We start from the raw sequence: 144,179 nt of genomic DNA, 5'->3' as shown, positions 1-144,179 counted from the left end.
GAAAAACATTCAATTCAATTCAATTTTATTTATATAGCGCTTTTCACAATTGGTGATTGTTTCAAAGCAGCTTTACATTAATAGAAGTAGTGGAAAGCACTGAAAATCGACAGATAGCACAACATAATACATGATAGCACAAGCAGCTAAATTTGCTGCGGCTATGAATCAACATTATAAGCGTGCGTATTAATATTATAACGTAAAGAAGAGGGTGCTAAGTTAAGCCCAAGAAGGCTGCCTCCCCGGGTTGAAAAACCCCCTACGAGAAAAAAACCCCAGACTTTTTAGCCAGGGAAAGGCAAGGCAAGGCAAGGCAAGTTTATTTGTATAGCACATTTCATACACAAAGGTCATTCAAAGTGCTTTACATAGAAATGCGAAAACAAAAATCAAAGATACATGAATTTAAAATATCAATTAAAAGAAAATAAATGTGATTTTAATAAAAACTGTTTAAATGTGTGAAAAAGAATAAAACAGGAATAAAAGTATAAAACAATTAAAAATATGAATAAAAACAAGAGAAATAGAAAATAATTAAAATAGTGCAAATATAATATAGTGCAATCAGTTCGGACGCAGCATAGTGCTCATTCAGTAAATGCATAGCTAAACAGATGTGTTTTGAGTCTGGATTTGAATGTGGCTACTGTTGGAGCACATCTGATCTCTTCTGGAAGCTGGTTCCAGCTGCGACTGGCATAATAGCTAAAAGCTGACTCTCCTTGCTTTGAGTAAACCCTTGGTATTTCTAGCTGATGTGATCCTAATGATCTGAGTGATCTGATAGGTTTGTATTCAATGAGCATATCAGCAATGTATTTAGGTCCTAGTCCACTGAGTGATTTATATACCATTAATAATACTTTAAAATCAATCCTAAATGCAACTGGTAGCCAGTGTAGAGACCTGAGGACTGGTGTGATATGTTCATATTTTCTGGTTCTGCTCAGAATCCTGGCAGCAGCGTTCTGAATGAGCTGGAGCTGTCTGATGGTCTTTTTGGGAAGGCCAGTGAAGAGGCCATTACAATAATCCACCCTGCTGGTGATGAAAGCATGCACAAGTTTCTCTAAGTCTTGTCTGGAAACAAAGCATCTAATTCTTGCGATATTTTTGAGATGATAATATGCTGATTTAGTTATTGCTTTGACATGACTACTGAAACTAAGGTCAGACTCCAGAATCACACCAAGATTCCTGACGTGATTTTTAGTTGTTTGACCCCTAGCGTCAAGGTATGCATTCACCTTGAGAACTTCATCTTTGTTTCCAAACGCAATGACTTCAGTTTTCTCTTTGTTTAACTGAAGAAAGTTTTGGCACATCCAACTGTTAACGTCCTCAAGGCATTTGCACAGGGAGTCACTGGGGCTGTAGTCATTAGGGGATAGAGCTAAGTAGATCTGGGTGTCGTCTGCATAACTGTGATAGGCAATTTTGTTCTCTCTCATTATTTGGCTTAGTGGGAGCATATACAGGTTGAACAGGAGTGGCGCAAGAATTGAGCCTTGCGGGACTCCGCATGTCATGGATGTCCACTCAGATTTATGGCCACCTATACTTACATAATAACCTCTCCCTTCTAAGTATGACTTGAACCATTTCAGGACCACCCCAGAAAGTCCGACCCAGTTTTCCAGCCTGTCAAGAAGTATGTTGTGATCGACAGTGTCAAAAGCAGCACTGAGGTCGAGTAGCACCAGCACTGATAGTTTGCCTGTGTCTGTATTGAGGCGAATATCATTTATTATCTTTATGAGCGCTGTCTCTGTACTGTGGTGTGGTCTGAAACCAGATTGAAAAATGTCAAAGTAACCATTACAAATTAAGAATTTGTTCAGCTGATTGAAAACAACTTTTTCAATGATCTTGCCTATGAAAGGAAGATTTGAGATTGGTCTGTAGTTGCTCAATACAGTGTTATCTAGGTTGCTCTTTTTCAGGAGGGGCTTAACAACTGCAGTTTTAAGGGACTTTGGAAAAGTGCCAGAGTTAAGTGATGAATTTACCACTTTTAGGAGATCTGCTTCTAAACAGTTAAAGACACTTTTGAAAAAAGATGTTGGGAGTGTGTCAAGGGCGCAGGTTGATGTTTTAAGATGCTGTACTATTTCTTCCAAAATGTTACCATCAACTGCTTCGAAATCAGACATTGTAACTACTTTCTGATGTTGTGGTCTGATTTGTCTGACCTCGGCGCAGCTCAAGGATGTGCTGGAAGTAAAAAAAGTCCTAGGAGGGAAAAACCTTTGGGAGATATATATATATATACATTGAAATGGATAAGGAGATTAAACGGAGATTAAGCGGAGATTAAGCAGAGATTAAGCGGAGATTAAGCGGAGATTAAGAGGGTTCTGCCGTTGGTCAGGCATCAGCTGGGCATCACGTTGAAGGTCAGCCAGTAGATCAGAGGTGTGCCGACTTTAATATTTACCGGAACTGGGTCTGTTTGTCTCATTGTCCTCAGGGTCGAGGATGAGACATGAAGAAAAAAACAAAATCCAATTAGCGTAGGGGCCACTCATATGTATACACATGTACACATACATGTATATATACACACACACACACACACACACACACACACACACACACACACACACACATATATATATAGGTATTGAAGATACAACGTCACCCCCTGTGACAGACTCTACATAGTTTGGTTTAGGGAGAAGGCGGAAAAACGAGATCGACGCACTGACACCCTTAGAAGGACTAAAGTCTCGCCCCCGACCAGTGGGCTTAACGCCACAAATCTATACTACTCTACCCACCTCTGATGAGGAGCACATGATGCGCTGCTCTGTCATGCAGGTGAATAATCTCAGCTTCAGTACACAGCTTTCAATACACGAGTAATGCTCCCGGCTTTGACTTTGTTTGCACCTGAACTTGTAACGCATGTAGCCTGGACTTCTCCTTGCACTAGGGAGGTTAAAATGCACGCTGGGTTTAAAATCAATGAGAGAGTTCCGTTCCCTGCCATGAAGTAATTTTCAGAATGCCAAGGCATCAGTGATGCGCAATGAAGTTTAAGAGGTTTGCAGATGAAAGTGTTGCCATCTGCTTTAAGCTGGTCGGTCTGGTGGCTTGTATTGAAAAATATTAAATAAGAGGAAATAAATTGTCACATTCCCGGTACTATCGTGTCTGCAATCCAGAGATGGGGACTTGAGTTTGACACTCTGACTCGAGTGCGACTTAAGTCGCACACACACTGACTTCAGACTCGAAGTCTGTTTATTTTTAGTAAAGGTATGATGAGCTCTCTCCTTTATCTATAACCTGCCCACAACGTAACACGTGACGTATCTGCTCCGCGCACGGGGCCACACATTAGCGAACATACATTCCGACTGCACCGGCCGCTGCTGTGCCATTGATCGGAAGCTTTGGGTAGTACTGTGACGGACCCGCGGTTCGGCTCACATGCGATTCGCGGATTAATATGCAATTTAAATAGGGTAAGTTTATCATTAACGTGTTTCTAAGGCTTGCAAATGTTTAAATGGTGTAAGGGTGGATTCACTACAGTGGTTCAGTCTGTAGGAACACCGAAATGACTGAGAAATGTTAACAGCAAGATATTATAAAACTGTATATTTCTGGTCAATTATCACCCTTCTGCAACCTATACCAACGATGGAAATAAGTGCAGTTATATTAGCAAAATATGTGGGAGAGCATTGCTAGAATATAAATATATTGAATTGCAATATGTAGCGTTTAAGTATTAACACAATCAAAACTAAACAACAGATTTGTAAATGAAAAGGTTTTATAACAGCACTGACTTAAAGTTACAATTGAAATAGTTACACTATAAATGCATTAAAATGTTACTTAATACAAACAATTAACTGTTTCCAATGTATGTGAGATATTACCTGCTAAGATAGAGAACAGAGAAAGAAAGAAAGTTTAGAAGGAAGAGAATCACCATTAAGAACTGGAATCTTGGCCTGATGGCCTAAACCCAAGAACTCAGGTAAAGAAGAAAAGCAGAGGGCAGAAAGCAAATGGCAAATGCCAAAAGGCAAAAGCCCAGAGCTCATGAAAACCAAGACCTTTATTCTTTATCCATTGACCATGTAACTAAACCTAACATGATACAAACTGACCAATAAGAAGACCACACCTTTAACTTCACTGTATTGAACAAACAGCTGTAACAATAGTCTTTGTAAGCACAGGAATGCAGATGGTACAATATGGAAATGGGGGTTGTGACAAATTGTGACGAAGTAATAAATTCCTATATTTTTAATCCTACAATGGTTAAACAATTTAACCACAAAAAGGCGCTAAAGTGAGCAGATTTCTGTACGCACATGCGGTTAAATGTGTCCGGTCCAGCTCCAGTCAGGTCCAGAGTCGCGCTACTTTGTGTCATACTGTAGTCCATTAACATACATTCGCTGAATAGAGAAATGAAAAACAACGTTTGTATTCGAAGTGACTGTTTATGCTGCATCTTCTTCCTGAAGCATTGTTTGTATTCCCTCCGCCTGTGTGAGCACGCGTTTAAGTGCCCTCAGTAGTGCATATACGGAGAGAATTGTTTTAAAAAGTAAGCCAACATAAAATCTTTTTGTTCTTGACAGGGCACATATACACAAAATGATCTCACAGTATTCTTTGTCTAATAAAAACATTTGTTTATGTCTTAAGAAACCAGTCAGAAACCAGTCTGGGTTTATTTGTTCTTAAAGAGACAGTAACCTCAATTAACCTACTTAAGTCTGTGTCATCAATGTTAATCAAACAACCCAAGACAAATAGAAAATCACTTCTATTGCCCTAAAAATAATAATAATAATATTTAATTTGTACAATAAAGACAGTCTTATTATTTATTTAATTCGATTTCTGTCCTTAAGGCTAATTTTAGACCTTACTTAATGTGCAACTTTGTTCGTTTTTATATATGTTTGTAATTTCTTTATTTGTTTTTAGAATTTTATTTGTTACAACGAGACTTGACTTGGACTCTAGCCCAGAGACTTGAGACTTGACTTGGACTCGAGCTCAGAGACTTGTGAGCATCTCTGTGGCAATATGATTGAGGCTGCGATATTATGATCTCTCTGGATAATCTCGCCCAACACTAGCTTAGAAAAATCATTTTAATGATGTGTAACATACCTAACACTAAATTAAAATCACGGTGAATTTGACAGAATTCTTATGAAATGCATTAAATTGATTTAAACTGTGTAAGTGACAGCGTTTCGAACAGTCGTCGGATGAAACAGTGATAATTGTACATTTAAACAACATAACCAGACAAACACTCGCGATTTGAGTGTTACAACTGCTTGCTTCATTCCTCTGCCAATACATGCCAATGTACGGCCTATCGTCAGTGTTGAGCAGCCTGCATAGTATCATTAACAATGCCATTAACAACTTAAAATAAGACATCCCCATATCTTTTGGTCAAAGACTGCAATAACTGACAAATACAATAGGTAACATATTTAATATAGTCTCTTAAATTGGTCGGAACAGGTAGGCACCTATATCAGGAAGGTTGTATAGATTAGACATATTCAGGAAAATTGTTATAGAAAAACAGTGACCTTACCCTTGGTTCAGGGCCGTGCACAGGGGGGTGGCCCGGTGGCTAGAGCAACTGCCCTTCAGCCCTAATCGGCTGAGGTGCCCCTCTCGCCAACCCCAGTCAAAGTGTTCTGTTACCGCTCGTCTAAAGATTCACTGTTTCTGGTAATCCACTTCGTGATTTCCCGCCCGCTCCGCAGCATCTCTCACATTCTGTGTCCACTCTTTGAAGGGCGAAGACGACAGTTTGTTGTATAAACAGGTAGATTCATTACATTACCTCAGTTGTTGAGCTGCTCAATAAGTAATTTGGTAGTTTGAAGCCGAGAGAGTTCGTGTTCTATATTTATTTTTGCTTGCTTGTGTTCTCGTGATCACTACTTAATTTTCTCGTTATCTCGAGAAAACAGCAGCTTGTTTTCTCGTGATCTCGACATAACAAAGTTGTATTCTTGTGATGTGATTAAAGCTTACGTGTACTCAATAGAACATCATTTTTAGACAGCAAAAGCAAATTTAGCAAATTAGCATGGATGAACAAATGAGATTTTACTTCGATCAGGGATTCGCTCAAGATGAAACTGATTTGCCAATAATTGACCATTTGATAGCGGTGAATTTAGGGACCTTCTTAAAAGTAACTCCATATACGTTTCTACTTTAAACAGCATTAAAATGGAATTACTTAAAAGTCAACAAACAGTCACAAAACCAAATGTAAAGTGTTCGTGGTTGTCAACTATAATGCACACTTTTTTAGATGTTTTATATTTATTCAAATAAACTGTTAAATACTATTGAAGATAGAAACATGTACAGTGCACTTAAGAGATGGTCCTTAAATTCACGAACATCAAACTTTATTTATTTATTAAGTCTATCGACAATTAGCTACGCGTGGTAACGGCGAAGACTTATGCATCAGCAGTCCACTTCAAAATAAATGAAATATTATGGACAGGAAATTACATTATGGCATTTGGATTATTATGTCTGGATAGCGAGAAAACAACTTTTGTTATCTCGAGATCATGAGAAAACAAGCAGCAAAAATAAAAATATGGATGACCCTCTCGGCTTTCCTGTTTTTGTATTTCTGTGGATGATTTGCTCTCGGTCTTCTTAAAGTGCTAACAAATAGCAAAAATTTTTAGAATTACAGTGATTGTCTAATGAGTAATGTACCCGATGAGATCTAATATAAATAACACCAAATTTGCTGTTGTTGGCACACTTTGTCGACAAAAAATAAAAAACAATGTTTTTTTTTTAAAAAAAAGTCGGAGTTGGAAGGGAGGCTGCAAAAGCTGTTCAAAATTGCAAACATGGATTCAAAGCTTCAGCATGTAAATCATATAGAATATTAAGCAGTTTTGCCACACTCTAAATCTTGTTATAAAGTCTATTTTCCATTATAATCACTTATATTATTTGATACTAATCTATAACACATCATATTGTTAAAACCATATAAATTGTGCCCCCCGTGCCCCCTTTTTGGTTTGGGCCACTGCCCCTCAAAATGTCTGTGCACGGCCCTGCCTTGGTTCTTAGGCAGACACAGAATAGGAAAAAATGAAACCATTTTGTCGTTCACAGCATGACTTTTCCGTTTGTTTACAACAAACACGCACAGATAAGTAGACCGTTGCTTTCTGGGGCCCGTTTTAATAAGGAGGTTCAACCAACTCTGAGTTAAAACTTAAACTCTGAGTTGATTTACTCTGAGATAGGAAACTCTGAGTTTTCGGTTTCAGAACAGCTGATCTGAGTTAGTTCAATCGATTCTGAGTAGGTTAACTCTGAGTTAAGCGCGTGCACAGCCACAATGAAAAGCATCAATGGAGCTCAGATATTATGATTTACCATGGCAACAGCACCTGACAAAGAGGTCTAAATCCTTTTTACTACTAAAACTGAAAATGTTACTGCAAGTGTACAGAAATTACCAGCATATATTTTAAAGAAAAGAGTTGTTGTTGGAAATTGCTACTCTAGTAAATGTGTACATTTATTTTTTCATCACGGTTGAAATATCGGAAATAAATAAACCGAGGACTGTATGTTATCATATTCATTTTTTATGCATGCAATCCTATGGACAAAAAGATGACAGCAGCTCAGCTAAAAATGAAATTAGACATAATACTTGGGCATAAAAGGCTATGAACTTTACAAATGTTTGCCATGATTTAAACAGAAAAACGACAAACTCAAGTCACCGCAAGTATGTCTGCTCAAACCACTGTGCACAACACAACCCACTAGACCACCAATAATGATGAGTGGATACATAAGAAATGTAAAGGCAACTGTTCAGCTGTAAGAGCTGATATAAGTCATATAAGGATATTTATATGTAAAATGACTGCAAAAAATAATAATTCCGCTCACATAAATGCAAGTGGATATGACAAAAATCACTCGGGGTCTTAAAATCCTCTCGCGACATAAATGTAACTTTCTACAAATGAATGCAACATCATCATCTACAGGATCCTCTATAAAAGTACCTGACATAGTCACTTAGACGGTCTATGCACCTAATTATATCATATTAGCTTTACAAGTCAAATTTTTAGTTGAAAGTTTAGTGTAATATATAAAACATATAAAGTAAATGGTTTGCACTGGCAATTTAATTATAACTTAAAGACAGCTAAAAAAAAAATATTTTACAGTGTATGTAATAAAAATGTACGCATTGAATGAATGACAAAAATGACGCTAACGCGGACTGGGCGATCATGCGCGTTGGGTGCGCTAGACCCCATTTCGCGTGGAGGTGTGCACAGCATTTTTTGTTACTGTGCGCGCGGCTCCGCAACCGAAAATGACCGAACTCGAGGCGATTCTGTCCGAGCAGGCAAGCCTGTGACATATCTCTTTGATCAATCCAAGCAAAACAATGTATATATTTATGTGACACTCTGGCAGTAAAGTATGAAAACTTTGCAGTTTAAAACACAAATTATTTTACATGATTCAGAATGTTTGGCTTATATTTGTATTGAATGAACCAATGGACGAGGAATAAAATACAAACCTTAAGATGTCTGTACTAGAGGTCTACACATAAGACCTGAGACCCAGAATTTTGCACTGACTTCTCTAATTTTTAATAATAACATTATAAGTTGACCGTCTTGCTGTTATATCTAAAGTTCTCGCACAGACTCTGCTCAAAGAGCACAGAGATGATAGCAAAGAAGTAAAGCTAACGTCAGCAGCCATTACACTGCACGAGCAATTGTTATTATAATCCAAATGGGCAAACAGTATAAACAACAAATGAAAAACTGCGTTATTAATCACCATGACTGTAAAGTGGACTTTCAAAGCTGGAATAAGCATTAAGCATTTCAATCGTCAAGAGAGGAATAAAATGAACGGAACTTTCTTGGCAAGGAGGATTGTGCATCATAGTCAGGTACAAGGATACGAGGGAGAATGCTAACTTCTATGGGTAGGACAAAAAGTTTAATTTTCGCTATTTGTTAATTGACTTATTATTATCATTTAGCTAAAGAATATTTGCCGGTCGGGTCTGTGTCTTCCCAGACGGGTTCGGGTCCAGCTTTTAAATAATAGACGGGTCCGCGTTGGTTCCGGGTCCAGCTTTTAAATAATAGACGGGTCCACGTCAGTTCCGGGTCCAGCTTTTAAATGATAGACGGGTCCGCATCGGTTCCGGGTCCAGCTTTTAAATAATAGACAGGTCCGGGTCGGTTCCGGGTCCAGCTTTAAAACTTGTTGTGCTTTATTTAAAGAGTATTTAATAGGTACTTTTTAAAAGTATACTTTTAGTGTATGCACAAAATGTACTTAAACACAACTAAAATTTGCGCTGCAATGTCTTAATTGCTCATAGCCAATTATTCTATTTTTAATATTTAATATTTTTAATAGTAAATGGTAAAAACAATTATTGCTTTTATTGTTTTATTGTGTGCTTCTTTTACTGTAAAGCACTTTGGTAGGACACTGGCTAGTGGCTATTTTAAATTTGCTATATAAATAAAGCTGACATTGACATATGGGCTCGGTATGAAAACAAGGTAGTTAACTATATCTGTATATGCAACTGAAGAAAGAATCGCCGGGTCGTCATGGATCCAAGAAGTGGGAGCTAACTCGTAAGGATCTGCACCGCCTATAAATTGTAATTTCTAGAAATATCGTGCCTTTTCTTTTGGTCCAAGTCCTTCCCTATATGCCTTTGCATCTTAGACGCGTTTTCTGTTGTTTAGACATGTTTACATTCACTTAAAGTATCCAAAGCGCACATTACTCCACTGTACTCCGTTCAGTTCTTTACACCGAGTGCCTCCACAATGGCCGCGCATCCGGGTTACCGCCCAGAACGTGACATCGGTGAAAACCCTCTGTAAACGCCTTGTCTGTTTTTGAGACGCGCGCGCAATCCGCGGAGGCTTCCGTTGCGGACCAAAGCACGACTATAAACAAAGCTTACATGCGTGAACGCTGTGCTGTTGAGACACGATCGACTTTAAGGAGGAATAACGCCGTTTTTTTTATTCAATATCTTTGCTTCACGAAGCCCTCGCATAGCCAACTACACAGGCTTTATAGCCAACTGTGGTGCGTCTTGTGTTTAGATGCGAAGACAGATATACTTTAGTTAGGGAGATATAACCCTTCGGTGTTTACCATGAAACTGTTTACCCGTAACTGCAAACTTTGCTGGAGCGAAGCTCCTCAGGCAATCAATATGATCAGTGACACCTGTTGCGTGCTGAGTTGCTATGGTCAATTACAGTTTACGTTTAACAGGACTGCATTGATTGTATTTTAATCTGTTCATTGAAATGAAACGGCCTCATTCCTTGCATTTTTGTGCCAAGTTTGCGAGCTTCCCTAAATAAGGGACTGAGAGTTGCCTTGGAAGGAGCTGGTCAAACAACACGCCTACCGTAAACTTGTTTTGCAGTTTATGGTGAGAACAAGTAGCAAATGAGAACGAGCAGCATATGGTGGATGGAAAGAAACTGGGAAATGGTTAAATGGCCACGAAAACATCGCGGCCAGAGTAAACACACAGAATTCACAAATAAGCAGAGGAAGGCTGAGTGGTTTGACATCCGATTCTGCGTGGTACCCACGAGTAACAATCGCTTTTAACACGTTTGGTTTGCACTAAACATCAAGCAAGTGAACATCAGCGTCAGCATCTGCACGTTCAAAAGAGATTGAGAAGGGAACTTATATACCCCAAGAGTCAAGTGATGATTGGCTAGATCAAAATGTAATGAATGCGTGGCATTTAGTCTTCCTAGTAGAACTTATGCTATCGCCAATATGATTGGTTCAGTAACTTAAGTTTGAAATTCATTTTAAATTAAACTATTATTGAATCATCCCCCGTCCCGAATTTCAGCCAATCTCATCTGGTCACCCTATGACACACACAATAATGTTTTTATAGATTGAGTGAAATTGATCCTTAAACACTGTAACATCTTTAAATGTAAGATCAGAGTTATGTTATCTCCAGCTGATATTCCTCCTGTAATAGAGGAAGATTTTAACATCAAATACCTGATGAGAATTACAAGTGTGAGTCATGAACTCAATACAGATTTATGAAGAAATGTTCATGTGGTTTAGGACATCTAACACTAATAGTCAGCTGTGTGATGGATTTATTTGACATTTAAACACACAGTGTCTCAATTACTGAGGGATTGAAAGAGGAACATTACATGAAGAGATGGAGGTTAGAGATTTGTGGACAAACTTTGTAGTTTTGCATAATTTACAAAAAGTCTCTGTTCTCTACAGGTTGTGTGGTTGTGATATCACAGATTAAGGTTGTGTTCCTCTGACTTCAGCTCTGAGATCAAACCCATCACACCTGAGAGAACTGGATCTGTCTGGTAATAAACTCACAGATTCAGGATTGAAGCTGATCTCTGATCTAAGAGATGATCCACATTATAAACTACAGACAGTATGGTGAGTAGAGCTCATTTAAATAAATGTTTAAAGTAAACTCATGCAGTGTAATTTAAATCCTAGAATCTTTATTTCATGTTTTAAGCATTATTTATCAAATCATCAGAATACAGACAGAAATAACAACACAAACACAATATATACACAACAGATAAACACAAAGTACAGATGATAAATGATACAGATGAAGATTAGAAAAAAGAAGAGAAAGTCAACTCTTAAAATCTGATGGACACTTCACACAACTCTCTGTCGAGCTTTGACATTGATGCTGTTTCTCTTTATTTACACGACTGTCAACCTCCAGGACTTTTAAAATAAAGCATCACCTTCATTTTCTTACTGTTTGTGTGAACTCATAAAACTGTCAGTGTGTCATTATATTATACTACATACATATCAATACATTCATCTCTTACATTGACATCAAATATTCAGAGGAAATAGATGAAATGTGTTTTTGTATTGTTGTAGCTCATGTGTATGTGATAAACAGATTGTTGACATGTTTATTATGTTGAAGATTTCATTTCTATCACTGACTGACAGCACTAATAGTTTGTTTTTCTATCTCTTCATCTGACACTGATGATGATCTCATATCTGATTGTCTTTCTCTTTTTTTCAGGACTTTAGGACAGAGACTGAAAAGACATAAAGATGTCTGATCTTTATTATTATCTGATGGTGAATAAGAAGACACAATAGTGACATCACTTCCTCTTAACCGTATGAGTTGATTATTCAGTACAGGATCTGATCTGTGACTTTATCTAAATCTGACTTTGAAGTGTTGGAGGTAAATCTTCATCCTAACTCAGCTTCTGTCTACACATTTCCTATAAGAGCGATTTATCAGTCAGTGTAAGAGGAGCAAGAAATCTCATAGGATTATAAACTGAAGTAAATACTGACAAGATTCCTCTTCTTCTACACTGTTGGGGTTTTTAACTTCATCTTAAACTGAAATGTGTTCAGCACAACATTGAAGACTCGCAGCTCATTTATCTCTAAATCCAAATATTGGACGTCTTTGCTTTTGTGTTCATCAGGATCTGACTGCAGGACTTTTTGAGGATTATCTTATCAATTACAAAAAAGTTGAGACACTGAATGAAATGTAAATAAAATCACAATGCAATCGTTTTTAAATCTTATAAACACAGAAAACAAATCAAATGTTTAATCTGAGAAACTTTATATGAATAAAATAAGTCAATTTAAATTTGATGTCATGAAGACATGTGAATAAAGTTGGGACAGGGTTGTCTTTACCTCTGTGTAGCGTCTCCTCTTCTTTGAACAACAGTCTGTATACATCTGGGAACTGAGGAGAGCCGTTGATGAACTTTTAGGAGAGGAATGTTGTTCCGTTCATGTCTGATACTGGATTCTAGCTGTTTAAGAGCGCTGAGTTTTCTTTTTTGTATTTTTCACTTCAAATGTTTGTCAGATGGTTTTCAGACCAGAGGCCTCATTTATCAAGCGTGCGTACGCACAGAAGTGTGCGTACAGTGTGCGTAGGAATAGTTTTACGCAAAGTGTGGAATTTATTAAATTGCACTTATACGTAGAAATGTGTGTAAATATACACACACCTCGGAGTATGTGTACGCAGAGCATCTAGTGGTAGAAAAGCGATACTACACAGGACCGCCCATCCCCAGCGTTAAAAGAACACTTTAGCCGTTTCTCAAAACCAAGTACGCCGAACTCGGACTTGTGTCCTTCGTAGTTCGAACTTGCAAGTTCAGACTCGGAAGAACGAACACCTGACGCGAAATTCATTCTGGGACACTTCGCTGTCATAAGTCCACACAAGTCTCCTCTGATGCATCCTCGATAAAATGGGCGGATCAAGAACACATCTGGGGATTTTATGTGAACTTGGGCTTGATGCGAACTTTGAATTGGAACAGTACTTGGGCCGCGACTGATGACGTTTCACAAGTCCACAAGAACACAAGTACAGACAAGAACGCATATTGAGAAATGGCTTTTGTCTATTTATTATCCACTGCTGGGGGCTGGAGGCGCTGCTCTTGTAGCGACCGGTAGCACTGTGCCTCGTGTGTTTGTTGTGTGAAAATCTTTGTTTCTTTTATGTCCTTTTTTGCCCGGAGCATTGCTTTTCTTTTAACTATTAGTTAGTATTCACTAGACGGAATGGATTGGTTTTGGGTGTTGACGTTCTGGACATTTTTCTGGTTTGTTTGGAGTGTTCAGGAATTCCCACGCTATCCAACGCTACAATATAGCCGGGAATTGTTGCTCCAATTGCGTGGAAATTATCCAAGGACTGTGGCGAACTCGGACTTGTCCGGATACACAAGGTACGAAAATTTGGATTTTAATACAAAGGCGAGGAAGAGGGGGAAGCGCGGTGGAATTCGACTGAAGTTAAAAAAGTTGGGGTTCAAGCGTATCCCATTGCCAAGTATAATTCTCGCGAATGTGCAGTCCTTACGAAGGAAAATAAATGAGCTGCAAGCAAATGTGCGCTGTTTACAGGAGTACAGAGACGTTTGTTTAATTGCACTGACGGAGACCTGGTTAAACGAGAAGGATTGTGATACCGAACTGTTTCTGGACGGGTTTGGTACACCTCTACGGCTGGACCGTGACCTGTCAATCACAGGAAAGTCTCAAGGTGGAGGTATCTGTTTGTACGTAAACAACCGTTGGGCAAAAACAGTGATTGTGCGTGAGGAAGTGTGCACCGCTGATATAGAACTACTGACTGTGTCTATTAGGCCTTTTTATTTGCCAAGAAAATTTAAGCAACTTTTTATTTCATTGGTATATATTCACCCGAAGTCTGATGTTCAGAAGGCAACGGACATCATTAGTCAGGTAGTACATCGGTATCAGTTGCATTCCCCAGATGCTCCTCATCTTATTATGGGTGATTTTAACAAATGTTCTCTGGAAGGCGTTTTAAATTTTCAGCAATATATTGATTGTCCTACACGCCATTAAAAAATACTGGATCTATGTTATGGTTCAATACCAGATGCATATAGATCCTTTTCAAGACCCCCAATTGGGTGCACAGATCACAATGCAGTCCTTCTGCAACCATGTTATAAACCAGTGTTGCAGAGAGTTACACCTGTTACCAGGTCATTTCAAAGATGGACTGATGATAACATCTTACAATTACAAGACTGCTTTGATTGCACTGAATGGGACATTTTTAAAAATTCTTGTGTAGATAACGATGAGTTAGCTGATGTTGTGAGTTCATACATTCACTTTTGTGAAGAGTCTGTGATACCTAGGAAAAATGTAAAAATGTATTCAAATAATAAGCCATGGGTGACAAAATCATTGAAACATGTTTTAAATAAGAAGAAACAGGTTTTTTATCAAGGTACAGATTTGGAAAAGTGTCAGATTAACAAGGAAGTTAAAAGGGAAATTAGGAGGGCAAAAAGGAAATATAAGGCATCAGTGGAGAAGTTTATTAAGGGTAATATTCAGTCAGCATGGAGAGGAATAAAGACAATGGCTGGCACAAGTAACAAGGAACCAGTTGGTATTACTCGAATTGAATCTTTGACAGAAAATGGAGGGATAGCAAATGAATTTAATGATTTTTTTAGGCGATTTGATACAAATGATTTTAGTGAAACATGTAAGGACTTTTATTCTAGTTTGAAAACAGAGGAATGTTTGCAGATTGATAAGGCCTCTGTTAATAGAGTTTTGCAAACCACCCCACAAAATAAAAGCCCGGGGCCTGATAAAGTGAGTGGGAGAGTTCTGAGGAGTTGTGCGTATCAGTTATGTGATATTAGTCATTTTATTTTTCAGGCCTCATTGAAATTACAGAAAGTACCCTCAGTTTGGAAAAATCCACTATTGTACCCATTCCTAAAATGACAAATCCCAAACAAATGAACGACTTCAGACCAATTTCTTTAACATCACTACTAATGAAGTGTTTTGAGAGAATTATCAAAACTTGGATTGTAGAGTATACAAATCAGCTGATTGATCCGTTACAATTTGCTTATAGGAGAAATAGAAGCGTGGAGGATGCCACTCTGACACTTTTAAATCTTATATATAAACATGTGGATACCGGCAAGAGACATGCTCGTTTATTATTTGTAGATTTCTCATCAGCGTTCAACACTATTCAACCAATTCTTTTAGCTGAACGTTTGCTGTCTGAATTCGATGTTCCTAAGTGTTTGGTGGCTTGGATTTTAGATTTTCTGACCAGAAGACCTCAAATAGTACGGGTAAATGGAGAACACTCCCAGGAACTTTATTCTTCAGTGGGCTGCCCTCAAGGCTGTATTCTTTCACCCTTGTTATTTATTTTATATACCGATAGGTGTAGAAGTCAATTTTTAGACAGACATATTATCAAATATGCTGACGATACAGTGGTGCTAAGTCTGCTAGAACAGGGTGACACAGAGCATGGGCACATTTTGAACTATTTCTTGGAATGGTTTGAGAGTTCAAAATTACAAATTAATGTATCCAAAACTAAAGATATTATGATAGATTTTAATAATTCAGTTGAAAATCCATCTAAAATAGTGGTCGCGGGTAAAGAGGTGGAGAAGGTTAGTTCATACACTCTAAAAATGGTTGGGTTAAAAACAACCCAATTGGCAACCCAGCGCTGGGTAAATATTGGACAGAACACATGCTGGGTTAAAGTAACCCAACACGTTGGGTAACACATTTTAACCCAGCAGGTTGGGTTGTTGAGAAAACCCAACATGTAGTCATTTTAACCATTTATGGGATTAATATTCTGGGTTTTGGGTTATTCTTGCTGGGTTATTTTTATCATGTGCTTTATTGTAAATCAAGACCATTGTTAACAGCAAATAAATGTTTATTTGATTGCAAAATAACTACAAACTCTTACATTTTTACAGTTGTAAGTTGCAAAATCATTTAAAGGACTGCTTACTGACCCAAGTATAAATATATTTATAAAATATCATAAATTATGCACATTGAAGTAACAATGTAACAGGTTGAATCAATTCGTTTGAATTTAAGACAGAATTTGTAATTTTACAGTATATATATATGAAATACTGAAATGTACATAAACAAAACTACAGCAGTGTAAAAAAGAAACAATGTAATTGTTAAATTAAAAGTAAAATCATGCCTTTAAACCAGAGACTGTAAAAAATATGCAAGTAGTGTCTGTGACTTCACCCATTGGTTTGTGAAGAGCATTTTTGAAGCTTAAAGTAGGCGGTGCGTGCCGTCGCCATCTTGGCCGAATTGCAGTTTAAGTCACTTCCGTATTCAGAGAGACTGATTGAGAAAAAAGATTAAGAGGTCTGCTGCATGTTTCCCATGGCCAGGACGAAAGGAAAGGGTTTCGAGGATTCTGTCCAGAGAAGAAATTCCACCACATTTGTTGCAATCTACAAAAGAGGAAAAAACTTTTAGTGGTCTGAACTGAATGATCAGATTGAAGTATTCAGAAAACCATGTGGGCCAAGTGAATTATATATTTTATAAAAATTATAAGGGTTTCATTTGCATCCCTGGCCGCATTACCACCACGTGTGAGATTTTTTTTCCAAAAATGCAATAGCCTGTTTACAGTTTGCATAAGACTTTGGTGTTACACTCCTTTAACTATTTTGCCAACAACAAAGGCTGCAAACCACACAGACTGACAAATATGATGATCTGATATGACTATAAAGAATAAAGTACTGCAGAACTAAAATTTAGCAGATAATTAAGACATTCTAAATATATTTTAAATAGGAATTATTAAATGTTATACTTACTGGCTGAAGTTGTTTGAAGGTCTTGCTAGCCTCATCAATGGATGGACGTTAAAACTCTGCACACTCTAAAAAAAAAGAATTGGAAAACAACATCACATCTGATCTCTGCTAAAAACATAACATCTCTGATACAGTATCAGCCACAGATCAGAGGGTTGGTCAATATAAATTTGAAATCACAGGAGACAACCCAAAAATATTATGAAATGAATATAAAATAGTAACTAAATACGACTCAATAACACATCTAAATTCATATAACGGTACACATATACATGTTTGTTAACAGATAGTCACTTCCACGCAGCCTCCGTCTTGGTGACAAATACGTTTATGTTTTCAAGTTCATATTCAAACACTTAAATTATTGTTTCATTTTAAAAGAGAGGAACAAGCATACATATAAGACACCAGTTCTTGGAAACGCTGTTTCGTTTTAATTTATCGACGCGTTACCTGCCGTACCGACTGTGAAGTGAATGTGCTTCTTGTCTTTGCCTCAGTGACAGCGTAGACGACGGCTCCGTGATCCTCCGCCGCGGCGCCGCCGGTAAAGTTAACATGTGCTTCTGCTCGCGCCTCGCCCTTTGCGGTCTGTCTTTACATATCGAATGACAAGAAAGCAATTCGTTTGTCGCTAAATTTAATTTAACAGCGTCGCTATCGCTTGTTAAGCTGGGAAAGGGAAAACTATGCGCGTGTGTGACACAAAAAGCCGAAGTGGGTTGCGGAGGTCCACTCTGTACCGGTTTTGACTCGCTTTGTTAAAGGCTTACAGAAATTGTCATGAGTTAACGTAATCAACCGTGTGAGGGGGATTTTGTAACATCGGTTTTATTAATTTTATTAATATGCCATATCGAACATCTTAGAACGATTATTCAAATCAATTTGTGTAAATGGCGATCTGAGGTAACAGTCGTCATTCCTCTAAATTACACCCGTCGTCTTAGTCAGTATAAATTAACACGTTGCTGTCTCGCAAAATGTTATAATCTTGTTTATATTCATGAAATGTTCACAAAAGCATATAAACTTACCTTGAAACAACTGCTTCAGTGACTCTGTCCTTTCACGACGACCATTGCTGAGCACATTCAAACATCAAGGGCGCGAAGCACGTGAGCCTCTTCAAACAACCCAACATAATAACCCAGCAGTTTTAACCCAACACCTAGAAAACTGAAACTACCCAAAAAGTGTTTAAAATGTAAAAAAATAACCCAGCAAAACAACCCAACAGACTCAACCCAGCATTTTGGGTTAAAAAATAACCCAGCCATTTTTAGAGTGTACAAGTATTTGGGTACAGTAATTGATGATAAGCTTAGTTGGGTGGAAAATACAAATCTCGTTGTATCAAAAGCACAAAAACGGCTATATTTATTGAGGAAGCTTAAGTCCTTTGATGTGGATAAATCTATATTGACTTTGTTTTATAGATCTTTTATTGAAACGGTTTTAACTTTTGGTATGATTTGTTGGTTTTATGGATTCAATTTTGAAAGTAGATCCAAGCTGCAGAGCATTGTAAATCTACCCACACAGCAGGAGACTCCTATGCGGATCCGCGTTCAAGTCGCCAAATTTTGGTGTAGTGTATCTGCCGCCATCTTTATAATGAAAATTAATCTTTGGCAATTTACTCATTGTTTGACTCGGTTCAGACTCACGGTCACACTGCAAGATGCCATGTGACCTAATCAGTGACTAAATGAATGCAGGTGTCAGTCAGTGACTAAATGAATGCAGGTGTCAGTCAAAGCGACTGTGTGGTTGGTAAGACAATCTTCTCGTCTGTTATTTTGAGCGGCTGTTAACAGGGTGATTTAACCAGAGGTGTGTAACGAATTCCATTTACAGATTTGGGTAACTAGTACTTTTAAAGTGATTTTTAAGGATACATTTACTCAAGTACATTTCTAGTGAAAAAACTGTACTTTTACTTCATTCTGTGGTGTTATTATGATAAGCATACTTGACTTTGGATGCTACATACCATATCTGTCTGTTTGATTACAGGTGCTGTGTTCAACCTGGCAACAGATCGTGCAACGAGGAGACGTGTAATGGGAGAAATGATTAAATAATAAAAAAACATTTTTGTTGAACAACTTGTCTTTCTCCAGTTATTCATTGTCAGATGTTATAGCTGTGCATAGTGCAGCATTTCATTGAAGTTGTAGCCTAATAGATCAAGTATTTTATGTTTGCATTGACCTGGGCCTATAAAGCACTAAATTAGGTTTTGACCACAAAAATAATATTTTTAAACAAAAACAGAATATGCTATAACTGTCCATAAATGTAAATGGCAATTTTATATTTCCATTGAGTAGTAATTACTTTTGTACATTAAATTGATATATTTTAGTGAAACTTTTCTGTTAGGCCTATTTACAATATTGTTAGGTTAAAAATACAAGACAATGCAGATTTAAGGTTCTATATTGCTGCAGTGGCCAGGCCTAGTGATAGTTTTGGTTTTATCCTTTAGTTTAGTTTATCCTATTTTATCCTACAGTAAGAAGGGATTTTGAATTTGAAAGTGAGATAAACGGGTCCAAAACGGACCCGGTCCTGATAGCAATAAGCTCCGGAGCGGATTCGTAACGGAACCGCTCCGGAGTCAGTAGCTCCGGTCTGCATTCGTTGCGGATCCGTCCCGGAGCTTACTTCAGACTTTTAATGAGTCAGTTGCGGGTCCGCGGCGGATATATGAATGAATTTGCGCCACGGATGCGGAGCGTATGCAGCCCGAGGCCACGGCGGGTCCGCGATCCGCCTTCATTGCGGATCCGTCACTGCGCGCAAGTGGACGCCGACACGGGTCCGTTTCGCGGGTCCGTTCCGGAAGCCGCGATACCTCCGCGACTGATCCGCCACGGAGTCCTTTTGCTGTGTGGGGCAGATATCTGGTAGACAGAAGTTTATTGCAGATGATTTTATGTGATAAATGACCGTCTTGTAGCCAAGCTTGACAGAAGAAGTGAATCATACAAAGAGATAACTAACTTTTCCACTTTCCTGAATAATATTCATACTCTCTGATCAATAACTTCGTTCTTCTTGTGTTAAATTACAACAGACGTACAATACAGACTTACAAGATTTTGATGATGAGTTTGTACATTTTAAAACATTTTGCAAAACATTTTGCAGTTTCAGCCAGGGAATTGCTGCAAGGAATAAGGGCAAGGGACCTTCAAAATTTTTTCCTAAATGTGGACATAGCCTTGAGAATATATCTCACCTTACCAGTCACGAATGCGTCAGGAGAGCGCTTCTAAAAATTATCTTTCATTAAATCTTGATTGCGGTCAACAATGGCACAAGAAAGACTAAGCAATCTAACACGGATGTCCCTGGAATGCGACATTGTTAGAACCATGGATTTTAATGATATCAGTAAGGATTTCTGCTCTGCTAAAGCTAGAAAAAAGACTATTTAACAAAAGAAGATATTTTATATAGTGTTAGTAACCAGACACTTTACAGTAGTCATTGACTTAATATATATTTTTCCTACTATGGATGTCAATGGGTGCCGTCAACTGTCTGGTTACTAACACTATATAAAATATCTTCTTTTGTGTTCAGCAGAAGAAATAAATTGTTTGCGTTTAAACAACATGAGGGTGATGTTATTGAACTATCCCTTAAAATTATTTATGGTTAAGCACTTATTGAGAAAGTATGATGAAGTATGAGTATTTTTTTTTTTTTTGCTGATTTTGGCAACCTTTATGTTTTTGAGTTCATATCTGGAGTAAATGCACTACATAGGGTACAAATGTTTTATCAATAAAAGTTTCCCAAAATGAACAAAGAAATTATGTGGAGTAATTTATATCATGATGTTCCATCAAAATCTGTGCAGTAGAGGGTTACTGTGTTAAATAGCCTGGACTATTTAGTGTGCAAAAATAACAATAATAAATAATGATAAAAAAACATTAATTAAATACATTGATTAATAACAATAAAACATTTGTATTGCGGTAGAAGACTGGCATGGCAATCAGATGCAAGGGGGCCCTTGGTGTTGCTATATCCCCAGGGCCCAAAGTCCTCTTAATCCGGGCCTTCTGTCCACACCAACACCCATAAAACCAGTCAGACTCGGCCCACCAGGTGATCCTTCTGCTGTGAGAACACGCTAGGAATGGACATTACAGGGTACAGTATATAACAACCAGATTTTCCCCACAGCATTGTCTCTTCACTAGCCTGTGACCCATTGACAGTCTGTATGCCGATGTGGAGAAACCATGGAAAATGGACATCCTCCCATATGAGAGTGAGAAAGTGCTAACAAGGTCACAACAAGACCAGGAGTCCATACAGCTGCTTCAAGACAGATTGGAAAGAAAACCTGATCAAGCAGCATACCAGAGATAGTTCATGGTTAAGTTAGTCGGAACTTAACCATGAACAGGTGAAACAGTCCAAGGAAACTTGGTACATACCACACCATATGGTAGAGTATAATGGAAAGAATAGGGTTGTATTCAACTGCTCATTCACATACAAATGCAAAAACTTTAAAGAGTTCTTGCAACTGGTCCAACAATCAGTCCTTCTCTCCTAGGAGTTCTACTGCATTTCAGAGAACATTACATTGCAGTTAGCAGCAACATTTGTGGTATATTCCATCAGGTACGCCTTCTGCCTTAAGACAAGCTGCTGCTCCGATTCCTATGGAGAGATTTACAGAAAGATAAGCCACCAGAGGTAGAGTTCTCAACGGGCCTGAAAATTACAACCCTAACCGACCCGACCCGTGGCTTTTAAAGCCCGGACCCGATGTAACCCGACACATCAACATGAATTATCTGACCGAACCCGGCCCGCCGGCTTTTTTTTCTTCTCGTACACGTATTATCATGACCAGGAGATGGGAATTTAAATCAACCTTTAATATTCTGGCCTTTTAACAATAAAAACAACTATAACAAACTTTAGATATATAAACATTTTCCAGGCCTCTGATTTTCCCACTCCTGTAGTAGCGACGGTGAATTCACCTGCGGCAAGTTTACTTTTCACCAACTCCGTCTTCTTCTCCAGTCTAAAGGCGTGCACATAGCGGAGTGTGGTCTGCCCCCGCCCCCTTTCTATGATGCACGTTGAACGCAGCAGCCAGACTTTCTTTACGTTGAACAGCACAATGATTAATAAAAAAAAATTCACTGAGCGGAAAAGATTAAGCCCGAGGTCTGACCCGAGTCATTTGCGTCTACTTCCATCTTCAGGTCTCCAGAGGAACAGTGGAGCTATGACTGGGCTCACAACCCATCCTTCTCTTCCTCTATCGCCAGCACGTGTGTTGAGTGGCTTGGGACCCTCACAATGGGGTCTCACCTGTTCAGCCACCCATCTGCAGAGTCAGGTGAGTGTTACAGTTCAAAACACTTCTGTCGGTGTGGCCAAAGCGTACACACCGGCGATCACCTCCGTACCTGGGGGCTTGGCAACAGCTTCCCAGCCCATCGCGTTGGCTCTTTCGCACGTTCCGTCCCGGCTATGCGATTCAGTTCTTCCGGCAACCCCCCAAATTCTCTGGTGCTCATTTCACTGCGGTGAGAGCTGCCGATGCACATGTACTACGTGCGGCGATTGCTGTCCTACTGGCGAAGGACGTGATCGAGCCGGTCCCTCCAGCCGAGATGAGGTCTGGGTTTCACAGCCCTTACTTCATAATACCCCAAAAAAGAGGCAGGTTGCGACCGATCCTGGACCTGCGTTTGCTGAATCGAGCTCCATACAAGATGCTGTTCTAAATGCTGTCACCCAATAGCATATTTCCACGCATTCGTCCACATGACTGGTTTGCAGCCATCGCCCTGAAGGATGCATACTTTCATGTCTCAATTCTCCACCAACACAGGCCGTTTCTCTGCTTTGCGTTCGAGGGGTGGGAATATCAGTACAAAGTCTTACCATTTGGGCTATCTCTCTCTCCCCGTCTCTTCACGAAGATAGCAGAGGGGGCTTTAAAACCCCTGAGGGAGAGGGGTGTGCATACTGGCGTATCTCGACAATTGGCTCATAATAGCTTGGTTTTAATGGTCAGCTTGGTCTCACTGGTCAATAACATGGTCCCACTGAAACAATTTCAGAGGCTTCTGGGCCATATGGCTGCAGTAGAGGCCTTGACACCGCTTGGGCTGCTCCTTATGAGACAGTTTCATCGTTGGCTTTGCAACCGAGTCCAGAGGAGAGTGTGGCACAGCGGGTTGCACCGGGAAACTATTACACCAGCATGCCATCTAACCTTCGCTCAATGGTCAGACCGATCGTTTCTCCGGGCTGGTGTGCCTCTTGAGACGTATGCACAGATGTCTCCACCAAAGGTTGGGGAGCCATGTACGACGGGCTTGTGGCTTTGGGGGTCTGGACAACACCCCAGCTGCACTGGCACATAAATTGCCTAGAACTGTGGGCTGTGTATCTTGCTCTCGTCCGTTTCATAAACAAGCTTTGAGGCAAAGATGTATTAGTTCGCACTGACAACACTGTGGCTGTTGCGTATATCCATCGCCAAGGCAGTTTGCGCTCTCGTCACCTGTCGCATCTCACCCGTCATCTACTCATATGGAGTCAAAAGAATCTGAGGTCCCTTCATGTTATTCACATCCTGGGGTCACTCAATACAGCGGCAGATGCGCTCTCATGAACAGCGCGCCCTGGCGAGTGATGACTCCACCCCCAGTCGGTTAAGCTGATTTGGAAACGGCAGAGCGGAGATAGATCTATTTGCTTCTGATTTGGAATCGGCAGAGCACAGATAGATCTGTTTGCTTCTCCAGAGACAACCCATTGTCACCTGTTTTATTCATTAAAAACCTGATAACCTGCGCGAGGGCGTGGATGTACTGAAGAGCTATTTATTTACATAATTTAAATTACTGTTAGTTTAAATGTACTTACATTAAACAACTATACATCATTAAAAAGTGTTTTGATTTAAGATTTAGTTTTTGACCTTTATTTTAATCTGAGAATCCTAGTAACAGTAATTTCTTCATTTTTGTCAGGCGTTATGAAAATGAAAAACGGTACATACCTTTAATTTGAAATATAACCCTCAGCCGCACTCATTGATAAAAATACTCCTCCGTGATCGTCATGAAAGCACTCGATAAAACAACATCTATCGGGGCTTTTAATTCAAAGTATGCATATTTGGAGAAATATTACTTCAATTTTATATGTTTACTTCAAATTTCTGCAGTGGGGGTAATATTTCACCCATTTTTATTATAAACATGGCGATATGAGCAAGCCGGAGTCTGCAGTCATTCACACTCAGTTTGTTTCATTCATACGTGAAGCCGGAGGGCGTTAAAGTCTGAAAGTGTCATATGAAACTTTCTGAGAAAGAATAAGACGTCAGAGCTCAGCAGCAGCTGTCAGTCAGACAGACGTGAACTTGAACAGTGACCTGCAACGAGCGATCGCTGTTTTTATAATAACATGCAAATAAAGATGTTTTGATGTTTTAAAACCATGGAGACAATAAACACGATTAAGATTATATATGGTTTGTCTGTATTTTTAACACTATGTCTGTTATTTTCATAACAGTACTGTATATTATAATGCTATGCTAATCGAGCAAAGCTAACAGCATAAATAACATAAAATTGTTTATTTTCGGTCTTATTCTATGATCCAAAGCCACATCAGATCACACATGATTGTTTAAGCACTCGACTTTTGATGTTATAATGCAGGGCCGTGCACAGACATTTTGAGGGGCAGTGGCCCAAACCAAAAAGGGGGCACGGGGGGCACAATTTATATGGTTTTAACAATATGATGTGTTATAGATTAGTATCAAATAATATAAGTGATTATAATGGAAAATAGACTTTATAACAAGATTTAGAGTGTGGCAAAACTGCTTAATATTCTATATGATTTACATGCTGAAGCTTTGAATCCATGTTTGCAATTTTGAACAGCTTTTGCAGCCTCCCTTCCAACTCCGACTTTTTTTTAAAAAAAAAACATTGTTTTTTATTTTTTGTCGACAAAGTGTGCCAACAACAGCAAATTTGGTGTTATTTATATTAGATCTCATCGGGTACATTACTCATTAGACAATCACTGTAATTCTAAAAATTTTTGCTATTTGTTAGCACTTTAAGAAGACCGAGAGCAAATCATCCACAGAAATACAAAAACAGGAAAGCCGAGAGGGTCATCCATATTTTTATTTTTGCTGCTTGTTTTCTCATGATCTCGAGATAACAAAAGTTGTTTTCTCGCTATCCAGACATAATAATCCAAATGCCATAATGTAATTTCCTGTCCATAATATTTCATTTATTTTGAAGTGGACTGCTGATGCATAAGTCTTAGCCGTTACCACGCGTAGCTAATTGTCGATAGACTTAATAAATAAATAAAGTTTGATGTTCGTGAATTTAAGGACCATCTCTTAAGTGCACTGTACATGTTTCTATCTTCAATAGTATTTAACAGTTTATTTGAATAAATATAAAACATCTAAAAAAGTGTGCATTATAGTTGACAACCACGAACACTTTACATTTGGTTTTGTGACTGTTTGTTGACTTTTAAGTAATTCCATTTTAATGCTGTTTAAAGTAGAAACGTATATGGAGTTACTTTAAAGAAGGTCCCTAAATTCACCGCTATCAAATGGTCAATTATTGGCAAATCAGTTTCATCTTGAGCGAATCCCTGATCGAAGTAAAATCTCATTTGTTCATCCATGCTAATTTGCTAAATTTGCTTTTGCTGTCTAAAAATGATGTTCTATTGAGTACACGTAAGCTTTAATCACATCACAAGAATACAACTTTGTTATGTCGAGATCACGAGAAAACAAGCTGCTGTTTTCTCGAGATAACGAGAAAATTAAGTAGTGATCACGAGAACACAAGCAAGCAAAAATAAATATAGAACACGAACTCTCTCGGCTTCAAACTACCAAATTACTTATTGAGCAGCTCAACAACTGAGGTAATGTAATGAATCTACCTGTTTATACAACAAACTGTCGTCTTCGCCCTTCAAAGAGTGGACACAGAATGTGAGAGATGCTGCGGAGCGGGCGGGAAATCACGAAGTGGATTACCAGAAACAGTGAATCTTTAGACGAGCGGTAACAGAACACTTTGACTGGGGTTGGCGAGAGGGGCACCTCAGCCGATTAGGGCTGAAGGGCAGTTGCTCTAGCCACCGGGCCACCCCCCTGTGCACGGCCCTGTTATAATGTGAGTTTTATTATAAATGCTTTTATTTGTAGTGTTTTGATGGTATGCTAAGCTAACGTACTAGCTTTTCTGTAAACATCTGCTGTCTGGAGATATGAGATATGTGTTTCTAGGAATAATTTTGACTGGTAAAGCTTCTTTAAGGTAAGTTTCTTTTTGTAAGAAAGGACTTTAATAAAAAGAAAGTGAATTTAGACAAAAGGAGGAAATAAAACACTAAATAGAAATTATGAGCAATTATTAATAATAATAATAAAATAAACATTTAGACAGCCATATCCCGGATTAAAAGTTGTTAATGACTCATCCGGATGCTTATTTAATGAGTCTGTTTAAAACACGGAGCAATAGGACAATAAACTGAAAGGATGTTGTGAGATATAAATAAACAAACATTAGCTTAGCATTTTTGCTGTTTTCTCTAAATAAATTTACATGACATGGGTCTAAAAAACATTTCATAAAATACAGAGTTTTAGAGGTATCATCTTCAGATTTAAAACAGAACATGGTCAGACCTGTGGCTTTAACTGCAGAGCATTTCTAGATTGCTCCAAGGCCAATTTCATTTAGATTTTCATAACAATATTTCATACATGTTTGGTGGAGTTTATAAAAAAGTATAATTTAAGCTCTCTATAACAACTTTTTTCATTATGACAGTAACTAATGTTCACCTCTTAATAAACTTCCAAGTGTCTGCTTTCAAAGGAGACCAAACTTATGCTTTTATTGCAAAGACTTCATAAACTGTATCTATTTTTGTTTGGCTATGACAGTTTTTGTGGGGGGGTTCGGAAAATGGAATGAGGGCTAACAGGTTTTAACCAAGGGAAGAATGATGTGGATGTACTGGCACACAGCTAGCCACGGGGTCTGCGCAAATATGCATTTCCCCAGTGAGCCATCTTGCACAGACATTGTGCAAAGTCAGAGAAGACAAAGAGAGCATTTTATTGGTTGCGCCTTACTGGACCACCAGAAATTGGTTCCCATAACTCACACTTCTCACTCTGACAGATTCCCCTTAGGAAGGACCTTCTTTCTCAAGGAGGGGGCATTTATGGCACGCAAAGGTTTTAAGTGATTTACAGTATGCCTAGTTCAGGAACTTGTAGTGACTGGCCTTCTGCAGTAAGCCCTGCATGCCAATTTCATTGGTGTTTTACTAGTTTCTCGAAGTAGATTGGTCCCACAAAGCGCGTTCCCAATTCACCTGTCACAACGTGACGTCTCCGTTCCCTTCTTCAGGGAACAAGGGTTACATGCATAACCAAGACGTTTTGTTTGCTGTTTGACTTTTAAAAAACTTGATTATTTTATAGTCAGCTTCCCACGCAATGCTATCAGGCACATGCATTTAACTCTTTCACCGAATTTCGGCGAAATGTCAGCAGCGATCAAGTTTGATCTGTCCTGAAATGACATTGATACACAGAACATAGCTAAGTTTAGTTTTACAATGCATTACAAAATACCTCCGTCATGTGCTGCACTGTCTTTGCATGACCGTTTCACAAAGCAGGAAACAAAGGACGTGATTGTAGCTGACTGACTTTAAGTGACATTGGCTGAAAGCAGCTGAGTTTGAATGTTGTTCATCATTTAGGCTAGGCTTCTTCGACTTCATGCAGTGTCCTAAGAACTGACAGCCGGATGACATTAAAGTAGCACGAGAGCGATTCAAGTAATTATAAAGAGGAGTCTGCTTATCAATTGCTCTCGCGTTACTTTGATGTCATCAGCATGCGGTTCTTGCGGTGCCACATTAAGTCAAACTCACCTTCTAATTTTTGTGTATTGCTGTCAGATTTGAATGGTGGACTAGCACACAAAGATTTATTATTGGTTATGGAGGCCCTGCCTTCAAGCCTGAGGCCCTAGGCATTTGCCTACTCTGACTAAAGGTAGCGCCGGCCCTGGGTTTAGGACATTTAAAACTAATAGTCCTGTGTGATGTATTTATTTGACATTTAAACACACAGTATCTAAGTTACTGTGGGATTGAAAGAGGGACATTACACGAAGAGATGGAGGTTATAGATTTGTGGACAAACTTACTTTTGCATAAGTTTGTAGTTTTGCATAATTTACATAAAGTCTCTGTTCTCTACAGGTTGGAGCGGTGTAATATCACAGATGAAGGTTGTGTTGCTCTGACTTCAGCTCTGAGATCAAACCCATCACACCTGAGAGATCTGGATCTGTATGGGAATAAACTCACAGATTCAAGAGTAAAGCTGATCTCTGATCTAAAAGATGATCCACATTATAAACTAGAGACAGCACGGTGAGTACAGCTCATTTAAATAAATGTTTAAAGTAAACTCATGCAGTGTAATTTAAATCCTAGAATATAAATATTAGAAATAAATGTAAATTGATCTGCTGCTGTTATAGGCTGTGTATCATTTAAGCCCAACAAACAGAAAATATGAAGTGTACATGAACAACACTTGATGCTTTGTCAGATCAACACAATAAGAATTCAATCCAATGTCTGAGTCTGTTTACTAACTGTGATGTTGAGTTTGTTCACTCCAGGATTTAATACTGTAATCTTACTCTTCTTACACATTATATATGATGTTTGTTAATGGGGTTTGTTTGATAGGCCGACACCTCTATAGTTATGCAAACTTGACTAGATGTTCATCTTAAACGCTTTTTATAACAACTTGGTTTCTATTTCATGTTTTAAGCATTATTTATCAAATCATCAGAATACAGACAGAAATAACAACACAAACACAATATATACACGACAGATAAACGCAAAGTACAGATGATAAATGATACAGATGAAGATTAGAAAAAAGAAGAGAAAGTCAACTCTTAAAATCTAATGGACACTTCACACAACTCTCTGTCGAGCTTTGACATTGATGCTGTTTCTCTTTATTTACACGACTGTCAACCTCCAAGACTTTTAAAATAAAGCATCACCTTCATTTTCTTACTGTTTGTGTGTGAACTCATAAAACTGTCAGTGTGTCATTATATTATACTACATACATATCAATACATTCATCTCTTACATTGACATCAAATATTCAGAGGAAATAGATGAAATGTGTTTTTGTATTGTTGTAGCTCATGTGTATGTGATTTCAAGAGATTGTTGACATGTTTATTATGTTGAAGATTTCACTGACTGACAGCACTAATAGTTTGTTTTTCTATCTTTTGATCTGTCACTGATGATAATCTGATATCTGATTGTCTTTATCTTTATTTTTATTTAGGACTTTTACACAGAGACTGTAAGGATGTAAAGATGTCTGTCTGATCTTCAGTATTATCTGATGGTGAATAAGAAGACACAATCGTGACATCACAGACACAAAATCAACACAGACTGAAAACACAACAACACCTCACACTGATAACACTGTTTTGAAACTATTTTAAATCCTATGATGGGATTATTAAAATATGTTTTTGGGTTCTGTGTTTATTGTTTGCTGATAAAACATTTGTAAGTTGCTTTGAATTATTTCACTGCTGAGTGAAATAAATGTAAATATAAATTATAATCTTGCTGAACAGTAAAACTACTTTTACAAAAGTCAATTATTTCTCTCAGTAACTAAGACACATTTGTTAATATAAAAAAAAAACTAATTTCTAACATTTTGTTGTAATATTTATTTTCACTTGAATTTACATTAATCACTTCATATTTATTTTATCATTACAACTATGATTATTTTGTTTAACTTTTTGTACACGTAACTAATAATAAGTGTCATGTCTGTGTCTCTGTATCTTTACTGAACAACAAGAAACTCCCAAATGTTACAACAACAGCAGGCAGAAAACAATAAAATATTTACATCCTTCCTTTAGTTTTTAAATAGCATCTCAATATATTGCATCATAATCTGTATCTGTAAACACTGTGAATTTCTGAACATTTGAAAATAAATAATTTTCCTTTCCTTGTATCAGGAGAAGCAAATGAAAGATTATTTAATATTTGGTTAAGTAACATCATCCTTCAGATCCTGAGGTCTAACACTTATCTGATCTGGGCTGCGTTCCCCGAAACCTTCTTAGCTCTACGTCGTTCTTAAGTTGTACCTTAAGCTGTACCTTATCGTTAATACGTGTTTCCCGAAACGTTCTTAGTTACGTATCCCTTCTGTAAGTCATTCCTTCGGAAGGTTGGTCTGGAGGACTCTTAGCTATACCTTATCCCACTTGACTCCGCTAGGGGCCATGACTGTGATAAAAGCTTGTGTAGATTGCAGTCTATATAACTAAATATCTGTAAAAAAAAGTTGAAGTACACTCCGTGTTAAATTAGGCATTTTTTTATTTAAAGAATGAAACATAATTATTACACTGATGGTTGTTAGATTAATATTTTTTTCGAAAGGAACATCAGCTTCGAACTATTATTACAGGCTTAAGAAACTATAAAAAAAAAGAGTTTGGGTGGAGGAGTTATAGGTGGCAGCTAGCTATACAGCGAATCTCACTATTTCTTTTGTGCATTTCAAACCCGTTAAGTCTTTAGTTTACCGGCTATTTTAGCTGCAATAAATCAAATCAAGTAAAATCGCATGCCAAGGGAGCACATTCATCACAAAATCATAATTGTTGATTTTCCTAAATATTATTATTGATGTTAAGTCGACTTTGCATCGAAGTTTTTTAATGTTTTCTAACTTTGAGGCAGCTGCATGCCATATTCTTTATAAACACTCAAAAGAAAATGCTCCACTTGATTATTGCTTGTATAAGGTCAACAAATTTTCCACATTAAAACTAATCAAAGCTAAAATCTAAAACAATCATAATATATATTTATATATCATATAATATATATTTTTATGTTATATTTAAGATAACCAGACAGGCGCGGCTCCAGAAATGCGTCCATTAAGTGTTATCCGCATTGTAAATGCTTGCGCATACGGTGTCCAAGCACATACACACGTGAACTAATGAACAACACTTAATTTTTATATATTTTAAGTGTAATGACAAGCCAGGTGACTTGCACGCCTCACCTTATTCCCCTGTGCAACGCATTTATTGGTAACCCCTAATATAAATTATCCTTTAAAGTAAAGGAATAATGGATGCATTAGAGCAGTTTATGCATGATACTTTTGGACATGAAGTTGCGAGTTTTGCATGGATTTGATATAAAATAAAATATTCAAGGTTTATATTTAGTTGTTTGCAATTTGAAATATTTTTACCAGATATTCCCAATAAATGTAACTTGAACTATTTCTGAAATGTTTATTTAATAAATAACACCGCTCTCTCATAACGCAGCGAAGTACCTATTACATAAAGTGAACAATTGATTGTCGAGCAATCGATATCAACCTATTCAGCACCATCGCCATGGACAGCACCTGGTAACGTCGTACGTAAGAAAGTATACCTTAAGAAACCCTCTAAGGTACAGTTCGGGAAACACGCCTAGAAAAGGTAAACCTGTAGTTAAGGTTTAACTTAAGAGTCTTCGTAGCGTGCTAAGAGAGAACGTTATCGGGAAACGCAGCCCTGCTCTGATAATGAAAGTAGGTTTTGTGTCACTGTTTGACTGAGCGCAGCGCTTCATTGATCTTCTGCTCTTAGTGATCTGTCTGGCGTCCTGTTCTTGTTGATCAGTGTGTCTGTTTCACAATAAACTCCTGCATTGTCAGTTCATTCTGCATTGAGTAATAGTGACCGATCTCACTTTGTACATTTCCTTCTGTTATGATCTTTATCCGTGTCTGAAGTTCACATTTTAAGTCTTTGTTTAATGCAAATTTGCCACTTGGTTTCTTTACTTCCACTAAACTATTTATCCAGTCTGTGCTTTTTTCCACAGGTGTTATTATTACTTATAATTGAAGGTTGTTCAGCTCCTCTTTTAGCAGCATCATCTCTCTGTTTGGTCAGTTTTATTGTCTCCACCCACTGGTCGATCTCTATCCTGTATCGACCTGTAGACATCCATCATCTGTAAACACATCTGTGTATTCACTTGTTATTTACTGTAATGTCCACTGACTCTGTATTTTCTTGCTGTCGATCTTCATCATGTCTTTGTCCACCAGCAGGATATTTTCTGACTGCACTCTTATCAGTTTCATGGCCTGTATGTAATGACCCGTAAGGAGTGGAAACAACTGCAGGGGAATAATTCAACAATGTTTATTAAATATAAACAGAGAGAGAGTATTGAGAGTCAATGCGGAAGTAACACAGTCCGATGTTGTTGTTGCTGGCAATGGTAGCGAAGACTACGGTGGAAGTTGGTGTAGAGAGTATTGAGTGCGACGTTGGTGGAGTGGTGAGCAGTGGTGAAATCCAGGCTGAACACGGGAACATCCACACGAAGACGACGACAATACACATCCAACTGAAACAGTAATCCAATCAACACGAGACAACTAAACAACACGGGTCCGAACACAATGTAAGAATCTGGCAGGGAACAGAAAGTCATGTGAGTATTTATGGAGGAGATGTAATGATGAACAGCTGGAGCGAGACAATCAACACACAGGTGAACTGAATCGCTCTAATGAGCACCTGGCAGCGGTGAGTAAACAAACAATCACACACACACACATGACACGGAGGAAACAGTGGATTTCCTACCGTGACACTGTACTCCTTTGCTTTATGTAACGCTGGAGCTGAATGTGCATCCACAAGCATAAACTCCAGCCTGTACAGTTTCTTGTTACGTGGAGGATTTCTCAGTTTTATCTACACTTTCCTATTGGTTTTAGTTTACTTTTGTTGTACATGACGAGTACCTGGTCTGGATTTATTAGGTTTATGGAAATTATGTTACACGATGCCCCAACAATCTAGCTGGAGTTTGACCAGGTTATCCTTAATCAGTATGACAGCAAACAACTGACTTTACTGACCATGAGATACTTTGTTTACAGTCTCTGTTGTTGTGTTTAAATCTCCTCATACAGTTCACTCTCTGTCTCTGTTCTTCACAGCTTTTACATTACTTACACAATGCAGTGAGATGATTATCTTTCATATATTTTCTATACTTTTTCCTGAAAGCTGGACATTTTCGTTAATCTCTTTCCACAAATTTCCAGGTGTTTTCCGTTTTCCTGTCATCATCTCTTGCTTTATTTCTTATTAGGGCTGCTTTAAAGCATGAACTTCCTCAACTGATCTTCCCTCGATTGTTTTGTTATTTTCTCTTTGTAAATCTGGACCAGTGTTGGGAACGTTACTTTAAAAAATGAGTTATAGTTACTAATTACTTCTCACAAATAGTAACTGAGTTAGTAACTGCGTTACATTATTATAAAAGTAATTAATTACCAGCAAAAGTAATTACTGCATTACTTAAAAATTCTAATATTTCAAATAACTTGAATGCCCCTTACAAAATTAAATATGTTAAATGACTAAAATGGATACTAAAGAGAAATCACTAATTTTTGGCAGCATGTGACGATTTGAGATGCTTTATTAGATCAGAATTACTTGCCACAGACGTGGAGAGACTTTTTCTTCCTGGGCATAAGTTGGACATTACACAAACATTCTTGCCTTTCACCTCAACAATGGAAAAGTAGTGCTTTATACTTTGTGTTTGCGATCTCTACCTTTGAGCTTGTTGTACTTGCCATCACCCGGTCGCCGGTGTTTTCGGAGTGATTGATGCGCGATGAGCGGGCTGCATGTCAGTGCTTTGAGATGGGGCACAGTCAGCAGCACGCATCGCTGCTCGTTGAGAAGAGAAAATGACGTGTATTTTCATGTCAGTCTACAAACGTCTCCAACCACGCCAGAAAAGATAGCAAGATTTGTCCTATAAAGTCGCCAAAGTGATAGAAAGTTGCTAAATCTAGCGACAAAGTGACCAAGTTGCTCAGACTTTTTTACACTGCTCGCTCGCTCAGACTCGTCTCGGACTGTGTGAGTGGGCGTGCCTGTTTGTGAACTCTGCCTCTGGTTGGCTAACAATGGAAACTAAGCCAATCACCATCAGTTTTTATGTCAGTAACGATAACGGCGTTATAACGGGGGAAACAGTAATTTATTTGATAACTCGTTACTGAAAAAAATAACGCAGTTACTAACGCCAATTACTTATAACGCCGTTATTCCCATCACTGATCTGGACACATTTCTGTCGTGTTAAATAATCTTCTCTTAATAACCGATCTCTTAAACATGGGCCGTTTGTGCACACTATTCTGTCCTGAATGAACAACAAAATTACCTGCAAGCATTTTCAGTTCAGTGACATATTTCTCAATTCCTTCATCTGACCTTGATTCGTCCAAAGAAATGATTTCTCTCCAGAGTTTCATTTAGGAATGCAGTTCTGATCAAAAGTCTCAATTAATGTCTTTACTGTTCTGTCCTCCGCTGCTGATCCTAATAAAGTTTCACATAAATCTCCAGCAGGTAGAAAAGTTTCACCTTTGTGTTCACAGACGTCTCTGTCAATGTCAGATCAAGATACAGCTGAAGTTCCTCTTTCCGGACTTTATGTCTTTGTTAGGTTGTTTGAATCCAGCATCAATGTCAGCGGTGGTTTTAGTCCGAGTGTGTTGTACATTTTCTTGTATGAGGTTCGTGTTGGCTCAACAGGCTCACGTCTTTTCTGGCTCTTTATCTTTCTGTGGCAAACTCCACAAATGCACTGAAAACAAAACTTGTTTATCAGCCCCAAAGATTTCCTTGTTTCACTCTTGATCTCTCTCTAAAGTGAAGAAATAAATCAGATGAGTGTCATGTCTGTGTCTCTGAAACTTTACTGAACAACAAGCAATGTTTCTTTCTTTGAATGTAATACTCTGAAGAAGATATCAGACATCATCATGATTTAAATCATCTGATAGCACCAGCATAACCTTTCTTTAGGACATCAGAAAGAAAACTTGTGTATTACATGAAACCTTTCATTTCTTCTTCAAATCATTATACGTCTTACAACATTTGTAGTGAAACTGCTCCTGTAAGTGTCTTATAGTTTAAATTGCACCTTCTTGTTTAACTTCATGCATCTGAATTCAGGATCAGATGCCATTTTTTGCTCTTCATTCAGTAAAATTCAGAATATCTGAGAATTTGCCTTTGTGTTTTTTCAGTTTGATGATCTTACATGAGCTTTCTCTTCAATGTACTCTCAGCTTTAAAGGTTTCTTCATCAGCACAGTTCTTATATTTCTTGACATGTTAAGTTCTTGCATATGAGACATTTCATCAATAATATTACAGCATGAAGACAAAAACAATAAATCTGCATGTAAACCTTGTGTATCCTCAGTCTTTATCAAGTGTCATCCTAAAGCTTTCTCCATATGCAGAGGTCCTCATTAAACTGTTTCTTCAGAAGACATTTGACTCATGAATATCTTACTTCTGGAGCTCAATGCTGACGACTCTCAATCAATTCTCTAGGTTGTCATGCAGTCTGCTTTATTTGTCAATAGCAGGGTTATTATAGTTTTCAAAAAATATTAGTTTTTATTTTTATTTAGTTTTTTAATGTGTTATTTTATTTCAGTTTAGTTTTAGTTCTTTTAATAGTTTTGATTTCGTTTCTATTTTTCAAAAATCATTACTTTTAGTTTTTATTAAGTTTTGGTATAGTTTTAGTCTTTAGCATAATATCATGGTTGTGTACATACACCTTGCCAAATCTAGTAATGTTGAAAATAAGATAATAAGATTTTTTTAAATAAGTTTTTTTTATTTAGTCCTGTCAATCAAAGGGCAGGACAAATACCACAACAACCAACACTCTAAATTCTGTTAGGTTATTTAAGCTGGGTATATATAATATACATATATAAATATACATGTTTGGTTATAAATAATCATATGCTGGGTTGTTGTTAACCCAAACATGAGTTAAAACAACCCAACATTGCATTGAAACAACCCATTATATGTTTATTTATAACCTAACGTGTGTTTGTCCAATATTTTCCAGCATTGGGTTAAAAATATAACCCAGATTATTTAGATTGAATCAGCACATCTTACTTGTACAAACTTTTGTCTGTGCACAAAAACTGAAAATCAATGCAAAGTTTAATGTTCTGTCTATGAGTGTCAATTTCTGTACCAGAAGAAATTGTTGTACTAAAAATTATTTGTTGACTTAATATTAATATATAATATTATTTGTTGATTATCCGCAAAAGCATATCAAATTTCAGATAAGTTCAGCGGACATTCTTTATCATAGCAACCAAAAAGTGTCAGCTAACACTGCCAAGCAAGCGGTCGCCGTCAGCGTTTTCAGCCATGTTTAACATTTAAATGCTTCCGTGTACAGTACATTGATATAATTAAACCTTCTTTAGTTATTGTAATGGTTTGCCAGCAGAAGACAGGTTGTCTTAATAAACTAGCCGTCATACACATTACGTGACGCTGCTGTGCAGGTCAGGAGTTCTAGACATTCGTCTGCCACCTACCCAGCCAACATTGCAAGGTGGGGCCCATGTGGGCCCTATGGGTTTGTCCATGAGTTCCACTATGGCCCCACGTGGGTTGCCCACATGAATTTGATATAGAAACTGAGTGGGGCTTATGTGGGGCCCAGCTGGGCAACACACATGGGGCCCATGTGGGCCCTATATGGGCCCCATATGGGCTTCCAATGTGGGCTGTACATGGGTTTGTCCTTGGGTTCCACTGTGGCCCCACCTGGGTTGCCCACATGAATATGATATAGAAACTGAGTGGGGCCTATGTGGGGCCCACGTGGGCAACACACATAGGGCCCATATTGCACCCACGTAATGAAGCCCACGTTACATATCAGGGCCCAGAATGGATTTTTAATGGGTACTGGACTGGTCCCTTATTGTGAAATAATTATACTTTTAATGCTTAATTGTAATTTACTTAAATAATATATTTGTTTTAAATTGAAAACCGATAAAGGCAAATCATTTCAGTTCGGTAAATATCAGATTTCAGCATAAATATTCAACAGTTAATTTATCTGTAACATCACAAAACATGAAGGAGGTGCAATATGAAAAATCAAATTAAAAAACTGTAAAGGTTCAATATATCAAAATACTTTATTGTCAATTTATAACAATCCAATGCTAAAATAATCATAAACATTTCAAAACTGCTAAGGCAGGTAATGACTAACAATTTAACATAACACTTAAAATAAGCATTGAAAGAAGTCAAACTCTTAAAATACTTCGAACTCAAAAACAACAATATTGCTCACTCTTCTGGAGATGGTCTTCTGATCATCAATTAATCTTTGCTCAAACGTTTTATGAAGAACTTCCAAAGCATCCACAGCCAAACTCATTAAATGTCCTTGCACGTTTGCTTTGATTCATCCCTGTGCAGTCCGTAAAAACACAACTCAGGATAAATTACAAGTGTAACAGTTGTGAGAGACTCCTGCTGCTCTGATAGAAATCGTATCCTTGCGCCTGAGCGGAAATTCTTGTAGTTTAAATGTTTATCATCTTTGTAGTTGTAATTTTAAAAGTCTGCCTATTTTAGCAAAGATTATTTAAAATATGATATTATATTATGTGATAAAAATCACAATTAAAAACATTTGAAGCAGGACTACTTTGTCAAGCGTAATGTGTCGTTGCAGTGAGCAGATCGTAATGAGGTGTCCTTATATGAAACACCTGACTCCACTAATCAGACTCCTTTCAGAATATTTGAAACATTTCTTTAATTAACACACTTATCAAACTGATGAACTTTCTGACATCTCTTATTTTCACTCATGCTCAGCTGTGCAAATTAAAATTAACAATTGGCAGCTAAACATTACAAATATCACAAATAAATGTTAACAATAATGCATTTTTATTTAAAATTTTTATACTGATCATATCCTATCTGTGATATTATTTGCTCTTTGTATAAAATTGACTATAAACCAAAAGTAATAATTTTAAGAGTTTAAATGTATATAAAATGTATTTTAAGCATAAAATGTTTTGCCCACATAGGTGCCATGAGGGCCCCACATTAATATCCCACATGGGCAAACCTATATGGGGCCCACATAGGGAAACCCACATGGGACCCACATAGTCAACCCACATGGGACCCATATATGTTGCCCATGTTAAGCCCATGGCCACATGAAACCCATGTTGCCCATATGGGACCCATGTGGGGCCCACATATCAATGTTAATTAAATGTAAAAAATAATGCATTTTTATTTAAAATGTTTTATACTGATCAAATCATATCTGTTATATTATTTGCTATTTGTTTAAAAGTGACAATCAACCAAAAGTTATTATTTTAAGATTGTAAATGTATAAAGATATATTTCAAGCATAAAAATGTTTTGCCCACATAGGTGCCATGAGGGCCCCACATTATTATCCCACATGGGCAAACCTATATGGGGCCCACATAGTCAACCCACATGGGACCCATATATATTGCCCATGTTAAGCCCATGGCCACATGAAACCCATGTTGCCCATATGGGACCCATGTGGGACCCACATATCAATGTTAATTAAATGTAAAAAATAATGCATTTTTATTTAAAATGTTTTATAGTGATCAAATCATATCTGTTATATTATTTGCTATTTGTTTAAAAGTGACAATCAACCAAAAGTTATTATTATAACCTCTTCAAACCTAGGACCCTGTCCCGGGTCCAAAATTTCTCATTTTGACTTAATATAAAATATTCTTTTAATTGTTAATTAAAACAATTCAATGGACCCCAGTAACACATATGAGATACTGTTTGAAAGCTTAGAGTCTCTACTTTCTGCAGATATGCATCACTTTGAGAAATCTTTTACTGTAAGAAAGTTATTTACACTTAATTTACACTATCACCCCCCCTCATAATTTTGTATATGATTTAATATTCACATATTTCATATTTTTAAAATATGACAAACATGGGCAAGTCTTATATCAAGCTCTCATTCTCAGGAATAAGGCTACATCGTTATTTTTGTTCTATTATTAACACATATCCAACAATAGTTGAATGAATAATAAGGTAAAAAATCGTCTTTTGTAAACGTATGTGAAACTTGAGCATGAACTGCCTCAGATAGCACAGATAGCCACAAATGATACACCATCTTTTCTCTTAGGTCCTACTCTAAAAAATGAGTCCATTCACAACATTTTCTTTGGTTGTGTGTATAATTAATCCCTTGCTATTTATTATATGTGCAAAACAAAAAATCAACATCCATATGAAAAATGTATCCTCGCACACCTCAGCAAAATGAGAACAACCCCCGAATGCGACACGCCAAAGAGTTCATTCTTTTTTTGCGTGTTTACTGTCTGCTGCTGTTAACAACCAGAACTGTTTGTAGTCTGCTAGAGCACACAGAACCAGAGTTATACACTATCAAAGACAGTGTTTACAACATAAAAAAAGAAAATTTTGTGTTTCATCGTATGAAAATCAACATAAATAACAATATTTTTCACAAACAGCAGCTTTTTATGTAACTTCAAAGTGTTTTCTTTAAAATTATATAAAGCAATTGCATTTATTTCACTGTATGTGCTTATGGGAGCACTTCAAATATTTTTAGGTGGAAATTAAATACAAAAAGGGTATTATTCCTCCCTTCAGTTGGAGTAAAATAACTTTTATATAGATTATGATAGAGAAAAAATGCCTTGTTCCTCTGTAAGCTGGTAATTGCTGGAATCAAACAAAACTGTCTGCAGGGAGCTGTAAGACGCCACCCATTGGCCCAAGGAAGGTATCCAATGGCGTGGTGAAGGGACCACGTGTTCTTTCCTTCCGTAGCGCTTCTAGAAGAATAATTCCATTTATTTAATTTATTTCTTTGACCTCTGTGGTTAAATTATAATCTGACTCCAATTTAATATAGTAATAATTTAGTGTATTATTCCAATTATCTGTTGATCATAATTTAGATGTTTGATTATTTATTAATTCCCATAGTCTTAGTTATTCGTTCATTAGGGACCCGGTATCGCACAGAGCATACGCCGGCCGTTTGCGTACATCTCACGGACACAAAATTGTCAGTCTGATCTTAGTCAGAGGTTGCCGGGAAAACTAATATTTCTATGTCTGGCCGCTCCATGCTTGCTCCGATCATAAAAATAGTTACTTTAGTTAAGCTCTCATGCAACTTGCTAAGGCAGGTGATAGACATAAATCTGAGAGTTTTAATGAATGTGCCCCATGCTCGATTCGACCATCAAAACCTCAGTGTGAACATATCCTGACAGAATAATCTTGCGGTAATACCAGACTCCTTCTAATATACTAGTCATAATAATTTCTGAAAGAATTAAAATAAATCAATACAATTTCCGAAGAATTAAAATGAATCAATTATAACAATTTATTATACCAGGCAGGTTCCTGTCAGGGTCCCGAATGTTATTAAGTGTATTTTGTCTTGTTTCTGGTGCCGGGATCCTGACACCCCCGTATACGTGTTTGTGTGGAGAGTCATGTGGTCTGTGTTTATGTTTTGTGTACCGCATGCTCTCTTGTCTTAAGTCTTGACCCTGCCCCCTCGTTTCCTTGTTAATTATTCATGATTAGTTTATTCCCTTCACCTGTTTGTCATCGTTCCCTAGTTTAGTTTTCCCTATTTAATGCCATTGTGTTTGCTGTCCTGTGCCGGTTCATTGTGTATCATATGATACCGTCTCGTGTGTGCGCTTTGTCTGTCTTGTCATGATTATTTTCTAGTTATTGTCATTGTTTGCCTCCTCGAGGGTATTTATGTTTAATAAACGTCTTGAAGTTACGAGCTGTCTGCGATTGGGTTCTATCCACCACCACACCCTGACAGTTCCAGCTTAAAGAATATCATATAATACAGAATATGATTCAATTCCAATTAAAATGATCAACAGTTACAAAAGTTACAAAGTCATACCTGGCAATAGACACTCTGGCTACAGAGTACTTCTATCATGAATATAATACACCCAAAATGGTGTAGGAAGATTCTTGTTAAAGATTTCTTCCATGATGTTTGAATACAAACAGAGTGTGGAAGCTCCTGGTTACAGGATGCCTCCATAAGGTTGAATACACACAGAGTGTGGGAGCTTCTGGGTACATGGCTCCCAGAACATTTTGCCAGGCCACCTTTTATACACAGCTTGAGACAAAGACATAAAAACCCAGTTTGACCTGTATTAAGTGATACTAAAGCACACCTGGTCAAAATCCAGTTTGACCTGTGCCAAGTGATACTAAAGAGCACCTGGTCAAACTAGCCAGAAGTATCTGGCAAAACCCCACCTCTACAAGAAATGCATATTTTATCCTAAGTTTTAAAACCATGATCCATCTTATCTTAGACTTATAGAAATGAGACCTTTTTACTCATCGCACCATGACCTTTAAAATGAAGCCAAACATGAATATAAAATTGCAATCTCAGAACAACATATATACATAATATCATATATATTTCAGCAGATACCCAGTAATGTGAGCCTGAAGGCTAACAGTGCAAAAGCCTTTGTGATGAAGAGATTAGGAGCACAGAGTTTCATGTCTGTAACCAGATCAACCTGTTTAATGGTTTTATAGTGTCTCTTCATTAATAAACATAAAGTTTATTATATACCAGCTGTACTACAGAGCTGAGGCACCCAGGGCCAGAGTTATACACTTTCAAATAAAAACTTTAGAAAAAAACCATCAAAAAGCGCCTATTTATTTTTGTGTTTATTAGAGGACTGACATCACATACAACCATGTTTAGCACTTTCAATAGTGTTTTATGTAATTTCAAAGGGTTTCCTGTAAAATGATACCAAACATTTGTATGTAAACCTCTGCATGTGGGTATGGGAAGCTTTTGAAATTGGGTAGGCCAAGTCCAGGCGAAAATCCCCAAAATAGCTTCAGGGTGGAAGAAGATAAGATTGTAAATGTATAAAGATGTATTTCAAGCATAAAAATGTTTTGCCCACATAGGTGCCATGAGGGGCCCACATTATTATCCCACATGGGCAAACCCATATGGGGCCCACATAGGAAACCCACATGGGACCCACATATATTGCCCATGTGAAGCCCATGCCCACATGTAACCCATGCTGCCCAGATGGGACCCACGTGGGGCCCACATGTCAATGTTGGCTGGGTATTGGTCATTAATGATTTAGCAACATCTGCTGAACATTTGCTTATGATCCGGTAATATGAGTGACTCCGTGTTCAACTGCTGATCCAATAACATTTAAAAAAACGAAAACGCAAGTTTTGTTTTCCAAAATTTTAGTTAGTTTTAGTTAGTTTTGCAGGTCCACATTTTAGTTATAGTTTAGTTTTAATTTTTTTTAGAAACCTTCGTTTTTATTTTATTTCAGTTAACTAAAATGTTTTTTTACTAATAATTTCAGTTTTCGTGATAGTTTTTGTTTATAATAATAACCCTGAATAGCACAAATGGTCTTATAAATGTTATATCATTGAAATTATATTAAAGTGGATTACCATCAAAGATCTCTATTATAAGAAGTGTATGAGGTGGAGCTTGATGTAGAGATATGCAGTTCACTCTTTTATGTTGCCCTGATTACAGTCATACGAAATGAGTGTAATTTACAGTTTTAATACAGTGACACAAAGTTTAATAAAATGATGAACTTGACTATCGCTGTGGTTTGCAGAATAACAGCAGGACTTATTGAAAATACAAGCTGATTTTTCTGTCAGACGCTTTCTGAACGGCATAGTCAAACTGCTGCATCTAGTGGACAAACACAAACTTTACAATAAATGACTCTTACATACAGTGGATGTAAGTTTAGTTTAACTCGAGTGTTTTGTGCTCTTTCATGAAGCAGAAAACCTCACACATTAACACAAAGAAGAAACTCATACTTGATAAATCATACTTGATTTAATATTTGACTGCATTTGATTGTTTGTTGTTGTTTTCAGGGTTTAATGATTGACTTCTGATTTCAGGTTTAATTATCAGGTTGACTTGATTGATCATAGTTACATTTAATATTCAGTAAAACTTGCTTCTAATATGGAGGCCAACATAGACCTCAACACTTAATACACGAACCTCAATGACACTAACAGTAAACAAATCTTATGCACTGAAAATGTGAATTGTTAACTCTACCACAAGATTAATAACCATCAGTGATAACACAAACAATACAACCAACCCATAACAGCACTTAAATTATACTTACTGTAATACATGATGGGTAAAACAACTCAATCTATAGACTAAAATAGGTTAAATAGATCAACTCCATTCTTTCTATGTGTGTTTCTCTTACTCAAGTATGAAAGACTGTTTGTGTTTTGTGATGGTTGTGAGTTTGTGATGTGAAGTTGTACACAGTTATTTTATCTTGTGAAACATTTCTGTGTTCTGTCACAAACCTTCATTAGACAGTAAACACATCTTAAAGATCTCTCTATAAATCACTAAATGTGTCTCTATCAGCTCAACTGAAGAAGTGTTTTCATGCAGTTTAATGAGAACTTCCTCACACTATGATAAATACATGAATGTTAATATAAAACACAAAAATAATTAAATATCACTTACATTATAACAAACCCATATGACTTTACTGCTTTAGTGGAAGAAAAGAGCAGAAATTTAGATTTCAGTTTAATCATTGTTGATGTGTTTTGTTTCATGCAATGAAAGTAAACACACAAATGTTAAAGCAATACATTAATGATTTCTACTCGTTTGTAAGTAAAATCTGTTAAATTAGTTGTAATAATGTTTGTATAATGTAACGCTGTAATGCTCGTTTACTACCAGCAGAGGGAGAAAAACATCAAGCGATTGGTCGTCTTGTTCGTGACGTCACAGGCTTAAAGTGAAAGTAAAAGTTGTTTCCGCTATTTTAAACTTGGGGTGAATTCCTAAGATACTGATCATCAAACTGATTACAGTTTTTCTCAGTCGCTTTAGTACAATTCTCAGATCAGAATTGAAATTCTCAAAACTACTTGTTCAATTCTCACATCGTTGTGTCACTTGTGCACATCAAAAAAGCAGTTTCTCATTTATTTGAACAAGTTGCAAATGCTTTGGTACATCAATGCAAATGATTATGTACAATTCTCTGCTTTTTCCTACATTATCAGTTGCTTATGTCATGTTGATAAAAATGTATTATAATGGGTCTCTGTTGAATAGTCTCACTCCACACAACATTTAGGCATTAGTTCATAGTATAAGTCTTTACATGCAAAATGGTTGAACATGTTGTCAAAATACAGGATATGGTCAAACATATTTCTATACATTTCCATTAGACATTTTTTCTAAATCTGTCCTGAAATGGTAAATTGCTCCCAGGTGAATCTTGACTTTCTCTAAGAGACAGGAACGTCCCCAGGAAGCAAAAACCGAGACGTTGAAATGACGGCTAACTTTAGACTATAGTCCGGCAATGATGAACCCATTTCTACCCTAAATAACCTTGAATTTTGTTACATGCCATTTTTGCCAAAATAATTTGAAGATGTATGATATTCCAACATGTAAGCAAAGTGTGTTCAAGGTGCTTGCTTTCATTTCTTTTACATGTTCCAAAAGTATATGCATCATCTATTCTTGGGCTATGGTTAGACATCTTTTAGACATCTATCATGTTCACATATACTCTTTGTGCTATGCAGTGCTTGCAGTGCTGTCTTTATCTTTCTTTATGCCAATGAGATGATCTTTCAACGAATTACAGTACAAACAGTAAAAGCGTAAATGTAAATTTTGTCAAGTCTCTTGCAATCAAACTCCTACATAACTTACACTAATGTGTAACTTACAATTTACAATACTTGTTGTCAAAACTTTAGCCATAGTTTACATCAGAACATCACTTCAGAGTAAACTGTTATATTGACAAAATGACTAAATAATTTGACTGTCTTATCCGTACACAATGAAACAAGGACTTGTCATTCTGATGGAACTGACATGTTGTAATACCCGCTACCCATTCATCCAACACCCAGAGGGCGCCATCGCCTGATTACTGACTTTGCTCTTCCTCTCTCTCCACTTCCTGTTGATATCTGTTAAAAGCCCAAGGTTAATGCCAAAATGTCGCGAAGTATTGCCAGCTTATCCCTGTCTCTACCAAGCGTTTTCTATAGCCATTGTTTGTTTGCCACGTGTATGATTCATTGCCTGTTTTTGACCTTGTATTTTGGATTACGATTTGGAACTGTTTGCTATTTGGATTTCCTGCCTGTTATTGAACCTCTGCCTGTATATTGGATTACGATTCTCTGCTCTGCCCTTATCTGTACCTCTGCTACTAATAAATCTCTGCATATGGATTCAACTACTCCACCGAGTCAGTCAACATTACAGAATACTTCGCCTGATCAGAATCCAGCGGAGATGTCGCAACTACAGGCCGCATTCGCTTACCAGAATGAGATGATCACGGAGTTTCAAACCCAGCTCACGTCACTCCGAGCCGCAAACGACCATCTTACCCGGTATATCCAATCTCTTCCCTCCACTCGACATGAGGCGGTAAGATTTTCTTTACCGGATAAATTTGATGGTACTGCAGAGAAATGTAAGGGGTTTATTCGCCAATGCTCCATATATTTTGATAATCAGCCCGAAGCCTTTGTACGTGATACTACCAAGTGTTCATTTGTGATGTCTCTGTTTACGGGGAAGGCGTTAGAATGGGCCTCTGCGGTTTGGGATCAGGACGAGATGCTACGCACATCATTTGCGTATTTCTGCAAACAAATCCGCGAAGTTTTTGAATATCCGGCTGGGGGACGTGATGTGTCTATGCAGTTGGTAGAGCTATGTCAAAACAATCGCACTGTTGCAGAGTATGCTGTCGATTTCCGCACGATTGCAGCGCAAAGCGGATGGAACGAGACAGCGTTAAAACCAATGTTTAAGCGTGGGTTGCACCCGAAGATTCAGGCAGAGATTGCATGCAAAGATATGGACATGGATTTACATGAACTCATCTCTATGGCCATCCGCATTGATAATCTGCTTCGTAATACCCCATTGAGCCCGTTTGCTACCTCAACCTCAGCTATGAATTCGTCTGAAAACATGGAACCCATGCAGATAGGATTCACCAAACCGTCAATGGAGGAACGAGAAAGACGACGAGTGTACAAACTTTGTTTTTATTGTGGTCAGGCTGGACACCAATGTCGTTTCTGCCCCAATAAACCTACATCAAGTAAAGTGAGTATTCATTGCACTAATTTGCTTAACAAATGCTTTACTCTCATGCTGACTCTCACTTACTTCAAGTATGCCCAATGTGTTTCAGCGTTAATCGATTCTGGATCAGCTTTAAATCTGCTTCACCATGAATTAGTGCATAAGCTCCACATACCCGTCATTCCCTGTATACCACCTATAAACATCACTGCCATCAACAGTCAACCCATTGGAAAGGGCATTACACATCAAACAGTCCCCATTTCAGTCAAAATTGGTCTGTTCCATACCGAAAATATATCCTTTTATGTAACTAATACACCTCAACACCCAGTGGTTCTAGGAAATCCTTGGCTTGCAACCCATGATCCTCAAATCTCTTGGAACTCCAGGGAACTTACGAAATGGTCACCATACTGCCAAACTCATTGTTTACAAGGTCAACTACATTATCCATGTTTAACTACTAGTATTGAAAGCCCTCTAACCAATGAATCAGTGAATATTCCCACAGAGTACCTGGAACTAAAGGAAGTCTTCAGCAAATCCAAGGCCACCAAGTTACCACCACATCGCCCCTGGGATTGCGCTATAGATCTCTTACCCAACTCTTCACCACCTAAAAGTAAGGTCTACCCTTTAACTATACCAGAAACACAGGCAATGGAACAGTACATTGAGGAGGCTCTCGAATCTGGTTTCATTCAACCATCTAAATCACCAGCAGCATCTGGATTTTTTTTTGTAGAAAAGAAGGATGGAGGCCTTCGTCCTTGCATTGATTATCGTGGTCTGAACTCTGTGACGATCAAGAACAGGTACCCGCTTCCATTAGTTCCATCAGCACTGGAACAATTACGAGAAGCTACCATTTTCACTAAACTTGACCTACGCAGTGCATACAATTTGATCAGGATCAGAGAAGGTGATGAGTGGAAGACTGCTTTTGTGACCACTAGAGGGCACTATGAATACTCCGTGATGCCGTATGGCCTTTCTAATGCACCTTCGGTATTCCAGTCATTTATTAATGAAATTTTCAGAGACATTCTCAACCACTATGTTATAGCTTACATTGATGACATTCTAATTTTTTCAAAGACACGTGAGCTGCACATTCAACATGTGAAGGAGGTTTTATCACGTTTACTGGCAAATCAGTTATATGTCAAGGCTGAAAAGTGTGAATTTCATGTGGCCAGCACTAATTTTCTAGGCTACAGGATCAGTCACCAGGGAGTGGAGATGGATATCAAGAAGGTTGAGGCGGTTACAGAGTGGCCACATCCAGTTACAGTCAAGGAGCTACAGAGATTTCTGGGATTCGCCAACTTTTATAGAAGATTCATCAGGAATTACAGTTCCATTGCAGCCCCACTCACTTCCTTACTTAAGGGTAACCCTAAAAGGATACTGTGGACACCACAAGCTCAGTCTGCCTTTGACACTTTAAAGACCAGTTTCACTACGGCTCCCATTCTGAAACACCCAGACCCTGAACAACCATTCATTGTGGAGGTAGACGCTTCGGACGTGGGCATTGGAGCAGTATTGTCCCAGAGACATGGTAATCCAGGTAAAATGTACCCATGTGCTTTCTTCTCTAGAAAACTAACAACGGCAGAGAGGAACTATGATGTGGGAAACAAGGAACTGCTATCGATTAAGGAAGCGTTATCTGAATGGAGACATTGGTTGGAGGGAGCCCGCCATACATTTCAGGTGATCACAGACCACAAGAACTTGGAATACATTAAGAGTGCTAAACGTTTAAATCAGAGACAGGCTAGATGGTCACTTTTTTTTTCAAGATTTCAGTTTACAGTCACGTATCGTCCTGGAACCAAGAATGGGAAAGCGGATGCACTGTCAAGAAGATATGAGTCAGAAGAAAATTTCAGCTGTCAAGGGCCAATTATACCATCATCAGTGATCGTGGCACCAATTCGTTGGGATATCATGGAAGAAATTCAGAAAGAACTACAAACTGACCCAGCACCACCAGAATGCCCCACAACACGCCAATACGTTCCTGAAAATCTTCGTCAACGCATCTTGCAGTGGACACACACATCCCTGAGCTCTGGACACCCTGGTATTCAGCGAACAGAGGAACTGGTGCGTAACAAATTTTGGTGGCCAAGTTTGTCTAATGATGTGTCTATGTATGTAAAGTCTTGCAGTGTATGTGCCCGATCCAAAACGCCACGAAAACTTCCAGCTGGCCTCCTGGAACCTCTACCTATTCCACAACGACCCTGGTCTCATCTGTCAATAGATTTTGTCACTGATCTTCCCAGATCTGAAGGAAACACCACGATTCTGGTAATTTGTGACCGATTTTCTAAATCATGTCGTCTGGTTCCATTAAAGGGATTACCAACGGCTATGGAGACTGCCCAAGCATTATTTCACCACGTGTTTCGTGTGTACGGGATACCGGAAGATATAGTGTCTGATAGGGGTTCACAATTTACATCTCGTGTATGGAAAGCTTTTTGCAAACAGCTAGATATCAATGTAAGCCTAACATCAGGTTATCATCCTCAAGCAAACGGTCAAGTGGAGAGACTGAACCAAGAATTAGGACGCTACCTCAGATCATACTGTAGCCAGGAACAAGAACGTTGGGCTGAATTTCTCCCTTGGGCTGAGTATGCTAGAAATTCATTAACTCACTCATCTACAGGTCTCACCCCCTTCCAGTGTGTTCTAGGATACCAACCTCCCATGTTCCCTTGGTCTGGTGAGCCCTCTGAAGTTCCTGCGGTGGACGATTGGGTCAGAAGAAGCGAAAGGGTGTGGGACAGCGCTCATGTGAGACTACAGAGGGCGATCAGAGCCCAGAAGATTCAGGCAGATCGCAGGAGGCGTCCCCACCCCAACTACCAACCTGGTCAAAGAGTTTGGCTATCTACTAAAGATCTACGGTTGCGGCTACCCAGCAGAAAACTTAGTCCACGGTATGTAGGCCCATTTCGTATTCTAAGACAAATAAATCCAGTGACATATAGGTTGGAGCTTCCTGCTCATTATCGTATCTCTCCTTCCTTCCATGTATCACTACTGAAACCTGCTCAACCTGCTCCTGGTACTACCTCTGAGGAGAGGGAACCCCCCCCGCCACTGGATGTTGATGGAGCTCCGGCTTACCTGGTTAAGGATATCATGGATTCCAGACGGCGGGGGGGCCGGCTACAATACCTAGTGGACTGGGAGGGCTACGGTCCTGAAGAAAGATCCTGGGTAGCTGCCAAGGACATTCTGGATCCGTCTTTGACCCGAGACTTCCACCATGCACATCCCGATCGTCCAGCACCACGACCAAGGGGGCGTCCACGAAGAACACCAGGAGGTGTTCTTAAGGGGGGGGATTCTGTAATACCCGCTACCCATTCATCCAACACCCAGAGGGCGCCATCGCCTGATTACTGACTTTGCTCTTCCTCTCTCTCCACTTCCTGTTGATATCTGTTAAAAGCCCAAGGTTAATGCCAAAATGTCGCGAAGTATTGCCAGCTTATCCCTGTCTCTACCAAGCGTTTTCTATAGCCATTGTTTGTTTGCCACGTGTATGATTCATTGCCTGTTTTTGACCTTGTATTTTGGATTACGATTTGGAACTGTTTGCTATTTGGATTTCCTGCCTGTTATTGAACCTCTGCCTGTATATTGGATTACGATTCTCTGCTCTGCCCTTATCTGTACCTCTGCTACTAATAAATCTCTGCATATGGATTCAACTACTCCACCGAGTCAGTCAACATTACACATGTTCATTGACACAGATATTTAATTTTGAGAGATGAACTAAGTATTTTGAGTAAAAGAGTGGCTTTTGCAGGTTATCCATGATGTTTTGCTATTTGTACAAATTGTTTTGAGAAATGCACTTACTGTTTTGCAAATTGTGAGTATGATTCGAGAAATGTACCAAAGCGACTGAGAAAAACTGTAATATAAAGTTTTTAAAATCACATTCAGGTATTGTCGCGTGTGTAGTTGATGTAAAAGCTGGAGGATTTTGAGGATGTGAATCCAGTCAGATTGTTACGGAGCCCTTTAGGGGACATGGTGGTGGACACCCTGCTGAAAAAACCAGCAAGGCCAGCATATGTTGTGTTTTGGTGCTGTTTTGCTAGTGAACACCAACTAAACCAGCACCAGCATTAGCACCAGCTAAACCAGCACCAAACCAGCATTAGCACCAGCTAATTTTTTGGACTTCAACAGTAACATTTACAGCATTTTAGCTAAGCAGTTAGGATATTGATCACTGATTACAGACCTGCATTACTACAGTAAAAGGTTAATTTCAAGTGTATGCCATCCCCCACCCCCGATTTTATTCTACATGCTTTGTACCGTACTTTGGACTCTGCTTTTAGTCATAAACAGGTGTGGTTTTTAACCTCTCGCCATTTTACACACCAGTTTTAATGTGTCTACATTCGTTGAAAGTCACTTACATGTACTTCTTCACTTTGAGTAGAAATATGTTGACGGAGGTAAGTAAGTGTTTGACATCGCATAATTGTTACTTGACTCAATGTTTCTAATAAAATCATTTTATAGTTAATAGAAAAATTTAACTTTTAAGTTACAGAATGGGTTTTGTCAGAAGCAGCGCAGAAACTCACAGATTTAAACTTTGTGCTGATTTACAAACACATTAAATTCATGATCAGATTCATTAAGTGGAGGTGATCAGATTCTTTAGATTCATTCGGAGTCTGTGGAGGAGATCAGATTCATTCGGAGTCTGTGGAGGAGATCAGATTCATCAGTGGAGATCAGACTAATGTGACTGAATGATTCATGGCCGATTCACAAGAATTCAGAGATGGAGATGATTCACCAGGAGTCAGGTATTCAAGTCTTTATTAAAGATATTACCTAAACACATGTGAATTGGAAACATTTATAAAGCCTAACTTTTATATATTTAAAATTTAACATAAATATAACATTCTGCATGTTCATATGATAACTTAATCTGTAATTAGATCATCAAATAGCTGTAACACTTTATTTTAAGGTGTCCTTAATACAGAGTAATTACCTCATTAAGTACTTAGTAGTAGACGGTGTAATTACATGCAACTAAATGTACTTAATATGTAACTAAGTTATGGAACAGCATGTACTTACAGATTGTAATTATGCACATGTAATAAGCTGCAACTGTTACACATATGCAACAGGTCGAGTCTGTTACAAAGCTAACTACTGGTGTAATAAAAGGTCTTGTTACATATGTGTTACAATGTAATCATATTGAAAGTACTTTGTGTACACTCTTAAAATGAATGTGTTAAATTAACACATCTTGTGTCTAGTTAAGGACAACACATCTAGTGTGTTGTCCTTAACTGAACACATCTCTGTGTTATTTTTGGAATAACACACTTTGTGTTGTTTTAACACATCTTGTGTTGTCCATTTCATTTATTTGAGCTCACAATCTACACGAAATGACACACAATGTGTTAAATAGTTTAACACAAAACAATGTGTTAAAATTAACACATCCTTTCTTAGAGTGTAGTACTATGTAACAACAAGTACCTACATATGTTACTAGTTACGTAGTTCACAGTTTAAATACATGCATTAGCTTGTTAATTACATTAATATTACATACTATTACACAGGGATAAGCTACGTAAAATAAAGTGTATCAAGAGTGTACTTCATGTGTATCTACATACCTTATTCATCTGTAACGTAGTTTGAATCGACTCACTAGTTCATGGTTTAAATACATGAATTAGCATCTGAATTACATTTAAATTACATAATATTACACGGGGATAAGCTACGTAAAATAAAGTGTATCTAGTTTGTACTTAAGTGTACTTCATGTGTATCTACATACCTTATTCATCTGTAACATAGTTTGAATCAACTCACTAGTTCACAGTTTAATTACATGAATTAGCTTCTTAATTACATTTAAATTACATACTATTACACGGGGATAAGCTACGTAAAATAAAGTGTATCTAGAGTGTACTTAAGTGTACTTCATGTGTATCTACATACCTTATTCATCTGTAACGTAGTTTGAATCAACTCACTAGTTCACAGTTTAATTACATAAATTAGCTTCTTAATTACATTTAAATTACATACTATTACACGGGGATAAGCTACGTAAAATAAAGTGTATCTAGAGTGTACTTAAGTGTACTTCATGTGTATCTACATACCTTATTCATCTGTAAAGTAGTTTGAATCGACTCACTAGTTCATGGTTTAAATACATGAATTAGCTTCTGAATTACATTTAAATTACATAATATTACACGGGGATAAGCTACGTAAAATAAAGTGTATCAAAAGTGTACTTAAGTGTACTTAAGTTTGAAACGACATACTAGTTCACTGTTAATTACATGCATTAGCTTCTTAATTACATTTAAATTACATAATATTACACCGGGATAAGCTACGTAAAATAAAGTGTATCAAAAGTGTACTTAAGTGTACTTAAGTTTGAAACGACTTACTAGTTCACTGTTAACTACATGCATTAGCTTCTTAATTACATTTAAATTACATTATATTACACAGGGATAAGCTACGTAAAATAAAGTGTATCAAGAGTGTACTTAAGTGTACTTCATGTGTATCTACATACCTTATTCATCTGTAAAGTAGTTTGAATCGACTCACTAGTTCATGGTTTAAATACATGAATTAGCTTCTGAATTACATTTAAATTACATAATATTACACGGGGATAAGCTACGTAAAATAAAGTGTATCAAAAGTGTACTTAAGTGTACTTAAGTTTGAAACGACTTACTAGTTCACTGTTAACTACATGCATTAGCTTCTTAATTACATTTAAATTACATTATATTACACAGGGATAAGCTACGTAAAATAAAGTGTATCAAGAGTGTACTTAAGTGTACTTCATGTGTATCTACATATCCATTTGTAACGTAGTTTGAATCGACTCACTAGTTCATGGTTTAAATACATGAAATAGCTTCTGAATTGCATTTAAATTACATAATATTACAAGGGGATAAGCTACGTAAAATAAAGTGTATCTAGAGTGTACTTAAGTGTACTTCATAAAAAATTGAATGCTAAAAATATTTAATTGACCAGTATATTTAAAGTGTGCTATTGATTAGTTAGTGCTATTTCGGAACAACAAATTTTTTACTTCATATATTTTACTTTAAGTGTATTTGGTGTACTTTTGTGTGCTAAAGTGGAACAACTCAAGTGTACTTAGTACAATTTAAGCATATGGCTGTTTGTGCTAAATGCATGCTTGATAAGTGAATTTAGAGTTTATTTTTGTGTTTAATTTTTGTTAAACGTACAATACAAATGAATTATGAGTGTCTTGCAAACATACACTCAGTATACCTTGAATAGATTGTTTGCACACATTTTATAGATCTATATTTTTTGGCTAATCCAAAATTCTTAAAACTACCCTGGTAAAAATGAATATGGTAAGTATATTACGTTTTGTATACTTTAACATACCTGCAGCTAGACCAGTGACCAGTATACTTCAAGTTTATAATTAGTTAACTTAAAGAGTGCTATTTTGGGAATAGATGACTTCAGCTGATAACATATCCAAAATTATTTTTTTTAAATAAATGTTTCCAATTAAATAAAAGCTGATTAAAACAGTCAAAAAAAATGTTATAAATATATTTAAATATATGTTTATTCACAGCATTCATAGTGTACACTATTTGCGTAAAAATGGAACAATTACTCATTGAAGAATGTCAAGATGATTCAGAGTTTTCAACATCTTTCTCACGCAAAATCAACTTTAGTCTGGCATAATAGTATTCTGAAAAAGAGAGACAATAAGCTCAATTAACAAGTGTTTAATTTTAAGACAGTGCATTTATTTAAGACTTGCTGTTTTAAATCTATAGTTTACTGGCTAAAGAGAACAATGGCAACTGAGCAGAAAGTATATTTTTACGTAACTTGAGCTTGACTAGAATGTCCTTATATATAAAGAACTCTTCATTAAAATAACTTCCCAAAGTAGGCATATGAACATACTCAATTACCCCAAAAAGTAACATTAACATTTCTTTAGACTCACAGTATTCACATTAGATTATCATTTTTACATTAGATTATCTTTTGTCTTTTAAAGATTCTTTTAGAAACCATAAATTGTCTATTTAAGCAGTAATTATATGCTTAAAACAACCTCAACATCATATGAGTTATTTTCTGTCATATTTCTTTACTCTTGTTTCATACGCAAACATATGATCTCATTTACAATTCAATTATTAACACTATCACCATGGCAACATTCACTTGAAACAAAATGGCGGACACCCGCGAACTCCGTGTGCATTACTGAACTTACGGTACTGTCAAATAGTTGTTTACCATCAAAATTCAAATAACAACATAATTGCATTTTTTTCTCTCTGTGAAATAGCAATCTTTGTTTTTAAAAGGAACTTTCAAGATAGTTACTTCAGTTCGTATTACATTCACAAGTACTTAACATACAGTTTTGTTGTTCAAAACTCACTCAAAATGTTAAACACTACTGACAACCATTCAAGGACACCTTTAACTTGTTATATACTCGAATTAATCTTACCTGCAAAGAATATTAAACAAGATAGATTAATTTCTCCCGGAGCATCTCGAATCACTGGCTGTTTCTCAATTCCAAGAACGCAAAGAAAGGACTTGTGTTCTCGTGGAGACTGGTCTTGCAAGGCGACCTCGGAAGAACGAACTCAGAAGGTCGCGAGAACACAAAACGCACTTGTGAGAATTGAGATGTGTGCGATCTTCCTGCTGGTCACGTGACCTCCCCAGAGTACCATTCATGCCAGTAACTGACGAGAGAAGGATGACATGAACTCCACTGCTTTATTCTTATTGGTTGTCGCTCCCGAAATTCGCTCGACATTTGCATAAAGTTAAACTTTTCTTAACTTTCTCGCGTCGCTGGACACGACCATACGGTCGCCAACAGTCACTTTCGCTCGTGCCGCTGGAAGTCACCCGGTTTCCATTGAAATTAATGAGATCACGTCGCTCTGCTACACTCTAGATACACTTTATTTTACGTAGCTTATCCCCGTGTAATAGTATGTAATTTTAATGTAATTAAGAAGCTAATTCATGTATTTAAACTGTGAACTAGTGAGTCAATTCACACTTTGTTACAGATGGATAAGGTATGTAGAAACACATGAAGTACACTTAAGTACACTCTAGATACACTTTATTTTGCGTTGCGTATCCCCGTGTAATAGTATGTAATTTAAATGTAATTAAGAAGCTAATTCATGTAATTAAACTGTGAACTAGTGAGTTGATTCAAACTATGTTACAGATGAATAAGGTATGTAGATACACATGAAGTACACTTAAGTACACTCTAGATACACTTTATTTTGCGTTGCGTATCCCCGTGTAATATTATGTAATTTAAATGTAATTCAGATGCTAATTCATGTATTTAAACCATGAACTAGTGAGTCGATTCAAACTACGTTACAGATGAATAAGGTATGTAGATACACATGAAGTACACTCTTGATACACTTTATTTTACGTAGCTTATCCCTGTGTAATAGTATGTTATTTAAATGTAATTAACAAGCTAATGCATGTATTTAAACTGTGAACTATGTAACTAGTAACATATGTAGGTACTTGTTATTACATAGTACTACACAAAGTACTTTCAATATGATTACATTGTAACACATATGTAACAAGACCTTTTATTACACCAGTAGTTAGCTTTGTAACAGACTCGACCTGTTACATATGTGTAACAGTTGCAGCTTATTACATGTGCATAATTACAATCTGTAAGTACATGCTGTTCCATAACTTAGTTACATATTAAGTACATTTAGTTGCATGTAATTACACCGTCTACTACTAAGTACTTAATGAGGTAATTACTCTGTATTAAGGACACCTTAAAATAAAGTGTGCCCAAACCACATATGACTAAAAAAACATCAGTTATCAAACATCTACTCTGTATAATGTCTTGTTATAGATCAGACTATAAAAAGAGATCAGACTCATCTGGGATCAGCTGTGTGTCTATGAGGAGTGCTCAGTCTATGAGTAAACCATTACAATTTCAGGACAGAGAAACATCACCTGGTCTGAGGTACAACAGCTGTCTCATGATCAGCAAGATATTTTAAAATGGACTTTAACGTCTCTTTCAAATTCTTTGTCATTCTGCATGTTCATACGATCAATTAATCTGTAATTAGATCATCAAATAGCTGTAAATATCTTTATTGATGCAAATTAAACTAAGCAGCCCAAACCACATATGACTGAAAACATCAGTTATCAATTACCTACTTTATAATGTCTTGTTATAGATCAGACTATCAGAAGACATCAGACTTATCTGAGGTCAGCTGTGTGTCCATGAAGAGTGCTCAGTCTATGAATAAACCATTACAATTTCAGGACAGAGAAACATCACCTGGTCAGAGGTACAACAGTTCTTTGTCATTTCTGTGTAAAGTTGTTCAAAATAGGCTATGTCAATTCAATTTTATTTATTTATTTACATTTTTAGGAACAACAAAAGAATGACAGTTTTTAAATATAGTTTAGGATGGAGTATTTGAAGTTACATGGAGTTATTCAAATTGATTTCCTTATTTGAATCTATTTCAAACTATATTATAAACACAGTCTATGATGGAGTATGTGAAGGTATTTTGTTACTAATTGAATAATGCAATAAGTAATACTCCAAGTCCAAACTATATCCTTTAATCCTGTCCAGGAATACATGGAGGCACTCAAAATTATTCCCTAATAGAATGATTGTAATCATATAATAATAATAATAATAGCACTTAAGTGAAGTAGCGATATCTGTAAGATTGTAACTGGACCATAATAATGAAAGCAGTTTTAATGAAAATATTAAATTAAGTTAATCTATATTATTATTATGTATAAATGTGCTATACAATAAACTTGCCTTGATTACTGCAAAATAATTTTTAGAAAACTGGAGAGATCTGACAAAGATCTACAGCAGAAGAGATCAAACTCATCTGAGATCAGCTGTGTGTCCATGAAGAGTAATCAGTCTATAACATTTCAGGACAGAGAAACATCACCTGGTCTGAGGTACAACAGCTCTGTATAGATAAAGATATGATAATATACTCAAATATGTGTTCACAAACTGTTGACAAGTCTATTAATATCAGATTGTATGAATGTCATCTGTTTAAGTTCAATAATATTGTCTGGATCAGACTCAGATCAAATAAGAGTGTATAAGAATCATGTTGTTATTTAATGAGAATTCAGTAGATATCACTTACATTATATTATTATAAGTTTAGATGTTTTTCTAACGTCTTTAATTTATGTAATAGTATTATGCATCTGTTTACAGTTATCATTGTCATCAAAAAACATTCAGATCAAATCTGAGGAAGAAGTTTGAGTGTTTGTATGAGGTAACATCAAATAAGAGAAACCCAACACTACTGAATGAGATCTACACAGAGCTCTACATCACAGAGAGTGAAAGTGGAGAGATCAGTAATGAACATGAGGTGAGACAGATTGAGACACAATCCAGAAGAACAACAACAGATGATAAACCAATCAAATGTAATGACATCTTTAAACCTTTACCTGAACAAGACAAACACATCAGAAGTGTGCTGACAAAGGGAGTCGCTGGCATTGGAAAAACAGTCTCTGTACAGAAGTTCATTCTGGACTGGGCTGAAGAGAAAGAGAATCAGGACGTCCACCTCATATTTCCACTTCCTTTCAGAGAGATCAATTTGATGAAGGACAAAACACTCAGTCTTTTAGATCTTCTTCATCTTTTCTTCCCACAAACAAAAGAAATGGAAATCTCCAGTGATGAATATAAAGTGTTGTTCATCTTTGATGGTTTGGATGAGTGTCGTCTGTCTCTGGATTTTCACAGCAGTGTGAGGTTGTGTGATGTAAGTGAATCAAGCTCAGTGGACGTGATGCTGACAAACCTCATCAAGGGGAATCTGTTTCCCTCTGCTCTCATCTGGATCACCTCCAGACCAGCAGCAGCTGATCTCATCCCCTCTGAGTGTGTTGATCGAGTCACAGAGGTACGAGGCTTCACTGATCCACAGAAGGAGGAATACTTCAGGAAGAGAATCAGTGATGAGAGTCTGTCTGATCAAATCATCTCACACCTGAAGTCATCCAGGAGTCTCTACATCATGTGTCACATCCCAGTCTTCTGCTGGATTTCAGTCACTGTTCTAGAGAGAATGTTGAGTGAAGCAGAGAGAAGAGAGATCCCCAAGACTCTCACTCAAATGTACACACACTTCCTGATCATTCAGACAAACATCAAACATCAGAAGGACTATGAGAAGAAAGATGAAGACATGATCTTCAAACTGTGTAAACTGGCTTATGAGCAGCTTATGAAAGGCAATCTAATCTTCTATGATGAAGACCTGAGAGAGTGTGACATTGATGTAGCAGAAGCATCAGTGTACTCAGGATTGTGTACTCAGATCTTCAGAGAGGAGTTTGGTTTGTATCAGGGGAAAGTTTACTGCTTTGTTCATCTCAGCATCCAGGAACATCTAGCAGCTCTTTATGCTCACATCTCCATCACAAACAACAACAGAAATGTTTTTGATAAAAGTCCTAAAGCAGGTCTTTTTTCTAACATTTTGGGCAAATTTAAAGATAAATCATCAGAACATGTTTTTATGGCTGAGTTACATCAGCGAGCTGTATTTGAATCTTTACAGAGTAAGAATGGACATCTGGATCTTTTCCTGCGTTTTCTTCTGGGTCTTTCACTGGAGTCCAATCAGATTCTCTTACAGGATCTACTGACACAGATGAGAAGTCGCACCTACATAAAAGAGGAAACTGTTGTGTACATTAAACAGAAGATGAATAAGAATCTGTCTCCAGAGAAATCCATCAATCTGATTCACTGTCTGAATGAACTGGGTGATGATTCACTGGTGAAGGAGATTCAACGTTATGTGACATCTTCATCAGTAGGAAAGACCAAACTCTCCTCTTCACAGTGGGCAGCTTTAGTTTTTGTGTTGTTGACGTCTGAGCAGCATTTTGATGAATTTAATCTAAAACCATTTATTGGAGATAAAAATACATCAGATGAAGTTCTTGTGAGACTGCAGCTTGTGATTAAAGAAGCCAAAAATCTCCAGTAAGTAAAACTAACAACAATCACATGACTGTTTACATATTAAAGCAACACTATGTAGTTTTCCATGTAAGATTGGCTTACGGCTCCCCCATGAGGTTGAAAAGCTCAACAGTACCTGGTATCAGACACTGGCTGAATCCGAAATCGCATACTTAATATGTAGGTACTGAATTTCATTGGGTACCTACTTAACGTGCGCTAAGGCAGTATGTACGTTCGTGTTAAGTATGTACAGCATTCGCCATGTTGACGTTATCATGTGACATATGACGTAGTAGACTTGTTCGAGTTCATGCGGAACCACAAGAACCGACAGGAGACCGACACCACAATACCGCGAGAGCAACCCGAAATCAGACTTCTCCGTATGACCTCTGGAATCGCTCTCACGGTACTTTGATGTCATCCAGCTGTTGGTTCTTACAGCGGTGCATAAACTCGAACAAACCTAATAACAGACATGAAAACGTATGCGTGTGTATGAGGGACAGGTGCACTAACATCTGATTGCATCAGTAACTTGATCTGTAACAGTGTTACAGATATATTACACATTATTTTGTAGGGGACAAAATAAGTAAAACAAGCAGATTGTAATTTAATCTATTGTCAGATGACAGCTGTGCTTGAATACAAACTAGACAATGCAGGCAATGTGATTATATACATTTTAGTGAAGCAATCTCTTGTATTTACTTAAAACAACAGAAAACATGAATAAAAAATGAATGAATAAAACCATCACAATAAATGAAAACGTATAGAAGTGAATCCCATATGAAACAAAACTTTATTCAAATGTATTTTTCTAACAAACCATCAAATAGTTACTGTCATCTCAACACAGCTGTGATAATTCTACAGCTTTATTTTCATGAATCAGCTGAGCACTTTGTGGTATATCCTGGGTCTGTGCGTGAAGTCAGGGTGCTGAGGAACAGTCCTGTGTAACGTATCGAATTCACCCGATTGGTTGGTCTCTGGTCGATTGCTTTGCTTTCCCATGGCATTTTGGGAAAGCTGGGATAGAAGTGTCCATCCGATGCATGCTTCAGAATCTGGGCGGACTCAGTAGGGCATCCGGGGATTTCTCGCCTAATGATTTTATGGATACTGAGGATTCGGACGTACTACTCTGTTCACGTGCTGTTTCCCCTACTACATTTTCAGTAAGTAGGCGGTTTCGGACAATACTTAAGTACACGTGCCTCTGAATCTCGCGAGAAATAGTCCATAATCCCACTAATTCTCACCTACCCTTTTACGTATACTAAGGTTTCGGACATACTATTCGTTCGTCTACTGCTTTTTGCCAACTATATAGTACGGCAGCCTATGCGATTTCGGATTCAGCCACTCTTCTGCAGGTAGGGGAGGGGCGGGGCTGTGTTCTCCGACCCAATCACGTGACTTATGATTGTGGCTGTAGCACCTAGGAGGTTAATCAGGTTACAGTAGAATTCATACAGGAGTTGTTCTACCACTGAAATAATTTTAGAGACATTATTTAAAGGTCGAAAAACAACATAGTGTTGCTTTAATACAATTAATTTAATTATTTTATGATTTTATTTTTAATTCTTACTTTGGGAAAATATTTTCTAACAAAAGTAATTTTCCTAATGTTATAAATAAATCAACAGTGAATCTCAAAAAAGTTCCTAATGTTCCCAAAAACTTTCTGCCAACATAAAAAGTGTCCAGTTTTCTTGATTTTCTAAAGACATTTCTGGGTTTTCTGAACGTTAGATGAATGTTACATTCTACCTTTTTCAAACGTTATGACAATGTCATATTTTAATGTTCACACAATGTTTAAAAAAAACTGTTGTCTTTATTTGCTTGTTATGTAAATGATAGAGAAACATTGCATTTTATTATTAAATTTTTTTTTAAATAATAATAATAATAATATAAAGCATGTTTTCTGAATGTTCTGTAAAAATATTCATGTAGAAAACACAATTCACTTATTAGGTTTAGATGTTGATGATTTGTTTTATTTAAAGTCGCCATTATTGTGATCAGTGTTTGTTTTAGTTTAAATCTTGACCCTTAACTTTTTGCTTGCTAGTTTATCTCTGGTTGCATTACTTTGTGTGTATGTTACAGTAATGTAAAGTTAGTGCAATTCTGTAGCAGTTAGTACATAATGATAAAGGTTGTCTGGTTAATTGATTAACTCATCAAAAGTTTATTTTCTGTCAATAATGTAAATGAGATTCAGCACTCACAACAGTTTGTCATTAAGGAATTTTAGAAACTATGTACAAAAATTAACCGCTGTGCATTTGGGACGCACAACCATCAGGAATCAGAGTATGAATCTCAACAGCAGTGACAATTAAATGAAAAACTTCATGCTGCAATGCATGCTGGGTATCAGCAATTTACAAATCTCATTTAGGACTCTCAGCATGCACTGTGGCATGGATAATGAACTGTTTACTATTTTCTTTGTTACCATAGTTGAGATTCATACTCTGATTCTTGATGTTTGTACATCCCAAATGCTGTTAAATTTTTGTCCAAAGTTTCTAAAACTTCTTAATGACAAACTGCTGTAAAAGAGCTGGATCTCATTTACATTAATGTCAGAAAACCAACTTTTGATGAATACATCAATTAATTAAGTGATGATCTTTATCATTATGTACCAACAACTGCAAAGAACGGCACCATTAACTTCACGTTACCATAAGAAATGTGTTTTATACACACAAAGTTAACACAACTAGGGAATAATTAGCAAGCAAAAAGTCAAGGGTCAAGGGTCCAACTAAAACAAACAATGATCACCACCATGGTGACTTTAAATAAAAAAAATCATCAACATCTTAACCTAATAAGTGAATTGTGTTTTCAGGGCTCTAAAGTGCGACCAATTTGGTGAGAGAAGAGGAAAAGAACGATTGACAACTTTTTCGTTAAGAATATTAAGTTAATGCCTGATCCGAAGATCATAATCAATACTATGACATCAACCTCCCGTCACATCAGCCCTGAAGACGAAATTAGGCAATGAGCCACTTACAATCAAGTCAGAGACGGAGCATAATTCTTATGAAGAAAATTATTTGAACGTAACCCCAAACAGCAATGTCGCGTGCCGTGTGCCCAATTTATAGAAAAAAGCCAGGAGTCAAGACCGCTATTTTCTTCATAATCTTACTTCCAAATCTAATCCTATAAACTTTTCGGTGTTTGCTGTATCGCTATTACCGCCCTGCCAGACTGGCTGTCTTAAATAGAGAAATAAGTTGAAATGAAATAAAATAAATAGAACATGATGATTACGTCTTTCTTTGGTGAAAAAATAATAAAATTAATAAGCTTACATAAAATGTGTTTCAATTAGCAAATTAACAAAACGAATTCAAAAGTAACCTATAGCCTATATGAGTTTATTTTTTGTGTGACACGCTCCAAAACTGATGCAGAACAAAAAACTTTTTATACCCATTTTAAAAAGCACAATGTTTTGTTATTATTGTGAGTGTTAATTTACATAAATAAATCTACACCATTTCAGTTTTGAATGTTGTTTTACTTTTATTTGTATGACCATAATTTAAGGTAATGCAAGCTCATCACGCGTATCATGCCATCACCGGCGCCGGTTTACGCAGGGCAGCAAGAAAGAGACATTAAACTTTAAACATTTAACATTCTATTTGAGTTTTTTAGGACATCCCGTTGGAATCACTGCAATCATATCATCAATTTAAAACGTATAAATACAAGCGCAGCGTGTATGAGTGTTCAAATACTGCTGACTGCTCAGCTGTCAATCTGCCGACCCTCACAAAGTTTCACAAATGATCATATATTTGTCCATTCATGGCCCTGTGCTTATTTCTGTCAATGTTCTGCATGAAGATCTTTAAAAGTTTCTACTTACTTCAGGATTTGCGGTGCGTCCGGTTGCAGTCTTTATGTCAAACGAGTGGGTATGAAATAAATTGATGCTGATGTCAGAAAACGGGTGAAGTGTTATTTTAATTGCGCGGATGTGGGTTATCAAACAGGACTCTGCATGACTCGTATAAGGAAAATGGAATAACAACATGAAAATTATAAAATAGCCTACATGTTTATATTCTGTATTAAATCATAATGGGCGCTAAACTTGCGGTGTTAAAGGGACAGTTCACCCAAAAAATGAAAAGTCTGTCATCATTAACTCTCCCTCATTTTGTAACAAACCTGTATAAATTTCTTTGTTCTCATGAACACAAAGCAAGATATTTTGAGGAATGTTAACAACCAATCCAAGCATGAGCCCCATTCACTTCTATAGTAGGAAAAAATAATATTATGGAAGTGAATGGGGCTCATGAATTGTTTGGTTTCAAACATTCCTCAAAATATTTTCATTCATTTTCACCAGAACAAAGACATTTATACAGGTTTGTTACAACATGAGAGTCAGTAAAATATGACAGAATTTTCATTTTTGGGTGAACTATAAATCCAATCCGGTCAAAAATTTGGGTGCACCTAACTTTTGTGCTGGTGCACCTAAAAAAAAATGTTAGGCGCACCAGTGCAACCAGTGCAAAAAGTTAGTATAGAGCCCTGGTTTTCTACAGCAATATTTTTACAGAAAATTCAGAAATAATGTTTTATAAGTTTTAAAATAATAAAATGCAATGTTTCTCTATCATTTACATAACAAGCAAATACGTCTATAAAACAGTTGTTGCTTTTAACTTTGGGTAAACATTTAAACATGAAATTGTCATAACGTTTGAAAATGGTAGAATGTAACATTCATCTAACATTCAGACAACCCAGAAATGTTCTTAGAACGTCAAGAAAACTGGACACTTTTATGTTGGCAAAAAGTTTTTGGGAACTTTCAGGGAACGATCTTATTTCTCTGTTTGCTGAGAGTCTGACAACATATTGTCCATTATGAACACAAACACTTGAGGATATAAGATCATTTATTCAATCAAAACCTTATTGTAAAGTGTTACATTATTTAATACATAAAACTTTTACTTTCTCTTTTTCAACACATTTTGTTGTCAAAAGCATACAGAACAAATGTTCAAACCTGTAAGAAAAAGACATGTTAGTTATAATTAGTTATGATTCATTTCAATTTCCTTCACAACATGCAACAAAACTCCTCTGTTAAAATGTCAGAAAATGTAGTTTGATGTTTCTTTGATGAAATCTTTGCTGATATTATTGTGTATGAAGAGTTTTTCTCCTCGTCGTGTTGTTTTTATAAAGATGATTAAAAACATTGATCCATCATTGACACTGACACACACATTAATAATGTTTTTATAGATTGAGTGAAATTGATCTTTTAACACTGTAACATCTTTAAATGTAAGATCAGAGTTATGTTATCTCCAGCTGATATTCCTCCTGTAATAGAGGAAGATTTTTACATCAAATACCTGATGAGAATTACAAGTGTGAGTCATGAACTCAATACAGATTTATGAAGAAATGTTCATGTGGTTTAGAACATCTAACACTAATAATCAGCTGTGTGATGGATTTATTTGACATTTAAACACACAGTGTCTCTGTCAGGACCCATCTGAAATCATGTGTTTTATTACATCTAGTCTTTGTGTTCGGGGTCCTGGCAGTACCATGTTTTATGTGGGAAATGTGTGGTTTTGGTATTGGTTTATTCTGACCACGCATTTCCCGGGTCTCGTCACCTTTTTTCCTGATTCCTTAATTGTAATGATTTCCAGGTGTATGTAATTTACTTTCTCCCTATTTAAGAGTCCTTGTGTTTGTTGTCCAGTGCGCGTTCGTCTTGTTACCATTCCTGTCTTGTTCCAGAGTTTTGCATTTGTGAGTATTGAGTGTATTTTGTCTAGTTTGTTATCTGTAGTTTAATGTTGGTTCATGTTTAGTTTTATGTTAGTTTAGTGTAGTGTGATTCCGTCTTGTTTTACCCCCTCGTGGGTTTTGTTTTCCCCTGTTTGTTTCAATAAATTATTATTTTTTAGTCCTGTCTGCATTTGGGTTCGTTCCTTGTCAAATCCTCACATTACGAACGCGCCACAACTGAACCCAGCAGACGATGGACCATATGTTTGCCGATAGTAGAGCCCAGGGCGCTCATGTTTTGTTTGGCATGCGCCAGAAGGGAGATCCACTAATGGGGTTTGCTATGGACTTTTTAAAGGCAGCGAAGGGCACTGGCTTTAATGAGTCGGAGCTAAAAGTCATTTTCCTTAGCTGCCTTGATGAGCCTCTATCGGAGACTGAACGGTGGGTGGTCAAACCCATGAGCTTCCCGGACTCGGTGGAATACATCATGAACCGGGAGTTCAGAGTTCCTACCGCAGTTTCCCATCCAGCTCCTCTTCAGACCATCCCAGAGGGTCAAGTCATGGGAGGCTTGACTCTCGGTGACCCAGAACCTTTCCCTCCGGCTCCAGAGAGCTCCTCCCCACCTGTGTTCCTTCGAGGGAAACGAGAGAAGAGGATCTCCTGGGAGTCTTCGTCCGGGGGGTCCTCCTCTGAGTTGAGAGCACCACCTCATCCACTTTCTGCTCCATGACCTCGAAGGAAGAACAGGAGGAAGGGGGATCTTGCCCAGCCGCCAGAGCGCCCAGAGCCGCCGACGCAGCCGCCAGAGCGCCCAGAGCCGTGGACGCAGCCGCCAGAGCGCACAGAACCGCCGGCGCAGCCGCCGGTGCGCACAGAGCCGCCGACGCAGCCGCCGGTGCGCACAGAGGCGTCGACGCAGACGCCAGCGCAACCCCAGCCGTGTTCGCCACCAGCGTAACCCCAGCCGTATTCGCCGCCAGCGCAATCCCAGCCGTGGGCGCAGCCAGCGCAACCCCAGCCGTGGGCGCAACCCCAGCCGTGGGCGCAGCCAGCGCAACCCCAGCCGTGTGCGCCACCAGCGCCACCCCAGCCAGGTTTTGCCTCTTTCGGCCATGACCCTTCCAGAACTCACACTCAAAGTTTACCCAGACGCCTTAACGGACCACCCCCTATGAACTCTTGTGTTCCCCCACCCCCCTCCCTTGTTTGTTATTTTTATCGTCCCACCCTAATCCTGTCTTAGTTTTTTCCTGTTTGCCCTTGTTAGTCTTTGTTATGTTTTCATGGGTTATGTCTTGTATGCAGTCTGTTTTGTCCCGTGTTCAGTGTTCTCCTTGAGGAGCGTCTTGTTTTACCCCCTCGTGGGTTTTGTTTTCCCCTGTTTGTTTCAATAAATTATTATTTGGGTTCATTCCTTGTCAAATCCTCACAGTCTCAGTTACTGAAGGATTGAAAGAGGAACATTACATGAAGAGATGGAGGTTAGAGATTTGTGAACAAACTTTGTAGTTTTGCATCATTCACATAAAGTCTCTGTTCTCTACAGGTTGGAGCGGTGTAATATCACAGATGAAGGTTGTGTTGCTCTGACTTCAGCTCTGAGATCAAACCCATCACACCTGAGATATCTGGATCTGTCTTATAATAATCTCACAGATTCAGGAGTGAAGCTGATCTCTGATGTACTGAAGAATCCTGACTGTAAACTGGAGATACTGAAGTAAGATTGTGATCTGATGTTCAGACAGAATTCACATATAGATTATAGTGAGACTATATAGAGATCATAACATCTGTAATGGATTTATAGACACTAGTCAACATTAAAAGTGGATCATAAAAGTTAATCTTAGGGTGTTTTCAGACCTGTAGATCTATTACTTTGTTTTGAAACCGGGGGTTAAATGGCTACAATGTTGGTTCAGTTCGCATAAACAAGGCAATATTTCCAAATGAACCAGACTTTGTTAATACAAGTCATGTGTGTGTAAACTTTCCTTTAATTGCTCAGAGCATTTGTTTATTTTCTGTGATTCTGCTTAAATTGTCTGTCTGGAGGACAGAGAGCAGCTTTACGGGATTATTGTGTGGCTTTTCTGGTAAGTGCGGTTATATTACTTCATTTGTTTAAGTAGGAATCAAAACTTAGGTGGGACAACATTCTTACCATGAACCTATGTGGAGAAGAGCAATTAAAAGCTGTTTTTAATAGGAACAGCTGCACTTTGGTCATCTATAAAAAGCTATCAAGTATGTTCATTTTTAAATACACAATTCACAGGTACCAAAGACGTCACTTCCGTATGCCCGCCACCATATTTGTGTTCGTCTTGGCAGCGAACACAGAACATCTAATGCACTAAATGGTCACATTTATTAGTTCAATTCAGGGCTTACCAGAGACAAAATACTCATTTTACAATCTGGAGTTAGATTTCGGGGGCCAGTCAGTCGCTACAGTTGTTCCAGATCACGGACAATTAACAAAATGTCGAATTTTGGGGATCCTGTATTATTGTTCATATTCTGCATTAAATATTTCCACGAAAATTTCCAGAAAAATGTCTCATAAAAATAAATAAAATATAATATCTGTCATTATAAATAGATTAGACAACTTGGTGAATATTTTTGGCTTTAATTTACTAATGTGAATAATCAATCCCTCTCATAGCACGCTGTATCCTGTTACCATAACAGCTCTGCATCCCACAGTTAACAGTGAATCACATCTTCTGAGTACACATAAAACCATTATCTCTACTAGATTTCTGAAGTTTAATGGTAATGCATTATTTTCATTACGATACACTCTTAAAAAGTCCTCGTGAAATCTGCTGTCTCATGCAAAGATCTGGTGAAGCAATATCCAAATGTATTACAATGTATTGTTTTGTAGTCCTTAAAATAAGCAGTGGTGTATTAAGACCTTGTGGTGCCCCCGACCCACCTCACAAATGATCATGCAAGAATCCACTTAATAATTTATAAGATTTTGTAAGAATTAGCAATTTCACATTTCACAAGGAAACTATCAAAATAAACATGTCACTTTTGTAAAATTGAACACAAAACACAACTCTTTAATCTGACATATAACAACATCTGTAGTTCATGTGCAACTACTTAGTGGTATAATGCTACATTGCTTGTACTGAACAACACAAACAAAACAATTGCAGTGATATTATTCACAAATTCTCAAACAATTTACAATTGCACTTTTCTGGATTTTGATCAAGCAAACTGGCAAATGATGTCTTTGAAATCTATGTCCCTAACCAGTTCAGATTCAATGGCAAGCAGGGAAAGTGCAGAAAGACGTTTCTGTGTCATTGTTGTCCTAAGTTCATTTTTCACTCGCTTTAGAGTAGATAAAGACCTCTCTCTTCACAGTTAGATACTGACAAAGTTAAATACAGTATAAGTGTAACAAAAACATTAGGAAATGTTGTCTTTAGTTCATTCTGATCAACAATTTGCAGCAGCTCTGCAGGTGAGGTCTTGTCTTTGCTAAAATGTCTGAACTGAATCAGTTCATCAGTCAAAGTTTTATCTAGGTCCTCTGGATAAGTGAAGAACGTTTATCAGCCCTTATGCGCAATTCACTTTCTGTACAGTCCTTACAAAAGAGAAAACCAAAAAGATCATAGACCTCTTTGTAAGTGTCACACCGAGGGGCTGGCTGTCAATAGGCTAAAGCCACGCCCCTCTTCAACTTCCACCTCGAGGAGGTCCCCAAAGCCAACCCAATGACCAGACAACAACAAGGGCAGGTAAGTATAAAAACAATCTTTATTTATTTATTAAATATTTAAAATGTTCTTGGGAAATGGGGAAGGGGAAATTAAAACTAAAGTCTGTCTCTGCCCTCCAGGTGGGCCACGGACAGGGAGCAAGGGGGCGACGAGATGTCCGGGACACTGTGGACCAGGGGGGGGGGGCGTGGGACTCAGGCTCCAACCTGGTCTGGAGTATCCGTGGCGCGCTCCTTTTTCCTCCTGGAGGCAGAATCAAAAGCAAATGAGTGTTGTGGATTCTTATTTGGACTGCGTACCTGGGTCTCCCTGGTGTGGGCCCTTCCTCGCACTTTCACAACTTTCGTCGGGTCACTCGCTATTCCCTCTATCTCCTCCACAGGTAACAACTGGCGAAGAGACACAGTTAATCGGATGTGGATGGTTCTCACCTCCTGGCTAGACACAGCGTACCATAAGTACAGGTTTCTTCGATCTCTCCTCAGGTTATTCACTCTCTCTGTTCCTTTCTCCACAGGTATCAACTTGGACACAAAAGCACAGTTATTCGGCTATGAAAGGCTCTCAACTCTCGGCTGGACACAGCGTACAGTAAGTACAGGTTTTGTTGCTCTCTCTTCAGGTTATTCACTCTCTCTGTTCTTTCCTCCACAGGTATCAACTTGGACACAAAAGCACAGTTATTTGGCTTTGAATGGCTCTCACCTCTCGGCTGGACACAGCGTACCGTAAGTACAGGTTTCTTCGATCTCTCCTCAGGTTATTCACTCTCTCTGTTCTTTCCTCCACAGGTATCAACTTGAGCGAAGTTGTCCCTACGTGGCTTCGGGGGCGAACCCTCTCGACGGCTATGCGGTGGCAGGGGGGTGGGATAACTCAACGTCTCACCGGGCCGAGCGCTTCCCTTTCCTCGCTGCCGTCAGGCGTTCGAACTCTGGACGGGGGCGCCCCTTTGTAGAGGCCACGGGACGATGAAATCGCTTCACCTCTCTCTCTGCAACAATAAGACTCGCACAGTTTACAGAATTAAGGGTAAATAGCCACAAATCGTACTCACACCGCTGCTGTTCCTCCAGCGCTTTATTGTCACTCGTCACACCCACCCAATGTCTAGGCGGGAAAGGATCGTCCCGGGGCACCGTGCTACTTTCTGAGATCTGAAGCACGCTCACAACATATGCAGGGTTGAGTCAAGCTAGGGCCAGCAGCCTCTTGGTCTTCCCTTAACGAAGTGCGTGAAGGCGGGGGTTGATCTGACAAGACACATAGCAATACACAGCAACCCACAGCAATATACAACACCACGTCAAACTTAAAGGTTTTCACAGCACAAAGACTCACCCACCACGCTCAGTGCACAAAAAGGACTCCCGTCTTCCTTTACTTCACTTCGGTCAGACCTGGCGATGAATAATGCGGCCCAGCTAGTGGTGTCGTCGTTGTGACTGCTTCGGTAAATATCCGCTCGGCTCACCCACCACGCTATAATAGGGGTAGGGCCGCCCTCCTGTTCCTGGGGGAATCTAACATACAGCTAGATCAATATACAAGGCATTTGCAACTTGCACTTGGTACTCACAACAATGCCGGTTTCAATTCCCCGTTTTCTCTTGGTCTCCATTCACCAAATACTCCGTATTCTTCTCAACCTTTAAGGTTTGTGATATCTTCACAAGTGTACTATTCCGGCCACAAAGCTCTCCAGTATAACACCACAACCAGCCGGGTGCAGTGCTCCTTTAACTCTCTCTCACAGCTCCGTCCTCTTTTTGCCTCTCTTGGCTGCCGTACTCTCTCCTCTCGCTCTAAGCGCTCTGTGGATCAACGGCGCCCTCCGGCTCCTCCAAGGACGGAGCGTGTGATTTGGGTCTGCCCTAGGCAGTAGTGGACCTCGTGCCCGAAACAACTCTCCCCTGTGTGCTGCTACAGCTCCATTTATGTGGCCCATCCTCATTTTTTCCTCTAATCAGAGCTGCTACATAAATTGGCTGCACCTGTGGCTCGTTTCTTCCTGATTTGTGTTGCCAGGGAGACTAGGAAGTGAAAGGTGCTTTTAAAAATTCTGTCCGGGCGGAACCTCTCCTCTCCACTTTTGGTTCCGCCCTAAGTAACCCTGTGACATAAGCATCAATACGTTTGGTATAACACCAGGAGCAGATTCATCTACCTCAGAAAACTGCTCTCGTAGTGTCAACATAAAAGTGTAATGACTGCAATAGTTCAACAGCAGTGGATAAGTCCATGTTGCCTTTTTGCAGATGAACGCTTGTTGCCTTAAATCTGCTTAGCACCCGGTTCCACAGCGTAGTCAGTGTAGTTTCCAGATTATTTAGCTTTTCTAATTGCATTGTAGTTTTCATAGAGAGCTTTGGTGGAGTCGGCCCTATGGTTCCATCTTGTGGCACACAGAGGTTTAAGGGTCAAATTAATGTGAATGTCACTGTCATTAAATACAAGATTCCAGCGATGAGTGGATGCACTGCAAAAGTTATAAAGAGATTGTAAATGACAAAAAAATGATTTGACCTCATCACAGCAATCATCTATGCTGTTCACACCAACAAGATTAAAAGAATGAGCATCACAGGGCGTGTAATGAATTAAAGGGTTTTGCATTTTCAGGTGTGCTTGAAGTTTGTTATATTTATCAGACATATTACTCGCATTATTGTAGCTTTGTCCACTACAATTTGACAAGTCCAACCCCAAGTCTCGCACCATTTTTAGTAGACACTCTGCAAGGCTTGCACCTGTGTGGCTATGGATGGGCTTAAATCCAAGGAATATTTTAACTACTCTTCCCTCACATTAACAAATCTAAAAATAAATGTCAACTGATCAACATGGGAGAGGTCTGGTGTTTAATTTACAATTATGGAAAAATATTTGGCCTGTTGGATTTCAGCTGCTATTATGTTCTTAGGATTTTTTGCCCATTAACGATATAAACTCTTCACAAATTCACGACAACAAATAGGAGGTCTTACCTTAACCCTTCTGTCCATGCTTCTTTAAATGTTCTTGTATAAAGGGGTCAAACTCTGCAATCAGTTTAAGCAAACCAAGATAATTTCTGTTGTGTGGTGATTCTAGTTTTTCTTCATGCCCTCAAAACGGAAGCCCCCTTTCTCCCAAAAACTTGACAACGGCTACTACACGCCTCAATACCTCCTTTCAGTAGTTTTGTTCGGCCTTCATCTGCTGGCAAATCGAAGTGTCACGGCCAGGGGCTGGCTGTCAATAGGCTAAAGCCACATCCCTCTTCAACTTCCACCTCGAGGAGGTCCAGCTAGTGGTGTCGTCGTTGTGACTGCTTCCGTAAAACGTCCACTCGGCTCACCCACCACGCTATAATAGGGGTAGGGCCGTTCTCTTCCTCCTGGAGGAATCTAACATACGGCTAGATCATTACACATGGCATTTGAAACTTGCACTTCGTACTCACAACAATGTCGGTTTCAATCCCCGTTTTCTCTTGGTCTCAATTCACCAAATACTCAGTGTGTTTTTCAACCTTTAAGGTTCGCGATGCCTTCCACAACCATACGGCTTCAGCCTGAGAGAGAGAGAGTTTTAGACAGCCCACAGCAGCGCACCAAACGGCACAACACAGCGCTTCAAACACACCCCAAAAAGCTCTCCAAACTGTGAATAAACTTGGCCTTAAGTACTGCCTTGCTTGGCGTATCCTCCAATCGCCAACCGCTGTTCCTAACTAGGCACAGGTGCATCGAATTCGCCGATTTTCCCGCTCGCGGCGCTTACCGGAAGTCCGGTGTTCGTCTTTTCCGGTCCGGGCGGAAACACTTCCGGGCGGAACCAAACTTCCATAATTTTGGTTCCGCCCCAAAGAAAAAAAGATCGTCACCTTGTGACATCCTCCCCCGCCAATGCGTTCTAGTCCCTAGAACGCCTTTGGGTCGTCCACTCACCATAACGGGCAGGGGGGCGGCCTCAGTTCTCCCGCTGGGAACGCCTTAGGGGTGAGTCAGGCTCGGCCTGTTCAGGTGCCGCTTCTGGTTCTCTCGGAGCAGCCGGGGGTGGTGCCACCACGGGTCTCCCTGGGACCACAGCCCAACCTCCAATCCAGGGGGCCGCCGGTACAGGCTCCGTGGGAGTTACTTCGACGGCCTCAGGGTAGTTAGGGCATGGGCGGATCATGTTCCTGTGCACCACACGGTCAGGGACAGACTTGCCTTCAGGCCGGATGGTGTACACCGGCTGTCCCGGTCTTTGCTGTATGCAGACTACATATGGGACGGCCTCCCAACGATCGCTCAGCTTCCCCTTTCCTTGCCGTCGATTGTCCCGCACCAAGACCCTCTCACCTGGCAGCAGGGGGGCCTCTCGGGCAGTGCGATCATACAGCCGCTTGTTCCTCTCTCCTGTTGCCTTTATCCTCTTCGACACCTGTTCGTAGGCGTAGTGTAATCGTTGATGGTGGCGCCCCACCCACTCGGTCACACTCCCTTCTTCCTGGCCTGCTGCAACTCCCAGAACCAGGTCAGTGGGCATACGCACGTGCCTGCCAAACATCAGATAGGTTGGGGCATACTCCGTAGTACTATGTACACTATTATTGTATGCTTGGAGAAGATTTGGTAAGGCACTCACCCAGTCACTCTGTTGTCGTTGGTCCAGGGTCCCTAGTAACCCCAATAGGGTCTGATTAAACCTCTCGCAACCGCCGTTTCCTTGGGGGTGGTACGACGTTGTATGGGTTTTAGTGCAACCATACAACTGGCATAACTCCCGGATCACTCTGGATTCGAAGTTGGCCCCTTGATCGGAGTGCAGAAATTCTGGGCACCCGAACGTCTGAAAGACGGCTCGCCATAGAGCTGTAGCGGTGGTAGTTGCTGTCTGGTCGAGGGTGGGGACAGCCCAAGCGTATTTGGTGAACAGGTCTGTAATTACCAAGATGTTCTGATATCGATCGGAGGGTCGACCCAGCGTCAGAAAGTCCATGGCCATGATATGGAGGGGAGCTTTGGCATGAATAGGTACCATGGGCGCCCGGGCCTCACCCCTTGTCTTGAACAGCGTGCATCGGGGACACGCTTGGATCAAGGCATGCACCGACGCCTCCATGCCGGGCCAATAGAACTGTCGTTGCAGTAAGGACACAGTCCTCTCCTGGCCTTGGTGTCCCAACCGATCATGATAGGCCGTGATCAATGCAGTCACCTGGTCTTTGGGCACCACGATCTGGCGCATCTCCTCGCCCAGCTTCGGGTCCCTCACCTTCCTGCACAGCACTCCTTCTTGTAACTCTCCCTCTATCCGACTGGTTCTCCCTCTCTTCCAGTGTCGGCCGTCGGCCCTGTTCCACCCACTCTCGAACGTAGTTTACCTCTTGGTCCTCAGCCTGTCGTTCCTTCCACCGGCGGGGGTCCCAGTTCTCAGGCACAGCCTCTTGCTGGCTTCCTGGTGCCTCGATCACTCCGACCATCAGATCTCCTTCGGCGCTGGCCGTTGCGGGCCCAACTCGACCCCTAGGGTCCTCGGCTTCAGGGAGTCTCGAGAGTACATCAGCATTCGTGTGTTCTCGTCCATGACGGTACTGCAATTGATAGTCGAAATTTGCCAGCTGGGCCACCCACTGCTGTTCCACTGCTCCTAATTTCGCCGTCTGTAAGTGCACCAATGGATTATTGTCGGTAATGACTGTTACCTTTGCGCCCCAGAGATAATCTTTAAACTTTTCGCTGAGTGCCCACTTCAGCGCCAACAGTTCCAACTTGAAAGAGCTGTAGTTTGCATGGTTTCTTTCTGCCGGGTGGAGACTCCGACTCGCATAAGCGATGACTCTTTCGGCCCCGTCTTGTCGTTGGGCCAACACTGCCCCCAATCCCAGGTTGCTGGCGTCTGTATAAAGGACAAAAGTTTTCAAAAAATCAGCATAAGCTAAGATGGGGGCCTGTAGCAATTCCTGTTTTAATCTTCCAAAAGCAACCTCACAGTCCGCACTCCATTCGATCGTGGGCGACCCACGGCCCCTGGAGCGGCTTGTACCAACCAGCAACTGGTTCAAGGATTTGGCAATCTTAGAGAAATCTTTAATAAAGCGCCTGTAATACCCCACAAAGCCCAAAAAGGACCGTACTTGTCTCACCGTCTTCGGGGCACTCCAATCCCTTACCGCGGAGACCTTTTCCGGGTCTACTGCCACTCCCGCAGCACTGACCACATGGCCCAAAAACTTGACTTCCCGGCGTAACAGGTGGCACTTTCCGGGCTGCAACTTCAATCCGTATCTTTCCATCGCCTGGAAGACCTCCTCCAGGTGCCGGAGGTGAGACTCGAAATCTGGAGAATAGACAATCACATCATCCAGATACACTAATACTGACTCCATTAACTGACCTCCTAAACACCGCTGCATCAGGCGCTGGAAGGTGGCCGGAGCGTTGCAGAGCCTGAAGGGCATCCGGTCCCACTCGAATAATCCAAACGGGGTTGTAAAAGCAGTTTTCTCCCGGTCTGCCCGAGCCGCCTGTACTTGCCAATAGCCGCTGGCCAAATCCAAGGTGGAGTACCACGCGGACTGTGTGAGGCCAGCCAGGGAATCTTCAATCCGCGGCAAAGGAAAGGCATCTTTCTTGGTGACTAGATTGAGCTTACGGTAATCGACACAGAACCTCCAAGCCCCCGTCTTCTTTTGCACGAGCACAATAGGGGCAGCCCAGGGGCTACTACTCTCCCGGACAATGCCTCGCTCCAGCAAGCCCTGTAGCAGTGCACGCACCTCGGTGTATAAGGTAGGTGGAATAGGTCTGTACCTCTCTCGGCTGGGGCCTGCGTCCCCCGTGGAGATGTGATGCTCCACGACCTGGGTACACCCGTAATCTTCGTCGTGCGTTGCGAAGACATGTTGCCATCGTTGGCGCAAGGCCTGGAGGGTCTGGGTTTGTGCCCGCCCTAAATTTTCTCCCTGTAAGGACTCACCCCTCATATGGCCCGGTACGCCTCCCTCGGCGTCCTTGGGGGGTAGATCTGTCTGTGTCAGGGCCACCTCGACAACGGTGGGGCACACCTGACGGAAACTCACATCTCTCCCTTCCCGTACCTGACGGGACGTGACTGTTGTCAGCCGGGTCAATTGTTGATGCCGGTGCAGATGCACTGCATATGGGTGTAAGTTCCGCACCTTTACGGGGACCCGTCCTCGTCGGACCGCCGCCAGACCTCGTGCCACTTCCACCTGCTGGCAGTCTTCATGGGGCTCTACGAGCACCCATTCCTCGGGGCCAACCACTCGCGGTGGCACTCGCACCCAGACAATCGCCTCACTCTCTGCGGGGATAGATAATGCAAACCGGCATGCCACTCTACCTACGTCTTCTCTGTCCCTTCGGACCTGGGCCATCTGTACTCGTCGACAGTCGGCCACCACACGTTCCCATTGAGGCCGTTCGGCGGGTGGTATTTTCTGAACGGGCCTTGCCCGAAATAATTCCTCCCAGCATTCTGAAAGGACATTCCTTCCCAGGAGGGCTCGATGCATGCCCAAGCAGTGGTCTTGTACAATTATCACTCCCTTCTGGGGGACCACCACGCCATGAACTTCCAAGTCGGCCAACCGGTAGCCAATGTATGGGATGTCTAGGCCATTCGCGCCTTTCAAGGTGAGCCAGGGGGCCTTCGCTCCATGGACTCCTTGCCTTCCAAAGATCTCTTGTGAGAAGCTTTCTGCAAACAAAGTGACTTGTGAGCCCGTATCTACCAGGCACTGAATCTTCTTACCACACACTTTAACTTCTGCTGTTGGGCTATGCCCGACCATCTGGCTCCTAGAGCCATTTCCTCTTCCAGGGTCTTCTCGAGGGGTCCCGGCCACACGACCCACTGTGGCCAGTCGACCTAAAAACACCCTTCAGATGTTTTGCGGGGCCCACACTGGCGACTGTAATGGCCTGGTCTTCCATAGCGGTTACAGATTGGCCTCCCCTGATTGTCCCATTCAAAACGGGGCCGGTTAGAGTAGTTTGGACGTCCGGGGGGCTCTCGGCCCCTCTCAGAATACCCTCGTTCTCGGGGTACCGGCCTCAGCTCCTCCCGCGCTCGTCCCTGGCACAACTCTCCCAGCAGGGTCTTCGACAGCTCAGACATCTGATCCCGGACGTCTTTCAAAAGTTCGGCCTTCAACGCTTGCTTCCAGTCAGGGCCCTCCGGTCGCGCCGGCGTCGCTTCACTGACCACCGCACACACCGGGGGCTCGCCCAACTCAGTCTCATCGCCCTCCAGGGCTAATGCCTCCTTCTTCAAATCTTCGAACGTGAGGCCTGGGTCTCTCCTAAATTGCACTCGTAAACTCTGTCTCACTGGGCCCTCCTTCATCCCTAGAAGAAACTGATCGCGTAGCAAGGCTTCTCCGTCTCCCAGCCCATGATCACGACGGGCCTGCAGTCGGGTAAACTGCTCTTGCAGGCTCAGGGCGAAAGCTCTAATCGGTTGGCGGGGGCCCTGTTTACAATTAAAAAACTGGGAGCGAAGGACAGCTACGGGGGTGTGGTCACCATATTGCTCGGTAAGGAACTGGAATACTGTTTGGGCGGTGGCTCGGACAGCTTCGGGGGCGGCTTGCACTTCTCGTCGTGCTTCTCCGTCCAGGGAGTTAAGCACAAATTGGAGTCGCTGAGCTACACTAAGGCCCTGCAAACCGGACAAATATTTTAACTGGGCCCTCCATTCTGCTAGTCGTACCTCTGACTCTGTTCCTCTGTATTTTTGGATCCACGGGCTATTCATAAAAACAGGCATGGCACGGGGTTGGGCTGCAGGCCCCGCGTTGTCGGTCATTGGGCGACCTTGGTTACTCAACTCGAGGTGGAATCCTGCCGACTACGCCAAAATCTGTCACGGCCAGGGGCTGGCTGTCAATAGGCTAAAGCCACGCCCCTCTTCAACTTCCACCTCGAGGAGGTCCAGCTAGTGGTGTCGTCGTTGTGACTGCTTCCGTAAAATGTCCACTCGGCTCACCCACCACGCTATAATAGGGGTAGGGCCGTTCTCTTCCTCCTGGAGGAATCTAACATACGGCTAGATCATTACACAAGGAATTTACAACTTGCACTTGGTACTCACAACAATGTCGGTTTCAATCCCCGTTTTCTCTTGGTCTCAATTCACCAAATACTCCGTGTGTTTTTCAACCTTTAAGGTTCGCAATGCCTTCCACAACCATACGGCTTCAGCCTGGGAGAGAGAGAGAGTTTTAGACAGCCCACAGCAGCGCACCAAACGGCACAACACAGCGCTTCAAACACACACCAAAAAGCTCTCCAAACTGTGAATAAACTTGGCCTTAAGTACTGCCTTGCTTGGCGTATCCTCCAATCGCCAACCGCTGTTCCTAACTAGGCACAGGTGCATCGAATTCGCCGATTTTCCCGCTCGCGGCGCTTACCGGAAGTCCGGTGTTCGTCTTTTCCGGTCCGGGCGGAAACACTTCCGGGCGGAACCAAACTTCCATAATTTTGGTTCCGCCCAAAAGAAAAAAAAGATCGTCACCTTGTGACATCAGCATCGACTACAGATATTTGTTTTGCTCTGTTTATTAAAGCAAGCATGTTACATCGGTGATTCGCTCTCTTTTCGTGGTCAGATATCCTCTCAGGATGTTTCCAGTCAGAGAAGCCTGTAATAAATGTATGATTTTGTGAGGAGAAAAGTTTGCATGAATAGCAATAAACAAATACAGTTTACGGGGAGTACAGTAGCCATTCCTTAGAAACAATTTAGTTGTTTTTTGGAGACGAGACTGTAATAATTGGTTTGTAAGAGAACGTGTTCTTCCCCCATTCCACAATCTCGTACAGATGCTGAATATTTGGCAGCCTGATTCTAATAAACTGCAGCTCCACGTTGTATACTCTTCCCTCACTTTTTCTGTGATGAACCAACACAAGGCCACATCACCAGGAACAGCAAACCATCGATTGTCCGTTTAATCATCCACCTCAGCGTTGGTGTAGGAGCTTAAGTCTAGCTGTTGGTCGATTGTTTCTGGATGCTTCGGCTCATCAGACGCACTCCTGTTTATTTGATCGGTTGTGTCTCCGTCGCTAATTGATTTCTCAACAGAGCATAAATTTGCATCATCGTGAGTGCTGCTAACAGACTGCTCGGCACCAGCGTGAAAAACTGCATATTTGTGGGATTTTGTGTAAAGTGGCTTAATGTACTTTCTTTGGCACTGCCACTTTGGCTGCTGCCGCTTCTCCGATATCTTCTCGATGTTTTTGGCGCTTTCAGCTGTCTGCAAATAATTTTCCAGATAGCTGTTGTTTGTGTCACGCAAGTACTTTTGTAATTTTATAACGTTTTTTTTATTGCTGGTTTCAGTTGGTGCCCCTAAGACTTTGGTGCCCCTGGGTACTCACTCAGTTTGCCCATATGGTTAATCTGCTCCTGAAAATAAATTGCTGGGACACAAAAGAAAGTCTGCTGTCCATAACATCTCAGCGGGAACAAATGTGCACATGCAGAACTGTGATCTTTCAGGGTTTGACGGTCACATACGCTCATAATTAAGTCAAAATGTTCATTGGCGTATATAATTGTATATAAAAAGATTATGTGTAAAGTGAAAAGTTTAGGAAAAAAGTGGTTAAGGACGTCTGAATCCATAAGTGACAGCTGTAACTTGTATGTTAATCAAAAAACAATCTGCTACTTAACGATATATTTATTTGTCTGTTTTTTCATTTGTTTCTCTGTTCTTATTTTATCACTTACTGTTTACTTGATTATTTAATTACTTGTTAACTTTTTACTATTCATTAATATTAGGCAAGCATTTATGTTATCTTAGTGGTCACTTCTGATTGAAGACAATCCTTTATTCTGCTGATTTAACTCCTTTGGAATAGAATACAATTGTAGTTCGGGGTTCCTCTAATGACTGTTGTTACCGCCAACAGCACAACATATCCCGGGCGTATTATAGTCTTGTTGTGAACCTCCTGTGAGTGTTTTATTGATCTTCATCTGGTAGTTGTGGCTGCTGTGACCATAGACTAAATCAGTCCGCCCCTGCCGTGTTCACATATGACTAAACAAACTGAACTAAGGAGAAAAAGCAACAGGTTCTGAAACATAGGCTCAGGTCTGAAAACACCCTAAGATGTCCTCAGGCAAGTATTGTTCAAAATTCAAAGACAACATTTATAAAAAGTTTTGGTTCACTTTAAATGTTGAATAGTTAATTTTAATTGAATCTCAGTAATGTATTTGAAAACTGAAGCTGATTTTATTGAAGATTCATCACAACACATTAACTCTTACTGAAAGTCACAAACATAAAACATTCAAATTGAATTATGATGAGAAAAAAGTAAAAAAACAAAAATCATTCAGAAATAAAAACATGAGTGAAAATTTTGTGATGTCTGATGAGAGAAATCTGATTTCATTACTGTATAAAAAATAAATCACACAGTTAATATAAACATAAACTGATGAAGTTAACCCTTGTGTGGTGTTCATATTTCTGTTACTTAGACAATGTTTGTGGGTCTAGTGGACCCACTGTATTATTTATATCTTAAACCAATGCAGTCATACAAATTTATGTATAACTGTTTACAGATGATTACTTTAGCCTCATTGCAAGTAATATAGACAGAATTTATAGTTAATATTTGTCATTTACCACTGGTAGAGGACTATATATAGATTAAAGTGCTATTCGATTTTGTGATAATATTAAATAAGAGAAGAAAATTCTATTCTCCCCCAGATGTTTATCTAAAATAAGTATTTTCATCACTTTTTCATCTCAAATAAGTTTTTCATCACTTTGATGTTTAATTCTTTGAATAGTTTAGTTTGAAATTGTACACATTTGTGTCCGTCTACACAGCACAAGCCCCATCTGAAAAGATGCGGTATCATAACACATTATCCACACTGAACACATAACCTGTTCATGTCAGCCTACACAACACATAAGAAGCAGATTTTTACTGTGTAGCTGTGTTGCATATGCATTTCTTGAATTTTATATACGTATACTGTGTCTTCCTGTCCATCTTATGTCCACACACACTGCAGTACAATGTGTTGCTTTTGGCTACAACCTAAAATGATGAAAATGCCTAGATATGAAATTTTACTTTCCCTATTTCTCACTCTGTCTCACACACTCATACACACACAAACACACACACACACACACACACACACACACACACACACACACACACACACACACACACACACACACACACACACACACACACACACACACACACACACACACACACACACACACACACACCATAGGTTTTGTGGTAACTCATGGTTTTACAAATAGTAATCAATACACCAGTTTACCATGATTACTACACTTTTACTATAATACAACCATGGTTATTTTTTGTAAAGGATATAATGGTAAAATGTAGAATGGTTCCTGTTAGACAAAAGGTAAAGTGTTTGGGACAGTGGGGGCAGACAAGTGTTCATGCATGATATATAACATGATGTATCTTTGCGGTGTTACAGCAAGTGCAGAAGGACAAAACTCTGACATGCATCCATCACATATGTACAGACATATATACTGTACAAACACACTCATGCACTCACAGGAGTCACAGATAAGAGAAAAACAAAGTTAAGTTACATAGCACATTCAATTTTCACTCTCTTATTACCTCCGGGTCCAGTGGACCCGAACACCACATATGTAATATAAATGTGTAGGGGGGGTGTACAGTGTACAGTCATTATAAAGTTGTTTATTTTTATGTTCTTTATAGAAAATGAGCCAAGGCCAATGAATCTGAGGTTGAAACAACAATTAATTGCATAATTTTTCTTTTAGTAAACATTAAAAACGGGTCCCACAGACCCGAACACCACACAAGGGTTAATTTCCTTGTAAATCTCACTGATGTGTTTAAGTAAAACACAAATACACATAAATAAAACTAAAATGAAAATGTCAATGAACACTAAATGATGACAGAAAAAGAAACAAATTCAACTCACTGTAGATTTAATCTGTGTGTGAACAAACTGTGTGTCTCTGTTCTCTACAGGTTGAGTGATTGTAATATCACAGATGAAGGTTGTGTTGCTCTGACTTCAGCTCTGAGATCAAACCCATCACACCTGAGAGAACTGGATCTGCTTTATAATAAACTCACAGTTTCAGGAAAGAAGCTGATCTCTGATGTACTGAAGAATCCTGACTGTAAACTGGAGATACTGGAGTAAGATCATCTCTCTGATAGTCACACATGTACTGAGGTTTAGTTAAACATAAACTGTATGAAAAAAACAAACACACTAAACTGTAAAGGATCTGATCAGTAAGCAGATACATCAGCAGTCTCATGAAGTCTTATGAGACATCGATACGTCATCAAAGTACTGCAGTGTTTTACCACAACCCGTAAAGATAAAAACAGAGATAAAGCTTAAAATTAAAAATGTATTCTACAATTAATATGAATTACGTTGTGTTGTTAGGTTTCCCCTACACACCTGACTGCCTTAAGTTACATAACCGGTGCATCTATAGACAACACACACAAGACATTTATCCTCACCGGGTGAAAACAAACACTCAAGAGTCACACAACATTTTGTCTATTATGAACACTAGGGGTGGGAAAAAATGTATTCTTCGATGCGTCGTGATGTGGAAAGGACAATTCTGAAACGATTCACAAATGTCAAGAATTGTTTCTTAAAATTTATTTTACAAAATAATAACATGACGTTATCAGAAACAAAAGGCGTAACTCAACTGCGGGAGGGGTGCTGCACAGGGACAGCTTGAGAGTGCGCACCGCACGAGCACCAGCAGAGCTTACACGAGCAGAAGAGAAAGAAAAAACAAATACATCTAGACCTATTTGACTAATTCTAAACTGCAAGAAATCAAAATACATATTGAGATGATCTTCCTCTGCCTTTTCGCTGTTCAGTGTAGAGTGCGGATCGGGACGCATTTTTCTGTCCGAGCCCGGCCCGCGTCCGAACGGGTAGTAACCGAACCCTACCGTAACCCGACAGGCATTTAGATATTTATGTCTGAGCCCGACCCGAGCCCGAAACAGTTAATAGTTGCATTGTCACAGCAACATAAACACATTTCTGCACACATGAAGAAGGATGGCGATAGTTCATCTTAAAATGAAACTTTTAAGTTTATCAGCTTACCCCAGACCATCCAAGAGGTAGGTGACTTTGTTTCTTAAGTAGAACACAAAAGTAGATTTTTAACTCCAGCCGTTTTAGTCTGTCAGTTGTATAATGGAAGTGGATGGTAACAAAATCCGTAACAAAAACATGCACAGACAAATCCAAATTAAACCCTGCAGCTCGTGACGACACATCGTTGTCCTAAGACACGAAACGATCAGTTTGTGCGAGAAACTGAACATTATTTATATCATATTTTACCTCTAATACAACACTATCCACAGAGAAACGGGAGTCCCGTATAAGCTCTCATGCTGTGCACCCGATACAGTAGGCGGCAGTATGCACCTATGAAGTTGTTTCGCAACCTGCTATTAAACATTAGATGAATAAGAAGGTGATGTGAACGTGCGTGTTTCGTTTTAAGACGAACTACCGCTTTTAACAGGCTCATTGGCTACCTACATATTATAATAAGCTGTTTTAAATTTCAAATGTTCAATGCCTTATTGTGCGGAGCCCAACCCGAACCCGAACATAATTTCTAAATATCTATCCGAACCCAGCCTGGCCCGGCGGGTACCATCGGGTCCCGTCGGGCTCGGTTCGCGACAGGAAGAAACAGTGCGTTATGGACTGTATTTAAGTTATGGACTCATCTGATGTGCTAATAGCGTTTCCAAAAACCTGCTGCTAAATGTTTAGATATAGATAAGAACATGAATATACTTCTGTAAAAATATGCACATCATTTGTTATTCAGACGGAGGCACTGGGTTTGCGCTGCATTAGATAAATACAGTAATACTGCTAAAATCACTGTATAATGATGATGATTAGACGATGTGTCAGTTAACATATTAATTATGTCGATTCTGAATCGATTCATGAGGGTCCAAACGATTCCCACCCCTAATGAACACAAACACTTGAGGAAATAAGATCATGTGTTCAACCCAACAGACTCCAGTCAATGTCTTTGAATATGATTTAATCACGACCGAATCCTCCTCATACGAAATAATACAAGAGTTTATATAGGATAGATTCAGAACAAAGTCACATCATTTATCTCTAATATGATTTATTATTCATATCTGCAATTCAGAAACTCTTCTGTGTTACCATGCAGACAAAAGCAATTTAACTTTCTTGATGACCTCAGCTTTGACAAGTCATGGGGTTTTAAATTGAAATCATTAAACCACATGTACTTCCTCTATTTCAACACATTTTGTTGTCAAAAGCATACAGTACAAATGTTCAAACCTGTAAGGAAAAGACATGTTAGTTATAATTAGTTATGATTCATTTCAAATTCCTTAACAACGTGCAACAAAACTCCTCTGTTAAAATGTCAGAAAATGTAGTTTGGTGTTTCTTTGATGAAATCTTTGCTGATAATATTGTGTATGAAGAGTTTTTTCTCCTCGTCGTGTTGTTTTTATAAAGATGATTAAAAACATTGATCCATCATTGACACTGACACACACATTAATAATGTTTTTATAGATTGAGTGAAATTGATCTTTAAACACTATAACATCTTTAAATGTAAGATCAGAGTTGTTATCTCCAGCTGATATTCCTCCTAGAGGAAGATTTTTACATCAAATACCTGATGAGAATTACAAGTGTGAGTCATGAACTCAATACAGATTTATGAAGAAATGTTCATGTGGTTTATGACATCTAACACTAATTGTCAGCTGTGTAATGGATTTATTTGACATTTAAACACACAGTGTCTCAGTTACTGAGGGATTGAAAGAGGAACATTACATGAAGAGATGGAGGTTAGAGATTTGTGGACAAACTTTGTAGTTTTGTATCATTCACATAAAGTCTCTGTTCTCTACAGGTTGAAGAGGTGTAATATCACAGATGAAGGTTGTGTTGCTCTGACTTCAGCTCTGAGATCAAACCCATCACACCTGAGAGAACTGAATCTGTCTCAGAATAAACTCACAGATTCAGGAGTGAAGCTGATCTCTGATCTAAAAGATGATCCACATTATAAACTACAGTCAGTACTGTAAGTAGAGCTCATTTAAATAAATGTTTAAAGTAAACTCATGCAGTGTAATTTAAATCCTAGAATATAAATATTAGAAATAAATGTAAATTGATCTGCTGCTGTTATAGTCTGTGTATCCTTTAAACCCAACAAACAGAAAATATGAAGTATACATGAACAACACTTGATGCTTTGTCAGATCAACACAATAAGAATTCAATCCAATGTCTGAGTCTGTTTACTAACTGTGATGTTGAGTTTGTTCACTCCAGGATTTAATACTGTGATCTTACTCTTCTTACACATTATATATGATGTTTGTTAATGGGGTTTGTTTGATAGGTCGACACCTCTATAGTTATGCACACTTGACTAGATGTTCATCTTAAACTCTTTTTATAACAACTTGGTTTTTATTTCATGTTTTAAGCATTATTTATCAAATCATCAGAATACAGACAGAAATAACAACACAAACACAATATATACACAACAGATAAACACAAAGTACAGATGATAAATGATACAGATGAAGATTAGAAAAAAGAAGTGAAAGTCAACTCTTAAATCTGATGGACACTTCACACAACTCTCTGTCGAGCTTTGACATTGATGCTGTTTCTCTTTATTTACTCGACTGTCAACCTCCAGGACTTTTAAAATAAAGCATCACCTTCATTTTCTTACTGTTTGTGTGTGAACTCATAAAACTGTCAGTGTGTCATTATATTATACTACATACATATCAATACATTCATCTCTTTCATTGACATCAAATATTCAGAGGAAATAGATGAAATGTGTTTTTGTATTGTTGTAGCTCATGTGTATGTGATAAACAGATTGTTGACATGTTTATTATGTTGAAGATTTCATTTCTATCACTGACTGACAGCACTAATAGTTTGTTTTTTATCTCTTCATCTGACACTGATGATGATCTCATATCTGATTGACTTTCTCTTTCATTTTTATTCAGAGACGTTAAAGATGTAAAGATGTCTGATCTTCAGTTTGATCTGATGGTGAATAAGAAGACACAATAGTGACATCACTTCCTCTTAACTGTATGAGTTGATTATTCAGTACAGGATCTGATCTGTGACTTTATCCAAATCTGACTTTTTATATTTGATGTGATGTAGATGTGTGAATAAAGTTGTGACAGGGTCATGTTTATCTCCTCTTCTTTTAACAACAGTCTGTATACATCTGGGAACTGAGGAGAGCCGTTGATGAACTTTTAGGAGAGGAATGTTGTCCCATTCATGTCTGATACTGGATTCTAGCTGTTCTGAGTTTTCTTTGTTGTATTTTTCACTTCAAATGTTTGTCAGATGGTTTTCAGATCTGGACTGTGTTCAGGACTCTTCTACTATAAACTCATGCTGTTATAATAGATGCAGTATGAAGTTTATCAATGTCTTACTGAAATAGACAAAGACAGATGAAAGCAGATGTTGCTCTTTCAGTATTGATGAGGTCTTTCCAGATGTGAAAGCTGCTCATTTAGACGCTAATCCTCCTCCATACCAACAGAGATGAAGACTTTTGATGTGAGCACTGATAACAATACAGATGATCTCTCTCCTCTTTAGTTTCCAAACTTTGATTTGTCTGATCACAGAACAGTTTTGTCTCAGTCCATTTGAAATCAGACAGAAGAGCATTTCTGGATCTTGTTTCCATTGGGCTTCTTCTTTGCATGATAAAGCTTTAAGCAGCATTTGTGGATGATAAAGTGAATTGTGTTAACAGACAGTGATTTCTGGAGGTGTTTCTGATCTCATGCAGAGACTGAATCAGGTCTGTGTTTCATTCAGTGAGGACATCACAGACATCTAATATTGATTTTACTCCAACCCACACGACTCTCCTGATTTTGCCAAGTGGTTGATGTCCTCAGGGCAACATTGTGTTGACCCTGGGACAACATTTTACCAATCAGATTTCAGAAATAAGTTTATAGTTTGTTTTAAGTTTAAGCTTACATCTAGGATGAGCTGTTTCTAGACAATTGTTTTTCAGTTATCATGTTCCCCTGATTTTAGGGTTTGGTTATAGTTAGGGTCAGTGGCGGTTCTACACGGAGGCCAAGGGTGGCCCATGCCTCTGTAGACAAGTCCCTGGCCACCCCTGTGGCCACCCCGTGCTGACCAAATAAAAAAGTATACATTTATTTTGATTTTACACGCGAGCGCCAAAAGCGGAACTAATCCGACGCATAACGTTCTAAACGGGCAAATTAGAGCGGCGCACCCAAGTTACCACTGTAGCCAGTGTTGCCAGGTTTGCGGTTTTCCCGCACAATTGGGCTATTTTGAAAATACAGTTGCGGGAAAAAAACTGGAGCTGCGGGTTGCGGTTTTTTGGGCTAGTTTTATAATGTGCCGCGGCCACGAAAATGTTTATCTGTTGACTTATAAAATGAATTATTTTCCTAATGTGCATTAATTCCATAAGCAATACCTGTCAACAAGGGTGCAGCGTCAGGAAGTCAGTGGAAAAGTGAGTGGAGGGGCGCGTTTCCTCTTAATATCACGTCAGAAACAAGAAATTACCTTATGTAAGAAGTTACGTCTATACTGAGGGGATATTTACAGATCATGTAAACCCATCTTTGTATGATCTTTTCAAGTTAAATAAAAGAAATTAATACAGAGATAGTATGTTAAAAGGGCAGATGTCATATACTGTCTCAAAATGGCACGGTTGGGTACACTTAGATGTTCTTAAAATAATCTTAAGAAGTACTAAAGTATATTTTTTTATATTTAGAACAGAATAGTGTGTGAAAATAGAGCACTTTAAGTGCAATAAGAAAATTTTTATCTGGAAAGTACATTAAAAGCAATAGTAAAGAGTTGTAATCCCGCAGTTATCAACTGTGATTGGACAAATGTAAAAATTGGGCTAGTTTTCATTCCTTTTGGGCGGGTTTTAAGTTGTCATTGGGCTGGAAATTTTTCTTGGACCCGGCAACCCTGACTGTAGCTCGCTGCGGTGCTGGGTGCTGCTCAGCGAGTGTCTCAATTCGTTCTCAATTTTCCGATGTTGAGAATGTGTATGCAGGTTTGGGCACTGGTAAGGACTCTAGCTCACTTGACATTGGGACACTGTTCACTTGTTCTCCTGTGACGTGGCTGCTTAAGCGCGTTGATCATTCACAGCTGTTACTCATCAACAACCGGCAAAACCAACATCTCGCTAAATTTTTAAAGTTTACACATTGTAAAAAGCGCTGTAATTATGCTCTTACATATACGTGCATAAAATTGGAGGAATATAATTAAATGTTTCATATATAATGTTTACAATTTAAAATAAATATTATTTTAAATGCTGATTAGATTGTGGTTCCTAACTGTCTAGCAATGTGTGTTTATATCTAAACTAAAACAAACGTTTGTCTTTATAAAAATTTGCATTTCATAAAGTTTATTGAGTAGGCTCGCATGATTTCGGTTGGGGGGCTTTAGAAAAGAGCCAAGCTCCCCTTTTGCACCTGCACTCACTCTTGTATTAAATAAAGATTTATATGACTGTAAAGTAAGATAAAGTTTATGGGGAATAAAGTTTCCCAGAAAGGGATTAGACTAGTCCTAGACTAAAATAAATGTAAGAGCTGTCCAAACTAAAAACAACTTGCAATGCCATATTTTAAAATACACCAGTGCCCTTTGTTTTGCTTCAAAATGCACACAAGTAATGTATTTAGTAAGGCATGTTTGTTAAAACTAGTTATATTTCCTAATTAAACTAAGGCCTGGTCCTGTCTTAAACTAATTCCTGTAACCCCCCTTATAATCTTTAAATATAATTCTTGCCGTTTTTTATGTGCCCCTCTGGTAAAACACTGGCCCCTCCTTGGCCCCCCTAGTGAAATTTGTCTAGAACCGCCACTGGTTAGGGTTGGGGTTTGGGGTGGGTTTAGGTTTTATTTAGAAAAATGTTGTCCTTGGGTCAACACAATATGTTGCCCTGAGGACATCAACCACTTGGCAAAATCAGTTCAACCCCTCACACACAGAGATTTCTCCAGATTGTTTAAATATTTTGATGATATTATTAGTAGATCAGTGTCCTCCCTTCATAATGTTTTAAAACACCTGATTCAACTCATCAGACTCCTTCCAGAATGAAAAAAAAATTTCTCCATAATGAAAACATGAACAAGATGATGAGTTGGATCTTGTGTTTTATCTCCTTTGTACTCTGTTGTATTTGTAAAGATTATAAAAGTTTATTTTGAATCTATTATATGATTAGTTGTTTGCTTTCTCAAATGGGTTTTTGTGCCTCTATGGGTGAATGAGAGAACTGCAGGGCGTTTGCCAGATTAAATTCAACAGAAGTGTAAAGTGATTTACTAGAAGATCTTCTGCTGAAGTATCCTTCATGTTCACACAAACACATCTAATAATGCACAACTAGACCAACTTCCTCTTAATTTAACTATTAAAGAGTTTTTCACTTCTGAAGACACATTACATTTTAAAACATTCGAAGCACAAGAACTGGGTGCTCAGAAAAGTCCTCTTTGTTTAATGATGTCAGAATAAACCAATCATGACCCTGTTAGGCTTCAGTGATCTGTCTGAGCTACTGCATCAGATCTCAATAATTTAACAGCTGGAGATAATAGCCTCTTTCACACAGCAATTCTGGTAATTACCATGAATTTACCAAAATAAATTTACCAGTAAATACAAAAATGTGCTGTTCACACATGCAGTGACGTTCCGTCTTTTTACTAGTCAAACATCATTCACACATCAGTATCAAAATGCGGGCAAACTGGGTTTAATTTGGGCCAGGACCATCCGGGGCGTGCGACGCACCCACGACAAAAACGGATTGCGCAACCGGGTTTTTACTGCTCATTTAAATGACGTGTCAATCATTTTTGTCACCATGTGCTCAGTTAATCTACACCGGTACGCAGCCCCGCGTCTCATTCAGAACCTCGAATGCGCATTCGTGCAGGATCATGACATTACATTGTATAGATGAGAGATAGAGAGACACTTTACGATCAAATCTGTGCGTACGCACGCTTTTTAAATGAGGCCCCAGGTTTTAAACTTTGGGTCAACATGTAGTTATGCACTGGCACAGAGTTAGACCCTTTTGTCTCCACACAGAAACCGCAAAGCGTGCAGTATGACATCCATTTGTTGCAGAGATGCTACAGAAGTGCTCTGTTTGTTTTTCAGAGTTGTTGAATGTGAAAATAAGATGAATTAAATAAAAAATAAGGAACATCCTGGATCTGTTTTTTCGCTTTTCTTTATTCTTTTTTATGTATTATAGAAGTATCGGATTGGGACTCTGTATCTGTAGATGCTAAAAATCAAATGACTCGGAGGCAAAAAAAAACTGATTGGGACATCCCTAATTTTAAAGGTCATGATGCGATGCGTAATAAGGTCTAATTTCTGTTATTCTAAGATAAAGTGTACCAAAGTTAAGAACTAATATTCAGGAAAGCATTCTTTAGCAAGAATCTTCCCTACACTTTGTGTGTGTGTGTATTAAAACATCATGAAGCAATTCTTTAGCAAGAAGCTCTCTCACAGTCTGTCTGTGTATTTAAACATTATGGAAGCATCTGTATTCAGAACTTTCAACACTGCTGTGTGTCTTTGATTGCCAGGAAGGATTTTGACTTTGTGACTTTTTATTTTCTATGTTGGCCTTTTTAGTTAAATGTTACTTTTAATGTAAATATTGATATTTCTGATTGATGAATTTGAATAACCAAATGATTGATTTAAGTGTAACCTGCCTGGCAAAATACATTGTTATTATTGATTCATTTTAAATTCTTCAGAAATTGTTATTTCCGGTAGATTAGTAGCAGTCTGGTATTAACGCAAAATAAGTACGTCAGGATATGATCACACTGGTGTTTTGATGTTGAACGGAGCATGGGGCACATTCACCAGGACTTTCAGATTTATGTCTATCACCTGACTTAACAAGTCGTCCCCTTGGAATTATAAGGTTCTATCTAACATTTTTGTCAAAATTGAGTTATTCACATATTCTTACTCTGTGACAACTTATTTACATTATGTTATGTTTTATTTTAAGTTTTGTACATTTTGGGACGTTTTATTAAAAAAACAAAAAGGTTCTATCTACAAAATCGAACTCTAAGTTGGCCCTATAAGGTTCTATCTGCGTGAGCTAATCAGCACTTCGAATGCACAGAAGGGGACCAATCAGGATCAACTTTATGGGGTGGTTTCTCAGACAGGGATTAGCTTAAGCCAGAACCAGAACTTAGTTTCATTAGAAAATATTTAACAAACATGCCTTACTAAAAGTATTACTTGTGTGCATTTTGATGCTAAACAAAGGGAACTGATGTATTTTAAGATTGTGTCAGTGCAAGTTGTTTTCAGTTTGGACAGCTCTTACATTTATTTTAGTCTAGGACTCGTCTAATCCCTGTCTGTGAAACTGTCCTTGTATGTGGTGTTGCTGGCTTTGTCCTTGAAGACAGGAAAAATCACAGACACACAATATCTGTGAGGATTATGGCACGCAACGCAAAGTTTTTAAGAAATCTTAAGATCGACAGCCCGAATTTTAGGCAAGTTCACCCTACTGTAAAATCCAGCTTAAACTGGTGAGATGGTTTTTAGCGGTCTCCTAGCTTGGTTTTTACTGGTATAGCAAGCTGGTCTAGCTGTGTTTTGGTCATTTTTTAAGCTGCTCTAGCTGTGTTTTGGTCACTTTTTAAGCTGGTCTAGCTGTCTTTTGGTCACTTTTTAAGCTGGTCTAGCTGTGTTTTGGTCACTTTTTAAGTTGGTCTAGCTGGACTTATCTGGTCATGCTGGAAGACCAGCTGACCCACCAGCTTGACCAGCTTTGCCAGGCTGGTTGGTCCAGCTTACACCAGCTACTGCCACCTTAAACCAGCTAAAACCAGCTACCAGCTTATGCTGGTCTTTGCTGGATTTTTCAGTAGGGGCAGTCTTTTTTAGGTCTTGCTGGGATATTGTTTTCATAGTTAGACACCACACTAGCCAGCAGTGCTAGCTTCTTAGTTCTTGTACAGAAAAAACGAACTAACCTATCCTACTAACCTATCCTACCCAAAAAAAGTGTGTTTACAGTAAGTTATGATTGTTATGTCAAAATGTAAACATGTGAAAGATTGTTAAAGCAGTTACCTCAGTATTAAAATTATTTCAGAATGATTGTAGCCTGTAGCTGCTCAATCCTACTGAAAAATCCATCAAAGACCAGCATAAGCTGGTATCTGGTTTTAGCTGGTTTAAGGTGGCAGTAGCTAAGTCCAGCTAGACCAGCTTAAAAAGTGACCAAAACACAGCTAGACCAGCTTACTACACCAGCAATACCTGCTAAAACCAAGCTGGGAGACCTGCTAAAACCAAGTTTTGAGACCAGCTCAAACCAGCTCACCAGCTTATGCTGGTCTTAGCTGGATTTTTTAGTAGGGAATGGTTTAGCATGCTAAAACAAAATTGTCTATTTTGTAATGAACCCGACATATACAGGAGGATGGTAAAGAAACTGAGGCAAAAGAGGGAAGAAGCAATGTTGTAAAAGAGCAATGTAAAATCAGACTTTTAGAGATAAAAGTGCTAAAAATAAAAATATTAAATGTCATAGAAAGGATTAAAATGTTACTTTCTAACACATGTTGAAAAATTGTTACAACATTAATTTTATATTTAATGTTTAAATAATGTTTTGGCAGATAGAACCTTATAATTCTAAGCGAAAAGTGTTGTTTTAAAATTAGAAGGTTCTATCTGCATTTGACACCTTCCAAAAATCCACATTTAGAAATTTGAGAGGATTTTGATATTGTATATTTAGAATGCATTTAGGGTCCCTGTTATTTTCATGTTTGAAAGAAACTTCTTCCCCATGTAAGTTTTCCTATATGTAATGCAAAAACTTTGAAGCTCAATATCTCAAAACTGCTCAGAACGCAGATAGAACCTTATAATTCCAAGGGGACGAAGTTGCATGATCGTGACTAAAGTAACTATTTTCTCTCCCAACATATCCTCCAACCCATACGATTGCTTTGGTTGTTTGTCCATTTCACCAAATATGACCAATAGATGCGTTTACTAAATTAGCGCCTCTACCGGCAGCAGTTAAAACTTAATATATTAGGGTATAAAATTATCTTTTGGGGTATAATTTTGCCATGATGACATGTACTGGGATAAGATTTTCAATTTAAACCGCCAGGATTAATTGTATTGTAATACACATTACACTATGCAGGCATTTAACACGCACCGGCCCGGCGGCGGGCCCTAGGGGGCGTTTTTACGTGTTTTTGTACTTTGTTTAACATCAAATATTCAATCAACAATCAATCATAAACTTTGCATTATTTGAAAGTTTAAACACTCTAAATTCATGTTCTGAGCTTATTTTTGCAATCAATACACTTGTGTGGAAAGGGTTAAATGAAATGCAGACGGAATGCATATAAAAATGGTTGTGGGTACTCACATATCTTGCCATATGGTTCTGATAATTTCTGACAATTCCCAAAAACTTCAACGTACATTGCAACGTAAGGGTAGGGATGGCTTACGCGAAACAGTCGTTCCGAAGCTTTGCGAGATCCCGAAGCGCAGATGTGTCGAAACACTGATCCGAAGCGTGATTCAAAACACCCATGTCACGTGACTATGACCAAATGAAGCCTCGAAGTGTTTCACTAAGTGTTTCATCAGGTGTGGTCTGCCGAATCAGCGTTTGATTGGCACGGTCGGGAACAGACAACACAATCGCACATCTGTATAAAAGTGAAATAAACGCATATTGACCTTGTGGGTTTTTGTGAGAGGAGTTTTTTAAAGGCTGAAGAAATTATCTGTAAAAAAAGAAGTAGGCTAATTCCTTCCACACACAGCAGATATTTATATGTGACATGGTGGCTTGATATATTTTATTAATTTCTTATTGTTTATGTGGTATTTATCTCTATTCAATTTATTTATTAAATAGACCAGCTTATAGTTATTGACAATGATGAGCCTAAAAGCTCATGTAGTCAAACAGATGTTAAAACAACAACAAAAAATATGTAACTTCGTTGTGACGTCGGTAGTAGTAACGCGTTTCTCGGGGTTCGATCCAAGGGTTATTTTGCATGAGAGTCGAGGACACTATCCACTCTCCCACCTGATCACTTGTGTCACTCAATCAACATGTGGGATACAATTGTCAGCGCTCGTCTAAAACCTTGTCAAGGCTGCGCTATGGTAATACGTGCGAATGACCACTAGTTGTCATTGTGGAGGCGGTTTCGATCGATGTTTCGAAGCCTCGACACAATTGATTGGACTGTTTTTCACGGTGTTTCACGGGGCCTCGCTCTGCCCATCACTACATAAGGGTCCACTCTTCAAAAAGCATCCCACGTTTTAATCCAAAACAACGAAAAATAGTGAAAAATCCAGCAATATCCTCCTTTGTTTACATCCGCGCGTCCGCTTAGTATGATCGATCATGTTTATTTTCTATCGAATATCGATTTTTATCAGTGAAAATCCATCTCTTCCTGCTTTGTTAGACTGTTCAGATAAATATCCCGCTCTATTTTTCTGTTTTGTCCAATCAGAAAAGGTTTGACAACTCAAAATGTCATGCGAGCAATGATTTGCCTAGCTAGATGTCCTTCAGCTCACCATAGGCTTTTGACTGGATTACGCCAAAACAAAGGCAGCCAATGCATAGCCAGCAAAGCTTTGATTGGCATGGGTACTAACCAATCATGAAACGATTACAAGGATTCAACTTACGTCATTAGAGTGTACTTCTGTGCAAATCTACAGAAGCGCACTGAGAGAAATGCCCACGCCCCCTCCGTGCGCGTTTGTTTGTTTGGGTAGCATAGCAGCCGGCTAGGCTCTCCGGAGCCGCTGAGAACCTCTCCAAAGGTTAGAAATATCGGGCCCTATTTTAACGATCTAAGCGCATTGTCTAAAGCGCACAGCGCAACGTCTAAATGGGCGTGTCCGAATCCACTTTTGCTAATTTAACGACGGGAAAAATGGTTTTTGCGCCAAGCGCATGGTCGAAAAGGGTAGGTCCTATTGTAATGGGAGTATTTTGGGCGTAACGTGCAGTAAACCAATGAGAGTCACAGCTCTCATTCCCTTTAAAAGCAAGTTGCGCTGGCGCTATGTCTAATCCCTATTTAGATGACGGACTTTGTAAACTGAAAAACTAAGCGGAGGTAGAAGATCCCCAGTTTAAGATTAATGTTAAATAATTGTGTTGTTTTTCACTTGTATTGAAATTGTTATTTTTTTATTAAAACCTTTAAAACCCGTTTTCTTTTAGTCATGGAAGTAAAAAGCAGGCTTGTAATTGCTTTAAATGTATGGCTATCCAATATCATCAAAACATATTTTAGAAGTATGTAAGATAAGGTTTGCACTCTAAAAATACTTTATTTGTAACAAACAGGAGATAAAGAATTTACAAACGGTTCTCCGCACGTTTCAGCACTTTGGACAGCGTTTTTTTAGCAAAGAGTTTTTTTAAGCATTACTTAAAATGTTTATAATCTCACGATATCCACAGGTACAGAGTCATCATATACAATAAATCCGTGAGGTAGAATAAATAAAAAAAAAACATTTAAAAACAGATGCATTTGTTCAAAGCAAAGCATTTACTTACCAGGCTGCAGGTGAAGCAGCTCTTTGCGCCTTCTAACGGCTCATAATTAGTCCTCAATTATGTCCAAGAGACTCAATAATAATCTATTACCTCCAATCCTTTAATCTGTCATATTTAAAAGCATTTTTGTGCTGCTGCGCATTCATGTACTCTGTGATAAGCAAACCCGCGTGGTCCTCCGTTTATAGGCGCATTTTACTAATGCGCTCTTTAAATAACATAAAACACATTGCGCCATGGACTTTAGACTTTAGGCCAGGTTTTTGTTGGTCAATGGCGTAGTCTATTTTAGTTGCCTCAAAATAGCAACGCGCCAACAATGCGCCTGAACACACCTCGTTTTCGAACCAGAACGCCCATGGGCGCAAAAGGGGGCGCAAATGCATTTGCTATTTAAACAATGCCGCGCTAAACGTGAAAATTAGAGTGGAAACTAGCGAAAGACACTTGCGTCGCGCATTGCGCTGCATTGCGCCGGGTGTAAGATAGAGCCCATCATCTCCATCGTGGATCATCGCCTGCAGATGACTTTTTTGTGTTGAGAGTGGTTTAGAGAAGCTGATAAAGAGCACGACCGCGGAGCAACAATGCAAGACAAATATAAACAAACCGCGTCGTCGAGGAGAGATGGACCGGACTATGAGCTCAGCTGCGCTCGCTTGGATAAAGTAAGTTTGGATTCTTTTGTTCATTATTTATTTAACGTTACATTTCTTGTTTCTTGTTAGCGGTTTTGATTATAAAGTAACATTGGAGATGACTAAGATACGAGTTTTACATGGTTTCATTTTTCTATGACATGTTATATAAATGCATCATATTTTTAGCTATATGAATCCAATGCACAGAATATACAAACTAAAAACTAGAAAAGATATGTGGTGGAAAATATGAGCATTACCAGCTGAGAAATATAGGTTATTTGGCAAACATAAGACATTTGTCATTATAAAATAAATATATTCATGTAATGTGTGTGTGTGTGTGTGTGTATATGTATTATGTTCATGTATATTACATCATAGTTTCTCATACAAATAGTTGTATGTCTCTAACTTTTGACTCAAACTAAAATCCTCTCTTGCTTTGTGTGTGTGTTGTAACAGGTCTTCAGCTGACAGGAGGACTGGAATCTGGAGTGCATTCATGAGTGACCACATTCAAAATAACAAGTATTTTGTTATAATGTGCAAATGTTTTTTTCTGAAATAGTTTTTTCTATGTGCTTTGGTGGGCAGAGAAGTTCTGAATTGATATACATCATGTAATATGTAGTCCTGACTCATTTTCTTTTGATAATAATGTCATTTTGTTATCATGTGTATATTTGGAGTTTCCAAGTGCACTTTTTCTGAAAGGAAGCCTGGACTTTTTTGAAATAAAAGCTCACAGAAACAACATTTTTTGGAGTATCAGTCTCAAATTTGAATCACAGCATGGTCAGACATTCAGTTCACCTATATGGTGTCTATATGGTGTCTATATGGTGTCAGAATTATGAATATAGACCATAGGGTTTAAGAGCTGCAGATGTTTTAGTTTGGAGTTGTCGTTTTTCAGAAAATGCTCGAAAATAGAAGTGCTAGCTAACAGGTTAAAGGGACAGTAAGTCGGGTTTTAAGTGTTTTATTAATCAAAATCAATGTCTTTTTTCATAAATATGTCCTTGTTTGTTTCAAATGACCTCTGCCAGTAATCTGACTTTTCTTAAGCTTAGAATTTCTTCTCTTTACTTACATTGAACGGGTAAGTCCAAGAAGGCTTCCATGTCGTTCCGCCATATTGATAAACTATAATAGTAGAGAGGGACAAAAAGCACTAGCCTACCAATGTGTTTTCACAACGTGTTTTCATTCAGAACACGTGAACCAGCTGAAATGGACAAGGAGATCAGTGAGTACATAACGGCTACCGTAGTTGAAACACGCATTTGGAAAGGGGAGGCGCTAGAGAGCACTATTCGTTTGAATGCAAAATACAATTTTACCACTAGATGGGGGTAAATCCTACTTATTGTCCCTTTAAAGCAAATAACAAACACATTTATTTATTATAGCATACAAAACAGTCACAACTTTTGAAAATGTACTTAAAATAATCCAAGTGTACCGAGGTCAAACGATCAATTTATTTGAAGAAAAGATGCAAAAGTGATGACAATCCGCTGTAAATATCAGATTCTGTGTACACTGATTTAAAAACTGCCGCCAGAAGAAGCAATGATACGTCATCTATGATTGTGAAAAGGGCATTGGCTTTCGTGTGTTTCGTGACCAATTGCATCATTACGTTAGCTAAGAATGTGAAGCACTATTACAATGCTAGTTACAGTTTGAAAGAGATCACAGAGTTCTTCATATAAAGTAATTGTATGGCTTCAGTTCACAAGGTTTGCAACGTGAATGGTTTGTAATACTTTTATACGGTTTAATGCAATAAATACCTGCCTGTACTTTTACTTGCATCTTGTGTTTTATATGGTTGAGAAGTGGTTGGGTTTAGGGTAAGGGTGAGAGTGGGGTTAGATACTCCAAAATATCTTTAAAACCATAAATGTTTATAAAAACCATTTCTACATTTACAAATTCATAAAATTAAATGTGTCTAATCTGATGTATAAGGCAAAAAACTTAAAAATTAACAACAGATTGTATTTATAAGCTACTGCCGCTAGAGGACACTAATGCCTTAATACGTCACTTTACGTCGTAATAAGGTGCTTGCACAAACGACTTTGGAGGACAGTCTCCTATTTTTATGATCGGAGCAAGCATGGGGCGGCCAGACGTAAAAATATTAGTTTACTTGGCAACCTCTGACTAAGATCAGACTGACAATTTTGTGTGTGATATATACGCAAAGGCCGATGTATACTCTGTGCGATATCGGATCCCTAATGAACGAATAACTAAGATTATGAGAATTTATAAATAATCAATGATTTAATTTAAGACCAACAGATACTTTATATAATGCACTAAATTCTTACTATATTAAATTGGAGTCAGATTATAATTTAAACACAGAGGTCAAATTTAAGTAATTTAATCCTGATAAATATAATTATTCTTTTAGAAGCGCCAAGACAAAAAAGAAGCGCCGATAAGTGGCTCCTTTTACAGCGCTAAGCAACCTCTGCTGTGTTTTTAACAGAAACTGACCAAACTTAGAGACTGAGTCTTCATACTGCACAACATCTGGGGCCTCATTTATAAAGCGTGTGTACGCACAGATAAAGTGTGCATAGGCAAAAATCCACGGCAAAGTCCATATTTATAAAAACTGTCTTTGACGTGGAAAAGTGCCTAGCGCCACGTCAGGGTCTGAGCAGACGTACGCACTTTTGCTTGTCTGATTGCTGCAGGTTTTTGGAAATATAAGACATTAATTACGCATTGTTTAAAAGCGGAGATCTGAAACTGCTCGGCTGCGCACAAGTTCAAGTTCAGTTGCGATTTATAGATTTGAAAGGGGTACACGCGTTTTCTGCGCGTACGTTCGGTTTATGAATCACACGTACGCATTTTTGTTAAATGATCGTAAAATCAAATGTAGGATGGTTTTACGCAGCATTTTATAAATAAGTCCCCTGAATCCCTGACCTCACCATCCATTAACACATCTCCTCCTTTAGTTTTCTGAATATAAACCTTAGTTTGCATTTTACCCTTTTTGATGTTAACTTTCAACAGTGGAAACTTTCCTGCTGCCCCTTCACAATCATCATTGTTCGTGTCAGAATCTGAATCTGTAGTCATATCAATGTCACTACCATGGTCACATGCATTAAAATCTGGTAAATCCGGTGCCATTTGCTTTTGATCAACTTTTGTGTAAATTGAACATTAGCTTGAACATCTCTTTTAACATCTGTCGTGTAACCCCATCAGCCTTCTCTCCATAACTTCTTTATCTCTTTTATGAATGTCTAATTGCATTTTCATTTCCCAATTTCTACATTTAGAGAAAGTGGCAAAAATCCAAGGGATTTATTCATCTCAATTCTCAGGTTTTCATTCTTTGAATTTTACAATTTCCATACTTTTTTAATGTCTTTAGATGTGTCTTTACTTTTGTCTTGGGAACCTAAAGACCGCCCTTTGTACATTGATGAGTTTTTCTGCTTGTTTGATCTTAAAGTGCTCTTTCAGCTGTTGTGTTAGCATTTTAATTACAGAATCTGGCTTAATTTCTGACTGCTCCATATCTGAAGAACTACTTCACACACGTACTGAATTTTCATGAAATGTCAGAACAGAACAAACTCACTCTTGCTTGAGTAGTTAAGTCAGGAGAAGACACCTGCTGGAGTTACCCCCGCCTTCATTCGTGGCTCGGAGTCAGAAGCCAAGTGGTCTGGGACATTTCACCATCTGGTCATGCGAGAAATAATCCATACTCTGTTCTTACGGATAATAGCAATTATTCTATCCTGTTCGTGATGCCATAACTGTTAGATCAGGTATCCACGACAGACAAATATTGAGGGTCCAGCCCCGGACACCAGATCCTGCCAGAAAATATAAATTACTTAGCAAAGCTGTTAATACCAAAATTAGTGCTTAACAGTCTTCTATGAGTCAAGAGGTTGATTGATTAAAGCTAGAGTAGAGCAGATGAGACAGGAGACAAAGTATATGATGGTAAATAGAACAAAGTTTATTGATGGACAATCTCAGTTGCATATGTCTCAATGTTCAAACTTCATCTCCCCCAAGTATGAACTCAACATGTCACAGTGGACGTGCAGCATCCACCTGGATGAGGCGACGGCAGCCATATTGCGGCAGAACGCCCACCACACACCAGCTTATTAGAGGAGAGGAGACAGATGGATATAGCCAATTAGTATATGAGGGGATGATTAGTAGGTCAACTGGTAAGTTTGGCCAGGATGCCGGGGCACACCACTACTCTTTTTCGAAGGACATCCTGGGATTTTTAACAACCAAAGAGAGTCAGGACCTCGGATTAACGTCTCATTCGAAGGACAGTGCTTTTTTGACAGTATAGTGTCCCTGTCACTATACTGGGGTGTTAGGACCCACACAGACCACAGGGTGAGCACCCCCTGCTGGTCTCACTAACACCTCTACCAGCAGCAACCTGGATTTCCCAGGTGGTCTCCCATCCAAGTACTGACCAGGCTCAGCCCTGCTTAGCTTCAGTAGCCAAGCTGTCTTGGACTACAGGGTGATATGGCTGCTGGATAGCAACATCTCATTCAACTTTGGGTTCTATAAGCATTCTGCTTATCAATCTCTGTTTATACCGACAAGACAGCTTGTGAAACTTCCATCAGGTAAGATCCATCACAGGTGACAGTGATTGTTACACTCCTTCATAATATGATTGTCTTTAATAGAACATAACCTGAAACAATGTTGCATATTTTGACAATATACAAAAGTAAAATAGCATGAATCATTAAGCATTTCAAATGAATGATGTATTTGGAAACTCTGCCTTTGGGAACCAAACTTTTACAGAGGTTTGTTAGTGCAGCGCACACAATCACTACATCATCTAGCGTATCAACATGAGACACAAGAGTAACAGTTTGTAAAATCTTGAATTTTTTCCACCGACTAATGACACCGGTTGGTTTCCACCATTGGGCCAAATGGTCAAGCGCATCCCAGAATGCAGAGGTAGGTGAAATGATTTGGGAAATGGTTTAAGTTACAATAGGGCAGGCACATAGTCTTAGTTTTTTGTTCTTATTTTACTATTAACTTGTTTTACAAAGTTTGACTGTTGATGAACTCCCACAAACATTACAGTGTTAATGTTTCTCTCCAGTATGAACTCTCTGATGGGTTTTTAAGGAACCTGAGTGAGCAAACGTCTTATTACACTGAGAGCATTTGAAAGGTTTTTCACCTGTATGAAGTCTCTGGTGATTTAGTAAGTTAGCCCGTTGACTAAAACTCTTCCCACAGACACTACAGTGATAAGGTTTCTCTCCAGTATGAACTCTTTGATGGACTCTTAAATGAGATGAATTAGAGAAGCTCTTCCCACAGACACTACATTGATAAGGTTTCTCTCCAGTATGAACTCTTCGATGAACTCTTAATTCAGATGAATTAGAAAAGCTCTTTCCACAGTGAGCGCAGACGTAAGGTTTCTCTCCAGTATGAACTCTCTGATGGGATTTGAAGTGACTTGAATAAGCAAACGTCTTGTCACAATGAGAGCATTTAAAAGGTTTTTCACCTGTATGAAGTCTCGTGTGATTTAGTAATGTAGCATGTTGAGTAAAACTCTTCCCACAGACACTACAGAGATAAGGTTTCTCTCCAGTATGAACTCTCTCGTGGGTTTTTAAGTAACCTGACTGAGAAAAAGTCTCAGCACACTGAGAGCATTTGAAAGGTTTTTCTCCTGTGTGAACTCTCTGATGAATATCAAGATTTTGTTTGGTTTTGAAGTATTTTCCACATTCAGTGCAGTTGAAAGGCTTTTCATCACTGTGTGTCCTCATGTGAACATTTAGTTTATAGGAAGAGACACAAATCTTCCCACACTGCTCACAGTGAAACTGCTTCTTCTTCTTCTTCTCTCTGTGGTCTTCTGAATGAAGTTTCTTCTCTTGTAAGGTAGTAAAGCTGATCTCAGATCTGGTGAAGAGTTTCTGTTCTGTGTGTTTTCTCTCATGTCTCTCTAAATGTCTCTGTGAGCTGAATGTCTTTCCACAGGTGATGCAGGAAAGAGTTTGTGCTGTCAGTCGCTCTTTTGATGTTGAGGACGTTATTTCTATATCCAAACATGAATCACTCTTCACATCTGAAAGAAACATGAAACAATTAAATTGTCTTTTCACTCTTATTTACACAAAGAAGGATGAAGAATTGAGATTCTGATTTGACCAGGAGAAGCCAAACAATGGAGCTTGGAGGTTCTGAAACCAGCTTTTACAGGTAAAATGAAAATGCACTTTTGTCTTTTATTATTCAAAGTTATCGGTTGAAAATACAACGAGGCATATCAAAGCATTTCTTTATAGACCCCTTCACGGTTCACGTCACAGGAGAATTCGCGGTTCGCACTGCGCATGTCAGGGTCAGAAAAGTCATTCTATCAAGTGGAGTTGCGTATTGTTCGGTTGAATCCAAAGAGCATTGTCACCTACGTGTTGCTTCGTGGGCTGTGAAGTGTATGTAGTGCTCACTTCATTTCAGGTAAGTCATCATTTATCAGCCCTGTTAGATTAAATTAGAAAGCCTGTTTTGTATAATTAGTTTTTAGTAGCCGCGCCTTTTTTCTGACCCCATGCTGCGCGCGCACCCAACCTACAAGTAGGCGTTCAATGTCCAAACATTGAAGGGGTCTATTAAGAATCCCTGTTTATTTTGCTGTGAGTATGTAGGCTAATTTTCAATGTATGTAGGGTTGCATGAGTAATCGTATGTGCATCTCATTAGTAAAGCCGATAAACACCTGCTTTCAGATGAAGCACCATTTACTACACACAGCTGTAGTTTACTGATAAGCTAGGCCATATGAACTTCATTATTGCATTGAATTAAAGGTGGGGTGCATGATCTTTGAAAGCCAATGCTGATATTTGAAATCACCTAAACAAACACGCCCCTACCCCAATAAAATCTGGACCTTCTTTTGATAGACCCGCCACACACACAACCATACACAACCCAGGCAATGATGTCGGTTAGTAGACACGCCCCTAACTGCTGATTGGCTACAAGTGTGTTTTGGTACTTGGCCTGACTCTCTTTCATAAGTGTTTTTCAAAAATAATGCACGATTTGTCATTTTCAGATTTCACAAGACTTCTCTGTGTTATTCCTGACCATGCCTAAAAGCTATTTGAAAATTGGGCCTTGCATTTTAAAGACAGAATCCTGCAACTTGCCAGCCAGGAACATCAACAACCCCACCACCCCCCAGGTACACTTGGGAATACAACAGTTGCTTGCTGAGTATTATGACAATAAAGTTACTAATTTAAACTAAACATTAATCTCTACAGAACCCAATGGTGATATTCCACACAGACTGCTTCCTGTCATTTTGCCAACTCCTGTCTACTAAAGTGGGAAGAACATCTTAAGATTTATTGAATTTTAGCATGTAAATAGAATGGACAAATTGCACACTTTGCTTTGCAAAAAAAATTAATATTTTGTTGGTGAACTAGCAAGTAGACATGTTTACAAGTAGGAATACAGTTAAAACTCAGATAAGTAAAATTGTCTCTCACTTGTCCAGGACAAGCGTTAATGTCAAGCCCTGTATTCGTTACATATGATAATATATGATAATAAAGTGTTACCTATATTAAAAGAAAACAGCATTATTAAAAACAGTTTTTTATATTTTACTATGTTTTTACCTCAAATTTGACTTTAATACATAATTAACCTTTTTTTCAATGCGTGCACTGTCGGGGCTTATTTCTGCTATGACAACCTGCTGCCAATACATTATCCCTTACTTGTACAACTTGTTTTTACTTGATCTAATTGTTATGTTAACTGGGCATCTGTCATTTTAGATTAATAGATATGAAATATACAAATTTTTTAATCATAGATTGGATAGTTTGTGTAGGGTTGAATTGAATGCCTTTATTGTCATTGTACTTTACAATACAAAGAAAATAGGAGCACTCTCCTATATACAATAAATAATTGTAATGGTTTGATACATGGCTTTGTTGTCCTCCTAAAAGGGATGTTGGCAGGGTGGAGGAGCAGAGATAGGTGAAAAGCCCCAGCTGTCCCAGTTACTACAGTTAACTCTCTCAGTAGGTAGAAAGGTTTGCATAACACTGACAGAGACTCTAGATCACGGGAACAGTGACTGTCATATATACACAGCCTGTCCTGTCTGTGCAGTGTCCTTTCATTCAACGTGACAGAGTTATCGGGGATCAAAGAAGTAAGCCAAGTTTTGTGATTATCATTATGTTGAAGTTCCGTAATGAATTATTTGCGGCTAAAAGTTGCTCCAGGTCACCAATCTTATTTACAACAGATCTAGCATTTGAGAGGAAGAGGCTGGGGATCGGTGGTCTGTGTGGATCTTTCTGTAATCTGACACCAAGACCCGCTATACAGCCCCGCTTCTGTTTTCTCTCACGCCGGTGTTGGCTCTCTGGTAATGGAGTCGGGTATGTTGTGAGTGCGATGGAAAGATAACATAAATGCCCTGCTATGGGCAACTCCAATGTTTATTAAGTCCTGACGACTGTAGGAGTTTATTGACTCATACATATTTATCTGTAGCAGCGACCAAATAAACAAAATTAGACATCAACTCGGAGAGCAAAGAGCCGCTGCACCTTATCAGATCCTTATTTGCCCTAATCTAGATGTTATGTACTCTTTTATTGTCCATGGGCAATAAATATGCTTTCTCAATTAAATATATGCTTTGTTATTTATAGACACCCCAATGAAACGTATGATAACAATTCAAACCACAAAACAATTTACAAAAATTAGACTTTTAAACATTTTAACAGCTTTAAACGCATTAACCAAACATTGAGTTGTTTCAACCCAACAAAAAGTTATTTTGCAGCTGGTCCATCTTAGACCCAATGTTGGTTTACAAAACAACCCAAGATTAATTTTAACCCAATGTTTTTAGAGTGTACTAAAAATCATACTAATGTGTTAAACAGTGTTTATTGTTCAGACAACATGAACTGAAGCTTATTTTTTATTTAAAAAAAAAAATACCTCAGCATCACATTGTATTTAGATAACATTGTATTTTATTATCCATCCATTAGGCTATTAAAGTTTATTCATTAAATCTTAAAAATAAACTAAAGGGAATGTTCTGTGTTTGATGGGCTCACTGTTTTCTTCAAAAATATCTAAAAATGTGTTCTGAAGAGAATCTGAGCACTTTAGGTTTTAGAACGACACAGGGGTAAGTGATTTATGATCACATTATCATTTTGGGGGTAAACTCCTTTAAAATTTGAATACTTACATTTTTTTTTGTTTGGGTCTTTAATTAGTGAGTTTGTGACTGAAACCCCAAAACAGGTGCTCACATGACAGTTAAAAATGTTTGAAAATAATTGAGGAGACATACCTGATGGAAGAAAATCATCATCTTCGTCAGTGCAATCTTCCTCTTCTGTGGGTTCAGTTTTTATTTCTGTGGGTTTAATTTTGATTTCTGTGGGTTCAGTTTTCATTTCTGAGAGTAAAGTCAGACTGAGATCGGAGTCCTGTGTGTGTCTGGATTTCTCTTCAGAGAGTTTAGAGTCCAGCAGTGTCTGTGGTGTGCGGCTCTGATCTCTGCTCATCCACACTGAATCCAGACTCCCATCATCAGTCACATACACTGAAGATTCACAACAATCCACATCCTGACAACACAACACACACAGACAGTAAGATTAGAAATGATTTGATGTTGTCTGATTCAGGTAAATGATGTTTAAGCTGTACAAACCTCTCGATTCATTGCTAAATCTCCTCTTGACCTCAGCTTTGTCTCCAGTAACGCCACCTCTTTCTTCAGCTGAGAGATTTCTGTGATGAAATCATCAATATATCCAACATGGACAGATAATTTCCTACTGATTTACAGCACATCTCATCATCATTGTCTTAACACTTAAATACACAGAGACAAGACTCTGTTTACACTCAATGAAACACGCAAGAGAGAAAAACACTGAGGATACACAAACACATCACACGCGCGCTCTTTCTTTCTTTCTTTCTTTAGTGAGTTTATTTGCGGACTAAAGAGCTGCAGCGCCTCCTGCTGTACTGACGAGAGAAGACGCTCACTGCTTAACAAGTATGCACCCCTCCACATAGCCTACCAAGAAACTTTGGAGCAAAGTGGTTCAATTTATTGTTGTCCATATTTACCCTCAATTTGCATTGCGGTGGAAACATTTTTTATTTGGTTTCACTCAATATGATAAAAATTTATGTTCAGAGTATTATGTGATAAATTTACTGAAGCTTACAGAGGTCATATGATCTAACAGTTTTTTTGTTCTAGATAACAGAATTTCTCTTCAGGCGAGTTTCTGTGGTAGATTCTGAGGTAAGTTTCCTTAAATTCTTGATTAATTTACTGAAATTAATTTACAATTATGTTAATTCAGTTATTATTATAATTTGATATGACTAATATATGGTAAACTTTAACATTATCCGTTGATTTGTTGTAGCTCGACCGCTGGCAGTTTAATCGCTTCACGAGCTCGTGGCGCAGCCTGCATAACAATATGAGCAGTGATCTTAATTTACTTGTCTTCACCTTGAACATTTAAAAACACATTATTATTATTACTATATGGTAAGAAAAATAATGCTACAGTGCAGTATAAATAAGAATTGTATATCTTAGCACTTTATTTTAGGGATCAAGGTTAAAATAACAACATTCCTTTGTGATTGAAGTTTTGTTAGGACAACTCTTGATTTTTATTTTTAGCATTTTGATTATTATGTACTTTTTCACTTAGATGCTGTGACAAAAAGCAACCAGGATACAGCATCTACCTGACATAGAAAAGGAAGAAGCAGAAGGACCAGCAGATGATATTCACCAAAGAAACATTTTCCTCTGTTTCACTAAAGTGGTTTTACTGGTTTAATAAAATCCACAGACTCAGTTTTGCACTAATTTCTTGTATTTTACTTACATTTATTGACAGACAGGGTAAAAGATGAAATACAACAGAAATATGAAAGTAATACCACAAAAATATTACTGGAATACTGCAGTAATATTACATACTTGACAACAAAATCCTGTGGTAAATACTACAAAGCCACCAGCTTTGAAACTGTGTTGAAACTGTAAACTGTTGGGGTCCAATAATGTCTAAATGAGAAAAATCCTGCAATGTTTTTCTGAAAAACCTTTTTTCTTCTCTACAGAAAAAAGAAAGACATCAACATTTTGGATGACATGGGGGTGAGTAAATTATCTAAATTATTCCTTTCAAAGTTGACATGGAATGATTGAAGGGGGTTTTTATTCTTGTTCTGTGATGTGACATGTAGACAACAACATTTTGGTTGGGTAAGCTTCCTAAAAAAACTCGGAGGATTTTAAATATGTGGTTTTGCACCTGTTTGGCTTCCCTTCTGGCTTAAATGGCAACCTTATTATGAAATGCAAGCACTTGATGCTGATTGGCTGCCTTTGCTGCCACTCAAAAGAATGTAAACTTCATCGTCTTCAAAACAAGGACAGAAACATTTTTTACAAAATTATTTTGAAGGGGGGAATTAATGAGAGTGGGGGAGCAGTGAGATCCATTTTACGTAACATGTATCCATTGTTCAGATTGAGTCATTTTTTGGCAGACATTTCTAAAGTAGGAATTTCTATGAAACGGAGATGTTCAGATTGTCTAGTACTTTTCCTATGTTCGTAAATGCAGGTAATTACTGTTTATTCAATTAACACAAGGTAAAAACGATTTTTCATTCTCTGTCACCCTTAAGTTTTTTTTTCCCATATGAACTCTCTGATGGGTTTTTAAGGAACCTGACTGAGCAAACGTCTTGTCACACTGAGAGCATTTGTAAGGTTTTTCACCTGTATGAAGTCTCTGGTGCTTAAGCAAGTTTGGCCGTTGACTAAAACTCTTCCCACAGACACTACAGTGATAAGGTTTCTCTCCAGTATGAACTCTCTGATGAATTCTTAAATTAGATGAATTAGTGAAGCTCTTTCCACAATGAGTGCAGATGTTAAGTTTCCCACCCGTGTGAACTCTCTGATGGACTTTGAAGTGACCTGAATATTGAAATGTCATGTTACACTGAGAGCATTTGTAAGTTTTTTCACCTGTGTGTCTACTCTTGTGATTTAGTAATGCAGACACTTGACTAAAACTCTTCCCACAGACACTACAGTGATAAGGTTTCTCTCCAGTGTGAATTCTCTCATGGACTCTTAAATGAGATGAATTAGAGAAGCTCTTTCCACAGTGAGCGCAGACGTAAGGTTTCTCTCCAGTATGAACTCTCTGATGGACTTTTAAGTTACATGAATAATTAAACGTCTTGTCACACTGAGAGCATCTGAAAAGTTTTTTATTTGTTTGAGTCCTCAGGTGTGTCACTAAACTTTCATGTTGACTAAAACTCTTCCCACAGACACTACAGTAATGAGTTTTTTCTCCAGTGTGAACTCTCTCATGGACTATCTGCTGATATTTATGACTGTAACGTTTATCATAGTGTAAACACTGATAGAGTTTCTCTTTAATGTGAATATTCTGGTGTGATTTTAATGAACGTGAATCCCTAAAGGTTTTGTCACATTCACTGCACTGATACGGTCTCTCATTGGTGTGTAAAAGCACATGTGTCTTCAAACCACATTTATGCCTAAATCTCTTCTCACAGTGAGGACACTCGTAAGGTTTTTCTCCTGTATGAATTCTCTGATGAACTTGAAGATTGTCTTTGGTTCTGAAGTATTTTCCACATTCAGTGCAGTTGAAAGGCTTTTCATCACTGTGTGTCCTCATGTGAACATTTAGTTTATAGGAAGAGACACAAATCCTCCCACACTGCTCACAGTGAAACTGCTTCTTCTTCTTCTCTCTGTGGTCTTCTGAATGAAGTTTCTTCTCTTGTAAGGTAGTAAAGCTGATCTCAGATCTGGTGAAGAGTTTCTGTTCTGTGTGTTTTCTCTCATGTCTCTCTAAATGTCTCTGTGAGCTGAATGTCTTTCCACAGGTGATGCAGGAAAGAGTTTGTGCTGTCAGTCGCTCTTTTGATGTTGAGGACGTTATTTCTATATCCAAACATGAATCACTCTTCACATCTGAAAGAAACATGAAACAATTAAATTGTCTTTTCACTCTTATTTACAGAAAGGAGGAGGAGGAATAATTGAGGCAACAACACGAACAACGATTTTATTCAACAATTTGTTCTCCTCTTTTGTTGTTCATGACCAGACTGTGGCGCATGTTGCCGACGTCTCCTGCTGATGTAGTTGCCAGCATACAGACACAGAATATGCTGGCAAGTACTTTGTGAATTTAAACAGGCTGATTAGGTATTATTTACAATGTTTGCATGATGGCTTAAATAAAAAAAGGATAAAAACATTGGCAGGTGACGTTAGCAACACTGTAAGGCCAATTCACACTGGTCAGCAGACAACTACCAACTACCAACAATAGACACCAACATTCTAAAGTCTCATTTACTTTGATCCAAAAACAGCATCTGTTGAAGTCTGTGTCTGACCAGTGTGAACTGGCGTGTAGTCTGCTCATGAACGTGCTCTGAAAGGAGAACAAATTGTTGAATAAAATTTTCAAATAATTCAAAGGACCGGAGTCAATTATTCCACTTATACCACCACAAACATTGCTCTTGTGCCTATTTTTATGACATTTTACAGGTAAGGTGTGTATTTTACAGAAAATAATCAACACCCATGAAACATTTATCAGCCAATCAGAATGAAGCATTTAACAGACCCGTGGTATAATAAGTATTAAAGATATCCTAAAACCTTTAAAATTGTAGTACTTACATTTTTTGTCTTTTGATTTGTTAGTTTGTGATTGAAAACCCAAAACAGGTGCTCACATGACAGTTAAAAATACAACAATAATTGAGGTGACATACCTGATGGAATAAAATCATCATCTTCATCAGGGCGATCTTCCTCTTCTGTGGGTTCAGTTTTGATTTCTGTGGGTTCAGTTTTGATTTCTGTGGGTTCAGTTTTGATTTCTGTGGGTTCAGTTTTGATTTCTGTGGGTTCAGTTTTAATCTTCATCATGAGGTTCGTGCAGTCGATGAGTTTAACTGAACACATCTTCAGTTTGGTCTGCAGGATCTGCTGCTGTTCTCCAGCGTTACAGACAGAATCCAGAGACTCTGTGGAGGTTTGATCCTCCTGTAAGCTCTGTTTACTGTCACACACACTGAAGATTCACAACAATCCACATCCTGACAACACAACACACACAAATAGTAAGATTAGAAATGATTTGTTGTTGTCTGATTCAGGTAAATGATGTAAAAGCTGTAACAAACCTCTCGATTCACTGCTAAATCTCATCTTGACCTCAGCTTTGTCTCCAGTAACGCCACCTCTTTCTTCAGCTGAGAGATTTCTGTGATGAAATCATCAATATATCCAGCATGGACAGATCAGTTCATACTGATTTACAGCACATCTCATCATCAACGTCTCAACACTTAAATACACAGAGACAAGACTCTGTTTACACTCAATAAAACGCGCAAGAGAGAAAAACACTGAGGATACACAAACACATCACACGCGCGCGCGCTCTTTCTTTCTTTCTTTCTTTCTTTCTTTCTTTCTTTCTTTCTTTAGTGAGTTTATTTGCGGACTAAAGAGCTGCAGCGCCTCCTGCTGTACTGGAGACAGAAGACCCTCACTGCTTTACAAGTGAGTATGAGGAGGCTGCAGATCTGGAAACAGATTTACGGCTCTGTTGTTTCTGGTGTGTCAGTAGGGTGTACAGTGAGTGTCGTCGCAAGCGTTCTGGATAACTGAATTTGTCTTCAGGCGAGAGGTTTCCTATTACTGTGGTAGATTCTGAGGTAAGTTTTCTTAAATGCTTGGTTAATTTACTGAAATTAATTTACACTGATGTTAATTCAGTTGTAAGTATCATTTGATATGACTAATATATGGTAAACTTTAACGTTATCCGTTGATTTGGTGTAGCTCGAGCGCTGGCACTTTGACCGAGTAGTGATCTTTACTTGTCTTCACCTTGAACATTTAAAAACATATATAATTATTATTATGACTATATATGGTAAGAAAAGTACAGCTACAGTGCAGTATACATATACATTGTCTATCTTAACACTTTATTTATAGCATCAAGTAATTGGGACTAAAGATCAATCAAGGTTAAAATAAAAACATTCCTATGTGATTGAAGTTTTTAGGACAACCCTTGATTTTTATTGTTAGCATTTTGATCATTATGTACTTTTTCACTTACATGCTGTGACAAAAAGCAATCAGGATACAGTATCTACCTGACGGAGAAAAGGAAGAAGCAGAAGGACCAGAAGATGATATTTACCAAAGAACTCTGTTTCACTAAGTGGTTTTACTGGTTTGTTTAATAAAATTCATAGACTCAGTTTTGCACTAATTTCTTGTATTTTACTTACATTGATTGACAGACAGGGTAAAAGATGAAATACAACAGAAATATGTAAGTAATACAACAAGAATATTACAGGAATACTGTAGTAATATTACATACTTGACAGCAAAATCCTGTGGTAATTTGTCGCCCAAAAAACACAATACTACACAATTATCACATCAGTTTTGTGAAATTGTGATGTTTTATCACATGAAATACCACAGGACATTTTTGTATAATGACGGGTCTAAATAGCAGCAAACTATATTATGTCAAGAGTCTGCTGCTTGTGTTGTAAATAAACATGCTGCACTGTGTTTTTTAAATGTATATGTAAAAGACCAAACACAAGTCCTGGCCGTATGATATCTTCAGAGTGCATGGAGAGATACAATTACAATGATTACTGCACAAGAATGTGATTTCTTTGTGTTCAGAAACTAACATTTAGTGTACTTACATGGGTAACGTTATTTTAACTGTATTTCACTAATAAAACAACAGTCAAAAAACAACACTTTCATAGTAGGAAAATACAGTACTGTAGATCAATCTGAAAATATGAACAGCACTGTTTTATTTCATGTGTATGTTTGTTCGGTTGTAGTTATCTGTGATATTGCTCATAATTTGATTATTTGTTCTTTTTTTTTACTATTAACTTTTAAAAATATTTAAACTTTATACACATTTTTGGTGTCATAACCTTATTAAAGGCGGAGTCTACGATGTTTGAAAAACGCGTTGGAAAAGGAGACGGGCCGACTACCAAAACACACCTATAGCCAATCAAATCAAATCAAATGCCGGGTTGCGTATGTGTGGGGTGGGTCTATCAACAGAAGGTCCAGATTCTATTGCGGTAGGGGCTTTGTAGGTGTTTGTTTAGGTGATTTCAAATATCAACATTGGCTTTCAAACATCATGGACTCCGCCTTTAAGGTCACTGGTGCTTTACAAAGTTTGACTGTTGATTAACTCTTCCCAAAAACATTACAGTGTTAAAGTTTCTCTCCAGTATGAACTCTCTGATGGGATTTTAAGTGAACTGACTGAGTAAACGTCTTGAGACACTGAGAGCATTTGTAAGGTTTTTCACCTGTATGAAGTCTCTTGTGCTTTAGTAATGAAGACCCTTGACTAAAACTCTTCCCACAGACACTACAGTGATAAGGTTTCTCTCCAGAATGAACTCTCTGATGGACTCTTAAATTACTTGAACAAATAAATGTCTTGCCACACTGATAGCATTTGAAAGGTTTTTCACCTGTATGAAGCCTCTGGTGCTTTAGTAATGTATGTTTTACACTAAAACTCTTCCCACAGACATTACAGTGATGAGGTTTCTCTCCAGTGTGAACTTTCTGATGAGTTTGAAGATTTTCTTTGGTTCTGAAGTATTTTCCACATTCAGTGCAGTTGAAAGGCTTTTCATCACTGTGTGTCCTCATGTGAACATTTAGATTAGAGGAAATCCTCCCACACTGCTCACAGTGAAACTGCTTCTTCTTCTTCTTCTTCTTCTTCTCTCTGTGGTCTTCTGAATGAAGTTTCTTCTCTTGTAAGGTAGTAAAGCTGATCTCAGATCTGGTGAAGAGTTTCTGTTCTGTGTGTTTTCTCTCATGTCTCTCTAAAAGTCTCTGTGAGCTAAATGTCTTTTCACAGGTGATGCAGGAAAGAGTTTGTGCTGTCCGTCGCTCTTTTGAGTGTGAGGACGTTAGTTCTATATCCAAACATGAATCACTCATCACATCTGAAAAAAACATGAAACAATTAAATTGTTTTTTCACTCTTATTTACACAAAGAAGGATGAAGAATTGAGATTCTGTATCTTCTGTATCTATAGACCATTTCAAAAGATGTAAACAACAGAAGCACTTCCTGTTTCTGTTTTTTAACACTAGATAAACGTTGGGATAAAATAAACCAACAGAACATATAAACCTGAATTAACTGAAGCTAAACAAACATCTTAAAGATAATGATATATGTGAAATTAAAAAAACGGTCACAAACTGTAACAGGAAGTGTTTCTGGACCAGTATTGTTTACATTATTTGAAATGGTCTATAGACAGAAGACAGATGTCAGTCCTGTTATTACAACTGGGTCATTGCACATCAAATAAACCAAAAATTGTAAACATATGCAGCAAAAAAAATCTAATTATTTTGTTAATATTTTATTAACCTCTTACACTCTGAGGCTATTTTGGGGATTTCCTCCTGGATTTGGCCTACCCAATTTCAAAAGCTTCTCATACCCACAGGCAGAGGTGCACATACAAAAGTTTGGTATCATTTTACAGGAAACCCTTTGAAATTACATAAAACACTGTTAAAAGTGCTCAACGTGGTTGTATGTGTTGTTAGTCCTCTAATAAACACAAAAATAAATAGGCGCTTTTTGATGTTTTTTTTCTAAAGTCTGTATTTAAAAGTGTATAACTCTGGCCCTGAGTGGTAACGAAACCTGCAGACAGTTTTGTTTGATTCCAGCAATTGCCAGCTTACAAAGGAAAAAGGATTTTTTTCTCTATCATTATAAATGCAAAAGTTATTTTACTCCAACTGATGGGAGGAATAATACCCTTTTTGTATTTAATTTTAGCCTAAACATATTTGAAGTGCTCCCATACCCACATACAGTGGAATAAATGCAATTTCTTTATATCATTTTAAAGAAAACCCTTTGAAGTTACAGAAAAAGCTGCTGTTTGTGACAAATAGTGTTATTTATGTTGTTTTTCATATGATAAAACACCAAATTTTCTTTTTATATGTTGTAAATACTGCTTCTGATAGTGTATAACTCTGGTTCTGTGTGCTCTAGCAGACTGCAGACAGTTCTGGTTGTTAGCAGCAGCAGACAGTAAACACCCAAAAAAAGAATAATCTCTTTAGCATGTTGCATTCAAAAGATATTCTTATTTTACTGAAGGGTGCAAAAATATATTTTTCATATAAATATAATTTTTTTGTTTTGCACATATAATAAATAGCAAGGGATTATTCATGCACACAACCAAAGAAAATGCTGTAAATTGGACTCATTTTTTAGAGTAGGACCTAAGAGAAAAGATGGTGTATCATTTGTGGCTATCTGTGCTATCTGAGGCAGTCCACACTCAAGTTTCCCATATGTTTACAAAAGACCTTTTTTACCTCATAATTTATTTGACGATTGTTGGATATGTGATGACAATAGAACAAAAAAAACGCTGCAGCCTTAATCCTGAGAGTGAGAGCTTTCATTTGATATAAGACTTGCCCATGTTTGTCATACTTGAAAAATATGAAATACGTGAATATTAAATCATATAAAAATTGTGGGGGGGTGATAGTGTAAATTAAGTGTAAATAACTTTCTTACAGTAAAACATATCTCAAAGTGATGCATATCTGCAGAAAGTAGAGACTCTAAGCTTTCAAACAGTATCTCATATGTGGTACTGGGTCCATGACAGATCATTACAAATTACAGGAATATTTTATATTAAGTCAAAATAAGATAATTCTGGACACGTTACAGGGTCCCAGAGTTAAAGAAGTTAAAATAAAGACAATGTAACTAGTGATCAAAGACAAAACATATAATGTAATGCATTATTTGTAGGAGTCGTCAAATAGACCAATATTTTTAATATGTAAAGAGACTTGTTGCATTATGGTGACACTTCTAGAATGAGATTAAGTCATGTGAGATTAAGGGAAAGTTCACCCAAAAATGTTAATTTCAGGTACACATTTTTAAATATTTTTGATGAAAACGGGGAGGCTTCAATTTCACAATTCTTCCCTAGAAAACAATGAAAGATATCGCCAAAAAGGACCATGTGCCATACCAGTCGTTCAATAATAATATTATGAAGAGAGAAGAACACTTTTGTGCTAAAAGAAAAGAAAACAAATATTTTATTCAATTCGTTCTCCTCCTTGGTTGTTCAGAGCGTGTTCACGACCAGACTATGGCTTATGCTGGTGATGTCTCCCGCTGATGGAGTTACCAGCATACAGACACCAAACACACTGGCAAGTAATTTGCAGATTTATAGAGACTATTTAAGTATTGTTTACAATGTTTGCATAATGGCTTAAATAAAAAGTGGATAAAAAACAAAAACAACAGCAGCAGCAGGGCTCTAGACTAACTTTTTTCACTGGTGCGCCCAAATTTTGACCGCATCGCATTTAACACTGTAGTTTTACAAGCACCTAAACCTGTTAACCTGCACAAGGTTGCTGGCATCCTGAAGAATTTTTATTTGCATTAAATCAATGTTACTGTTAGTTTAAATGTACTTACCTAAAAAAAAAACTATACATCATTAAAAAGGGTTAAGACATAAGAATCAGTTTTTGAGCTTTATTTTTACTAAAAATTCTATTGTGACAGTAATGTCTTCATTTTTGTTAGGCGTTATGAATTTGTATTTAATTTGAGTATTTAATTTGAAATATGACCCTCAGTCGCAGTCATTGAGAAAAATACTCCTGCATGGTTGTCATGAAAGTACTCGAAAAAACATTCATTTGGGGCTTTTAATTCAAAATGTGCATATTTGGATAAATATTGCTTTCATTTTATATGTTTACGTCAAATTTCTTCAGGAAAGGGTAATATTTAATCCATATTTATTCCAAACAAGACAATATGAGCAGTACTGGAGGCTACAGCCATTTACACTCTGTTCATTTCATTCATACGTGAAGCCAGAGGGCGCTCTTGTGCCACACAGTCTCATATGACACTCATAATTCAGTGAAGACGTAGTGTCAAAGAATAGGGTCATTTCTCAATATGCGTTCTTGTCTGTACTTGTGTTCTTGTGGACTTGTAAAACGTCATCAGTCGCAGCCCAAGTACTGTTCCAAATCAAAGTTCGGATCAAGCCAAGTTTACATAACATCCTCGGATTTGTTCTTGATCCACCCATTTTATGGAGGATGCATCAGGAGGTGACTTGTGCGGACTTCTGACAGTCAAGTTTCCCAGAATGCATTTCGCGTCAATGGCAATGAATTCAAAATATTCAAAATATAATATTACTTGTTCTGTGTCATAAAATGTAGTTTTAAGAGCTGTTTAGTCTAGAACATAGATGAATAAACTTTAAATATGTGGTCACGATTGAGATTATACAGCGGGGAAAATAAGTATTTGACAAATCAGCATTTTTGTCAGTAAGAGGATTTCTAAGTGGCATTGACACAAAGTTTTTTACCAGATGTAGCCATCAAGCCAAATATTGAATTCATACAAAGAAATCAGAACATTTATGTATACAAGTTAAGTCATAATAAATAAAGTAAAATGAGTCAGAGAATAAGTATTGAACACACTTTATTTAATACTTTGTAGAAAAGCCTTTGTTGGTGATTACAGCTTCTAGCAGGGCTGCACTATTAATTGTATTTTTATCATGATAACGATATTTGTGCCCCGCGATTAATTAATGACAATCGTCGCAATTAATGTGTAAATACCATTGTTATGGCATCCCTGATTGTAGGGCTGCACGATTCGGAGAACAAATCTAATTGCGATTTTTCTGATCAAAATTGCGATTCGCGATTTAAAGTGCGATTCATTAGTATATAATAAAAGAGGTACATCCAGGTTTGTTGTGGTGGTTTTAATAGCACCAAAGAAAGATGCTGTGCTACTGTTTATTTAAAACCTCTTAAACATTGTACCAAGTTGTCTGCAGGACTTTGCTATTCTGCAGACAAACTTTTTTTTAAATCTAAGAACATTAAAAAAAATACAATTTAAATTTTTTTTTTTTGAAAGTTTTATTTAAAATAACATATCGCATCTGACAAGCAAATGTTTAGTTTTTCTTTTAATCATAAGACTATACTCATCTTGTTTTACTTTTCAGGCATCTGTAATAAATGTAAATATATTAGTTATTAGAATCTATAATTTAACATAAGCAAAAAATACAAATAAAACACTGCACAGTCCTCACTGTAGGATTTTAAATGTGGAGCTGCAGAAGCTTGTTCAGTTAAGAGTAAGGAGTGATTTTAATTTTTGGTGTGTAATAAACATTTCTGACACAGAAAGCACCAGGTTACTGTCACTTTAAGACACAAGACAGCTAAACTGCTCTGCTTCAATATAGCCTACTGATAAACATCCAGCTGTTTATGTTCACTTAGACAAGAAAGAAAACTTAAGTTAAGTGATCACGCGTGTGCTGACTGCTCTCTGTGTGCGCGCCTTATGAACCCTCATGCCTGTAAATATTCAAAGCGGTGCAGATGTGCGCGTGCAAGAAAGTATAATGTACCTGTTTCGTCTCCTGTGTTCCGGGCTTTAATGAAACCTGCTTATAGTCTGATGAGGCGTTTGTCATTGTTTGCGATGCATGACGAGAAACGGACGTATATACACCTTTCTTAAAGTCCAACATTACACAAAAGGGATATGTTTTCGCGCATTTCTGTCCTTTCATTTGCCGGTTAATGAGTTATAATGCGTTTTTAAAATGACTGAATCCAAAATCTGCCAACTTCATGACATTCCGCGTTGTGCAGTTAATTCCATTTGTATGCATTTCACGATTCTGTCCGTGTTTTCCGCATCGCGGAAATCATATGGCCGTACACTTTGTTGAGGAGTTGAACTGCTGCTCGCGCTCATGTTTTCCAAATGGTGTGATGACGTGTAGTCAGCACCTCAGTGTTCATGCACTCTATTGGTCTAAACTGCATCAAACGTAAAATGCGCATGAAGCGAACTGTCAAAAACTGCGTACTAGATGATTGTTATATTTAATAGTTTTGAATCGAAATAATCGCATTTCTTGCGATTCGAAAATCGCATCCATTCACATCGCGATTTCGGTTTAAAAACGATTAATCGTGCAGCCCTACCTGATTGTTATGGCATCAGGGATGCCTGCTCTCGCCCTTCCTCTTCTTGCTAGCCATTGATTGGATAATGAAGACTACAACGGAACATACAAAAACAGGAATCCAGTGGACACCATTTACACAACTCGACGACCTGGATTTTGCGGATGATTTGGCCTTGCTATCCCACACCCGACAGCAGATGCAAGACAAGATAAATAGCATAGCTGCCACCTCTGCTCAAGTAGGTCTGAACATCAATAAACATAAGACAAAGATCCTCAAGGTAAATAACATCAAAAACGACCCAGTACTGTTGGACGGAGAAGCGCTAGAAGAAGTAGAGGCCTTCACCTACCTGGGCAGTGTCATCGATAAGCAGGGTGGAACAGACGCTGACGTCAAGGCACGAATACGTAAAGCAAGAGCAGCCTTCCTACAGCTGAGGAACATCTGGAGCTCGAAGGAACTGGGCCTAAGGACAAAGGTCAGGCTGTTCAATACCAATGTCAAGACGGTCCTTCTCTATGGTGCAGAGACATGGAGGAAAACAGTGGCGACGACCAAGAAAGTTCAGACCTTTATTAATTCCTGTATGCGAAAAATCCTCCAGATCCGCTGGCCAAATACCATCAGCAACCATGACCTTTGGCAAAAAACCAACCAGCTTCCTGCAGAAGATGAGATCCTAAAACGACGCTGGAGATGGATTGGCCATACGCTCCGCAAGCCAGCTTCCAATATCACCAGGCAAGCACTCAACTGGAACCCCCCAGGAAAGAGAAAAAGAGGAAGGCCAAGAAATACATGGCGCCGAGATTTGGCAGCTGATACCAAAGAATTTGGATATACCTGGAGTCAGCTGGAGAGAAAAGCCCAAGACAGGGATGCCTGGAGAGCTCTTGTCGGTGGCCTATGCCCCAGGAGGGGTAGCAGGCATAAGTAAGTAAGTAAGACAGACCATTGTTATGGGCGGAGTCAGTGTATATGGAGTGGTTATTTGAAAGCGCAGTCTGTGTTATGGTAGAAGTACGTTAGCAGCATCACAAGATTTACAGTCATTCACCTTGAACGAACATTAACTACTTCATTGTTTGTATATTTCAGATTTGAGGAAAGTGATGTTGATCAGGTAAGTTACGAGTCTTGTGCAAACGTGCTCCTGTTCCGTTCAAACGTGCAATATCAAGAGTTTTAAAACCTGAAGACACAAACCGCAGCCATAAAAAATCTCGGACCATCCACGACACAGACAACAATAACGGATTGCGTATTATGTAAGTTAGCCAAGGATATGTGTCCAATAAGCACCGTGAGCAGCAAGGGTTTAAAAATGATTGCCACATAAAATGCATATAGGCTAGCAAAAAAGAATTACTTTTTATTCCAAAAATGTTTTGTTTTTATTTCAGTTTAATTCTAATTTTAATTTTATATTGAAAATAAGTCATTTTGTGTTTTTTCCCAAATACCTATTTGGGAAGTTCACTTATGAACTTGGCAATTAAAGAGTTACAATCATGGAATTTTTGTAAATATTTGGTAATTTTGATCAGTATTCAGGTTGATTAACAGATTTATATATATTTTTATTAATATTAATCTGATACATTTTTACAACAGTTTCATTTAGTGGCATTTTTCGGCCATGAACAACACGAAAGGGCAGTGAATTTGAACAATGCACAATGGTTAACGTTGATAGGAGATGCTAAAAACTTACTAATCAGAAAGCTATTTGGAACTTTAACTTTATGTGTTTTAAAGACACTCACAAATATTTTAACAGTTTACTTACTCATTTTCAGCTTTTAAACATACAAATCCACTATTATATATTTCAACACAGCACGAGTAAACAAACAAACAAACAAGATTATCAAGGCAAATTGGTGACACCTGCACCTGTGGATGTGTGTGTGTGTGTGTGTGTGTGTGTGTGTGTGTGTGTGTGTGTGTGTGTGTGTGTGTGTGTGTGTGTGTGTGTGTGTGTGTGTGTGTGTGTGTGTGTGTGTGTGTGTGTGTGTGTGTGCCAGTAATTTACCAGATAATATTACAGTTATTTTCCTTAATTGGTGCAAAGAGTATTTTACTGTAGTTTATTGTTAGTGCAGCATAACTGCACCTCATATCACAGTAAAATACATTTCACTGATGTTAAAGCTAAATACTGTCAATTTTACAGTTATTTACCCAGAAATCTACAGCAAGGGTTTACAGTGTACTAATTACATCTTCAATCATGTAATTAAATTACTTTACAAATTACTCCAAAAAGTATTTAATTATTACTAATTACTTTCTAAATCCTATTTAGTACATGATACAAGGATAGGCTTGAAATGGCTCGAAAAAACAATATATAAAAGTACATCAATTATACTGGTCCCACTTTAGTGTCCATTTCTCTCTATTAATTAACTATTAACTACTTTTGCCTCAATATACTCCAACTACTGCTTATTTATACTAAAGTAGTTGTTTATTTTAAGTATTTGTAGAAATGGGGAGGGTTAAGGGTGTAGAATAAGGTTTTGCAGAATCAAGCATTAATATGTGCTATTTAAGTAGGCCTACTAAAAAACAGTCAACATCTCAGTAATATTAATGCTAATAATCAACCAGTTAATAGTGAGAATTGTAAACTAAAACCAGGTTAAATCCACTATTTATTATAGTATACATAATTGTTTAGTCCATAGACAGTATTTAGTTACATCAGAAGTAACTGTAATTCGATTACAAGAAAAATAAGAGTAATCCCTTACATTACTTTTTCAAGTAATTAAATTACAGTAGCAAATTACTTAGTAACTAGTTACACCCAACACTGGACAATACAGAGAACACTTAGATTAAAAAATAGTTTATAAAGCTGCCGTAAATGGAGAAAAAATATCAACAGGGGACCAAGCTTTGAAACCCCTAGATTTGGGCTAAGCCCCCAATGTCTACAATGTCTGGCTCCGCCCCTGGATAAAAGCCTCAGCTAAATGAATAAATGTAAATGTAATTTTGTGGTTAACTATATGCCTGTTCCTCAATAAGTATTAAAGATATCCTAAACTCCTTTAAAATTTTTGTACTTACATTTTTGGATCTTTTGATTAGTATGTATGTTTGTGACTGAAAATCCAAAACAGGTGCTCACATCACAGTTAAATTTTTTTTTAATAATTCAACAATAATTAAGGAGACATACCCGATGGAATAAAACCGTCATCTTCATCGGTGCAATCTTCCTCTTCTGTGGGTTCAGTTTTAACTTCTGTGGGTTCAGTTTTAATTTCTGTGGGTTCAGTTTTGATTTCTGTGGGTTCAGTTTTAATCTTCATCATGAGGTTCGTGCAGTCGATGAGTTTAACTGAACACATCTTCAGTTTGGTCTGCAGGATCTGCTGCTGTTCTCCAGCATTACAGACAGAATCCAGAGACTCTGTGGAGGTTTGATCCTCCTGTAAGCTCTGTTTACTGTCACACACTGTAGTGTCCTATATCGTCTTAACACTTAAATACACAGAGACAAGACTCTGTTTACACTCAATGAAACACGCAAGAGAGTAAAACACTGAGGGATACACAAACACATCACACGCGCGCTCTTTCTTTCTTTCTTTAATGAGTTTATTTGCGGACTAAAGAGCTGCAGCGCCTCCTGCTGTACTGGAGACAGAAGACGCTCACTGCTTTACAAGTGAGTATGAGGAGGCTGCAGATCTGGAGGCAGATTTACGGCTCGGTCGTTTCTGGTATATCAGTAGGGTGTACAGTGAGTGAGAGTGTACACGATACAAGATAAACAGTGTAATGATCTGCACCAAATATTAAAATATATATTGATATTCACTGTTCAAACACTGCATAGAGGAGACAATTAAACTACAATGGAATTTAGTGAACTGAACAATTAATAACACACATTTTGATCCACTGTACCTCCCTTATGAAAATTAACCATGGTTTTATTGTGGTAAAAATGTAACCATGGTTTTTGTGTAGTGATTACTATCAGCAAAACCATGGTTTTACTATAACCAAGGTTTAAATATATTTTAAATTGTGTTTTACTAAAAAAAAAACATGGTTAATTTTCATAAGCTATATTCATCATTATAGGTTTTCATAATTATATTTAAAATTACTGTCACCTCTGTGTATCTCTGTATACATGCATACATGGAGAGAGAGGTAACAGTAATTTTAAATATGAAAATCTATGAATATAATTCAAGTGTAACTACATCCTTCTAAAGGAATTACTGGTTGGGTAACTATGATCATCCCTTTAGAATATTGATTTCAATTATGAGTAATTACTTTAGAAGGATGTAGTAACACTTGAGTCATTACTAGTGAGTTACCATGATTATCACTTTTGAATACTACAGTGATTTAATTATAAAATTATTATCAAAAAAACGTGTTAAGCAGACTATATAATGCACTGTTTAATATTCCTGTAATAACCACCCAGAGACCAGGAGGACGGTAACCAGTGTCACAATGTCTGGCAACCCTACATGCAGCCCTAATTTTAAGTTACATTATGGAGCCAGAGAAAACTAAAATTATATAATAATAATAATTATATTGTAAATGGTTATGTGATGCTAACGTGATGTTTTGTAACACTAAAGTCTTTGGTAGCCACAAGTTTTGTTAAAATATCTGTTGGAAACAAGATGTTTGTTTTCTTACAAACTTTATTGAGTTAAAATATGGTGAGGTTAAAATCTCTTACTCTCTAGCTGTGTCTGAAACCGCTCCCAATCCACTATATAGTGCACTATATTGGGTGTTGGCCATTTTGTAGTGGGGCCAAAACCTGAGTGAACAACTTCATTCCATACATTCGTTCACTACTTTTTACCCACAATGCACTCCGATTTTGAAGGTACATTTGATGTACACTCGTTCACTCACTGTTTCCCATGATGCAACAGGAAACGAACGCGTAACTGGAATCAGCTAAAAGACACTGACAGTAAACACCAAAAATTGATGTTTATACACTTTTGTTAGTTCTTGTTGTCAGTTATTTTCCACTTTTTAAAAATAAACAAAATAAATGCGATATCTTTTATTTAAAAAATAATACTTTTAATAAAAACAGTAACCGTAATTAACAACAGCAATTAAAGTTGTTTTGTTCTCTTTATTATAAACTAATACAATAAACATGACAAAGTAAGAAATTAGACTTTAGTGTTTTACAGTACAATCAATAAAGCCACACAGGTGTAAGGGTTTATGACGAATCTCTCAGCTCTACGACGCATGGTAATTACATCAGTGTCCGAAACCGTTCACTTGTTTTCATTTGCTTCTTCTACAGATAGTATGTGATGCGGCCGGTTGGTCTTCATCGCTATGGCGACGCAGCTCGAGTTCCTTGAAAGGGAATGTCTCAGGTTACGTATGGGAAGGCATCCCATACATATAAGAAGGCATCCCATTCATACGCAGCTCTGTGTCTCCATGCCATACTCCCTGCATCCCTGTAGGCACTTGCTTCGGCACTTGAAAGCGAGCCCGTATTTATGGGATGCCTTCTTATACGCCTAGTCCGCACAGCATCCAGCCTATATCCAATCATCGAATTATTGATTGTGTGTTACACATGTTTCAAATCAGTCACGCCGAGGCATTCCAGAAAAAGCGTTGCTATGGCGACGCAGTGTCTCGTTCCCTTCATAGGGAACCAGGGTTACATACTTAACCTGAGACATTTACTTACCTAGCATGTAGTGTACAGAAACATTTCACTCTTGAACATTCCTCAAAATATCTTCCTTCGTGCTCATCTGAACAAATAAAGTTTGTTACAGGTTTGTAACAACATGAGAGTAAATAATGACAGAATTTTCTTTTTTGCATTAACTATCCCTTTAAGGACATCATAACCTAAAATAAAACTCTAGTAAGCTTTGAAATATGAGACATTTAAGTCATTTTTGTCCTCCATAATACAGTACTGTAAGATCAATCTGAAAAACCAGAACAGCACTGTTTAATTTTTTATTTGTACTTTTTCTATTTGTAAAGGTCACTGGTGCTTTACAAAGTTTTCCTGTGGATTAAAGGGATAGTTCGGCCAAAAATTACATTAAACCCATGACCCACCCACCCCCAAGCTGTCCGAGCTGCACATGTCCATCGCCCCCCAGACAAACACACCTTCGGATATTTTAGAAAATGTTTTAGATCTTTCTGTTGATTAAATGCAATGTTACGGGGTCCACGACCCCCAAGTCCAAAAAAGTGCGTCCAACCTTCACAAAATAAACCCACACGGCTCCAGGATGACAAACAAAGGTCCCCCGAGGGCAATCCGCACGGCGTTGCTGTAGAAACATCCATATTAAAAATGTATCAACGTAAATAACTACCTTCCGGCAGCGCCGCCATCCTAGACTCCTCCGCATTCAGGAGAAAGTATTAGCGTAGTGTACGCACTTTTCTTAGTGACGTATGACAAATTCGGAAGGTGGGGGCACAGAGCAGCAGCAGAGTAACCTCCGAAGGCTGCGTAAGCTCTCATCCTGAATGCGGACGCGACCAAGATGGCGGCGCCACCGGAAAGTAGCCATTTACGTCAACAAAGTTTCAAATGTGAATATTTCTACAACAACACCGCACGGATTACCCTCAGAAGACCTTTGTTTATCATCCTGGAGCCGTTTGGTTTTATTTTGTGAAGGATGAACACACTTTCTTTGAACTTTAAGATGGTGGACACAGTAACATTACATTTAATCAACTGAAAGATCTAAAATATTTTCTTAAATATCCGAAAATGTGTTTGTCTGAAAACCGATGGACATATGCAACTCGGACAGCTTGGGGGTGAGTAAATCATGGGTTTAATATAATTTTTGGCCAAACTATCCTTTTAACTCTTCCCACAAACATTACAGTGTTAAGGTTTCTTTCCTGTATGAACTCTTTGATGGGATTTTAAGGAACCTGACTGAGCAAACGTCTTGTCACACTGAGAGCATTTGAAAGGTTTTTCACCTGTATGAAGTCTCTGGTGCTTAAGTAAGTTTGACCCTTGACTAAAACTCTTCCCACAGACACTACAGTGATAAGGTTTCTCTCCAGTGTGAACTCTTTCATGAACTATTATTTGGGATGAATGATAGAAGCTCTTTCCACAGTGAGCGCAGATGTAAGGTTTCTCTCCAGTATGAAGTCTCTGATGGATTTTTAAGGCAGATGAATAAGTATACGTCTTGTCACACTGAGAGCATTTGAAAGGTTTTTCACCTGTATGAAGTCTCTGGTGAATAAGTAAATTAGGCCGATGACTAAAACTCTTCCCACAGACACTACAGTGATGAGGTTTCTCTCCAGTATGAACTCTTTGATGGGTTTTTAAGTGACCTGACTGAGCAAACGTCATGTCACACTGAGAGCATTTGTAAGGTTTTTCACCTGTATGAATTCTTATGTGATTTATTAAGTTAACCTGTTGATTAAAACTCTTCTCACAGACAATACAGTGATAAGGTTTCTCTACAGTATGAACTCTCTGATGGACTTTGAAGTGACCTGAACAAGAAAACGTCTTGTCACACTGAGAGCATTTGAAAGGTTTTTCTCCTGTATGAAGTCTCTGATGAATTTTAAGATTTTGTTTGGTTTTGAAGTATTTTCCACATTCAGTGCAGTTGAAAGGCTTTTCATCACTGTGTGTCCTCATGTGAATATTTAGTTTATAGGAAGAGGCACAAATCCTCCCACAGTGCTCACAGTGAAACTTCTTCTTCTTCTCTCTGTGGTCTTCTGAATGAAGTTTCTTCTCTTGTAAGGTAGTAAAGCTGATCTCAGATCTGGTGAAGAGTTTCTGTTCTGTGTGTTTTCTCTCATGTCTCTCTAAATGTCTCTGTGAGCTGAATGTCTTTTCACAGGTGATGCAGGAAAGAGTTTGTGCTGTCAGTCGCTCTTTTGATGTTGAGGACGTTATTTCTATATCCAAACATGAATCACTCTTTACATCTGAAAGAAACATAAAACAATTAAGTTGTCTTTTCATTCTTATTTACACAAAGAAGGATGAAGAATTGAGATTCTGTATCTTTTTCTAGATTCACACATATAGACAGAAGACAGGTGTCAGTCCTGTTAATACAGCTGGGTCATTGCTCATCAAATAAACCAAAATTTGTAATCATATTAAGGATGGGCATTCGATTAAGTTTTCTTTGTCGATCGTCGGGAGAATTAACGATCGACTATCGCTTAATCATTAATATTTTTATAATAAAATTTGTTATTGAACTTTTATACTTAAAAAATGCAATGAATACACATATACAGCGTGCGTTTCCTCGATGAGACCTTTATTACAAGATCAACTTTATGTTTGAAACATAGTTTAACTTTAGACAGTTAAACTATGTTTCAAACATATATGTGCGTGCATGTGCGGTGCTCTAAAGCAGCGGAACCTGCAGCTGCGAGCCAGAGTTCTTAAACAGAGACCTCATTAGTTCCAAAATAAAAAAACAGATTCATGTTTAACATTAAACAAAAAACATAATACTTAGATCTGAAAGCTTTTGTCAAAATGTAACTCAAAATTATTCAAGCCAGAAGAAAGTGCAAGATATTAGCCTTCCTAACATTAGGCTATAACAAATTAGGGATGCACCGATCCGATATTCTGGATCGGTATCGGGGCCGATCCGGCATTTTTTGCTGGATCGGATATCGGACTAACAGGACCGATCCAATTCCGATACTGCGCATTACCCATGGTTGTCACTGACAAGCGATTAAAACGTCAAAGTATTATAAAAGCACCATAAACGTTTTTATGCACTATAATCAAAGTCATCTTACACTCAATAGCTTCATGTGAAGGAACAAACGCACATTTAAAAATATTCATGTTCACAGAAACACTGTAACTTACTTGCAAACTGAGTTAATCCACTGATGAGAAGCGGACGGATAAAAACGCGTCATTCATCACAGGCACACACACAATAACACACACAATAACTGTAACGTTAGGCTTTATTAAAGATCTGATTTCATAAAGTCTCAGTAAGCTGTTGGATGGATGCAATTCACATGTGCTGAGGATTCACAGGTGAAGCGGACGGATGAAACGCGTCATTCAACACACGAACCCTCAATAACTGTAGGCTGTTTTAAAGATCTGATTTTATAAAGTCTCAGTAAGTTGTTGGATGGATGCAATTCAGTATGTGCTGAGCACACGATGCATCAAATCTTTTTGTGTTTTAATAGTTATGAACTTAGCTTTCCATTGCGGAGCGAGGATTCCCATGCGAGTGTGAGGACGCTTCTAGAGCATCAATGCTGCACAGTATTGCGCAGAATGCGCACTCAATATGATTTAGGCGCATCAATTCTGCACCCGAAATGTGCATAAAAGGTCCGGTTAAGTGCATAATTCCCAAAATAACCATCTGCACACTAAATCTTTTTTACTGTGACTTTTTGCGCAATTAAGGAAAATATATTTAGCATATTTATTTGATCAAACGTGCCTATTTTATTTTCTCCTAAACACTGCCATGGTTAATAATTACTAATGTTCTTGTAACTTGTAAATCATTTTAAATTATTGATTTTTAATTTAAAAGTATAATTATATATAATATAATTATATTATGCTAGATTTAGACATTTATATAGTGTATGTCTGTGTGTGTGTGTGTGTGTGTGTGTCTGTGTGTAATTTAAATTGCTCAAGAAAAATACAGTAGTATCGGATCGGCAGGTATCGGAATCGGCCGATACTCAGAATTCGGGTATCGGAATCGGATCGGAGATGGAAAAAGTGGTATCGGTGCATCCCTATAACAAATTAAGCATTAAAGCCTCGTGAAAAATAACTAACTTTAGTAACTCGCATAAAACTTCTGCACCAGTCTACTGATTTTTTTTTTGAGAAATAAAAGCATGTTTTGGGGTCAGACGCGACCGCAACCCATGGTGACCGTCAGTCCAGCCGCCGCCGAAAACAGCCGCTCCGAGGAGACTGACCGGGATGCACAGGTACCTCAGCGCTAACTTGGCTTATTCCGCATACAGAGTATGTGTGAAACAGCATGCGTTTTGTGAGCCCCATTCACCATTGTTTAATTATACTAACATAGTCTTTTAGTTTTTATTTGTTGTAAAACAACAGTAGACACAAATTTACTATAGTCTCCAACTCCACAATACCATGACCATGGTATTTGTAGTAAAATTGCGGAAATACAAATAGTTTTTAATCTGCAAAAAAAAAAACATTTTCACAATGATAAAATCATGGCTAATTTTCCTAAGGTAGTAATTACAAAATTATATATGTTTGAAAGACGGAGATGCGCACCTGTCAATCTATTACATAACAGAGCGAGGCCAGAGACAAACGTGCTCATAAACGGGAGTAATATGGAATAATGTGTGCATCTTTGAATAACTAAGTATACATTTCTTTAAAATATATTTTGTCATATAAAGTTTTGAGACATGGCCTAATAATGTTTTTTTCACTTTTATTGCTCATTTAGACTTATATTTACTTCAGAGATTATTTTAGCAATATTGCTTTTTCCGGTAATAATAATACAATTTATATTTCAATCCTGTTTCATTGTCTGTTTATTCATTTCATTATGCTGTTATGTTAATGTGAGGATATTTATTTGCCATATGAGATGTGCCGTTATATGAATACTTTTGTATAATATTCAAATATATGCGGAATAATGTGTGCATCTTTGAATGACTGAAGGAATACAGTTGCTTATTTTTGTCATAAAGTTTTGAGAAATAATAATATTGTGAGGATTTATTTCCATATGAGACGCTTTTTGTCGTTGAATACTCTCGTTTATTATTTGGAAATCATATACATGCATAGTAGGAATTATATAATGTGGAAGGGTAGACTTGCAAAGTTACTGTGCTTATTTTTATTTATGATATATGTGGAGATAAATAAAGCATTGCAAAACTGCAACGGGTGCTTGACGGATTCGCCGCACACATACGCAAACGCACTGAATACGGAGTATTTGTGAAACAGGAGTTAGATTTTAAAAAATGCATTCGATTAATTGATAACAAATTAACGTTATCGACGAAATTCTTAACAATCAATTATCGATCGTCGATTAATTATGCCCATCCCTAAATCATATGCAGAAAAAAAGTAATTTAGGGATCTAGAGTGCAACCAGCTGTTCAAGGGACAAAAAGTCTCCGCAACTCTGAAAGAGTCCTTTTGGTTCAACAACAGACACACATACATTGTGGTCTAAACCAATCAGTGATAGTGAAGGGCGGACACCTCCCTTCCTCTCCCTCACAAATATGAGCCGCTGTTGTGGACAAATGTGAAGCGAATGCTGCGAGAGAGAACGAAATTGTGCAAGAGGAAGCGCCAAAATTAGGGATCGACTGATATGGATTTTTTGTGCCGAATGCCGATTTTTTTCATCAGCCTTAGCCGATGACTAATACAGGCTGCCGATTTTCTTGAGGTAGAACAAGTAAAAGTGTTCAGCACTCGTTTTATTTTATTTCGACCCACAAACTTTCTTAGCTTTAGTTGGACGCACATATAGAGCAACGTGTTTACATTTTCAAAGTGTATGGCAATATTTCAGCTAAGTCAAACAGTTAAAAGATGCTTTGAAAGTTTAAAAGCTTCCAAAACTCTGCTAGTTGGTGAGAGGCAGTAAATGAGCTGCACGTGAACTGCAGCATCTCCAACAACACAGAGCTGTCTGTGGACACCTGTCTGTAAATAATGCCGGGAAAAAAAATATCGGCAAACGCAGCAGCCGCGTATTGGCCGATGCGGATACGCGTAAAACCCTCAAAAATCAGCCCGATATATCGGCTGGGCAATATATTGATCAGTAGTAGAGATGTCCCGACCTGATTTTTTTTTATCGGTATCTGGGATGTTATAACAGGATCGATCCAATTCCGATACTGTGCTTTAGCCGTGGCTGTTAATGACAAGCTATTAAAAGGACTAAGTATTATAAAAGCACCATAAACATTTTTATGCACTATATTCAAAGTCTTTTTAACCTGTCAAGGAATGTGCATTAAAGGTCCGGTTCAGCGCATAATTCCCAAAATAACCATCTGCACACTAAAGCCTTTTTACTACAGTTTTATACAATTAAGGAAAATATATTTAGCATACATATTTGATCAAACGTACCCATTACATGTTCTCCTAAACACTGCCATGATTAATAATTACTAATGTCCTTATAACTTGTAAATCATTTAAATAATTGTTTTTTACATTTAAAATTATACTAGATGTAGCAGAAAGAACTATACACATTTAACAATTTTGTGTGTGCACATGTGCACGTGTACTCTGCATGAGGAAGTTGCTTCATTGCAGTTTAGTACAGCAGAAATACATTTATTTTCAATAGAACACTGCATTTGGCTTGCATCACTTGCATTAAGGTGCATTTTAGGTGAAGCATCACAACATCACGTCCTGGTGTATACAGTGAATGCATGCTGAAATTATTGTTGTGTGGCTACATAAAAGTTTAAGCATATGTGATGCATTACCGCAATTGGCTGACTGGTGCGTGAGAGAGACGAGAGTGCATGCGCGTGTGTGTCTGTGAGAAATGGTTCTTTTTTATGCTATACTCTCTTGCAATTGAACGTGAATGTGTTTACTACTTAAAAACATAAAAGCTAAACATCCTATCTAGTCAAACCGCATAACGACATTGCTACAAATCAGTATGGGATTAAAATCTACGAATATCAATAGGCTTAGGCTACGTTACCTTGTTTCAGCGAAGCTTGGTTAAACAGCAGTGGATGTTTTCGGTTCAGATGCTGAATGTAATGTAATGATAAGAATGTAATAATCCCAAACTTTAGACGTTCTCTGCAGTTTATGGACATCTCCGCCATCGCGGCAACTAAATTCAAAATGTATCACACACTATGGTGTGCTTCCTGAACATTGAACAACCGTCCATGTTAATCAGATCCCACCCCAAGTAAGAATCCAACTACTAACATGGCCAAGACCAAAGAGCCGTCGAAAGACACTAGAGACAAAATTGTACACCTCAACAAGGCTGGAAAGGGCTACGGGGAAATTGCCAAGCAGCTTGGTGAAAAAAGGTCCACTGTTGGAGCAATCATTAGAGAATGGAAGAAGCTAAACATGACTGTCAATCCCCCTCGGACTGGGGCTCCATCCAAGATCTCACCTCGTGGGGTCTTAATGATCCTAAGAAAGGTGAGAAATCAGCCCACAACTACACGGGAGGAGCTGGTCAATGACCTGAAAAGAGCTGGGACCACCATTTCCAAGGTTACTGTTGGTAATACACGAAGACATCATGGTTTGAAATCATGCATGGCACAGAAGGTTCCCCTGCTTAAACCAGCACATGTCCAGGCCCGTCTTAAGTTTGCCAATGTCCATTTGGATGATCCAGAGGAGTCAAGGGAAAAAGTAGGGCTGTGTAAAAAATCGGCTGCGATTCTCATGCACGTTTCATCAGTAAAGCCGGTTCCATGATTAGTATTAAATCACCATCATCTGATTTAAGATGGAGCGGCATTTATTACACAGACCCGTAGTTCACATAGAAGCCAGGCAAAATCGGGTTCATAATCGAGGAAAATCGACTCTGATAATCTATCCGATTCTGCCTAGCTTTTTGTGAACTACGAAATGTGGCTCCATTTGAAAGCAGCTGATGGCGATTTAATACCAATCAAGGAAACAGCTTTACTGATGAAACACGCATGAGAATCGCAGCCAATTTTTTTGCACAGCCCTAGGAGAAAGTCTTGTCGTCAGATGAGACCAAAATAGAACTTTTTGGTCATAATTCCACTAATCATGTTTGTAGGAAGAAGAATGAGTACCATCCCAAGAACACCATCCCTACTGTGAAGCATGGGGGTGGTATCATCATGCTTTGGGGGTGTTTTTCTGCACATGGGACAGGGTGCCTGCACTGTATTAAGGAGAGGATGACCGGGGCCATTTATTGCAAGATTTTGGGGAACAACCTCCTTCCCTCAGTTAGAGCATTGAAGATGGGTCGAGGTTGGGTCTTCCAAGATGACAATAACCCGAAGCACACAGCCAGGATAACTAAGGAGTGGCTCTGTAAGAAGCATATCAATGTTCTGGCGTGGCCTAGCCAGTCTCCAGACCTAAACCCAATAGAGAATCTTTGGAGGGAGCTCAAACTCTGTGTTTCTCAGCGACAGGCCAGAAACCTGACTGATCTAGAGGAGTGGGTCAAAATCCCTATTGCAGTGTGTGCAAACCTGGTGAAAAACTACAGGAAACATTTGACCTCTGTGTTTGGAAACAAAGGCTACTGTACCAAATATTAACATGTACTTTCTCAGGTGTTCAAATACTTATTTGCAGCTGTATCATACAAATAAATAGTAAAAAAAAATCATACAATGTAATTTCTGGATTTTTTTTAGATTATGTCTCTTACAGTGGACATGCACCTACGATGACAATTTCAGACCCCTCCATGATTTCTAAGTGGGAGAACTTGCAAAATAGCAGGATGTTCAAATACTTATTTTCCTCACTGTATAACTTTTTTCTTTGATTTCTAATCTTAAAAATATCATAACTTTCTCAATACTCAATGGATTTTTACAATCCATTTATCTTTGTAAAAGGAAATATCTGCTCTGTCTAGTCATGTGATCAATTTTGAGCTTTAGAGTTTTTGAAAATTATGTCATCTTACATTTTTGCTATAAGCCAGAGAAATGACAAGGAGGCAGCCTCACGCAATACAAAGTCAATGCAGACGGATGGATTATTTTCCTCCCGGTGTGCGTGGTTTTCAGATTATGATGCATATTGCACTAAGTATTAAAGATCATAGACTCCTTTCAAATTGTTGCACTCGCATTTTTTTATCTTTTGATTAGTGAGTTTATGACTGAAAACCCAAAACAGGTGCTTACATAGTTAAAAAATGTTTAAATTACAACAATAATTGAGGAGACATACCTGATGTAATTAAATCATCATCTTCCTCAGTGCAATCTTCCTCTTCTGTGTGTTCAGTTTTGGTTTCTGTGGGTTCAGTTTTGATTTCTGTAGGTTCAGTTTTGATTTCTGTGGGTTCGGTTTTGATTTCTGTAGGTTCGGTTTTGATTTCTGTAGGTTCGGTTTTGATTTCTGTGGATTCAGTTTTGATCATCATGAGGTTCGTGCAGTCGATGAGTTTAACTGAACACATCTTCAGTTTGGTCTGCAGGATCTGCTGCTGTTCTCCAGCGTTACAGACAGAATCCAGAGACTCTGTGGAGGTTTGATCCTCCTGTAAACTCTGTTTACTGTCACACACTGTAGTGTCCTGAGTGTCTGTGAGGTTTGACTCAGTATAACAGAGTAAAGTCAGACTGAGATCGGAGTCCTGTGTGTGTCTGGATTTCTCTTCAGAGAGTTTAGAGTCCAGCAGTGTCTGTGGTGTGCGGCTCTGATCTCTGCTCATCCACACTGAATCCAGACTCCCATCATCAGTCACATACACTGAAGATTCACAACAATCCACATCCTGACAACACAACACACACAGACAGTAAGATTATCAGTGTTGGGCAAGTTACTACCAAAGTGTAATACATTATATATTACAAATTACTGTCATTTTAAAGTAATTAGTTAAAGGGACACAAGGCAAGTCTGAGTATTATTTCTCTACTAGCTCCCCCTAGTGTCTGGGAGTAAATGCTTTCTATATCTGAGACTTTACGAGACTGAAGGACACCGGGTCGGATACAGCGAACTTGCAAGTGGGGTATTCCTCCTACAGACGGTAGGGGCGGGCGAGAGAGTCTTCACTCGTCATGTAATGAGTCATTTAACCATATACCAACTTACGAAGATGATTTATTAACATAAAAATGCTGCCTTGTGTCCCTTTAAATTACAATATTACTGTCTCTGAACTGTAATGAGTTACACTACTTTTGCGTTACTTTTGAGTAACTTTCATTAAAATAACAGAAGTATGACTAAGCGTTATAAAATGTTAAAATGTAGTTTATGGCTGCTTATAAATCTAGACGTTATGTGTTGGCCCTCGAGCTTTGAATAGGCACAGTGAAGACTTATGGCAAAATACAGCAATAATCACTGTCAGAACATTGACAAATTATCTGGTAAAAGTCTGGTAAATTATGGTACACATACCAAACACAATAGAGCTAGAGCACACTACAATGCAACCTATAGCCTAATAGCATGGCAAAACACACAACCTCTTTTCATTTCTATTCTTTAATGCACTTTTAATTTAGATTCACAGCACAAACCTGGCATGCACTGGGTTGACACAACTTATCAAAAAGTGCTATTGGAGGATTAGGCCTCAAGGAATACAGCTCATTTCAGTCCAATATAAGGATAACATGTCATGTAGGCTAACATATAATTGCTTAATAAAACACAGACAAAAGAGGAACACTGCCTTTTCCAAACAATGAAAATAGACGGTTTCATCGGACGCACGTGATACTGCGTTACTGAGACTGTAACGAGTGCAATATCACCAACATTATATTAGCAATGCGTTAAATTACTGCGTTACAGCAAAAATTAATGTATTACTGTAATATATTATATTTTGTAATGCATTAACTTACTCCCAAGACTAGAAAGTATTTGATGTTTGTCTGATTCAGCTAAATGATGTTTAAGCTGTACCTCTTCTTTCATTGCTAAATCTCCTCTTGACCTCAGATTTGTCTCCAGTAACGCCACCTCTTTCTTCACCTGATAGATTTCTGTAATGAAATCATCAATATATCCAGAAACAAGACTCTGTTTACACTCAATGAAACACGCAAGAGAGAAAAACACTGAGGATACACAAACACATCACACGCGCGCTCTTTCTTTCTTTCTTTCTTTAGTGAGTTTATTTGCGGACTAAAGAGCTGCAGCGCCTCCTGCTGTACTGGAGGGAGAAAACGCTCACTGCTTTACAATGGATTTAGTAAAACAAGTATGCGTCTCAATTATGGCCAGAAATCATCACAAACTATTGTATAAAGTAATGACTAAATGAAAAGAAGGGGTGGGAAAATAATTGCTGAAGAATAAAACAAAACATCAAATTTTTAAAGTCATAAAGATAGGACATCATAGGACAAAGGAGATTTTTTTAGGACAAAGGAGATTATGATCAGATTAAAAATAAAAGCACAACATTTTATTTTCATTTTAAAAAGGTAATGTTGCAGCATAACATTTAAAAAAACGTAAAATACCTAATTGGCACGTTTTCTTTAGGTAAACAAAATGTAACCCTGCTAAAAAAAACAAGACACCATCACAGAAATTCTATTGGTTTTATTGGGAATTTTATTTGGTTCTAATTGAATATGGCCCAAAACACACTAGTGGTTTTAATGGTAAAAGCTAATGATTCCTATTGGTATTTTAATGGAAACCATTAGAATTTTCTGTAATGGTTTAATAGTTTTTTCAGCAGGGAAATCGAGAAATCACAACTGTTCACTATGAAAACAAAACCAGACCAAAATGCAACATTTGCGAGACGTTTTGATCAGGTGTTAAACTAACCACCTTGGAATAAGACGTTTAAAGAACAACATGACCAAAATACAGCCAGGTGTTAATGTTACTTTGATTTAAATGTATGTCGACCCACCAAGAAAATTCCCGGTATGCCTGATGATTACCAATCCAGGCTGCCTACCATTATAAAACAAAACACTAATAATAAAGCTGAGATACATTTAAACCAATGCATCAGAACCAATGGGGTTGTATTTTTGGTATAGACCCTTTTACAGCCCACGTGATCAAATAGCCTGCGCGCACATATTGGCAACAGAAGTGGTGTTATTCTCCATTGGTTCTAACGTGTAAGCAACTCAGAAAGTTTATTAAAACGGTTTCCCAGCATCAAAATGTCTGGTTGTTGCGTTTGGCTGCACTAATATAATACTAATATACGTATATATGTATCTGGCCACTATTTGGCCATCTGCTAACATTTTCAATCCACTCCACTATAGTACATGGTAAAAATTATGTATTTTTACAACGTTTTTAAATTTAGGGTGTGTTTTTTATGTTGTGCTGCAATATTACCTGATAACAACCAAAATACGTTGTGTAAAGTTGTAAAAAATGTTTTGTGCTTGTATTCTTAATAATTGTCTTTTTTCCTGTTTCTTAATATGACATTAAAAACTTGATGTTTTCTTTCTTCAGCCCATTTTCCCACCCCTTCTTTTTATTTAGTCATTACTTTATACGATAGCTTGTAACGATTTCTGGCCATACTGGTACGGAGCCCCTAGACGACATGGTAGTGGACAATATTTGGGAGGACATTTTATTTAACAGCTTTTGTGTTCTCTAACAAAACTTTGCGTTCTCTTGTGTTGGAAATCTTTTTAGCGAAGACCAGGAGACTTGGATTTCCTCGAGCTGTCGTCTTTATTGCAGAAAGCCATCTTCAAATCAGATCATAGAGGCCAGGCACTGCAGTCACCAAGTCTGACTTACAGCCCTACATTGCTTTCATACACATTTTAGCGGTCAATCCCCTAAATGGAAAACAAAGCACTCAACTTTGAAAGCATTGAACATCCAAACATTGAAAGGAAGTAACCCTGCCACTCCCAATCCTTCAGTTTCATATATATATATAATATATGAATATATATACATATATATATATATATATATATATATATGAATATATATATATATATATGAATATATATATATATATATATATATATATATATATATATATATATATATATATTCATATATATATATATATATATATATATATATATATATATATATATATATATATATATATATATATATATATATATGAATATATATATATGAATATATATATATATATGAATATATATATATATATGAATATATATATATATATATATATATATATATATATATATATATATATATATATATATATATATATATATATGAATATGAATATATATATATATATATATATATATATATATATATATATATATATATATATGAATATATATATATATATATATATATATATATATATATATATATATATATATATATATATATATATGAATATGAATATATATATTACAGCATCACCTGAGGCAGTTCATTAGGCAATGGCATCATGGATGTCTGCTTTTTGTAGATATAACTACTGTTATTAAAGAATTATAAAACAAACTTCAATACGATTAAACACCACATAAAGCTTTGCGATGGAGGACGATCTTCAGGAGTTTCTAAGGTCACAACATGTTCTAGAGGAGGACATCAACCACATGAAACCGGACAAGGTGGGTGATGTTTCATTAAGATTCAGTGGCCTTTATTTTGCTGATATCTAAAATGATACTCATACACGTATCATGACCAGCAGACAGAAATTCAAATCAACGTTTAACGCTCACGCCTTTTAACAATACAAACAACTGAAACAATACATTTTAAATATATAAATAAGCTATATAAATATGCCTTAAATAAAAATCACACAATAATAAATAAAAAGAACTCAAACATGTACCTAGCCAGTGCCTACCCCTCCTGTATTAGCGATTAGCGAAGGTGAACTCACCTGCGGCAAGTTTACTTTTCTCCAACTCCATCATCTTCTCCAGGCTACAGGCATGCACACAGGGGCGTCAGGTTTGGCGCCGCCCCTCTCCGTGATGCACGTTGCACGCAGCAGCCAGACTTTTTTACCGTGAACAATAAAAATGGTTAATAGTTTTTATTCACTAAGCAGAAAAGATTAAGCCCGAGGTCCTGGAAGAGGCAGAATTACGAATCTCTGCCAAATAATCATGTGCGTTTAATCATGTGCGTTTGAGTCAGGAGAGAATAATGATAATTAAAAAACATACAAAGCCAAAATAGCAAGGTTAGGAGTTGAGGTAGATTAGATGGTTTAATTGCCAGCCATAACATCTCATAACCTGAACTCCTTTTTGCTGTCATATGTCATGAGGTTGTGCAAAATCTCCTCCACCTGATGTGTTGCGCCAGTGTAAAGATGCAATGCAATGAATCGTTGACGTTGACACGAGAGAACTGTTTAGTAAAGACTTTAATGGCGGTGGCGTACACAACAACAACCACACGTAGAGCACAATCAAAGCACTAGCCTGTCGACAGCTTATAAAAACGTATTTGTTTTTTTTTTTTGGCTTGTTAGATGTACACCTTCTCACACAGCAGCTTTTAGGTATTATTCTGTTTTTAAGTTTAATCTGTAAATTAGTTTTTATAAGCTGTCGACCCCAAAAAACGAGCGTTTAGAGACACAAAAATGGATACACTCAACTTTTCATAGTACTACTATTAGTAGAACTGCGTCCACTGGGGGGAACGTAGTCGGCGATCCACTTTATTCTCCTTAAAGACTGGGTTTTACGGCTCGACTGCTTATAAAAACGTATTTCTGGGTTCTTTGGCGTGTTAGCTGTACATATTGTCACACAGCAGCTTTTAGGCATTATTCAGTTTTTGTTATAAGCCAGAAATGACAAGGAGGTGGCTTCTCGCAATACAAAGTCAATGGAGACGGTTGGATTGCGTTCCCCCCCGTTGGGCGTGTTTTTCAAATTTGCATTACTGCGCTCTGTCTCTATTGGGTTATTTGTGCTTGGAACTTTTTTACAAATCGTGTCTATATCCATCATATTTGCATGATTTCATATGAATGCAAAACTATTGTGTACAAAGTAACGCGTTACTGTAATTCCACTACTTTGATCAGTAACGAGTATGTAACAAAGTATTTTTTTAAATCAAGTAACGCAATTACAATTACTGAAATTTAAATGAGTTCGTTACTCGCGTTACTCTATTTTGTAAAAAAATAACACTTACAGACAAGACATTTCTGATTTACGTCGCATGACCGTGGTGGGCGGCGCAATTAATCATTAAACTTCATCATAGCTGACAGTGCGTATAGAATGAACATGAAAAATCCATCCGGTCTAATAAAACTCCATAGTATGTGTGAGTGCGCATTAAGTTTCAGTTTTGGTTTCACTTGCTCCGTATCCGACCAAACGATCCACTCGCTGTGTCCATCTGACAAAATCATCCACGGACTCCGTCTCAGGCGCGGAGCTATGGGCGGGCCTGGGTGGGCCTGGGCCCGCCCAGATTGACAGCTGGCCCGCCCAATCAGAAATGTAAAAAATACTACTCTGTATAGTTAGACATGTTGTATACTACTTTATGTGGTGTAATTTATCTATTGCATGTTATGTTAAAAACAGTAAAATTATAAGTAAGCCTGATAACTATTTAAAAACTATTAAAGCAGTTGAATGTTGCGTTATAATGAAATATTCCCAAGCAGCTTTCAGCCATGATCACTTTGAGAACTTTTTTGCAAGCAAGTAGAAAACGTATTTTGAATAACAACACGTTATAAATATGTGCTGCGCGCTTTCCTCTCAATAACATAAACACACAACAAATATGACAGCGGGGTAAAAAATAGAAAGAAAACATCTGATCATAGTGATGTTGTTTGATATAGCGATATAGCAGCACTATAAGTCACGCCACGTTTATTGCTACACTTTATACAATATAGCCTATTGCTTTTAAGCAACAAATAGCCTATCATAACAACCTATAAGCCTACTGTGTAATTGAGACATTAATTTAAGAAATGCATTAAAGCAGAAAGACGTAGGCTGCGGAAATATAGTGGGTTCGCTTCAATCCACACCACAGACGTTCTTGGTTTGCTTCTTATTTATTAAATCGAGGCAATTGTTTGATCAAACATTGATTAATATTAAGATACAATTTATACAAAACGAAATTCACTTTAAAGAAAGTCTTTCTACAAAACAAACCTCGCAAAATCGCTTGCCCGACGTCCATTACGGCTATGGCGAATTCCTGTCGGGCTAAAAAAATGATGCGCCTTGGCCGTTGGGCGGAGGAAAAAATATTGTAATGTGTTTGCATTCTCTCAGATTTAGTTAGGTAATTATGTTGTATGTAATTCGGCGTAATCTTGTTAGTCATTACTATCCTCACTAACAAGTGAAACTGTCAGGAAATAAAGTGAAAGCATTAAATCCATTATTACTTTAGTTCACGTCTGATATGCGCGCTCCTCGGCTCCGCTCTTCACGAGTAGGCTTGCTCTTGTGCTCATCAAAAAGTATATTAAATGTTTATTTATTTGTCATTTCGTTTAACCCCAGAGTCTAACATTATTCTAGCAATTCCCTTTTTCTTTCTTTCTTTATTTAGTAAGTTAACTTAAATATGTGAGAACGAAAATATATTTTTAGTGATTTGCATGAAGAGAATATGATGTTAGAAGCTTAATTTTAAGCAGTTAGTAGCCGTATTTATTTAAACACTTTAATAGGTTATTTAAAAAAGTATAAGGTTTTTTTGGGTTCATTTATATTTCCTGTCACTGTGTGCAGGTTCTTTTTTTGTAGGCTATGAGAGCCCAATATATTTTACCAAAAAGGCTTAATAAATGTCACGTTGCATTACAATTTAAAGTATCAATAATGTCAAAAATGTGACGTGCAGTTCGGGTGTGTGTGTATGCTGTTTAAATTAGTGTTCTGAAGTTTTGACGAATTTTATAGACTTGTTATAGTTTCTTATTCAAAAGTGACACCCATAGATTCAGGCCCACCCGGACTTAATCCATGCCCACCCATATGTCACGTTCTGCATCCGCCACTGCTCCGTCTTCTGATTAAATATCTTCCTTTAATCCTGAGTATCATTTAAATCCAACAGAAAACATATACAAACAATATATGACCAAAGAGCACAGTCCCTGCCGCGAGCTTCACACGCTGTGTCCCAATTCCATGGCCGCGCCCTGCTAAGCATGCGACCTAAAAAGGTGAGCACTCAGTCTTTCAAGGTGGAAGCCTCAGAAGTTCTCGAAGAGAACTGAAATGAGCCGGTCTAACCTTCGGAGGACCCATAATTTGCGTCACCTGCTGCACGCGCACCGCGCCTGTCAGCAGGACACAGCTGAGACGTTTCTAACTTATTAAAATAAATATGGAATCAGAAAAATTATAAATTATTTTAGAAAATATGACTTGTTGACTCAATTGTCTCCAAATTTTTAAAGAGACACTACACAATTTTAACACATTATATATTTTTGTAAATACACAGAATATTTATCTAAATGGTCTAAATGACATACATAAATAAACTAAGCTTACATATTAAGATAATGTCTAACAAAAATATTCAAAGGTTGAATCTAAAGCAAAATAGCCTCCTACAGTATGTGATATATTAGTCTTACGTGTAAAATAGCCCATTCATATCATTTTATTGTTTGACTGTTCAGTACTGTTCATATTTAAATTTAAAAAGCAGACATAAAAGTAACTTAAAAGTTACTTTCCCTAGTAACTAATTACTTTTGATATACAGTAACTGATAGAGTAACTCAATTACTTTTAGAAGAAGTAACTAGTAACTGTAACTAATTACTAATTTTCAGTAACTTGCCCAACACTGTGTTTAAGCCAAGTAGCTTTCTTATTTTTGTATTTTTTGTAACTTTAAGTTGGATTGTGAGCGTCATTTTGTCAGGATCCCATCACCAGCACCATTCACATCATCATTCACTCCTCCCACTCATTCTCATTCCCCAGAATACTACCACCACTTGTGTCCCATCACCATACACCTTTAAATATCTCACCTTCACACTCAGTCCCCATCTGGTCTCATCACTAAACGTTAGACTCACCCACTTCACTTACCTGGAATAACCCATGCTTCAGTACCTGAAGATATCCTTCACTCAGCCTGGCTACATTTACGTCCTCAAAACCCCACTGCCTCTTCAGCTGCCTCTGCTTGTCCCATGACCCGAACAGCGACGATCCAAAATGAAATAATTTTGTATGGGCAAATCTGCTTTCTGCCCATCCAAAAATTCAATTCTCTTCATCACTCTTCTTCATTTGAGTCTAAAATTAAACTCCCTGTTGGGAGGTAACTTACCCCATATCAACCTGCTACCTGGAGCCTCATTACCTAAGGGTTGTATCTACCCACTGTCCATTCTCGAATAGAAGGCCATGGAATAGTATGCGAAGGAAGCTCTCAATCAACAGTTTATCCAACCATCTACATCCCCTGCTGCTTCAAGTTTTTTCTTTGTGGTCAAGAAGAACGGTGATTTAATTACCGACACCTCAATTCTCAGATGGTAGAGTTCAGGTACCCCGTTCCTCTGGTTCCAGCCGCTCTGGAACAGCTATGAGGAGCCCATATTTTCTTTAAACTGGACTTGAGAAGTGCCTACAACTTAATCCACATCCGTCGAGGTGATGAATGGAAAACTGCCTTTGTAACCCCCTCAGGTCACAATGAATACCAGGTCATGCCCTTCGGATTATCCAACTCGCCTTCTGTATTCCAGGAATACATGAATTAAGTCTTCCGTGAATACCTCAACAAGTTCGTCATCGTCCTCATTGATGACAAAGATTTATTCCACCACTCTCTCTCAACATCAACACCATGCAACTCTGGTACTGGAGAAATTATGTAAACACCAACTGTACCTAAAAGTGGAAAGTGTGAGTTCCATACACCTTCTGTACAGTTTTTAGGATACATCTTCAACAAAAAAGGAGTGCAAATGGACCGGAGAAAGGTGGA

At 38.2% G+C, this 144,179-nt stretch overlaps 4 protein-coding genes and 1 long non-coding RNA gene across 8 annotated transcripts; 1 reads left to right on the top strand and 4 right to left on the bottom strand.

Annotated features, from left to right (window-relative positions):
- Positions 1 to 16,142: 16,142 nt before the first annotated feature.
- LOC129452642 (uncharacterized) lies at positions 16,143 to 18,633 on the bottom strand. Of its 3 annotated transcripts, none has more exons than XR_012367930.1 (3): positions 17,793 to 18,633; positions 17,337 to 17,401; positions 16,143 to 16,961 (listed from the first exon to the last, which is right to left on the bottom strand). It is a non-coding gene; the product is annotated as an uncharacterized lncRNA (long non-coding RNA). The 3 variants fall into 3 exon arrangements; XR_012367932.1 differs by having other exon boundaries at positions 17,802 to 18,633; XR_012367931.1 differs by having other exon boundaries at positions 18,377 to 18,633.
- Positions 18,634 to 51,569: 32,936 nt separating this feature from the next.
- Positions 51,570 to 59,986, top strand: LOC141361718 (protein NLRC3-like). Its single transcript, XM_073863413.1, has 5 exons — positions 51,570 to 51,619; positions 56,800 to 56,916; positions 57,140 to 57,256; positions 57,783 to 57,908; positions 58,183 to 59,986. The coding sequence occupies exons 1-5, from the start codon at positions 51,570 to 51,572 to the stop codon at positions 59,984 to 59,986; spliced, it is 2,214 nt and encodes a 737-aa protein (XP_073719514.1).
- A 41,831-nt stretch (positions 59,987 to 101,817) lies between these two features.
- LOC129437141 (uncharacterized) lies at positions 101,818 to 111,562 on the bottom strand. 2 transcript variants are annotated; one of them, XM_073863514.1, is made up of 3 exons: positions 111,459 to 111,562; positions 106,504 to 106,783; positions 101,818 to 103,215 (listed from the first exon to the last, which is right to left on the bottom strand). In XM_073863514.1, exons 2-3 carry the CDS (start codon positions 106,718 to 106,720, stop codon positions 102,212 to 102,214), a joined length of 1,221 nt encoding a protein of 406 aa, XP_073719615.1. In that variant the 5' UTR covers positions 106,721 to 106,783; positions 111,459 to 111,562; the 3' UTR covers positions 101,818 to 102,211. The 2 variants fall into 2 exon arrangements, with proteins under 2 accessions (XP_073719615.1, XP_073719614.1); XM_073863513.1 differs by lacking the exon at positions 111,459 to 111,562 and adding an exon at positions 106,870 to 107,189.
- On the bottom strand, positions 108,053 to 114,309 carry LOC141349283 (uncharacterized). The gene is made up of 3 exons (XM_073863412.1): positions 113,569 to 114,309; positions 111,045 to 111,351; positions 108,053 to 110,226 (listed from the first exon to the last, which is right to left on the bottom strand). The coding sequence occupies exons 1-3, from the start codon at positions 114,307 to 114,309 to the stop codon at positions 108,845 to 108,847; spliced, it is 2,430 nt and encodes an 809-aa protein (XP_073719513.1). The 3' UTR covers positions 108,053 to 108,844.
- An 11,939-nt stretch (positions 114,310 to 126,248) lies between these two features.
- On the bottom strand, positions 126,249 to 136,391 carry LOC129437135 (uncharacterized). The gene is made up of 3 exons (XM_073863500.1): positions 136,161 to 136,391; positions 134,460 to 135,009; positions 126,249 to 127,426 (listed from the first exon to the last, which is right to left on the bottom strand). The coding sequence occupies exons 1-3, from the start codon at positions 136,170 to 136,172 to the stop codon at positions 126,345 to 126,347; spliced, it is 1,644 nt and encodes a 547-aa protein (XP_073719601.1). The 5' UTR covers positions 136,173 to 136,391; the 3' UTR covers positions 126,249 to 126,344.
- Between the last annotated feature and the right edge of the window lie 7,788 nt (positions 136,392 to 144,179).

The sequence above is a fragment of the Misgurnus anguillicaudatus genome, chromosome 24 (assembly GCF_027580225.2).
Source record: "Misgurnus anguillicaudatus chromosome 24, ASM2758022v2, whole genome shotgun sequence".
NCBI classification, from domain to species: domain Eukaryota; kingdom Metazoa; phylum Chordata; class Actinopteri; order Cypriniformes; family Cobitidae; genus Misgurnus; species Misgurnus anguillicaudatus.
The sequence above is the reverse complement of the archived record's forward strand: the minus strand, read 5'-3'. Positions and strand labels throughout refer to the sequence as shown.

What these genes read in the sequence shown, in the direction of transcription:
- LOC141361718 (XM_073863413.1), top strand. Translation starts at nt 51,570, where the DNA reads ATGGCCGATTCACAAGAATTCAGAGATGGAGATGATTCACCAGGAGTC. An exon ending in GAAACATCACCTGGTCTGAG is followed by an intron (nt 56,917 to 57,139) that starts GTACAACAGCTG and finishes GTCTTGTTATAG; the next exon opens with ATCAGACTATCAGAAGACAT. An exon ending in GAAACATCACCTGGTCAGAG is followed by an intron (nt 57,257 to 57,782) that starts GTACAACAGTTC and finishes AATAATTTTTAG; the next exon opens with AAAACTGGAGAGATCTGACA.
- LOC129437141 (XM_073863513.1), bottom strand. An exon ending in TGATGATTTTCTTCCATCAG is followed by an intron (nt 103,216 to 106,503) that starts GTATGTCTCCTC and finishes TGTTTCTTTCAG; the next exon opens with ATGTGAAGAGTGATTCATGT.
- LOC129437135 (XM_073863500.1), bottom strand. An exon ending in TGATGATTTAATTACATCAG is followed by an intron (nt 127,427 to 134,459) that starts GTATGTCTCCTC and finishes TGTTTCTTTCAG; the next exon opens with ATGTAAAGAGTGATTCATGT.
- LOC141349283 (XM_073863412.1), bottom strand. Translation starts at nt 114,309, where the DNA reads ATGAGTGATTCATGTTTGGATATAGAACTAACGTCCTCACACTCAAAA. An exon ending in GAGTTCATACTGGAGAGAAA is followed by an intron (nt 111,352 to 113,568) that starts CTTTAACACTGT and finishes TTGTTGTGAATC; the next exon opens with TTCAGTGTGTGTGACAGTAA. An exon ending in TGATGATTTTATTCCATCAG is followed by an intron (nt 110,227 to 111,044) that starts GTATGTCACCTC and finishes TGTTTCTTTCAG; the next exon opens with ATGTGAAGAGTGATTCATGT.